The following is a 144,179-nucleotide window of genomic DNA, read 5'->3' as shown; positions in this document are numbered from 1 at the left end:
TTAAATTACCGTCTTCAGGTACTGCGCATTACAAATCACTTCCCCAGAAAGGATGTCTTTGCTAAGTAAATCCATATCCTTTATTCTATATTCCAACACCTAATTCTTTGCCTTCATAATGCTTTTCTCAATTACATATTTATTAATTCTCAACTGTTTTACTACCTTTTTTTTAATTCTAAAACTTCAAGTATAAATGCAAACCCTTCCACTTGACACTAAAAAATAAGCCCCTACCATGTGGCAGGTATTAAATAATTAACTGTAGAATAAAATATGGAATTAATAGGTAATTTGGATGAAAATAAAGGTAAATGTTTCCAACAGGTCACAGGGGAAGGCAGCTGAGTAAAATTACTGTGTAATTTCCAAATATTATGTAATAGTTATTAACTATTTCTCCTTGACTCCAGTCTTTCACACCTTATTACAATTATAAATACTTTCTTCTATAATATTTTACACATGGAAAAAAAACTGCACATCTAAACTAGCTGAGGCAAAAACATAAACGGAAAAAGTTGAAACCATCTCCAAATGCCTGTTTCCTTAAAATCATACATGTCTTATTACTACAGTCACAACCATCGTTGGTTTTCTATTTCAATCAAGGTAAACATATGTATTTATTTACCTTCCTGGTTGTTTTTCTATCTCAATCAAGGTAATCATATGTATTTACATATCTTCCTCAGTAGAGTTTTATTATTCACCCATCCTACAGATGCTCCATTTGTTTTATTTGGTCAATGTCTTTCTCAAATTCTCCCTTGTACTCCCTTACAAGAGGCCTGGTGGTGCAGCAGTTAACAAAAGTCGGCAGTTCAAATCCACCAACTGCTCCTTGGAAACCCCATGGGGCAGTTCTACTCTGTCCTTTAGGGTCGCTATGAGTCAGAATCAACTTAAAGCCAACCATTCTTGAGCTTCTCAGGAATGCATCTCAGTGATTTTTCATGAATTCTGTTAATATTAAGCAAATAAATCCAGAAATGTTGGAAGTAAATAGAGTAAATAACATGGGGAAAGGCCCTGAGAAACATAATGCCTTGGATTCTGCAACAAAGGATATTTGGGATGTAGGCTGCGTTGGCAATCCAGATTGTGGTGCAGCCTGAGGAAAATCTAATGTGCTAAATGGGTCAAACATGGGTTGAAGAAAAGTAGAATTCTTCTGTGAATAAGTATGGTATGTTTAACAAGTGAAATAATACAAATAATACTCTTTGAACCAATGCAATAAATGAGAAATAAGTAGCAATATCGGAAAACCAAAACACTTTCTATTTGTAAATAAAAAGCTCTTACTAAACGACTACCATTAGCCCAATGAGAAAATACAAATAGAAATTGCAGAATTTCTTGAAAACAAGGATACTGAAAATACTACGTATCAGAATCTACGACCTTCAACTGTAGTGTTCAGAGGCAACAAACAGGCTAAAACACTCATATTAAGTGAATAATGAAAGAATTACAATTAATGAATTAAGCATTCTACTAAAAAATTAAGAAAAGAACAACAAAGTAAACCGAAGGCAGAAAAGAGCAAATAAAATCAGAGTAAAACTGAAATAAAACTGCAATTAACACATACAAATCAGTGGCCTACCTAGTCAAGGAAAAAAAGATATGGAAAAAAATCCAAACATATGACTGGAGGAAAAACTAAACAATAAAGAAACAGAGAATATTTAAAAAAAAAAAAACAAAATCATACAACTATGCCAATAAATTAGTATATAAAATGGCTAAATTACTGGAAAATAAAGTTTATCAAAACTGATCCCATCTAGATTTACTAACTTGCTTCTAACAAACAGAGTATGGAAAGAGAAAAATAGTAACTTTACAGCAGAGGAAACTGACAGACACCACCTCAAGCAAGTTTTCAAGGTTAACATCCCCAGTGATAAAATGTTGACATCATGTACCCCTGATATGAGAATGGCACTTCCATGGTATTCTTCCCCAAAATCCATAACTTCAATCTAAACACGAGAAAACAAACACTCTACAAAATACCTTACCTCTTCAAAACTATTAAGGTCATAAACGACAAGGAAGAACTGAGAAACTGTCACATATAATAGTCCCTCCTTACCCGGGGGGATGGGGGGGATATGTTCCAGTGGATGCCTGAAACGCAGATAGTACCAAATCCTATATAGACTATGTTTTTTCCTATGCATACATACCTACGATAAAGTTTAATTTATAAATCAGGCATAGTAAGAGATGAGCAACAATAACTAATAATAAAATGGAACAATTATAACAATATACTGTAATAAAAACTATGTGAACATCATCTCTCTCTTTCTCAAAGTATGTTATTGTACTGTACTCACCCTTCTTCTTGTGACACGAGATGATACAATGCCTACGTGAAGAGATGAAGTGAGGTGAATGATGCAGGCATTGTGATGTAGCCTTAGGCTACTACTGACCTTCTGACATCAAGTCAGAAGGAGGATCATCTGCTTCGGGTGATTCTGGATCATCGAGCCATGATGATGTTGATGGCTGGGGATCCTTGATAGTTGAAGGTTTTTTTGCTGGAATCTTTTGGAAGAACACTGTAATCGGAAGTTGTTGTCTCTTTATTTTTAACTCATCAAAGTGTTGCTGCAGAGGTTGTAATCCTTCAGTGATCATACGGGTGACTTTAATGCTGCGTTCTATCCAAGGATCATATTCCATAATTTTGTCCTTTAATGTTTGTGCAATTTCAAACACTTCGGCAAATTTCAGTAATGTCCACATTGCTGGTTCTGCTTCACTTTCTTCATCTTCCTCTTCCTTGGTAGACAACTCAACAAGTTCTTCTAATTCCTCATTTGTTAACACTTCTTGATGGCCTTCAGTATGTTCTTCCACTTCATCAAGCACGTCAGCAAATCCTTCTCCACCAACTTGTTTGGCTGCGGGAATGATTTTCCTAACTTCTCCATCGATCCAAGGAAAGCCTTTAAAATCATTCACGACTTCACTCCATAAGTTCTTCCAGCAGGCCTTTACAATTTCCGGTTTTAATTCATCCATTGCAGCTTTAATGAAAGTTATAGCATCAGCAATAGTGAATGATTTCCAGCACTGCATTATGTCCAGATTAGGGTCTGCATCAACTGCTGACTGAATGTGATCAAATACCAGGCGAGTGTATGTGTCCTTGACAAACTGAATGATGCCCTGGTCAAGGGGCTGAAGCAATGAGGTTGTATTTGGAGGTAAAAATACAACCTCGATGTTTTCACTTTCATAGCAAACAGATTCAGGATGGCCTGGTGCATTGTCTATTATTAATAGGACTTTAAATTCCAACCCTTCCTCTCCCAAGTATTTTTTCACTTCTGGGATGAAGCATTGGTGGAACCATTCCATAAACGAGATGGCTGTCACCCATGCTTTCTGATTATGTTGCCAGAACACAGGCAGATAATTTTTATTTTTGTTTTTGAGAGCACGTGGGTTCTTTGCTCTGTACACTATGCCTGGCTTTATCATATGCCCTGCAGCATTGCCACATAGTACCAGAGTTAATCTGTCCTTCCATGTTTTATGCCCTGGTGCCTCCTTTGCACTTTTGTGAATGTAGGTGCTATTGGGCATCTTCTTCCATAAGAGCCCTGTTTCATCACAGTTAAAGACTTGCTTTGGATGGTACCCTTTCTCCTTAATCAACTTTTTCAACTCTGCCAGAAACGTGGTAGCAGTTTCTTCATCAGCAGACGCAGCCTCTCCAGTAATTTTTATATTTTTCAGTCCAAACCTATTCCTGAATCTGTGTAACCATCCCTTACTTGCAGTAAATGGCTTAGTATCACTTGTTTCATGGGATCCCTTGCTGAAGTCTTCATATAGGCTCAGTGCTTTCTGGCGCAACATGTTGCCATCAGTCGGAACACATTTTCTGTTCATGTCTTCCAACCACAAACTTAATGCCTTTTCCATCTTAATTAAGCACTTATCACGCACTGTGGCCGTAATTTTTGCAGTTTGAGGTGCAACAGCAAAACTAGCACGAATTTCATTTTCCTTCTTCACAATTTCACGAATAGAAGATTCGTTCTTACCATAGATTTTAGCAACCTCAGCATACGATTTTTTTTCTTTCCTTATTAAATCGAGAACTTTCACTTTTTCACTTAAAGGAAGCACTTTACGGCTTCTCTTTGGTATATCCGAATTGCCAGCATCACTACTCTTGTGCTTTGGGACCATTATTAAGTAAAATAAAGGTTACTTGAACACAAGCACTGTGATATGAGAGTCAATATGATAACTGAGATGGCTACTAAGTGACTAATGGGCAGGTAGCGTATACAGCATAGATAATGTGATTCAAGTCCCAGGTGGGACAGAGCGGGATGGCATGACATTTCATCATGCTATTCAGAACGGGCACAATTTAAAACTAAGGAACTGTTTATTTCTGGAACTTTCCATTTAATATTTTTGCTCTGCAGCTGACTGCAAGTAACTGAAACCATGGAAAGTGAAACTGCAGGTAAGGGGGGACTACTGTACTGGAGGAAACCAAGGATACATGATGACTAAATGCAATGTGGTGCACTGGACTGGATCCTGGAATAGAAAAAAGACATTAGGGGAAAAATTGGTGAAATCCGAATAAAGTCTATAGGTCATAGTGTTGCACCAATGTTAATATGTTAGTTTTGATAAATGTCCCATTGTTATTTATGTAAGATGTTATCATTAGGGAAACGGTATACTGGTCCTCTTTGTACTATATTTGTAACTCCTCTATAAATATAAAATGATTTAAAAATAAAAAGAAAAAACAACAAAAGACTCCAGAAAAGACAAAGTCTAAACAGACCAAGTTCTATAGAACAGATAGCAGAAAAAATTTTATATAATAATTATTCCCACAAAAATACAGTCATCATTAGCTGCCCTGTTGGCTGGGTTCTGATCTCTCTATACTATTTCCCACTAATGTAAACCAAGAAGGCTTGAAGAAACAGCTAATTCCTAGTCCACGGCAGGGAAGATATAAGGTGAATCTAGGACCTCTTGTATTCAAAGAGATTTCAAAGAAAAATAGAGCCAATAACTTCTGCTTGTACCATTGAAATATTAAGAGAAACCAGATTTACCCATGTACCTTAAATAACTAGAAAACCAGACAAATATATAAAACAACAGCTTTCCAACATCAAACAACAGGGAGCGCGGAACGGTGATCCCCTGAAAGGGGGAAAACAAAGTGAGTCTTAAAAGTGCCACAGCTGACTGCCTGAAGAGTGTTTCTAGAGCAAAACACAGGAAGGGTGACTTAAAACAGAACCTAGCAGTGTCTCTGACTTTAGGAGACTGGAGTACACAGTTCAGGGAAGGCAAAGCACACAGAATTTGCAAGACAAAGTGGCAGAGAGAGGAGCCGCACAGAGAGAGAAAGCTTTAGAGATCTGTACAGGGATCCCCTGGAGACTTTGCCCAAGTACGGATCTTCACATATGTGTAAGGAAACTAATGAGGCCGTGGAAAGCACCACCACAAAGAAGTAGGCAGCACAATATCCCCTAACGCAGCTAGTAGAGTCTCTGGAAAAGTACTGCATCAGTAGTGGGGCCAAATTTTGTTGTTGTTGTTAGTTGCTGTTGAGACGATTCTGACTCATGGCGAACCCACGTGTCAGAGTAGAACTGTGTTCCATAGGGTTTTCAAGGCTGTGACCTTCTGAAGCATATCACCAGGCCTGTCTTCCAGAGCACCTCTAGGTGGGTTCAAACCATCAACCTTCTGTCTAGTAGTTGAGCACTTAAGCATTTGTGCTACCTAAGGATCCTAGATTAAAAGCTGTTCTGGAATTACTCTGACAAAGCTTAATATCAAACCTTGACAGGATCAAATGAATTCCAAAGTATCTAACTGTATCCCAGAACAAAGGCCCCAATGAAAAAGAATATAAAATATTCAGCTTCCCAAAACAGCAAAGTTCACAATGTTTAGCATCCAATTAAAAATTACAGGCATGCAAAAAGGCAGGGAAATATGACCCATTACTATGAGAAAAATCAATCAAAAGAAACAGAAGAAGGCATGATACAGATAATACAATTCATAGACCAGGGTGTTAAAAGAGCTATTATAAATATACTCCATATGTTCAATAAGAAAGAATTATTTTTCTACTCATCTCTTACTTGACTGTAGTTTGTTCTGTTTTAGACTCTTCTACATACAAAAAGCTTCACAGGAAAAATATTCCCCAAATTCTTGCATGTTCAAACTGTTGTACTTATGCTTTAATGAGATTCCATCTAGACCTGAATCTTCCAATTTGTGGGATTTCTGTTTATTACTGATTCGGTTTCAATACTACCTGGGAGACTTTTCAAGTTTCTATTTTTTTCTTGAGTTGAGATTTTTGTAGACTAAAATTTTCTAATAATTTATTTCCTCTGCTTTTCCAAGTTTTTTTGCATAATGTTTTAAAACTATCATCACATTTTCAAATCTTGATGGTTTATAACAAGGTCTTCTTTTTGTTTTATTTAGGTTTCTGGTGCCTTCTTTTTTTTTCTTGATTCGTCTTGAAAAACTTGTATCAATTTTATTCTTTTTTTGATATAACCAATTTGGAGCTGCATGTGTTTATTTCATTAATTTGTTTTTTCTTCTACTGTTTTCTTTCTTCCACTTTCTTTAAGTCTATCATGTTCTTCTTTTCCTAACTTAACAACTGGATGATCATCTTATTAATTTTCAGCCTTTCTTCTGGAAATAAAAGATCCATCAGGGGAAGGAAGCTTGAAATCAGAATAGATAAGCAATAACAAACATAAAGGAGTGGTGAATTGGCCCCAAATTTCTACAGCCACTGTTTCCCTGGAAGAACGCGTTGATTCTGAGTACAACTAAAAGCAAAGGCACAGTGATAAACAAGAGGTAGCTTAGTATTACCAGACTGAAAACTATCACTGACCCAATTTAAACCCTAAATGTATTATAGTGATAAGCTTCCCATTCTATAAGACTAAGAGAGGAAACCAAATACCTCTGGTAAGAAATACTGCTAACTGGAACCTCTTCAGTTCTTTTGTATATTGTACCCAGACACAATCACAATTACTAGTAATTTAAAGAAGCATTACCAGATGACAAATAACAAGAGAAAAAAAAAAAAGATACAGACCCACAGGTGTTCCAAAAAAAATGAAGATAGTATACAAGAATTATAAAATAACTATGATTAAAATGTTAAAGAAAACAGAAAAGGAGAAAGAAAGTAAATAAAATAATGAAGTTCACCAGATAACTGGAATTAAAAAAAAAGAATTTGAATTTCCAGAACTGAAAAGTCAATATCTGATATGAAAAAGCCAATGAATGCCTTTAAAAGCAGACTGGACAGCATAAATGAGATGGAATACAGGCCAATAGAAAATACTCAAAACTCAAGCACTGAGAAAAAAGTAGAGGGTAAAAGAAGTTAAACATACAAGAGATCTATAAGATATGCTCAAAAGATCTAACACAGATAATTGGAGTCACAGAAGAGAGGAGGGAATGAATTTCATTTCTGGGTAAAATCTATTAGGTCACTGCAAGCTAACAATCCCACTGCTATAACTAGGAAAATAGTATTTAAAAAAGATAATGGTCTTGACCCATTCTACCACTATAAAAATTTCAGAGACTCCTGTAGTAAAGAGAAAACCAGGACTCAAAGTGTACCTCTTCTGCATGTAGGAGGACCAGAAATCAAAATAAGGTATTTACAGACATTCTGAACATACACATAAAATCTGTTTTCTTTGACAATGTTTATGCAAAAAAGGCCCCAGGATTTAAACCTTTAGTCATTTAGAAAATGAAGCAATTATAGGAAGGAGCAAGGGGAGGTAGGAAGGTAACTGAAGGCAAGAGGAGATTCAGGTGCTGAATGGAGGCCTCAATTCCATCTAACAAACCTCAAACCAGTCCTTTGAGAACATGGAGCAATAATTTAGCTGGTATAAAATACACAGTGGAGAAAGCTGATATCCCAGATAGCAGATTCTACATCACTTGAGGCAGATATTCTTACCCAGTGAGATAAAGTTAGTATAATTCTCCAACATCACATCTCTGTACAAATTTCTCTGATCTGAGTTTAGGCATTCCCACTCCTCCTGAGAGAAGTCTATGGCAACATCACTGAAAGTCAATGGCATCTGAAATGACAAACCCATATATTAATTTGTACAAGTAAAGAAAGCTGTTTCAATATGAAATATTGAATTGCAGTAAGGGAAAATAAAAAACAAGCACGCTGACATTATAAGACAGTGACATACTAAACCAAAGCCAAACCTGTTGCCATTAAGTTGACTCCGACTCATAGTGACCCTAAAGGACAGAGGAGAACTGCCCCACAGGGTTTCCAAGGCTGTAAATCTTTACGGAAGCAGACTGCCACATCTCTCTCCCATGGAGCTGCTGGCGGATTCAAACCGCCGACCTTTTGGTTAGCAGCTGAGCACTTTCACCAATGCATCACCAGAACTCCTGTGACATGATTACAGTAAATAAATTAATATTTGTGAAGTAGAGTGCCTACTTAATCTTGAAGAATCCCATTGGACCACATAAATTTTCCTTAGCAATGTGGGAAAACTTAAATATCCAAATGCACAAAAAGAAAGTAATCAGAATTCCTCAATTAAATGAAGTAATACAACCACATAATCTTCTACATCCCTAAATCACAGACTTAATAAATGCAAGTTTTTACATCTTCTGTTGTCTTCAAGGTGTAAGTAAAAAGAATTGATAAATTTCTTTTTTCCAAATGTATGATAAAATCTTCCAGCCATGACAGAGTAACAAGGATTAGATTTACTTTCCCGCATGAAATAAGCAAAAACCTGGACAAGATATATGAAACAATGTTTTTCAAGACAGAACAATGGGCAAAAAAACAAAGAACTGTTATCCCTGAGAGATAAGTAACAAATGTGGTCAGCCCTACAATTGTCCTAGTCTACTGCCAGAAAAGAGTTTCAAAGCTATGGTGCAGGGAGAGGGAACCCAGGCAAAGCCCAGAGGAATCTCTGAATTGAGGAGAAGTTTGGAGTTTGGGTAGACCAAGGCCAATATAAGAAAAGAGGAAAACACACAGAGAGAGGACTCTGGATATTCCCAAGAATGCCCCACTAAAAGTGCAGAATATTGACCACACACAAGTAAGGGAACAACCTGAGGTTAGGGAAAGAGTGATCTGAAATGATTAGAGGGAAGAGTAGCTGACATTCTTGCAGGGATAGGAATACTGCCTATTCTGACCACTCTAAGGAAATAATCTTATCTTAGTCATGCAGAACAAATGTTTCCGGACTATATGATGCTCTGGTCTTGCTGAACAAATATTAAAAGCAAGCTATAAATGATCAAATTATTCTTCGGTCACTTAATTACATCCCAAAACAAAGCTCAAGAATATTTACAGGCATACAAAATATCCAGCAACCAACAGAAAAATTCAAAATGTCTTCCATCCAATAAAAAATTATCAAGCATGAAAAGAAACCAGAAAATATGCCCCATAATGAGGAGAAAAAACAATCAAAACTCACCCAGAACTGACAGATGTCAGAATTAGCAGACAAAAACACTAAACAGTTATAACTGTATGCCATATGTTCAAAAAGCAAGGGGAAAGACTGAAAGTGTTAGGTAGAAATACAAAAAATATAAAAAGACACAAGATGATAGCCATAATTTCTGAGATAAAAAGTACACTGGGATGAGTTTAAGGGGGGATTACAGATTACAGAAGAAAGCACTCATATTTAAAAGACACATTAATAGGTATTAAGGATACTGAAACACAGAGAAAGGACTTCGAAAAATTGACAAGAATATTATTTATCTGTGAGAAAACTTCAAGCAACCCACTATAAATGCAACTGAAATTCCTGAAGGGGGAGAAAAATATTTGAGGAAATAATGGTCAAAAATTGTGCAAATTTGATAAAAACTATAAGCCCAGAGAGTCAAAAAGTTCAATGAACCCAAACCACAAAAAACATGAAGAAGCTATACCAACTCACATCACAATTAAATTGCTCAACACCAGTGATAAAAAGAAAATCTGAAAAGCACCCTGAGAAAAAAGACACATTATGTATAGAGGAACAAAGGGAGAAAAATAGCAACCTAGAATTCTATACCCAGAAAAACTATCCTTCAAAAAACCAAATGATACAAAACCAAAAACTAAAAAGATCATGGAAGAAAAAATAGGGTCAACACTAGAGGCCCTAATATATGGCATAAACAACATATAAACCATAACTAACAATACACAAACACTAGAAGATAAGCTAGATGTAAATGAGATACCCTAAAAATTAAAGACTTATGCTCATCAAAAGACTTCATCAAAAAAAGTAAGAGAACCTACAGACCAGGAAAAATTTTTTGGCTATGACATATCTGACAAAGGTCTTATCTCTAAAATCTATAGGAAAATTCAACACCTCTACAATAAAAAGACATGTAATCCAATTAAAAATGTGAAAAGGATATAAACAGACACTTCACCAAAGAAGACATTCAGGTGGCTAACAGACACATGAGGAAATGCTCATGATCACTACCCATGTGAGAAATGCAAATTGAAACTATAATGAGATACCATCTTACCCCAACATAACTGGCACAAATCAAAAATAATAGAAAATAACAAATGCTGGAGAGGTCGCAAAGAGATTGAAACTCTTACGCACCACTGGTGGGAATGCAAAATGGTATAACCATTTTGCAAAACAATACGGTGCCTCCTTAAAAAGCTAGAAATAGAAATACCATAGGGTCCCCCATACATATGTGTGGGGTAAAGGACCTAGTTTTATCCTAAGTGAAGGTGGCCTTTGTCCTTGGCTCCCTTAGAGTAACTGGGGTGCCTGGTCTGAGGCTTCCTGACCACACCTGTGGATTTGTTCTAGCAAATGGGTGCTGGCCAGACCAGAAAACACTCATCTGGGAGGCCAATATTAGGAGGCTATTTGCCTATCATGCAGGACTGGCCAATAAAAGCCCAGAACACTCAGGCTCAGAGAGCTTCCTGGTCAGCAAAGGTAGGGTGATGTAACTTCTCTGAGACATGGCAGCTTCCCAGACCTTGCCTGTGCTTCTTGTCCTTATGGGGATCATGACTTATATCCTTAATCGGCCCAACAACACTGGGTTACTGGGACTATAATAAAACTGGTAGTCATAAGTATAACATCCTCTGTGAGTTCTGTGAGTCATTCCAGTAAATTAAGGAACCAAGGACAGTGTCCTCTTAATTTGTAAGGTCTGATCTAGCCCAGGTGGCTAGGAACAGAAAGACAGTGTCCTGTGGATAGCTGGTGTCAGAATGATGAAGAAGTAGGAAAGTGAGTACCATAGTCATCTAGTGCTGCTGTAACAGAGATACCACAAGTGGGCGGCTTTAACAAACAAATTTATTTTCTCACAGTTTAAAAGGCTGGAAGTCCAAATTCAGGGTGCCGGCTCTATAGGAAGGCTTTCTCTCTCTCTCTGTTGGCTTTGTGGGGAAGGTCCTTGTCTCTTTTCAGCTTATTTCTTGGTTCTTCGGAGATCTCAAAAAATCTATCTCCCCCTCTCTCTGCTTTTTTACTGCTTGCTTAATCCACTCTTTTGTATCTCAAAACAGACTGACTTAAAACACACCCTACACTAATACTGCCTCATTAACATAACAAAGAAAACCATATTACATATGGCATTATAACCACAGGCATAGTAGGATTTACAACACATACTTTTGGGGGGCATAATTCAATCCATAACAGTGGGGATATGACTGATCTCCGCCTGCTGGCAACTGGCTTTACGCTGATTCTTGTCCATGAAGCTACTGTCATGTCAAAATTTATTAAACTATATATTTTAAATATGTGCAGTTTATTGTGGGTTAATTATATCTCAATAAAGGTACCTTAAAAAGACAAAATTTATACACTTAATTATTAGTCAATTAAATCTCAAAAACACTGAAAAAAAATCACCATGTTTGAAAATACAATTTGTATAAAATTAAGTAATTTAATCAAGATGCAAATTCATGATATGTCATATTATGTCATAAGCATTTTCCCTTATTCTGACAAGTTAATGTTTTTATTTAGTCAGTCTAGATATAAATTTGTTCCTTCTTAAAATACTGTTAATATTAATATATAATGTATTTTTTATATGATATGTAATACACAATATCATCAAGGTAGAAGAAACACTGGTGGCATAGTGATTAAGAGCTACAGCTGCTAAGCAAAAGGTCGGCAGTTTGAATCTACCCAGTGCTCCTTGGAAACCGTATGGGGCAGTTCTACTCTGTCCTATACAGTCGCTATGAGTCTAATCAACTCGATGGTGATGTTTGTTTTTTTTTTTCATCAAGGTAGTTAGGTTAGACAAAAATTTTAACCTCTTCCCTATAGCTCAGTCTCATCCATGACATGTAGCTCTAGATGATCTTCTTTTCCACAATCACTTACTAAACTCTTGGTCCACGGTGGCTCAGGGGCAAAATTTTTGCCTGCCATGCAGGAGATCTGGGTTCGATTCCCAGCCAATGCACTTCATGGGACACCACCACTCATCTGTTGGTGGAGGCTTGTGTGTTGCTGTGAGGCTGAACAGGTTTCAGTGGAGCTTCAAGGCTAAGACAGGCCAGGAAGAAAAGTACGGCAACCTACTTCCAAAAATTAGCCAACAAAACCTTAGAGATCACAACGGTCTGACCCCATTGTGCGTGGGTTACCATGAGTCGGAGGTCAACCTGACAGCAGCTCAAAAACATCTAACAACATCAACAATGTAGGATTACAGGGGCAGTGATGCCTCAGTGTAGAATTCTCTTCCATGTAGGAGATCCAGGTTTGATGCCCAGCACCTCCTGCACAGCCACCACCTAACTGTCAGCAGACGCTTGCACACTATGGATGGACTAGGGAGAAAAGCCTGGTGATCTACTTCAAAAAATCAGTCAGTGAAAACCCTATGGATCACAATAGTCTGATCCACAACCGATCAGGGGGATGGTGCAGGACCAGGCATTTCATTCCTCTGTGTGCGGTGTTACCATGAGTCGGGGGCTTATTTACCAGCAGCCAACAACAATGTAGGATAATCAGAACAACAGTGATTCACTCAAGACCAGGAAAACCTTCTCAACTACAAAATGGACCTCGGTCCCTTATTCATTTCTCAGTGATTCCTTAGCCAGATCCTTGATCTCTCTCCAGGCAGGCACTGATTCCATCTCTCCCCAAACGTAAAAGTTTTTCAAACCAGGAGATCTCATCTCACGCTGAGACTAACACCATTCATAATCAAATCTCACCTTATCTACCTGGAAAACGTAGGTTTATGGAGAAAGTTTCCCCTCCTGTGCTCAAATCGGGGCGTTATTTCTCTATTACAAAATCATGAACCTGGCAAGGGAAGCTCAAATATTTCCTTCAAGGTACTTCACTCTGTTACTGCTCCAGTGCTGCACTGAGACTGAGCACAATGAAGACGAATGAGTTAACTTGATGAATAAGTAAAAATCAGTTTGAGAAAACTGATGGACAAATGAGGACAGCATCCTTCAGTGTAATGGGTGGAACTGTAAAGTAGGTTCAGGGATATGGCTTTCTTCAGTAGATTTCAGAATAAACCATTTAAGCATTACATGAACTAAAAATCATAGTATTTCAGGAAAAAGAGAGACCTCAACTTACCTGTGCCATGGTTTTAGAGCTGCTAGTCCTCCTCAGGATTCCTCTACTACAAAAAAAGAGTTCAGAGAAGTCAGAGGTGGGGAAGAAAAAGAAGACTTAAGACACGGTGTACTTCTGAACTCCAAATAATTTAAGTTTAAACATAACCTTTTTTTTTTTTCCCTTCTCTATTCCTGTTTCCCACTACTCCTAAATACCCCTCACCCCCAAACACAAAAACACGTGAGGGGATGTGAGACATCCAAACAAATCCAAGCCCTTCTCTACACCTAGGGAAACAAGCTGCACAAGGATGGGTATAGAGTGGAGGCACTCCTGCACTGAAGCCAGATCAAAGCATCCCACTCTGACCCATTTCTTCTTCAGATGATGCTGAGACTGGGTTTGTTAAGTCATACCCTGAGTAGATCTTCCTTCCTCCAGGCCTACCTTCCAGGGTTCAGATCAATTGAAAAAACTCGTTGCCGTCAAGCCGATTCCAACTCATAGTGACCCTACAAGACAGAGCAGAACTGCCCCACTGGGTTTCCAAGAAGCAGTTGGTGGATTCAAACTGCCGACCTTTTGGTTAGCAATTGAGCTCTGAACCACTGTGCCACCAGGGCTCCTATGTGGAGAACAAGCTACATGACATAAACTGTAACAACCTTCATGGCCTGGAGATGGGCCTGAACTCCGCCAGATAAAAGGCAGAGAACAGGAAAGACAAACTCGGCAACCACTGCAAAACTGCCCTCCCATGTGACGGCTTTCCTCCCAGCCAGAACTCCCATTATCCTCTGGGCTAACCAATCTGGATTTCCCTAGCGAGATTCACTATGCTTTCTGGCATGAAGTCATTGTCTCTCCTCCCTACCCTGTACCCAGTGTGTGCTCACTGAAGTCATACATCAACAAATAGGTTTTTGCAATCTTCTCGGTGATGGGTGCTCAATTCATCAAATGGGGGAAATAAAAGCTCAGAGAATTAAAGGCATTTTCCCATATTCACAAGTAGTAAGTGGATGTGATATGTTCTGAATCCACATTTCTATCATTATAAATCCAGTTGTTTCTTTTTTTTAACTATTGCCTCTGAAACCCAGGTTATCCTGTTACCTTGTATGAAACCTGAGCATAGGTAATTAACTAAAAGGTTAGTTAATCACCCATCAAAAGATATATAACTTTACTAAAGAGATGTTTGTAAGCAATAAGGTACTACCATTTTATAGGTAGTCAGTCAATTGCCAGGTTTAAAAGGTTCATGATGTACCACAGGTTAGTAAGGTTTAAAAAAAAAAGTATTCTCATGGTTTCCTGTGGATTTGTGAAAACCTAGAATAACTGAGATATGTAAGTAGAATTCTGTGTAAGCAGAATTTAATTATGAAATGCCATGTCTGAGACTCCATCCAAAGGAAATAATTATAAACCATGTCCAAAGATGTAGAAAGGAATGTGACTGACACTGGTTATAATGAAAAGGGAAAAATAAAAAAAAGCTGGAGGGAACCTAAAGGTACTGTGGTAACATGAGTTGCCTTGGTTCTTTGGAAAAATAGCTTGAAGATTTTTTCCCTAAGCCCTGAGGAATTACCTTTCTCCCATTTTCTACCCCAGTAGGTTTGTTACTTTTGTCAAGTTTGACTGACATTTTCTGGGTAAGCTATAAACAATTTGATGGTTTGATACTTTTTGACTGGCCCTGTGCTGCAGCCCACCCTGTGATTAGTCTATTTTACAAACTGTGCAGGGATTGGTCAATAGACTATGCAAATGAAGTGACTATTTTCCACTGACGAGATTGGTCAGTTTGTGGCCCTGCTGGGAGGGCCATCCCTTGTAAGCAACAAGGAAATTGCTTATAATATGCAGCCAACCCCACAGAATTTTCAGAAAGAAGAAAGCAGAAAGGAGAAAAGAAACAAGAAGACAGAAAAGAAGCAGAGAGAGAGGAGGCAAGGACCCTCCTAAAAGAGCTGTACCACAGGTCAAGGGCTGTAATACTGAAGACAGCGAGAGGTCTGGAAGGGGCCCTGCGGCAGAGTCAGTGATGACGGCAGAAACCTGCTGCTAGGAATGCAGCTAAGAGAGCTGAACAAAGCTGGCTATGATGTGGGTCATTTAGCAGTAGAGAGGCCAACCACGGGGAGGCGGAAGGCTGAGAGGCCTGCACGGCCAAGAAGAGGCCTGTCCTGAGAGGGCTAAGAAGAGCCTGCACTTGAAGAGGAATGGCGCTGCATTCATCATCAAAAAGAACATTTCAAGACCTATCCTGAAGTACAATGCTGTCAGTGATAGGATAATATCCAGATGCCTACAAGGAAGACCAGTTAATACGAGTATTATTCAAATTTACTCACCAACCACTAAGGCCAAAGATGAAGAAATTGAAGATTTTTACCAACTTCTGCAGTCTGAAATTGCTGAAACATGCAATCAGGATGCACTGATAATTACTGGTGATTGGAATGCAAAAGTTGGAAACCAAGAAGGATTGGTAGTTGGAAAATATGGCCTTGGAAATAGAAACGATGCCAGAGATTGCATGACAGAATTTTGCAACTTACAAAAAAAGATCAGACTTACTGGCCTGACAGAAAATGGAGAAACCCTGAGAGTATGAGCCCTGGACACCCTTTTAACACAGTACTGAAGTCACTCCTGAGGTTCACCCTTCAGCCAAAGATTAGAAGAGACCATAAGACAAAACAAGACTAAATGGATACACCAATCCAGGGGGAAGGACTAGAAGGCAGGTGGGGACAGGAAAGCTGGTAATGGGGAACCCAAGGTCAAGAAGGGGAGAGTGGTGACATGTCGTGGGGTTGGCAACGAATGTCACAAAACAATGTGTATTAATTGTTTAATGAGAAATTAATTTACTCTGTAAACCTTTAGGACAATTAAAACAAACAAACATAAATAGCTAACAGTAGGCAACCTGTTAAATAAATTATAGAGAGAAGTGCTCCAGTGTGCTGGAAGGGGGATCCCTCTACATGGTCCCACAATTCAAAGACACATCACTATGATGCAAGGCATTTCAGGGGACAGAAAGGAAATGTTCTCATGTCTTTAACAATGAAGTGCATTTTATGAATAAAGAGGGCACACAAACTCACCTGGACTTTTAACTTTTAGATGGGTAACAAGTCTTTCCTCTCAGGATACTTTTTTTTTTAGAGACTGGCAGCACTAGGAAAAGAGAAGGGAATCATAAGACATCAGGATTTTTTTAGACAGCAGAGTGAGAAAACACCCTCCATGGCCACACTTGCTCAGTCATCACACAAAACCAGATGGAAATAGGAAGGAGAGTGGAACAAGTGAAACAGTGTTGACCTTTGTAGTATGGGAGAGAGAGGGGCCAGGGTCACTGATGTCTACAGTGGAATCTGTCTCTAATTCATCGCAGCTTCCTGGGACCAGAGCTCTGGAAAAGCTGTGGTTATGAAACATGTAGATGCCCCCTGGCCCCCGGCTCCCAGCTTCCAAAGGGAACCTACCCGAAGGTAATCCTACTCCTGAGGCCTCCTCATCATGTCTTCTCAGAAGCCTGCCTTGGAGCTGCATCCAACTTCAAAAATCTCATGCCAAGATCAAGCCTGCGTCTTCTGGCTCAGATCCTACATTCTAGGGTTCAGAATATGACTTTCCTCTTGGGGATTTATAATCAGCAGCAGACCTCAAAGGGCTGTGAGGGAAGGAAAAAAAAAAACAACAAATTCCGACTCATAGTGGCCCTAAAGGACAGAGGAGAACTGCTCCACAGGGTTTCTAAGAAATGGCTGGTGGATTCCAACTGCGGACCTTTGGGTTAGCAGCCGAACGCTGAACCACTGTACAACCAGGGCTACAGTTTGCACATCAGAGTTTTATATAAATGGCATCAGTATACTATGTACTGTTTTATTTGTCTGGCTTTTTTTCACTCAGCATAACTATTTTGAGATTCAAGACAACTGCATTTTGGTTAGCAGCCAAATGCTTGTTGAATAGGAAAATTAATAACAGACTTCCTACTTGGATTTTAGAGTTTTCTCATCTAGGAAACCAAATATTAACCATAAAAAAACCTAACCCAAACTGCAAAAGCCCGCCAGAAACTGTTCTATAGCAATGTAAATTTGTCTTATCCTATTAGAAAAGCACAGTTGTCAAACCATTACCTCCTGATTTAAATCTCAAAAAGCCTCATGGCTGCAGGTGGATGGAGGGCCAAGTTATCAGCAGCCTGGCCAGAAGTAAACTGGTAACAGTTCATCTCAGCGAACGGGAAAAAATCCATTGCCATCGAGTGGATTCCGACTTCTAATGACCCTGTAAGACAGAGTAGAACTGCCCCATAGGGTTTCCAAGAAGCAGCTGGTGGATTCAAACTGACCAACTTTTAGTTAGCAGCCTTATGTCTTAACCACTGTGCCACCAGGACTCCTAGCAAAAAGGAAAGCCAGGGTTCAATCAATCACGTTAATTAGCCAGTGGTTGATTTTGTATAATTCCCCGCCCGCCCCCCGCCGCCCCCCGCCTCGTCTTCTCTTTATAAGCCCCATTGTTCCCAGTCATGTGCTTTTTCTGGAATCAAAATGGCCTCCCTATAATGCATATGGTGCCCAGGCGGCACAGTGGTTAGGAGTTTAGGCTGCTAACCAAAAGTTGGGCAGTCGCAATCCACCAGCCGCTTTGTGGAAATCCTATGGGTCGGTTCTATTTTGTCCTACAAGATCACTATGAGTCAGAATCCACTGGACTGCAACGGGTATTTTGTAATGCATACAGGAGTCCTGGTGGTGCTGTGGTTAAGGGCTTGGCTGCTAACCGAAAGGTTGGCAGTTTAAACCCATTAGCTGCTCCCTGGGAGAAAGATGTGGCAGTCGGCTTCCCTAAAGATTTCGGCCTTGGAAACCCGTTGGGGCAGTTCGATACTCTGTCCTATAGGGTCGCTATGAGTCGGAATCCACTCCAAGGCAATGGGTTTGGCATTTTAATAATGCATATAGAATAACTGCTCTGAATAAACCTCATGCTCAAATTCCAGTGAGTTTTGTGTGTTTTCAACACACTCCACACAACCAAACATCCTCTCTACCCTAAGCCACACGCCTCCGCCCAATCCTCCCTCCCCCAGCCAATTAGGCAAAATCACGCTCCAGTCACTGACGCACAAACGCACACACCGTCATGGAGACACATCCTGACACACCGACACACAGACCAACACACACGCGCACACACTAACCGCCTCTCACAGCCACACAAACACTTCGGTGTCACACGCCCGGTCCGAGTCCCGGGCTTACTCACCTCCAGCGCCTCCCTCACTCTCACCCCTGACGTCGGTTCCCGCCCAGCTCCAGTGAGGGACTGTGGAAGCCTCCACTCATTTTTCTCTTTGGCAGCGACCTACTTACCAGACAGGCTCCACGGTCTCTCCAAAGGAAGGGAACCCACAAGTCGAAGGTGATTCGAGCCCGGTGGCTTCTGGGAAATGTAGTCCATCCGGAATATTCGTGGCCTCTGGGAGCCCCCTATTCAGATCGCTGGGGTCACTGACGCCCCGCCCTTCACGGAGACGCCCTGGGACACTTCAAAGAGCTGTAGCTTTCCTTCGGGGTGCGCAGGCGGTACAGGAACGGAGTTGGATGGCGGGACCTTTCGGTTAGGAAAATCTCTGGTTGTCCTGGAGCATTGGTGGCACAGAGGTTAAGAGCTATGAGTGCTAACCAAAAGGTCAGAAGTTCAAATCTACCAGCCGTCCTTTGGAAACCCTGTGGAGCAGTTCTGCCGTGTCCTATAGGATCACTAGGAGTCAGAATCAACTCGAAGGCAACGGGCATGGGTTGCTACTCGAAGGTGCCAGTTGGGATTGGAACCCGGGATGGAAAAGGTAGAGCACGGCCTTGCCTCAAACCTTGATACAGCAGGAGGACTTGGCAGGTTCCCGAGGACGGAGAATTTTGACCCCGCCTCCACGTAGTACAGCGCCTGTTGTAGCACTAGGAGCAGTGCAAGTTATAAGTATACCTTTGTTTTAAAGAAAAAGTGCCAGAGTGTTGTGTATATGTGTTTGTGTTTTCATTCTCTGTGGCCTTGGACCCGTGTGTGTGTGTGTGTGCGTGCGCGCGCAAGCGCCTGCATAACCATGTATGGGATTGTGTTTCTGCTTGTGGTTTCTGAGTGTGTTGCTTTGTACGTGAAGTGGTTTGTGTCTCAGATTTTGAGATTGTGTAAAGCTCGTTAAACCTTCTGCCCAAAAGAGAGTCTGGGTGGTGCGAGCCATTTGCATGGGCTGCTAATGTAGAGGTTGCTGTTTCAAACCCACCCAGTGGCTCCTGGGAAGAAAGATCAGGCTAATCGCTTCCATAAAGATTATAGCCAAGAAGCCCCTCTGGAGCAGTTCTACTCATCACCTGTGATCACCATGAGTCAACATCCACTTGACAGCAAACAACAGTAACTTTCCATTCACTCAATTAAAACTCCCAGAATGGGGCTGACTTAGCCATTTGGCAGACTCTTTGGGAAGAATCAGAAAAAGTTTGAGTGCTTTAGTGACTGTGTGTGAAATTATGTATTATGTATGATGTTTTTTTTTTTTTATGATGCAGTTTTTGAAGCCTATGAGTTTGTGTCTTTGTGTATAAGATTGTATGTTTTTGATTGTAACTGAGTTGATTTTTTTGGACTATGACTTAAAATTTATGTGATGTTTTGGAAGGTATGCTTTCTTATGTGTGCGTTCATGGAGAATGCAAACAGGAGTCACTTGTGCGAAGGAAATTGTTGAGTGAGAAACTGTGTATGACTCTGTGAACTAGGTATGTGTGATTTTGATTACTTGAATATGGAACATTGTGTGCCCGTGACATGACTCTACAATTGTGAGTGACCATAAGCCTTATTCTTCTCAACAATGAAATAAAGATAGGAAAGTTGTACCTTCTTCGAACAATAATTTTACTTCCTGATTTGGGTAAAAAAGGGTATGCTATGTATCTGTCAAGTCCTTTTGATATTTTCATTCAGATGGATTTATCTTTCAAGGAAAATAATGCTTTTTTAACGCAAAGCAATACAGCTTTTCAAGTAAGAAAGACGATTCAGAGTGACATGCTCGATAAGGAAAAGGTGACAGCTTTTGTAACCGTCTTAGATTTGGAGAGGTAGGTGTCATGGATTGAGTTCTGTCTGCCAAAAAAAATGTGTGTATCGGTTTGGCTGGGCCATGATTCCGGTATTATGTGATTTTCCTATATGTTGTAAACCCTGTGATGTTAGTGAGGGAGGATATACAGCAGTTGTGTTAGTGAGGCAGGATTCAACCTACAAGATTGGATTGTGTTTTGAGGCAATCTCTTGAGATATAAAAGAAAGAAGCAAACAGAGAGACGGGGGACTTCATACCACCAAGAGAGCAATGCTGGGAGCGGAGCGTGTCCTTTGGACCCAGGGCCCCTGAGTAGAGAAGCTTCTAGTCTGGGGGAAGACTGATGAGAAGATCGATAGAGAGAGAAGGCCTCCCTGGAGCTGACACCCTGAATTTGGACTTTTAGCCTACTTTACTGTGAAGAAATAAATTTGTCTTTGTTAAAGCCATCCACTTGTGGTATTTCTGTTATAGCAGCACTAGATGACTAAGGCAGAAGGCTTCCATTCTCCTATGCTGTGAAGGAAATCCTGGCTAAATAAGTAATTTATACTTGGAGAGGTAGTTTGGCTTAGAAGAGACAACCCAGGATTAAGGAATTGAAGTCTCCGCTGAAACTACCCTCGGACCCTCGCAGGCCGCCAAGCCACGGCTTCTAAACGTGGTTTGACCTGACCATGCTGTGGCCCTAACCGCAGTTTGAATTTGTTGTCAGAATCCCTGCATGCACGAACCAAGATTTTGGAGCATGTGCGGGACCTGAAGAGCTGTGTCCTCAATATGTTCTTGGACCTGAACATCACGACATGATTCAACATCTGGACCTACAAATGTGGACATGGGAGGTCTAAGGGCAGAGAGTTCTGGGCACCAAACCCAACCCCCAGACGCCGTTGGAAATAAAAAGCTCCCAAACCCCCTCAGACAGCGAGCACGTGGTCTTTGAGCTGCTAAGCCCCATGTTGTTCCTTGTTTGCACAAACCATAAATTTCCACTTCCTATTTGCCTTGCAATTGGTGGTGTGGCATCCATCTTATTTCGATTGGCTAATAAGCCAGGACAAGAACCCTCGTCTGGTTACAGAATCACATAATCTATGTCCAGCATTGTTAATTCCATTTTCTAAAGAGAAAACCTTGGCTTGGAGAAGGCAAGGAGCATGTTTAAGACTATTCAATTTGCCTATCAGAACACCTTGCTACATTTCAAACTATACATAATTAATGCCTTCTGCCATGTATATACCAATGAAATGCAAAATGAGAGTTCCATTTCCTAGGTAAGGCCTGATCACTTTGCTAAAATCTGGCAACCTTGAACTTCTAAATCCTCTTTTGGCTTTCTTCTGATAGAACCTCTCACCATTCTGGAAAAATAGACAGCAGGGACTGAGATGGATGAATGGGGTGTTAGGGAGGGAGATGGAAATTCTTTTTGCTTCACAGTACCAGGAAGAACCTCAAATATACCTAATAAGGAATAATTTTTTGAATTATGATTTTTCCTTCTCTAAAACATTCTCATTAGTGGCACTGCAAGGGGCTGTTGCAGAGCCAGTAATCCTCAAAATTCCATGTCTGTCATCTAATCTAACAGCACTGTTTTCAGTAATAACGCTGGATATACTATTCATGGTCTGAGGTCAAAACTTATGTTGAGGGATATATTCTTAATTTATGAAATTACAAAGTCTCTGTAATACCGTTTTGAGACTGCAGACATCCAGAGAATGGCAGCTCTGGGGTAGTGTTATAGATTGAATTGTGTCTCCCCAAAATGTGTAGAATCCTATTCCTTATACCTGTGGATGTAATCCTGTCAGGAAATAGGTTTTCTGTTAGGTTAACAAGGCTGTATCAGTAGTGTGTGTCGTAATCACTTGTGAGTTATAAGAAGAGAAAATTAGACACAGAAGGACAAATAGAGGAAAGATAGATGCCACGTGAAGATCACCAAGGAACTGAGCAATGCGAGAGCTACAGAATCTGAGACAAGGATCTTCCCACACAGTTGACATCAGGAGAGCCTTCCCCTATAGCTGGTGCCCTGAATTCAGAATTGTAGACTCCTTAACTGTGAGAAAATAAGCTCCTGTTTTTTAAAGCCACCCACTTGTGGTATTGTGTTACAGCAGCACTAAGAAACTAAGACATATACTAATTAAAAGACATAGACTGTCAGACCTGATTTAAAAACCAAGATCCAGCTATATGTTGTTGTGATGGTGAATTTTATGTGGATTCTCAGTGGTTTGGCCAGATACTGTGTGGTTGCTGTGCCTTAATGTAATGTAATCTAATCACTTTCCATGATGGTATCTGATGTGATCAACCAATCCATTGAAAGGGGTTTCTTTGGGGGTGTGGTCTGCCTCCAGAATATAAATAAGTATTCTGGCAGAGTTTGCTCTCTCTGTCTCCCTTTAGACTCTGTACTCTTCTTGTTGCCTGACCTATGGATCTTGGGGCATAAGCTTACAGAAGTCTCCGGCCTCCTACCTGACCTACAAATCTTGAGAAGTAAACCTGCAGAAGTCTCTGCCCTGCTGCCTGACCTACGGATTTTGGATGTGCCTTAATAATGTGAATGGATCTAAGCTTTTAGGGCCTTCATTTACTGACATGGCACAACTCAAAATGAGAAGAAACAGCTGCAAACATCTATTAACAGTCGGGATGTGAGATGTACAAGGTATGAATCCAAGAAAATTGGAAGTCTTTGAAAATGAAAGAAATCAAAAACATCAGTATCTTTGACATAGTGAGCTGAAATGCACTGGTATTGGCCATTTGGAATCAATCCTATAGTATAAAAAAAAAAAATAGTATACTATGCTGAAAATGAAAAGTTGAAGAATGGCATTGCGTTCATCATCAAAAAGAACTTTGTTGTTGTAAGGTGCCCTCGAGTCGGTTCTGACTCATACGGACCCTAGGTACAAGGAACAAAACACTGCCCAGCGCTGCACCATCCTCACGGTCATTGTTACGCTTGAGCCTATCGTTGCAGCTGTCTGAGTCAATCCATCGCGTTGAGGGTCTTCCTTTTTTCCACTGACCCTCTGCTTTGCCAAGCATAATATCCTTCTCCAGGGATTGATCCCTCCTGATAACATGTCTAAAGTATGTGACAGAAAGTTTTGCCTTCCTTGTTCCTAAGGGGCATTCTGGCTGTACTTCTTCCAAAACAGACTTGTTCCGTCTTTTGGCAGTCCATTTTTTTTTTTTTTTTTTAGTATATTCAGTATTCTTCACCAACACCATAATTCAAAGGTGTTATTTCTTCTTCAGTCTTCCTTATTCATTGTCCAGCTTTCACATAGCAGATGAAGCAATTGGAAACACCATGGGTTGGGTCAGGCACACCTTAGTCTTCAAGGTAACACTTTGCTTTTTAACACTTCGAAGAGGTCTTTTGGAGCAGATTTGTCCAATGCAACACGTCCTTTGATTTCTTGACTGCTGCTTCCATGGGTATTGAAGTGGATCCAAGTAAAATGAAATCCTTAACAACTTCAATCTTTTCTCCATTTATCATGATGTTGCTCATTGGTCCAGTTGTGAGGATTTTTGTTTTCTTTACGTTGAGGTGTAATCCATACTGACGGCTGTGGTCTTTGATCTTCATTAATAAGTGCTCCAAGTCTTCTTCACTTTCAGCAAGCAGGGTTCTATCATCTGCATATCGCAGGTTGTTAACGAGTCTTCCTCCAGTCCTGATGCCCCATTCTTCTTCATGTAATCCAGCTTTTCAGATTATTTCCTCAGCATACAGATTGATTAAGTATGGCAAAAGGATACAATCCTGAAACACACCTTTCCTGACTTTAAACAACGCAGTGTTCCCTTCTTCTGTTTGAACGACGGCCTCTTGGTCTATGTACAGGTTCCTCATGAGCACAATTAAAGGTTCTGGAATTCCCGTTCTTTGCAATGTTGTCCATAGTTTGTTAGGATCCACACAGTTGAACTTTGCATAGTCAATAAAACACAGGTAAGCATCTTTCTGATATTCTCTGCTTTCGGCCATGATCCAGCTGACATCAACAGTGATATCCCTGGTTCCACATCCTCTTCTGAATCTGGCTTGAATTTCTGGTAGCTCCCTGTTGATGTACTGCTGCAGTAGCTTTTGAATGATCTGCAAAATTTTACTTGTATTTGATATTAATGATATTGTGTGATGATTTCCACATTTGATTGGATCACCTTTCTTTGGAATAGGCATAAACATGAATCTCCTCCTTTTGGCTGGCCAGGTAGCTGTCTTCTGAATTTCTTGGCATAGACGACTGACCACTTCAAGTGCTGCATCTGTTTCTTGAAACATCTCATTTGGTATTTCATCAATTCCTGCAACCTTGTTTTTCACTAATCCCTTCAGTGCAGCTTGGACTTTTTCCTTCAATATCACTGGCTCCTCATCATATGCTACCTCCTGAAATGGCTGAACGTCAACCAATTCTTTTTAGTATAGTGACTCTGTGTACTCCTTCCATCATTTTTTTATTTTTCCTGCATTGTTTAATATTTTCCCAGTAGAATCCTTCAATATTGCAACTCAAGGCTTGAGTTTTTCTTCGGTCCTTTCAGCTTGAGAAATGCCAAGTGTGTTCTTCTCTTTTGGTTTTCTAACTCCAAGTCTTTGCCCATACCGTGATACTTTACTTTGTCCTCCCAAGCTGCCCTTTGAAATCTTCTGTTCAGCTCTTTTACTTCTTCGATTTGCTTTAGTTACTTGATGTTCAAGAGCAAGTTTCAGAGTCTCTTCTGACATCCATTTTGGTCTTTTCTATCTTTCGTGTCTTCTTAATGACCTCTTGCTTCATGTAGGATGTCCTTGATGTCATTCCACAACTCTCCTGGTCTTCGGTCATTAGCGTTCAACATGTCAAATTTGTTCTTGAAATGGTCTCTGAATTCTTGTGGGATATACTCAAGGTCATACTTTGGCTCTCATGTACTTGTTCTAACCATCCTCAACTTGAATTTGAACTTGCATATGAGCAATTGATGGTCTGTTCCACAGTTGGCTCCTGGCCTTGTTCTGAGAGATGATATTGAACTTTTACATCATCTGTCTCTATATGTGCACTCAATTTGATTCCTTTGTATTCCATCCAGCAAGGTCCATGTGTATAGTCGCTGTTTATGTTTTTGAAAAAGGTATTTGCAAGGAAGAAGTCATTGGTCTTGCAAAGTTCTACCATGAGATCTCTGGTATCATTTCTATCACCAAGGCCTTATTTTCCAACTACCGATCCTTTGTTTCTGACTTTCACATTTCAATCTGCCTTGCATCTTCATTACACGTTTGGTCAATTTCAGGCTGCAGAAGTTGGTAAAATCTTAAATTTCTTCATTTTTGGCATTAGTGGTCGGTGTAAGTTTGAATAATAGTCTTATTAACTGGTCTCCCTTGTAGGTATATGGATATCATCCAAACACTGACAGGGTTGTACTTCAGGATAAATCTTGAAATGTTCTTTTTGACAATGAATGCAACCCCATTCCTCTTCAAGTTGTCCTGGTAGACCATATGATTGTCTGATTCAAAATAGCCAATACCAGTCCATGTCAGCTTACTAATGCCTATGGCATTGATCTTTATGCATTCTATTTCATTTTTCATGACTTCCAATTTTCCTAGAGTCATATATCATACATTCCGTGTTCTGATTATTAATTGATGTTTGCAGCTGTTTCTTCTCCTTTTGACTTATGCCACATCAGCAAATGAGGTCCTGAGCTTTACTTCATCCATGTCATTAAGGTCAGCTCTTCTTTGAGGAGGCAGCTCTTCCCCAGTTGTATTTTGAGTGCCATCCAACCTGAGGGGCTCATCTTCAGGCACTATATCAGGCAATGTTCTGCTGCTATTCATAAGGTTTTCACTAGCCAATTTTCTTCAGAAGTAGACTGCCAGGTCCTTTTTCCAACTCTGTCTTAGTCTGGAAACTCTGCTGAAACCTGTCCACCAAGGGTGACCCTGCTGGTATTTGAAATACAGATGGCATGTCTTCCAGTATCACAGCAACAAGCCAGCCCCCACACTATGATAAACTGACAGATGTGTAGTGCATTAAATGATGCAGGAAGCATCAAAAGAAGATGGAATGAATACAGAGTCACAGTACCAAAAAGAATTGGTTGACATTCAACCCTTTTAGGAGGTAGCATAGAACCAAATGTACTGAAAGACGTCCAAACTGCACTGAAAGCATTGGTGAAAAACAAGGCTTCAGGAATTGATGGAGTACCAATGGAGATGTTTCAACAAAGGAATTCAACATTGGAAGTGCTCACTCATCTATGCTAAAAAACAGCTACCTGGCCAACCACCTGAAAGAGGCCCATATTTGTACCCATTCCATAGAAAAAAGATCCAACGGAATGCAGAAATTATCAAACAATGTCATTAATATCACACACAAATAAAATTTTGCTGAAGATCATTCAAAAGTAGTAAAACAGTACTACAGGAAACTGCCAGAAATTCAAGCCAAATTCAAAAAACAATGCAGAACAACGGATATCAGTGTTGATGTCAGAAGGATCCTGGCTGAACACAGAGAATGCCAGAAAGATGTTTACCTGTGTTTTACTGACTATGCAAAGGCATTCGACTGCGTGGATCGTAAGAAATTATGGAAAACATTGCAAAGAATGGGAATCCCAGAACATTTAATTGTGCTCAAGAGAAACCTGTACTTAGACCAAGAGGCAGTCATTCAAACAGAACAAGGGAATACTGTATGGTTTAAAGTCAGGTAATTTATGCATCAAGGTTGTTTCCTTTCACTGCACTTGTTCAATCTGTATGCTGAGCAACTTGACGTTCAAGAGCAAGTTTCAGAGTCTCTTCTGACATTCATTTAGGTCTTTTCTTTCTCTCTTGTCTTTTTTATGACTTCTTGCTTTCTTCATGTATGATGTCCTTGATGTCATTCCACAGCTCATCTGATCTTTGGTCATTAGTGTTCAACACGTCAAATCTATTTCTGAGATACTCTCTAAATTCAGGTCGGATATAGTCAAGGCCCTATTTTGGCTCTCATGGACTTGTTCTAATTTTCTTTGGTTTCAACTTGAACTTGTACATGATTAATTGATGATCTGATCTACAGTCAGACCCTGGCCTAGTTGAAGTAAAAGAGCTGAACGGAAGATTTCAAAGGGCAGCTCAAGAAGGCAAAGTAAAGTATTATGATGACGTGTTCAAAGACCTGGAGATAGAAAACCAAAAGGGGAGAACATGCTCAGCATTTCTCAAGGTAGAAGAACTGAAGAAACAATTCAAGCCTTGAGTTGCAATACTGAAAGCTTCTATGGGGAAAAAAATTAATCGACACACGAAGCATCAAAAGATGATAGGAGGAATACGCAGAGTCACTATACCAAAAAGAATTGTTGGATGGTCAACCATTTCAGGAGGTAATATTTGATCAGGAACCGATGGTACTGAAGGAAGAAGTCCAAGCTACGCTGAAGGCATTGGTGAAAAACAAAGCTTCAGGTAAAGTGTGCATGAGGGTTGTATCCTTTCACCATACTTATTCGATACGTATGCTGAGCAAATAATCTGAGAAGCTGGACTATATGAAGACCAATGGGGCGTCAGGATCAGAGGAAGATTCATTAACAACCTGCGATACGCAGATGACAGAACCTTACTTGCTGAAAGTGAAAAGGACTTGAATCACTTACTGAAGAAGTTCAAAGACCACAGCCTTCTGTATGGATTACACCTCAACATAAAGAAAACAAAAATTCTCACAACTGGACCAGTAAGCAACATCATGATAAACGGAGAAAAGACAAAGGTTATCAAGGTTTCATTTTACTTGGCTCCACAATCAACACCCACAGAAGCAGCAGTCATCAATCAAAAGATGCATTGCATTGGGCAAATCTGCTGCAGGTGACCTCTTTAAAGTGTTAAAAAGCTAAAATGTCACCTCGAAGTCTAAGGTGTGTCAGACCCAAGCCATGGTGTTTTCAATCACATCATATGCATGTGAAAGCTAAATGATGAATAAGGAGGACCGAAGAAGAATTGATACCTTTGAGTTGTGTTCGCGAGGAATATTGAATATACCATGGACTGCCAAAAGAACGAAGAAATCTGTCTTGGAAAAAGTACAACCAGAATACTCCTTAGAAGCAAGGATGTGGAGACTACATCTCTCGTACTTTGGACATGTTATCAGAAGGGCCAATACCTGGAGAAGGCCACCATGCTTGGTAAAGTAGAGGGTCAGTGAAAAAGAAGACCTTTAATGAGATGAATTGATACAGTGGCTATAACAATGGGCTCAAGCGTAAGAAGGATTGTGAGAATGGCGCAGGGCCGAGCAGTATTTCGATAAGGTCGCTATGAATCGGAATCAAATCGACAGCACCTAACAAGAAGTTTGGTCTGTGTGATTCCTTGTAGTGTCATTAATTTTTTTCCCCAACTCTTATTACTTTTTTTTTTTTTATGGTAAATAGAAGTTAGATTTCAAGCCTAGATTAGATTCAGGTTCATTTTTTGACAAGAATATTACACAGGAGTATTGTAAATATTTGAACATTGTCCAGCTGATGCCATGTCAAATCCTAGATGAGTATCCTATCTACACAGAATAACAAATAGAAATAACAGTAAATATGTTCTTTGTTTTTATAAAGTCTATAGCTTAAAACATAACCATTTTAAGGTGTCAGCTCACATGACCCCCAATTTAACACATATCTCCCTGTGTTGAAACAAGTTCCTTTATTTGGCCTTTTGCCTTGGTTCTTTGGAAAAATAGCTTGAGAAATTTCCCCTCTATACATCAGGAGTTACCTTTGCCTATTTTTCCAGCCCAGAGACTTTGTAACTTTTGTCTGGGTTGGTTGACATTTCCTGCATAAATTGTAAACAACTTGATTTGATAGTTTTTATCTCATACTGGGCAGCAGCCTGACTGCAGTTGGTATGCACCCTGCAGGGAATGGTCAATAGATAGAGGGAGTTGTAGCTCAGCCATAAGTACTGTGCAAATGAAGTGTCTGGGGCCTACCAACATGGGATTGGTCAGTTTGTGCTCTGGTAGGAGTGCCATGTCTTGAAACAGATAAGGACTTTGTGGTGACAGGTCCATATGAGGCCCAGCTATAGAGCTGTCAGTGACAGACGCCAAGAGAAGTCTCTTCTGAGGGGACTGAGAGGAGCCTGTCCTCAGGGGGCCAAGAAGAGGCCTACTCAGCCGAGAGGATCTGAAAGAGCTGTCCTGCACTGAAGAAGTGAGACTTTGCCTACATGCTTCCTGATCTAGATCCTGAGTTGTAGCCTGTTGATCCTGATCCCAAGTTGTACCCTGTTCCTTAATAAACCACTTAATTGTAAGTATGGTCTGTGAATGCTCTGTGGCCATTGCAATGGATTATGAAATCCAGAAGAAAAGTAGAGACAGCTCTGGGAGGAACAGTTGGTGTCAGAATTGGTGAAAAGTTTGGAGAGTGAAGGAGTATCTGACCTCCACCTCATAGGGATCAGCCTTGGACTGATCTTGATTCTCATTATCCCGCCTGAAGTTAGACAGGCTCTATTGCTACTGTGGAGTCCTGGTGGCACAGTGGTTAAAGCTCTCAGCTCCTAACTGAAAGATCAGCAGTTCGAACCCACCAGCTGCTCCACAGGAGAAAGATGTGGCAGTCTGCTTCGGTAAAGATTCATAGCCTTGGACACCCTGTGGGACAGTTCTACTCTGTCCTATAGAGTCACTATGAGTCAGAATTGACTCAATGGCAGTGCATTTGGTTTTGGTATTACTGTTGCTTCTACTATGGCCATTTTACACCCCCTTTCCCAAAAAACAAAAGCAGGTCAAAAAGGCTGCAACTAAAGAGTAAGAGTCAAAGGGGAAGTAGTTGTCCTCAAAGGACTGAGGATGGTGCAGGACCAGGCAATGTTTCACTCCGTTGTGCATAGGGTCGCTACGAGTCAGAACCGACTCAACAGCACCTAACAACAACAGCAACAATGCTGAGCAAATAATCTGAGAAGATGGACTATATGAAGACTAGGGCATCAAGATTGGAGGAAGACTCATTAAAGACCTTTGATATGCAATAACAGAACCTTGCTTACTGAAAGTGAAGAGGACTTGAAGCACTTACTGATGAAGATCAAAGACCACAGCCTTCAGTTTGGATTACACCTCAATGTAAAACAATAATCCTCCCAGGTATACCAATAGGCAAAATCATGATAAAGAGAGAAAAGATTGAAATTGTCAAGGATTTCATTTTACTTGGATCCACAATCAACACCCACGGAAGCAGCAGTCGGGAAATCAGACAGTGCATTGCATTGGCCATATCTGCTGCAAGAGATTTCTTTAAAGCATTAAAAAGCAAAGATTTCACTTTAAGGACTAAGGTGCACCTGACCCAAGCCATGGTGTTTTCAGTCGCCTCATATGCATGTGAAAGCTGGATAGTGAATAACACTGAAGAATTGATGCCTTTGAACTATGTTCTTGGTGAAGAATATTGAATATACCATGGACAATCAGAAGAACAAACAAATCTGTCATGGAATAAGTACAGCCAGAATGCTCCTTAGAAGCAAGGAACGGCGAAACTTGGTCTCACATACTTTGGACATGTTATCAGGAGGGACTAGTCTTTGGAGAAAGACACATGGTTGGTAAAATAGAGAGTTAGTGAAAAAGAGCAAGACCCTCAACGAGATGGATGGACACAGTGGCTGCAAACAAGTAATGATTGTGAGGATGGCGCAGGACTGGGCAGTATTTTGTTCTCTTGTACATTGAGGGTTGGTATAATTTGGAATAAACTCGATGGCACCTAAGAACAATGTCAATGGATGAGGTTTCCAATTTCTCCAGATTATTGCCAACCTTTGTTTTCTGTTAATAGCCATTCTAATGGTTGTGAATTCATACCTCGTTATGGTCTTTATTTGTATTTCCCTAAAGGCTAATGACGTTGAGCCACTTTTCATGTGGTTATTGGCTACTCGTATTCGTTAGTGAATGTCTGTTCCTGTCCTTTGCCCATTTTTTGATTGAGTGGTTTGTCTTTTTTTGAGAAATCCTTTATATGTGCCGTATATTAAACCATTATCAGAGATACAATTATCAATCAGATCCCTTTTAAGATCTCTATTTTTAATACATACATCATACGTTGTTATAATTATTTTCATTTCCTTTTCAAACTTCAGCGTCAGTGATGTGCAAAAGGGGAAAGGTGAGAAAAAAAAAAGCCAGAATTTTGTATGCCTCGATAACTGATTCAGACTCTACTGGCTAATTCTTAAAGGAAAATTGCGGATTGGCGGGAAAGCCCTACAGAGAATTCTGGGACGTGTAGTCCAGATGCGCCCTGTGGTTGGGGGCACTTCCACTCCGGAAAAGTGCACCCGTTTTATTCGCTCCGCTAAGAAAATAGGAAAATGTAATCCAGAGATCTGCGTGTTTGGAGGCATTTCCTCTACCCGAAGGCGAGAATAGGGAACCTGTTCTACTCAGGGATTCTGGGAAATTTTATACAGGTTGCTGGTTAAGAGCTAGGGCTGCTAACCGAAACGTCTGCAGTTCCATTCTACCAGGCGCTCCTTGGAAACCGTAAGGGGCAGTCGTACTCTGTCCTATAGGTTCCCTATGAGTCGGAATGTGCTCCATGGTAACGGGTTTGTTTGGTTTGGTTTGGCAGGTATTGGAGCCGACATGTCCGCCCCAAGGGCCGGGGCAGTGGCGCGCGTTGCTCTTAGGGATTCTGGGAAATGTAGTCCAGGAGCTCCGAGTAGTCGGAGGCCCTTTCGCTCCAGGTTAGGTTCCCGGCCTTGGTGCCTTTCTTAGAGGTGAGTGAGCCCCTGAACCCCGTTATCCTTTTAAACTTTTATGGCCCAGTTGAAAGATTAGCGGAACCGACCCGTGTTCACTGGGACGGGAGCGGCAGTCAGCGGCGGAGGGTTGGGTTAAGGGCTAGGGACGGCGGCTTGCGTTCCCCACGGTGGAGCGTGTTGGCTCTTGGGACAGTTTGCACGTCCCCGGGTTGTGCAGGGTTTGGGGTCCCCTGGGCTCTCGGCTGCCCGGCCTGCCTCCCCGTCCCCACTGCCAGTGTTTCATACGCTCTGCTACTTCTTAGTGGCATAATGTTGGGTAACAGCTTAATCTCTCTGTGTCGCAGTGTTTTCTTCTGTAAAAAGGGATATTAGGAGTACTTACCTAATACGTTTTTATTTGAGAAGTAATGAGATAATTACAAGTAAAACTTTTAGAACAGTGCTGGCGTGTGACAAAGCGTTGATTTCTGATATTGTTATTGTTATGTGCCGGTGGAATGGGCTCCGCCTCAGCGACCCTACTCGACAGACCGGAACTGCCTCACGGGATTTTCTAGGCTGGAATCTTTAGGGGAGCGGATCGCCAGATGTCCCCCTCCCCTTCCCGGGGGGAGCTGTTGGTGGGTTTCAACCGCCGACCTTTCGGTTAGTAGCCAAGCATTTAATCATTTCGGCACTAGGGCTTCTTTGCTAGTATTAACTCTAATATAATATCCAGAAAATATCCCGTTCTCTGGAAGCCCCGCCAAGTCCCACTGGTTTTTCACTCTGATCCCTGCAGCAAAGGGGACATTTCCTGGACTACTTGTAATCTGTTTTTTAAGGATTGCATCGCCTCCAGGTGGGGTAACCTCTGTGTTTTTTCCCAGACACAGACGCAGGGACCCAGTCTCCTTTCATTCCTCTATCCAGATTTCTCAGAGGGCTGTTCAGAGCAGGAGGGAATGAACCCAGGGCTCCTGGCAAGAGAGGCTCACGGTTACAGATTAGCATCCTCTTCCTTTTTTCTGTTCTGAGTGGGAAAAGTTACTTCACTCATTAGAAAACGTTTCTGTTACAGAAGTGTTCAGATATTGTTGAATAGGTAGAAGACTATGTGAGATATGTACTGGGCATGAGTAGTAGTGATGATAGTTAACCAGTTGTGCGCTAAGTATCATTCTAAGGGCTTTATAAAAATTAATATATTGAACCTTAAAGGCCCAATGAGGTGAGTACTATTTTTACCCCTATTTACAGATGAGGAAATGGAGACAGAGCTTAAGGTCATACTGTTATTAACAGCAGTGGAATTTGAGCCTGAAGCTTGTGTTTCTTAAATCTTTGGATATCCTTGGGCCTATAGTCTAGTATACCAAAATTGGAATTAAGAAGCAAAATAGAAAAACAATCTATGTAATATTCAACCCCAGGAAACTGGCTGCAGAGGAGTCATTTGGGGTCCAGCTGGGGAAGTAAGTTGTATTTTGAAAGCAAGGTTAGTGAGTTGGGTTTTTCTATAAAATTTTAAAAACATTTTCATCTAATTTTATTTCAAACAATACTTAATAGTTCATATTCTGATATAGAAGATATATATGCTTATTTCAGAGAATTCAGAAAATACAGAAATAAAGAAAAGCATTAAGAATTACCCGTAATACTAAGGGCCACATAAACCAGAGACTATATCAGCCTGAGACCAGAAAAAGATGGTGCCCAGCTACCACCGTTCACTGCCCTGACAGGGAACACGACAGAGAATCCCTGATGGAGCAGGAGAAAATTGGGATTCAGACCTCAGATTCTCATAAAAGGACCAGACTTAATGGCCTGAGTGAGACTAGAGGGACCCTGGAGGTCATGGTCCCCAGATCCTCTGTTAGCCCAAAACTGGAACCATTCCCAAAGCCAACTCTTCAGACGGGGATTGGACTGGGCTATTGGACAGAAAATGATACTGGTGAGAAGTGTGCTTCTTAGCTCAAGTAGACACATGAAACTGTGTGGGCAGCTCATGCCTGGAGGCGAGATGAGAAGGTAGAGGGGGACAGAAGCTGGTTGAATGAACATGGGACATACAGGGTGAAGAGAAGGAGTGTGCTGTGTCATTAGGGGGAGAGCAGCTAGGGTCACATAACAACGTGTGTATAAGTTTTTATATGAGAAACTGACTTGAATTGTAAATTTTCAGTTAAAGCGCAATAAAAAAAATTACCCATAATACTAGGATAAAGATAATTATTTTATGCAACTGGAACAATGAGCAACATCATGATAAATGGAGAAAAGATTGAAGTTGTCAAGGATTTCATTTTATTTGGATCCACAATCAACAGCCATGGAAGCAGCAGTCAAGAAATCAAAAGATGCATTGCATTGGGTGAATCTGCTGCAAAGGACCTCTTCAAAGAGTTGAAGAGCAAAGATGTCACCTTGAAGACTAAGGTGCGCCTAACCCAAGCCATGGTATTTTTAATCACATCATATGCATGTGAAAGCTGGACGATGAATAAGGAAGACTGAAGAAGAATTGACGCCTTTGAATTGTGGTGTTGGCGAAGAATATTAAATATACCATGGACTGCCAAAAGAACGAACAAATCTGCTTAGAAGAAGTACAGCCGGAATGCTTCTTAGAGACAAGGATGGCGAGACTGTGTCTTACATACTTTGGACATGTTGTCAGGAGGGATCAGTCCCTGGAGGAGGACATCATCCTTGGCAGAGTACAGGGTCAGTGGAAAAGAGGAAGACCCTCAACAATGTGGATTGACACAGTGGCTGCAGCAATGAGCTCAAGCATAACAATGATTGTAAGGAAGCCTCAGGACCAGGCAGTGTTTCGTTCTGTTGTGCGTAGGGTCACTATGAGTCGGAACCGATTCGACGGCACCTAACAAGAACAACAACAAATTTCTGATTAGCAGGTATATATTTATTTATTTGTGTTTTATAAAATTGTTATCACACTATTCAAAGTGAGTTTTATCCCCTTAACTCTTTTTTTTTTTTTTTAATAATATTTTCTTGTGTTTTTGGTGAAAGTTTACACAGCAAATTAAGTTCCTATTTGACAATTTCTTAAAAATGGTTCAGTGACATTAGTTACATTTCACAGTGTGTCAACATTCTCTTTAATTGTGTCCTGGTTGTTCCATTTCCCCTTGACTCTTTACTATGGAAATTTCCAGACATACGCAAATGTAGACAGTATAATATGATAAACCCCTATGTAATATTTAAAAAACAAAACAAATCAAAAAACCCACCCAGCTTAAATCCTGGCTAGACTTGTTGCTTCCCTTATCCCCACACACGTTTTTTTTCTCTTAAGCATTTTAAAGCAAACCCAGACATTGGGTCAGTAGGACTTAACACTGATTATCATAAATTATTTATGTATAGAGGCCAAGGGAGGGAAGAGGCCAACAGCAGCTCTATGGTTTTCACTTTTGGCAAGTAGGAGAATAGTGGCTATGTGAGAAAGGTAGAAAAAGTTGCAGCTTGGGAAGGAATATGAAGGATTTTCTTTGATCCCCTAGAGTTGTGCTTGCCACTGGCCTATAGCTCTTAATCTCTTCTCTCTCTCCCTTTAGGTTGCAGGTACCTCTGTTTCATGGACCTAGTCACATTCTTCTCAGAGGGCCCAGAACAAAGTTGGCAGAGAGGAGTTAGTCAATGAGTAAGTGTGGTTCACGTAGCTGTCCAGCAGGCAGCTAGGAACCAGGCGTTACAGCTTGGAATTAGAGAACAAAATAGAAATTTGCAGATCTACAGGGCTCGAACACTGCCTTCCTACCAGTATTCTTCTGCCTCTTGTTTGTCCTCATGGGTAACATTCATTCTCTTGCCATTTTTCAGTGATTCTGCTGCTTTGGGGCTAATATAGTTCAGTCGTGCTCCAGGGCTCAGCTGAAGCCACGTTTATGTAGGAACCCCTCTACTTCTGTGTAGACTGAGGGGCCCATTCCTTGAGCTTCCAGAGGACCCTATGGACTACTCTACTCTGACACCTAGGAGTGTTTTCCAAATCACTAGACTGTGAGCAGTTTGAAACTGGGGAGTTGTATCCCTTTGTAGTAGAGTTTTTGTTGAATTAATAAACTCATTTATTAATGAATTAATAAATAAGCTTGTCCAGTGTAAATTATGCAGGCAATGAAATAAATAGTGGTTCTCAATACTTTGGTGGACACATTCTGTGGATTCTGTAACAGGGATCCATGTAGGCACTGACTTTCAAGAGCAGAAGATTGTATAATTAAAAATACTCCGAGTGAGCTTCTTGGCTCAAGTAGACACATGAGACTATGTGGGCAGCTCCTGTCTGTAGGGGAGATGAGAAGGCAGAGGGACACAGGAGCTAGCTAAATGGACACGGGGAATACAGGGTGGAGAGAAGTGTGCTCTCTCATTGGGGAGAGCAACTAGGAGGACATTGCAAGGTATATAAATTTTTGTATGAGAGACTGACTTGATTTGTAAACTTTCACAGAAAGCACAATAAAAAAATAAAAAATACCCTGAGGCTCTGCCTTATGAATTGTCCGTGGGTAGCCCTATTGTGAATTCTTTCCCTCCCAAAAATGGCCTTGATCTTGCACAAGGACAGCAAATATTGTGGGAAACCTTGAGAAAAAAAAAAAAAATTGGGAACTAAAACCTCTACTTTCCAGCTCCTCCCAACTAGGATCAGCCTCAGAATTTTACAACTGAAAGAGACTGGACAAACAAGTGCAGTCTTTCTATGCTCCTTTGTCTGTCTGTCTAAAGTTGGGTTCATTCATTCTTTGATTGCTGAGCAATTACTATGTTACAGTTACTGCGCTGTTAGGTGCTTGGGGTATAAAGCTGAAAAAGCGTTAATCACCTGGCAGGCAAAACAGATGGTTAGTTTACTCATTACCCTCTTTCCGCTGGAGGTGATGGAAAGTTTCCCAGAAGCAACATGTGAAGAGTGCTTCTAAGAGCAAGTGGAAGTCCTCCAGAAGAAGCAAGGACAAAAGATTCCTCTAGACAGCGGGAATGGCCTGAGCAAAGGCATGAGAGGGCTTGACAAGCTCTGGACACTCAGGCCTAGAAAAGGGACCCTTCTGGATGCTGCCATCAGAAACAAGCAGGGCACCTAGAGCCCTACCAGGTCCAATGCTCTTTTCACTCAGTATCCTGAACAGTCAGATCTTTCTGCCACACAAATATATTTGCTGGGCAAATACAAATCCAGAACAAAGTGAATTACAAATTGTGAAGGGGTATTTCTCCTAAGATTGGAAAGTTTTACCCTGCACTTTTCCATAATAGAGTTATTTTATATGAAGTAGAAGGGCTGACTGATAATACCAGTTGCTGGAAGCCCATGTGTGTCAGAATAGAACTGTGCAACATAGGGTTTCCGAGGCGCCTCTGGGTGGACTCGAACCTTTAACCTTTCAGTTAGGACCTGGGCACATTAACTATTTGCACCACCCAGGGACTTTAATTAATTTTATTTTTTTTAGTGACTTATATTAAATGTTCAAGATGCTAGACACTGTTCCAGATGTGAGGATCCCCCCAACTTTCATCTGCTCATTTTTGTCTTTAGAAGCAACAAAGAGACAAGATTTGGAATGCTGGAACTGGCATGGGAGCTGGATTCAGGTCCTTCCCCTGCCTCTTGACCTCACTAAGCCTTAGCTTCCTCATCTATTAAATGGGAACAACAGTCATCATCATTTGATGAAGATCATCATTTATTGAGAACTCTCTAGGTACCATACCAAAGGTGTTATGTAAATTAGCTCATGTATTTCCCACAATAATGCTCTGACTCACATTCAGTGACTATCTCCTTTTTTTGGAGCTGAGGATAGCACAGAAGCTTAGGTGATTGAACCAAGGTCACATAACTAGTATAACCCATTGAAAAACCTGTTGCTGTGGAGTTGGTTCTGACTCATAGTGACCACACAGGGCAGAGTAGAAGTGCCCCATAGGATTTCCAAGGAGCAGCTGGTGGATTTGAACCACTGACTTTTTGGTTAATAGCTGAGCTCTTTATGCCACCAGGGTTCTGACTTGACTTGTACAACAGTAGCTTCTTAGCAGGGATGTGTGTGGTACTTTAATGAAACAATGCATATCAAGTGCTTTGCAAGGTCTCTAACACTAAGTAGTGCCTTACCAGTTGCCATCAAGTACCAACTCATGGCATCCCCATGTGTTTCAGAGTAGAACTGTGCTCTATAGGGTTTTTAAGACTGATATTTCAGAAGTAGATTGCCAACCCTTTCTCTTAAGACACCTCTGGGTAGACTCAAACCACCTGTCTTTTGGTTAGTAGCCAAGTGCTGGTTAACATTTGTGCTACCCAGGGACTCCTACCTAGTACCTACTTAATGTTAAACCCTACAATTGTTTTTGTTACTTTGATTGCTATAGCTTGTTCAATTAAATCAGATATTGATTATTGTGTTAGTCATCTAGTGCTGCTATAACAGAAATAGCATATGTGGATGGCTTTAACAAAGAGAAGTTTATTCACAGTCCAGTAGGCTAGAAGTCCGAATTCAGGGCATTGGCTCCAGGCATGGCTTTCTCTCTCTGTCATTTCCAGAGGAAGGCCCTTGTCATCTGTCTTCCTTGGTCTGGGAGCATCTCAGCGCAGGAACCTCAGGTCCAAAGGACGTGCTGTGCTCCCACATTGCTTTCTTGGTGGTATGAGGTCTCCATGTCTCTGCATGTTTCTCTCTATTATATCGCAAAAGAGATTGGCTTAAGACACAAATCTTATAGACCTCATCAATATAACTGCTGCTAATCCATCTCATTACATCATAGTGATAGGATTTACAACATATTGGAAAATCTCATAAAACGGTAGACGATCACACAATACTGAGAATCATGACCCAGCTAAGTTGACAGATATTTTGGGGGGACACAATTGAATCCATGACAATTATCAAATTTATAGTTAAATAATCTTGCAGAGTCACAGGCTTTTATTAATTTTCTTTATCTCTGTGATAAGAGCCTTTAAGACCCTACTGTTAACAATGGACCCCTGGTGGTGTCGTGGTTAAGGTGCTTGACTGGTAACCAAAAGGTTGTCAGTTCGAAACCACCAGCAGCTCTGCAGGAGAACGATGTGGCAGTCTGCTTCCATAGAAATTTACAGCCTTGGAAACCCTGTGGGGTCACTCTGAGTTGGAATTGACTCAACGGTAGTGGGTATTTTTTTGGTTAAACAAAGTAACAAGGTTTTATATATTTAAAAAAATGGCCTTATATGTAATCTTAAATACTGCAAAAGCATCAAATTAAGGCTGACAATCCAGAGAGAATGACAGATATTTCAGAGTTTAAAGGTGATTTTCATGTGACAGAGCCATACCTCTAAAGTCTCCATAGATAGAAAACATTTATGAGGAGTTTTATGTTACTGAATATTACCTGCTTTTCTGCAGCTACTAAGAAATAAGGTAGCCTGAAAGTGTTCTTTGTGCTCTCTGCCTATTTACTTACAAATCCGTACAACAATCCTATGAGATGTCACCTTGAGGAGTAAGGTGCACCTGACACAAGCCATGGTATTTTCAATCACCTCATATACATGCGAAAACTGGACAATGAATAAGGAAGATTGAAGATGAATTGATGCCTTTGAATAATGGTATTGGTGAAGAATATTGAATATACCGTGGACTGCCAGAGGAATGAAGAAATCTGTCTTGGAAGAAGTATAGCCGGAGTCCTTCTTAGAAGCAAGAGTGGCAAGACTTCATCTTGTGTACTTCGGACATGTTATCAGGTGGGACCAGTCCCTGGAGAAGGACATCATGCTTGGTAAAATAGAGGGTCAGTGAAAAAGAGGAAGGCCTTCGACAAAGTGGATTGACACAGTGGCTGCAACAATGGGCTCGAACTTAGGCAGGACCAGGCAGTGTTTTGTTCTGTGGTACTTGGGGTCACTATGAATCAGAACCAACTTGATGGCACCTGACAGCAATGAAATAGGCATTGTTAATTTCCCCATTTCACAGATGAAAGAATTAAGGCACAGAGATATTAATAATTTGTCCAAGATTTTGCAGCTGATTAGTAGTAGCACTAGGATATGAACCCAGGTATTTTAGCCCCAGAAACTACGCTCTTTACCTGGGTATTTTACTTTCCATTCCCACTCTCCCTAGAATCAGAATCATGCTCTGAGAGCTACAAGGAGAATGTGTAATAGGGCCATGGTATGTGGTTGGGCAGGTTGTTCACTGCACAGGGACTCTCAACAGGAAGGGGTAAGTGGAATCTGCAATCCACCTCATGCCTGCTCATCAAGCCAACTGCTGGTGCAGCCACACAGAGGAAGGGGCACCTTTGCTATTTCACGTAAAGCAGCCATATGGGTTAGTGACATCCTCCATCAGATTCTCATGGCTTTTTCTCCTTTCCTAGTTCTGCATTCCCAAGGTGCTACCCTTCCCCAGAAGCAGGAGGAAAAAATGACCAAGTTCAAGGTGAGTTGGGCTTGCCTTTCTAGGTTTTAAGTTGTCATCTCATTTCTCAAATATTAGATACATCTTGTGTCTCTTTCTTGGTAAGGGTTAAGGAGAGCAATAGACATTTGAGGACATGTTGTGTGTTAGATGCTTGCTTGCTGTTTTCTATGTTAGTGCAGTTTAATTTTTTCTTGTCTCACTTTGTCATCTGTTATAATTTCATAAACAAGAGTAGAAAAATCAGTATCAATGAAACATTGCCCACTTGATTGCTACTCTCGTTACAAGTCAGTGGCTTTCATCTTCCCATAGTCTTTTTCACACATGCAATCATAACTGTATAGTTGTAATAATCGTATAGATAAAATTCTCAAAAGTGCTCTTTCACCTTGATATTACTGTATAGACTCTGCATTTGTTTTCCCCCAGTTCTGAGATTTATTAGCTGTATGATTGTAGGCAAATTATTTATTTGTTTTTAAATTGTGGTGAATATATACACACCAAAACATAACCCCATCTCGTTTCTACATGTACAATTTAGTGACCTTGATTATATACTTCCAGTTGTGCAACCATTCACGCTGTCCTATTTCAGATCATTCTACCGCCATTAACATTACATTTTAATTATAAATAAACAAACAGAATTGTAAAGTTTCAGAAAACTCCTTAAGTTCACACAGGAAACCAAACCAACTGATTGGAAAAGATTTCTAGGATTTTTACTTGTATAAAAAGAGAAAAAGAATTCTCTAGTCAGGGAACTTAGTTAGCCCTTTGGGTGCCTAGCGTGTCCTGGTGGGTGGAAAATCCACTGGTAATTCTGCCCCTACCTGGTTCCCTCTTCAGTTACTCCTTCTCTGTGATCACTATTGCAGGTTAGGGCACCCGAATGTTTGGGGCTCTAGGGATAAACACAGTTGTTTTTTTTCAAATATATTTATTGTGCTTTAGGTGAAAGTTTACAAAGCCTTACAAATCAAGCCATACACACCCCTCTGTGCACTCCCGGCACTCTCCCCTTAATGAGACAGCACATTCTTCCTCTCCACCCTGTATTCCATGTGTCCATTCAACCATTTCTTGTCTCCCTCTTCCTTCTCATCTCGCCACCAGGCAGGAGATGCCCGCATAGTCTCATGTGTCTACTTGAGCCATGAAGTTCATTCCTCACCAGCATCATTGTCTGTCTTATAGTCCAGGCCAATCCCTGTCTGTAGAGTTGGTTTCGGGAATGGTTCCAATCTTGGGCTATCAAAGGGTCCGGGGACCATGACCGTCAGTGTCCCTCCGGTCTCAGTCAGAGCATTAAGCCTGGTCTTTTTACAGGAATATAAGATCTGCATCCCACTGTTCTTCTGCTCCATCAGGGATTCTCTGTTGTGTTCCCTGTCAGGGCAGTCATCGGTGGTAGACGGGCACCATCTAGTTCTTCTGGTCTCAGGCTGATGGAGTCTCTGATTTATGTGGCCCTTTCTGTCTCTTGGGCTCATAATTACCTTGTGTCTTTGGTGTTCTTCGTTCTCCTTTGCTCCAGGTGGGTTGAGACCATTTTATGCATCTTAGATGGCCGCTTGCTAGCGTTTAAGACCCCCGACGCCTCTCACCAAAGTGGAATGCAGACCGTTTTCTTAATACATTTTGCTATGCCAACTGACCTAGATGTCACCTGAAACCATGGTCCTCAGACCCCTGTCCCTGCTATTCTGGTCTTTGAAGCTTTTGGTTGTATTGAGGAAATTTCTTTGCTTTTGGTTTACTCCAGTTGTACTGACTATCCCTGTGTTATGTCTTGCCCTTCCCTTCACCTAAAAAAATTTTTGTCTACTATCTAGTTAGTGAATATCCCTCTCCCTCCCTCCTCACTCTCGTAACCATCAAAGAATATTTTCTTCTGTCTGATAAACATAGTTTTTATATGAAAATTTAAAACAACACTGTCTACCAATGACTCTCAACTGTGGGTGATACCGTACTCCCCTGCTCCCCCAGAACACTTAGCAATGTGAGGGAATATTTAGCAATATTTGGAGACATTTTTGGTTGTCATAACTTAGGAGTGCTATGGGCACTTAGTGGGTAGAAGCCAGGGATGCTGCTAAATGTCCTACCATGCAAGGACAGCTTCCCACAGCAAAGAATTAAATATAATAAAAGAATTATCTAGCCCCAAATGTCAATAGTGCTGAGGTTGAGAAACCCTGCTGTACATAAAGCTATACAAGAAAAACAGTAAAATGTGGGTGAAAATATTTTCCTTAATAGAAATCTTTCAGATTCATAAGATAAAATGCCAATTGCAAGAAAGGAAAAATAAAGAAGGCCAGTAAATATATGAAAGTATGATGATCTTATTAATTACCTAATAAATACAAGTAAGTAAGACAATTTTTTTTTTTTTTAATGATCAGATTACCTAGGATTTTAAAATATTAGTTATAGTCAGTGTTGTCTATGCTGTGGAGAACTGGGATACTTACAGCCCCATGGGAGGAAGATACAACGGGGAAAACTGAGAAGAAGCTCTGTCTTAATAAATCATAATTTTGACGTTGCATATTCTTTGACAGTGCAATTTTCACTTCTTGGAATTTGTTCTAAGACAGTAATTAGACAAGTGGGCTAATGTCTATGTAAAAAATATGTTCTTTTCAGCATTTATTAGGGAAAAAAATCTAAAACGTAATGTGCATTATTTGGAACATTTGACTATGTTGTAGTAAAGTTGGTTTGGGTCTCTCAGAATCTGGACCCACTTTCTGCACATCCCTTCCACATTTCTCAGTGCTTCCCTTCTTCCCGTGGACCTTTGTTGTAAGATCCAGGTATGCTTGGTATTGCAGGATGCAGTGACTTTTAAGGATGTGGCTGTGGTCTTCACCGAGGAGGAGCTGGGGCTGCTGGACTCCGCCCAGAGGAAGCTCTACCAGGATGTGATGCTGGAGAACTTCAGGAACCTGGTGTCTGTGGGTGAGGACAGGCGCCCTCTAACCGAACATCAGCCTCCTACAGTGTCTGTAGGCCCTCGAATGTTCAAGGATTTGGAGCTTTTGAAAGCATGTGAGACACAGAGATGGTATTTTTCTAGTCCTTTTTCCCTGGCTATTGTTAGCTGCCATCAGATCAGCTTCCAACTCATGGCAACCCCACGCACGATGGAACGAAACACTGCATGGTCCTGCGCCAGCCCGGTGATCAGTTACAGATCAGACCATTGTAATCCGTAGCATTTTCATTGGCTGATTTTCAGAAGTACATCACCAGGCCTTTCTTCCTAGTCTGTCTTAGTCTGGAAGCTCCAATGAAACCTGTTCAGCATCATAGCAATAAGCAAGCCCCCACTGACAGACGGGTGGTGGTGGCTATATATGAGGTGCATTGGCAGGAACTGAACCCAGGTCTCCTGCATGGTTGGTGAGAATTCCACTGAACCACCAGTGTCTCGTTTCTGCCCCTACTGAAGGTTATGTTTTGTAAATGAACTGTAAATGGACAGCAAGGCTGCCATACTTTATTTGTCTTCTCACATTGTAGTCGGCCTCAATAGGTTATAAAACACTTTTTGTGAATTGTCCCAGCATTTTTTAATGAAATGAAAAAGGATAGAAAATATCAGTGCTCTTGGCAACAACTGCACAGTATAGCAAAAACTGTGACTTATTGTGAAGAATAGCTTGAGGGAGAGCGGAAAGGGTGTAATGAAAATAAATACTTTTTTCAGTCATTTATACATTTGTCTATATACCCTGGGTCTTTGCATAAAATGTACTTTCTCCAATGGGTCATGATTAAAAGTTTGGGAAACACTAATTTTGGTGTCCTGGAGGTGATGCAGCGGGAATCACAATTGTTAGTAATTTTTGCCTCCAATATATTGATTTTAAACATTTGTCCTTGCCTTTTCACAGGGAATCAATCCTTCACGCCAAATATAATACCTCAGTTAGAGAGAGAAGAAAAGCTTTGGATGATAACACCAGCAACTCAGAGAGATAGCTCTTCAGGTGAGAGCCACACAACTGTGAAGCTGTCCTGCTTCTCAGCACCTCCACTGTTGTGGCACTGGTCTCAGCCTACACGTAGGCCATGGTTTACTGGAGCCCTCATACTGCTCTTATCCTTCTGCCTTGCTCTTTTACGATCGATTCTCCACTCAGAGTGATTCTTTTGAAGTCTTAGATTGTGTCATTCCTCTGCTCAAAACTTCCAATAGCTTCTTATCTGACTCAGAGTAAAATCCTTGTTACAGGTAGTCCCCAGCTTACAACAGGGTTCGGTTCTGATGTCTCCATTGTAAGTCAGTTCGACCTAAGTCAAATAACTCATTTTTTTTTTTTTTTTGGTTTTCATTATTATTGCTGTAGCATGCCTATACAGCAGTGTTTTGAGCAGTAAGTCATAACATTGAACACCTGTGAGTGAACATCTCCAATGGGTCATGATACTTAGATACTTCCTTTGTGTCTAGGCACTACTCACCACTTACCATATTAATGTGTATTTTTGTTTACTTGTTTATCTCACTACATTCCCACTGAAATGTAATCTCAGGAGAGAAGAAATTCTGTCTTATTTATTGCTATATCTTCAGTGTATAGAACAGACCTGGCAGAGAACATGCAGTAAATATTTGTTGAATGAATGAGTAAATGGGCTAATGGTTTTCCATTAGCTATGGAGATATCTAAAGGGTGGTAAACAAAAATGTGTGATAAAGGTATAGTCCAGACTTTTTTTTTCCCCCAATGAATGTCTTTATGGAAGCAGACTGCTATATCTTTCTCCCACGGAGCAGCTAGTGGGTTCAAACCGTCGACCTTACAATTAACAGCTGAGCACTTAACCAGTGTGCCACCAGGATTCGTTCAGTTTATTAGGAGCTTTTGGATATCTGTAGATATATTTCCATTAGCCCATATCTCATAAAAGCTTTAGCTTTGCAGTTATAACAAAATGGAATATCATTTCCCCTTGTAGCCTTCCTGCAGCCTTCAGTAGTGAAACATATTACTTGGGGAAGAGCTACATTTTAGAATGAAGATTTTAATCGCCACTTTTTAGGCAGATCCCTTATAAAAGAAAATACCTACACTTTACATCAGGAAAGAAAAATTCTCAGATAATAACTAGCTTTCAAGTTAGTCCTTTCCTTCAAAGATTTTTCTAATGGCATCCATCCACCTATTCCAAAGAGTTACATAAAAGAATGTTGCCTATCTTTTTAGCCAACTCTATTTAAAAATACAGTACATATGGCCATGCCTTTACTTTCTGTCCCCCACGCATCTGTCAGTCGTACTGTGGGGGCTTGTGTGTTGCTGCAGTGCTGGAAGCTGTGCCATCAGTATCCAAATCAGAGTCACCCATGGCAGACAGGTTTCAGCCGAGCTTCCAGACTAAGACAGACTAGGAAGAAGGACCCAGCAGTCTACTTCTGAAAAGCATTAGCCAGTGAAAACCTTATGAATAGCAGCAGAACATTGTCTGATATAGTGCTGGAAGATGAGCCCCCCAGGTTGGAAGGCACTCAAAATACGACTGAGGAAGAGCTGCCTGCTCAAAGTAGAGTTGACCTTAATGACATGGATGGAGTAAAGCTTCTGGGATCTTCATTTGCTGATGTGGCATGACTCAAAATGAGAAGAAACAGCTGCAAACATCCATTAATATATCGTAATCTGGAATATAACTAGGAAAATTGGAAATTGTCAAAAATGAAACAATGCATAAAGGTCGATATCCTAGGCATTAGTGAGCTGAAATGGACTGGTTTTGGCCATTTTGAATCAGACAATCATACGGTCTACTATGCCGGAAGTGAGAACTTGAAAAGGAATGGTGTTGCATTCATCATCAAAAAGAACATTTCAAGATCTATCCAGGAGTACAATGCTGTCAGTGATAGGATAATATCCAGATGTCTACAAGGAAGACCAGTTAATACAACTATTAATCAAATTTATGTGCTAACCACTAAGGTCAAAGATGAAGAAATTGAAGATTTTTACTAACTTCTGCTGTCTGAAGTTGATCGAACATGTGATCAGGATGCATTGATAATTACTGGTGATTGGAATGCGAAACTTGGAAATGAAGAATCAATAGTTGGAAAATATGGTCTTGGTAAGAGAAATGATGCTGGAGATCACATGATTGAATTTTGCAGGACCAACAACTTCTTCATTGCAAATACGTTTTTTCACCAACATAAATGTCAGCTATACACATGGACCTCACCAGGTGAAATACACAGGAATCAAATCAACTACATCTGTGGACAGAGATGATGGAAAAGCTCAATATCATCAGTCAGAACAAGGCCAGGGGCCAACTGTGGATCAGACCATCAATTACTCATATGCAAGTTCAAGTTGAAACTGAAGAAAATTAGAACAAGTCCACAAGAGCCAAAATAAAACCTTGAGTATATCGCACTTGGATTTAGAGACCATCTCAAGAATAGATTTGATGCATTGAACACTAATGACCGAAGACCAGATTAGTTGTGGACTGACATCAAGGACTACATGAAGAAAGCAAAAGGTCATTAAAAAGACAGGAGAGAAACAAAAGACCTAAGTGGATGTCAGAAGAGACACTGAAACTTGGTTTTGAACTTTGGGTAGCTAAAGCAGAAGGAAAAAATGATGAAGTAAAAGAGCTGAACAGAAGATTTCAAAGGGTGGCTTAGGAAGACGAAGTATTATAATGACATGTACAGAGACCTGGAGATAGAAAGTCAAAAGGGAAGAACGTGCTTCGCATTTCTCAAGATGAGAGAACTGAAGAAAAAATTCAGTCCTCAAGTTGCAGTACTGAAGGAGTCTACACTATCCAGGAGGCATCAAACGAAGATGGAAGGAATACACAGAGTCACTATACCAAAAAGAAATGGTCGACATTCAACCATTTCAAGAGATAACATAGGAACAGGAACCAGCGGTACCGAAGGAAGAAGTCCAAGCTGCACTGAAGGCATTGGTGAAAAAGAAGGCTCCGGGAATTGACGGAATACCAATTGAGATGTTTCAACAAATGGATGCAGCACTAGAAGTGCTCATTCTTCTTTGCCAAGAAATTTGAAAGACAGCTACCTGGCCAACCAATTGGAACAGATTCATATTTATGCCTATTCCCAAGAAAGGTGATCCAACCAAATGTGGAAATTATAGAACAATATCATTAATATCACATGCAAGCAAAATTCTGCTGAAGATCATTCAAAAGTGGCTGCAGCAGTATATCGACAGGGAACTGTCAGAAATTCAGGCCAGATTCAGAAGAGGACCTGGAACCAGGGATATCATTACTGATGTCAGATGGATCCTGGCTGAAAGCAGAGAATACCAGAAAGATGTTTACCTGTGTTTTATTGACTATGTTAAGGCATTTGACTGTGTAGATCATAAATCATGAATAACATTGGGAAGAATGGGAATTTCAGAATACTCAATTGTGCTCATGAGGAACCTATACATAGATTAAGAGGTAGTTGTTCGGACAGAACAAGGGGATACTGCATGTTTTAAAGTCAGGAAAGGTGTGCATCAGCTTGTATCCTTTCACCATACCTATTCAATCTGTATGCTGAGCAAATTCCAAGGCGCGGGACTATATGAAGAAGAACGGGGCATCAGGATTGCAGGAAGACTCATTAGCAACCTGTGATATGCAGATGGCACAACCTTGCTTGCTGAAAGTGAAGAGGACTTGAAGCGCTTACTGATGAAGATCAATAACCACAGCCTTCAGTATGGATTACACATAAAACAAAAATCCTCACCGCTGGACTAAAAAGCAACATCGTGATAAATGGAGAAAAGATTGAGGTTGTTAAGGATTTCACTTTTCTTGAATCCACAGTCAACACCCATGGAAACAGCATTCAAGAAATCAAAAGACGCGTTGCATTGGGCAAATTGGGTGCAAGTGATCTCTTTAAAGTATTGAAAAGCAAAGATGTCACCTTCAGGACTAAGGTTCGCCTGACCCAAGCCATGGTGTTTTCAATTGCCTCAGATGCATGCGAAAGCTGGACAATGAGTAAGGAAGACCGAAGAAGGATTGACGCCTTGAATTGTGGTATTGGCAAAGAATACTGAATATACCATGGACTGCCAAAAGAACAAACAAATATCTTGAAAGAAATACAACCAGAATGTTCCTTGGAAGCAAGGATGGCAAGACTGCATCTCCCATACTTTGGACATGTTGTCAGGAGGGACCAGTCCCTGAAGAAGGACATCATGCTTGGTAAAGTAGAGGGTCAGCAAAAAAGAGGAAGACCCTCAACAAGATGGATTGACACAGTGGGTGCAGCAGTGGGCTCAAGCATAGCAACACTTGTGAGGATGGTGCAGGACCGGGCAGTGTTTCGTTCTGGTGTGCATAGGGTTACTATGAGTTGGAACTGACTCGAAGGCACTTAACAACAATTTATTTTGTATAAAATTCACTATTAAACAATCATACGTAAAAGCAGATTGATTCTAGACATGCAGTCTGGGTGGAATCATAAAATTACCCACCCCAAATTGGCACATCCTCAGGAAGACCAAAAAAACCAAACACAGACTCACACATTTAAAAGTGGTAACTTGTAAAAATATAAACTATGAACTACGTAAGCAAGAACTTAAGAGGAACACAATTATCTATCATTTTCTCTAAGTTTCCATCATTACAATGTAATTTTACATTTCAGTAATTTAAATTTCTTGATTAAGGAATTGATATGTTCTTTAGCTATTTAGGCCATTGGCTTTCAAACTTTTTTGAGTATGGGTCACAGTAAGAAATACATTTTATACCATAAACAACATAAAGATTCATGTTTGTGTGTGTCTGTATATGTTATATATGTGTGTGTATAAAACTAAAAGGCATTTTATGTAATTTATATACAGGTGAGAGATACCTTTACTGTTTCTAAAGCAAGTTAATACTTTTTTCTATTCTGTTAATGCTTCTCAAAAGCTAATAGGTTTATTTCATTTTCACTAATGAGTTCCAGTGTTCAGTTTGAAAAACAGTAGTGTGGCCCACATAGGACAATTTATCTGAAAAATAAACTCATTGCTGTTGAGTCAATTCCAACTCATAGCGACCCTATAGGACAGTATAGAACTGCCTCATGGGGTTTCCAAGCCTCCAGTCTTTACAGAAGCAGATGGTCACATCTTTCTCCTACGGAGCGACTGATGAGTTCAAACCGTAGACCTTTGGGTTGGCAACTGAGCACTTAACCATTGTGCCACCAGGGCTCCTTACAATTTATCTACATCCATCAATTTTACACAGTCTGCTTTTAGAGTCAGTATCATTCTCATGGCTCTAAATACTGACTCCTACTTGAAAGAGGAAAAATTTTAAACACATCAGGATAGAGTACACAAATTTCAGAAGCAACCAATCCATAGGCCCCATGGCCACTTGTAGGTTTTTGGTTTTTCCAGCAGTGATTCTTGCCAGCTAGAACTTTCTCATCAGTGACATCCACTCAGATTAGCCCTGCATCTGGTGAAGCCTTTCAACTTCCCAACAAAAGTGCTGTTTCCAGTGAGTTGCCTGTTGTGGATAACTTACTTGAAAGAACTCTTTTACTTTTGTGACTTGGCTCAGACTCTCACCAAGAAGTTGATTTAATTTCCTAACCCCCCAAAAAACTAACCCACTGCCATCAAGTCAATTCCAACTTGTATCAACCCTATAGGACAGAGTAGACCTTCCCCGTAGGGTTTCCAAGGAGCAGCTGGTGGATTCAAACTGCCAACCTTTTGGTTAGCAGCCGAGCTCTCAACCACTGCTCTAGCAGGGCTGGCGTAAAACAACAGAAATTTGTTTTCCCACAGTTCTGGAGACTGGAAGTCTGAAAGCAAGTGTTTGCAAGGTTGGTTCCTTCTGGAAGGCTCTGAGAGAGAGTCTGTTCCAAGCCTCTCTCATAGCATCTGGTGTTTCCTGCAATCCTTGGATTCCTTGGCTTGTAGATGCATCACTCCAATCTCTGCCTCCATCGTCACTGTGTGTGTCTCTGTCTCTGAGTCTCTTCTCCTCTTCTTATAAAGACACCAGTCATATTGGGTTAGGGCCCACCCTACTCCATATGACCTTGTATTAACTAATTATATCTACGAAGATGCTGTTTCCAAATAAGGTCACATTCACAGATACTGGAGGTTAGGACTTGTGTAGTAGTAGTGCTTGAAGTCCTCTAACTTCAGGATGAGGGAAGGGAATCCCCAACAGCCCAAGGCTGATTCCCGTGAGATGGAAGTCATAATTACCCCCATTCTCCAATCAATTTTTATCTCTTTTATCAATTCTGACACAGTTGTCCTCCCCACGGCACTCTCTACTTCTCTGCTGTGTTTGAAAACTCATTGTAGTTGCCACACACAACTCATAGACCATACTTATGGTTAAGTGGTTTATTAAGGAAGTAAGAGGGCACAACTCGGAATCAGGATCAGGAAGTATGTAGGCAAACTCTGGAAGGCTTCCTGAAGTATAGATTGCATCCCTTCCTTCTTCAGTGCAAGACAGCTCTCTCAGCTCCTCTCATCCGTGCAAGCAAATAAGCCCTTCTCTCTGCCATGCACGCCCTTCTCAGCTGTGTAGGCCTCCTCTCAGCCCCCTCAGGACAGGCCTCTTGGCCCTGAACACCCCCTCTCAGCCATGCAGGCCTCCCTGCCGCTGGCCTCTTCACTGCCAACTGACCCAGCTCCTAGCCAGTGTAGCCGCTTTGTTTAGCTCTCTTAGCTGTATTCCTAGCAACAGGTTTCTGCTGTCACCACTGACTCTATAGCAGGGATCCTTCTGGGCTTGTCACCACCACTCTGCTTCAGGGTCTCTTTTGGACCTCTCACTATCTTCAGCGTTACAGCCCTTGACCTGTGTAACACACCTTTTAGGAGATTCCTTGCTTCCTTTCTCTGCTTCTTCTCTCTTCTTGCCTCTCTTGCCTTTTCTTCTTTGTGATTTCTTCTTTCCGAAACCTCTGTGGGGTTGGCTGCATATATAAGCAATCTCCTTGTCAACTTCAAGGCATGGGCCTCCCAGCAGGGCCACAAACTGACCAATCCCGGTGGATCATAGTCAGTTCATTTGCATAGTTACAGAGATTTCGATCACTGCAGAGCAATGTATGTTATTACTGTAAACCCCTTTCCCCAGTTGTCTTTATGGAGGACATTTCCCAGCAGGAGGTGAAGGGATCACTCTCTGCTTATACTTTGAAGTTTGGACACTTAGGTAATAAGGTACTCTCTCCCATACATGCCAGTCATTCCAACCAGTCTAGTGCCTCAAATTTCCTAAATACTGAAGTAAATTCCCAGTAAAATAATCCAGGGCAGAGGTTGTCAACACTGTCTGGGGACGTCTTCTGATGATCAGTCTGTAAGGATTTTACTAGACTTTAGGAGCAGGGCCAGTGTGTTCCAGTGTATAATCAATGGGCAGAATTATGTGGAAACTATTTTGCAGACACCTGCCATAGCAAAGGAAAAGGAGGCTTTTAGGTGCAATTTCTTCTTTATAAAAATTTCTTAGGCAGTATTTTTCTTGCCCTGCAGCCACCATATTTCTAACTTGCAGCTCACTTATGAAATGTTGTATGATTCTAAATGGGTCTCGTTATTGCTTAGTGAATGGGAGCCAAGTGGACCTCCTGTTGGTTTCTCGAGGCAGGTAAATCAGATAACGTGATACATGATGATAAAGAAAAACTGAACCTTTTCTTGGTTCAGTAAAGCCATAGGCTGTTTAAAATCTTGAAATCTCTGAACAGAGCATTCACCTGCCACATGTTCGAATTCTTTTTATCCTTTTAGGAGCCAAGAATCTAAATGAGATGGAGACTCTTCAAGAAGTAGAGTTAAGGTACCTGTCACATGAAGAGCTTTTCTGCTCGCAAATCTGGCAACAAGTTATACGGGAGTTAACCCGGGGTCAAGATTCCATGGTAAACATTCAAGGAACTATTTCTCAGTTGCAAAAACAAAGTGATGCACCCTATAAGGATGAGTGTGGTAAAGGCTTTCGTTGGAGTTCACATCTTCAATTTCATCAGAGTATCCACCTTGGAGAAAAACTCTTGGTAGGGGAGGAATGTGGAAAAGGTTTCATTTGGAACTCTCATCTTCAGCGTAACCAGAGGGTCCATGCAGAAGAGAAGCCATATAAATGTGAAAAATGTGATGATACCTTCCGTCGGTTCTCAAGTCTTCAAGCCCACCAGAGAATCCACAGTAGAGAGAAATCATATAAACATGATGTGTTGCATAAGGGCTTCAATCACAGGTCATATCTTCACCGTCAGCGAGTCCACACTAGAGAGAATCCAGACAAATACGAAGAGTGTGGGAGGAACATTGGGAAAAGCTCATACTATCAAGCTCATCAGATAGCCCACAGAGGAGAGAAACCCTATAAATGTGAGGAGTGTGGGGCAGGCTTCAGTCAGAGTTCATATCTTCGAGGCCATAAGAGAGTCCACACTACAAAGAAACCTTATAAATGTGATGAGTGTGGCAAGGGCTTCAGTTGGCGTTCACGACTACAGGCTCACCAACGAATCCACACTGGAGAAAAACCATACAAATGTGATGCATGTGGTAAGGGCTTTAGTTATAGTTCACACCTTAACATTCATTGTAGAATCCACACAGGAGAGAAACCATATAAATGTGAGGAGTGTGGGAAGGGCTTCAGCGTGGGTTCACACCTTCAAGCCCATCAGATAAGCCACACTGGAGAGAAACCATATAAATGTGAGGAGTGTGGGAAGGGCTTCTGTCGGGCCTCAAATCTTCTGGACCATCAGAGAGGTCATACTGGAGAGAAACCGTATCAATGTGATGCATGTGGTAAGGGCTTTAGTCGTAGCTCAGATTTTAACATTCATTTTAGAGTCCATACAGGAGAAAAACCCTATAAATGTGAGGAGTGTGGTAAGGGCTTTAGCCAAGCCTCAAATCTGCTGGCCCATCAAAGAGGCCACACTGGAGAAAAACCATACAAATGTGGTACATGTGGCAAAGGCTTCAGTCGTAGTTCAGATCTTAACGTTCATTGTAGAATACACACAGGAGAAAAACCCTATAAATGTGAGAAGTGTGGTAAGGCCTTCAGTCAGTTCTCAAGTCTTCAAGTCCATCAGAGAGTCCACACTGGAGAGAAACCATATCAATGTGCAGAATGTGGGAAGGGTTTCAGTGTAGGTTCACAGCTTCAAGCCCATCAGAGATGCCACACTGGAGAGAAACCATATCAATGTGAGGAGTGTGGGAAGGGCTTCTGTCGGGCCTCAAATTTTCTGGCTCATCGTGGAGTCCACACTGGAGAGAAGCCATACCGATGTGATGTGTGTGGTAAGCGCTTCAGACAGAGATCATACCTTCAAGCCCATCAGAGGGTCCACACTGGAGAGAAGCCATACAAATGTGAGGAGTGTGGGAAAGTCTTCAGTTGGAGTTCATACCTTCAAGCCCATCAGAGAGTCCATACTGGAGAAAAACCATACAAATGTGAGGAGTGCGGGAAGGGCTTCAGTTGGAGTTCAAGTCTTATAATTCACCAGCGAGTCCATGCTGATGATGAGGGTGATAAGGGTTTTTCTTCATCAGAGAATTCATACAGGAAAGAAACTCAATAAAATTATGTGTTTTAATACCTCAAATGTGTGCTGATATATCCCACTTTCCAGACCTCAACATGTTACAATGATCAGGAGACCACACAACAGAGAAGCCTTGTGAGAATGGAAATATACTTTGTTTAGACCTTGATATTAGTAGATACTACACAGAAGAGAGGTCTTACATGAAGAATGAATCTGATCTGGAGTTAACTAAAAGTACAAAGATGGAAATGCCAAAATCTGTCTCAATGGAATATAAGCTCAAAGAGATAGGAACTTTGTTAACAGCCAAATCTACTCTGCCTTTTCAGTGCCTAACACATTCACTGTAAGTTTTCAGCAATTGTTAGAGTAAAAAGGAGAACAATTATATTTGAAATTTTTATTCATTTCTTCTCTAAAAATGTATATAAAAGTGTTCTCAATAGAGGAATTCTGCAAGGCTTGGAGAACATTTAAGTTAGACAACGTAGACTCATTTTTCCAAACCTACAGGTCCCGTGAGCTAGTGTGTATCAAACTGAAGGTTGCAACACATTAGTGGGTCCAGAAATCAATCAATTAGGTTGTGGTCAGCATTTTTGTACACTAACGGTACTTCAAACCAAACTCATTGCCGTTGAGTCGATTCTGACTCATAGTGACCCTATAGAACAGAGTAGAACTGCCCCTACAGTTTCCAAGGAGCGCCTGGTGGATTCACACTGCCAGCCTTTTGGTTAGCAGCCATAGCTCTTAACCACTATACCTCCAGAGTTCCAATGATACTTTAAAGAGGTATAATTTGCACACAGTAGCATGCAGAAGTCTGAAGTTTACACCTTCATGCATTTTGAGAAATATATACAATTGTGTAACCATCACCGAGCTCAATATATAAAATATTTTTATTATACCAGAAAGTTTCTTTGTGTCTATTTCTAGTTAATCCCAATGCCAGTGGGAACGGGTATTATGATTTCTATAGCCATAGATTAGTTAGGCCTGTTTATGGGTTCAATATGCTTTTGTATTTGGATTCTTTTGATAAAATATATATGATCATCTCAATACATAGAGCACATTTGATAAAATTCAACATCCATTCTTGATAAAAATTTCTCAATGAAATGAAAGGCATTAATGAAAATCCTATAAGCTAACATTTTTTTTTATTAAGGAATAATTTATATACAGTGAAATTGACTCTTTTTGATGTTTCGTTCTGAGTTTTGGCAGATGCTTACTGTCATGTAATAACTACCACATCAAGCATACATAACAGTTCCAGCATTCTCTCTCTACCTCGTAAGTACCCTTGTATTGTCAACACATCTTTCCATCACCAGTCTTTGGCAACCAATGACCCATTTTCTGTCTGTATTGTTTGCCTTTTCCAGAATGCTATATAAATGGAATCATACAGTATGTAGCCTTTTGAGTGTGGCTTCTTTCACTTGTTTTAATGCTTCTGAGAATCACCTATCTTGTATGTAGTAGTTGTTCTTTTTATTACTGAGTATTATCCTATTATATGTATGTAGCATGGTTTGTGTATTCGTTTACCACTTTAAGGCCATTTGGGTGGTTTCTAGTTTTTGGTGATTGTGAGGAAATCAGTTATAAATACTCACATACAGGTTTATGTCTGAACATAAGTTTTGTTTTGAGTAAATACTTAGGAATGGGATTGCTGGGTTGTATGGTAAGAGTATTTTAACTTTATGAAAAACTGACATTTTTCTAAAGTTACTACTGTACCATTTTGCATTCCCATTAATATATGAGGTGTTCCAGTTGTGCCTTATCTTCACCAGCAACTTGATACATCAGGGTTTTGTTTTGTTTTCCTTTTACCATTTCTAATAGGTTTATAGTGGTATTTCAATTTGGTTTTAATTGGCACTTCCCTTATGGCTATGTTGAGAAATAATAAATGCAAGGAGACCAGGGGATTCCCCAGAACAGAGTTGGTTCTATGTTGGGTGGCCACATACACACCATATGTAGGATATAAGTAGCACATGCAGGTCCATGTTTTGTCTTGTATCCTTTTGCCTCCAGGAGTTATCAAGTAATTTCATACTGGGAAGGCTGTGAACTGACTGAATGCCCCAAACAAATGTAGAGGGCAGTATGGGTAAAAGAAAGCCCGAGGAAAAGTTTGGCATTGAAAACTGGAGTGGTAGAATTTCAGACTCAGACAGTGAGCTAAATGAGGCACCATACGCTAAGTAAAGCCTGAACACTCCACAGTGACACATTTGGGCCCCTGGTGTGTAGGCCTTGGCTTGCTAGGGTGCCGGTATATTATGATGGGAATCACAGGCATTTTCTTTCTAGATCCTGTAGAGGTTCACAATTCAGTATAGCCATAATGGGATGAAGCCTAAACTGGCATCCTATTAAGAAAGTTAGGGCTGGGAACTTATTTAAGATCTTCTTTTCCTTGTTAGAAGATCCATACATTTGCATGTATGGGACCAGGTGCTAAGACTTCTGTTGCCTCCAAAGAGGAACCTGAAGTTAGCTAACCTTTAAAACCATTATCTTGGGGAAGAAGAGCAGGCTTTGGGAGAGAGCTTCCTTATATAGGATAGACTGGGGCTCAAGGATCCTCACTTTTTAGTGGGTCCAATTCTATTATCTGCCCTAGACGGATGCCAGTCTAGCACAGATTGTGCCAGAATTGAAAAGGGATAGTGAATTGGGGAGGTATCATTAAGTGGGAAAGGGAGCTCTAGGTATTGTAGGAAGACTAGAAAGGGAAGGAGGGAGCCCCGTTTACATTTTGGCAGGGTGCCTTAGGACATAAATGTTGAGAGTTCAATGTAACTAAGTCAGTGAGCAAAAGAGCCATTTGTGAAACCATTGTCCATTTTGTAATTTTAAGAGGGCTTCTTTCAGTAGGCCATTATTTCTATTAGGCTTGCTATCTTTGGATGATAGGACAACTGGAAATTCCAAAGTTTAGGCACAGTAGAGCTTGTGCCTAAACTGAATGAGCAGTAATGTGTGGACATGAATCAAAGTCAATGATATCTGGGGGCCCAAAAGGAACTAACCAAGTTTTGGTGAGTTCAGTAATGGTGATATCAGCAGTAGCATGCTGGGAATGGTAACCCAAGGGTAGACCCTCAATCATTGTGAGGGCAAAGCCATTTGTGTCAGCAGATTGGGGCAGCGGCCAAACAAAATCAGTTTGACAGAGAAGTTTTTACCCTTTGTAATAGATGCTCATTGGCCAGGATGCTTATGGTGGGACAGGATGCAAAGGTCACAGTGGGAGAGTAGAACTTGAATTAGGTCCAGTGGCTTGGAGATGCTATGAATTTCAGCCCAAAGTTTAAGGGCTTGACTCCATGATGTGGGTAATACTTGAGTTTATTTGAGAAATGTGACCAAGTTGGCAGTTACACCATTAAAATGAGCCTCCTCTATGGGGGGTTTTGTATGAGCTGAAATATGGGTGAGTTTAATTGTGATATGTAAAGTCTGAGAGGAAATATATTCACCTATGTGATAGACCCCATAGGAATGATCCTGATTGGGAAATATATTTTGAGCTCACTGACTGAAGCAAACAGCCCAGGAGTCTGTAAAAATATTAAAAATGGGACATGCCTTTGTTAAAGATGACCTCTAGTGCCAAAATGATGGCAGTCAGATCTGTGAGTTGGGCCCACCCTTGTGTCCCTCCTTTATCAGTGATGTCCTTGCTATAAAATGGAAAGTGGCAGCACTCCAGTAGGCTCCATCATCTGTGTTGATGGTGCTGTTGTCTGTGAAATAAATGGACTCCCTTTTCACTGGACTCAGTTTATCCCAAATGGCCAGTGGGACTGGGAGAGTGGTGATCTCTCATAAATTCAAGAACTTGGGAAGAGGACAGAGGGTGGAGTAAGCCACATTCTCCTGTAGTGTTGATATGTCCAAGGGCCAAAGTTGAGCTGTATTCTGTAGGCACCATTTCCATTTAATAGGGAGAATTCCATGTCTGTGCCAAATCTATGGGATGTCACCTCCATGACCTAAGGTATAATGGGCAGTTGAGCCCAAAGGGTCATAGGCTTAGGGCCCATTATAGTATCTTTCTCAAGTAGGGCCTAACAGGCCACTGAGAGTTATCTTTTTATGAGGAGTATATATCTCAGCTTCTGAGAGTAGTCATTTGCACCAGAAACCTGTAGAAAATTATCAGCTGTGTTTGTGATCCAGATACTCTAAGAGGCATTAAGAATTAGTGGCTAGGTGTTCCACAGTAAAGGAATCACTGGGTGGAACAAATGACATTGCATGTCAGATAGCTTTTTGGGTGGTCTCAAAGGCCTGTTGTTGAGGTAGCCTTCATTCGAATTGAAATGATTTTTTAGTGACCGCATAAATAGGTTGAAAAAATTTTAGGTGGGCAATTGTTGCCACCAGAAGCCAAATCAACCAAGTAGGTGTTGGTCTTATTTGACAGAGGTGAGAATAAAGACAATCAACACTTATTACTTGACTGGATCTGGTATAGAGTGGGTTTCTGTGGACAAAATTATGCCTCTAAATTTTTTTTAGGGCCCTGGACCTTTTCAGGCATAATGGCTTAGCCACGGGCAATCAAAGTCTGGAATACATTTTGAATGTCTTGTATAATGGCTTCATGCATTTCTCCCCTTAGAACATACTATCAGTACAATGTCATTGCTGAGTACCCAGGGACATCAAACCATTGAAAGTCCTGGCTGCATAAATTTCAAGCAGTGATGAACTATTCAGATACCCGTAGGTAATCTAGTGAATGTATATTGGAATCCCTCAAAGGTAAAGCGCAAATTGTATCTGTGATGCTGGAGAAGTGGGGACAGGATAAAACATATCACCTAGATTAATAATTGTTAAGAACTTTCCTCTGGCCAGTTGGATGGACTCAATAATTTAAATATTTTGTATAGAGGCCTTAATTGGTACGACCACATTGAGATTGTGGTAGTCAGCCATAAGGGGTCATTCATTTTTATCATGCTTAAAGATGGGCCAGACAGGGCTATTGAAGGGGGAGATTGTGGGAATGAGGACTCCTTCTGCAACCAAATCTTGAATAAAACCAGAACCAGATCAGGTGCCATGGAGTCAGCTCTGACTTATGATGACCCCATGTGTTCCAGAGTAGAACTCTTCTTTATAGGGTTTTCAGTGACCCTAACCTTTTAGAAGCAAGTCACCTAGGTACCTCTGGGTGTGTTTGAACCACCAACCTTCTGTTAGTCTAGACCCAGAGATTCCTAAATCATTAATAATAGATCTTAATTCCTTAAGACTTTGTGTATGTGTGTGTAGTAAATATATATAAATAAATATATATATATATATAGGTGACATATACTTGCCATTTCAACAATCTTCACATGCACATTTTAATGACATTATGTTCCTCATGATGTTCAACTGTCACCCTTATCCATTTTCAAATTTTGCCATCATCTTTAACAGAAGCTCAGTGTCCCGTAACCCTTGAGTCCTACTTTTCTCCTCCCTTCTACCTGCCCTTGGTAATCGCTAATTAACTCTGGTCTCTATATACTTTCCTATTCTGGATATTTCATATAAGTGGGATCATACAATATTTTCCCTTTTGCGACTGACTTATTTCACTCTGCATAATGTTTTCAAGGTTCATCCATGTTGTAGCATGTATCAGGACTTCGTTTCTCTTAATGGCTGAGTAATACTTCATTATATGTATCAAATTTTTGAATGGGGTCCTGATAGAAAGCATTGTTTGGCAGGGAGGGAACCTTATTTTGGTTATTGTAACAATATGTCTTAGTGGGGCCACTTTGGTTTGTATTTGGTACCTGATGGCATCTGTGACAGATTAATTTGTTGCTATTAGTTCTAATCCATCTAGGGCCTCCTGTATAGTAATGACCTGGCATATTAAAGGCAATAATGAAGCTTAATAATTGAGAGGAACTCCTTGTATATTCTCTTTTCCTTTTAATGTCCATGGGGGCTGTAGTGATGTTACCGCTTTCATTTCTGATATTGCCGATTTTGTGTCTTTTTCCCTTTTTTTTTTTTTTTGGTCATTAGGACTAAAAATTTATCAATATTATTTATTTTAGCCTTATCTCTAGTGTATTCTTCCTCGACTTGCCTTTTTACTTTGCTCTTCTAGTTTCTTGAGGTAAAAGTTTAGATTATTAATTTGAGACATTTTCTAATTATGAGCATTTAATTGTATACATTTCTCTCTAAACACTGCTTTAGCTGCATGACACAAATTTTGGTATATCATGCTTTAATTTTCATCCAATTCAAAGTATTTTCTAATTTTCCTTGTGACTTCCTCTTTGAACCCATGGGTTTTTTAGAATCGTGTGGCTGTTTTGTTTGTTTGGCATATATTTGGGGATTTTCTAGATACCTCTTTGTTACTGATTTGTAGTCTAACTGCATTGTGGTCAGAGCACATATTTTGTATGCTTTCGGTTCTTTTCAATTTGTTAAAGTGTGATTTGTGGCCTAGAATATGTCAGTTTTCATGAATGTTCCATGTGCACTTGTAAAGAGTGTGTATTGTACTGTTGGGTAGTGTAGTCTAAAAATGTCAATTAGATCAATTAGGTCAAGTTGGTGGATAATGTTGTTCAGGGCTTCTGTATCTTTACTGTTTTTTACTTGTTCTGCCCACTGGTGAGAGAAGAGTATTGAAACTGGCAGATATAAATTGTGGATTTGTGTATTTTCATTTCTGTCAGTTTTTGCTGTATGTATTTTGAAGCTCTGTTGTTAGGTCTATAAATATATAAGATTGTTAAGATTCTTGATAATTTTTTTATCTTTATTATTATGTAATGTTTCTGATAATATTTCTCTTTTTGAAGTCTATTTTGTCTTAGATTGATATTAATATTTATATAGCAAATCCTGCTTTATTATGATTAGTGTTTGCATGGCATATCATTTCCTATCCTTTTACTTTTCACTTATTGTAGTCTTTATATTTAAACGGGATTTCTTTGGACAGCCAATAGTTTGCTCTTGTTTTTTCATCCAATCTAACAATGTCTTTTAATCAGTATATTTTAAGCATTTACATTTAATGTAATTATTGGTATGTTTAGATTTAGTTCTCCCATTTTATTATTAATTTTCTGTTTGTTTCTTTTGTTCCTTTGTTTCTCTTTCCTCGGAAACCCTGGTGGCATAGTGGTTAAGTGCTACGGCTGCTAACCAAGAGGTCAGCAGTTTGAATCCGCCATGCGCTCCTTGGAAACTCTATTGGGCAGTTCTACTGTGTCCTATAGCATTGCGATGAATCAGAATCGACTCGATGGCAGTTGGTTTGGTTTTTATTTGCCTTTTTACTATAATGATAGTCCCTGACATATGAAGGGGTTCCCTTCTGACAACTTTGTCGTAAATTGGTTCTGATTTAAGTCGAATAAAAAAACAAAAGACCGTTGCCATCAAGTCAATTCTGACTCAAAGCTCTTTGTTTTTTTCAGTTTTCATAGCCAGCTATATGGTAATGTTTCGAAGAGTAAATCACACCATTGAATGAACATGTGAGAATGATAACATCAGCAAATTACTGCTGCGACATTCGTATGTACTACAAATTACTAACGATAAGATGTACAAAAAAAAAAGAGATGGTTGTAAGTGGTTCATTGCAACTCCAATGCATTGTAAGTTGGGAACTACCTGTATATATTACTCTTTTGGCAGTTGCTCTAGGAATTAGTAGTTGCCTAGCCTCTCACAATCTATTTAGAATTACTATCATATTTTACTGGGTATCATATCACTTTAAGTAAAATATTTAACAAAAATAGTTGCCATGAAGTCAGTAACAACCATGGCGACCCCATATTATTTCTGAGCAGACCTGTATTCCACAGGGCTTTCAGTGGCAGATTTTTTGGAATTAGATCACCAGCCTTTTTTCCAAGGTACCTCTGGGTGAACTCGAACTTCCAGCTTTTCATTTAGCAACCAAGCACATGAACCATTTGCACCACCCAGGGATTCCAAGTAAAATACAGAAACCCTGAAACCATTTAAGTCCTTTTACCCTCTTTCCACTGACCTTTAATTGGTAGTTGTTATAAGTATTACATCTACAGCTTTTGAAAACACCATCAGATTAGTTCTTGCTTTAACCTGGCATGCAGATTGTAGAGAAATTAAGAGGGAAAAAATAATTTTATTATATTTACCCATATATCATGTATATCGCTATTTGTTCCTAAAAATCCAAGTTTCCTTCTGGTATCATTTCCCCTCAGTCTGAAAAAATTATTTTAGCATTTCCTTTAGAACAGGTACACTGTAATGATTTCTTTTCGTTTTTCTTCATTTTATTTCACCTTCACACTTGAAGAACGTTTTCACTGGATTTATAATTAAGGCCTGACTGTTTATCTCCTTCAGCACTTTAAAGATGTTATTCCATTTTCTTCTGACCACCACAGCTTCTGAGGAGAAATTGGTGGTCTTCTGAATTCTTTCCACACTGTATTTAGTGTGTTGTTTTTCTCTAGCTGTTTTCAAGATTTTTTACCTTTGGTCTTCATCAATTTGCTTATCATATGCCTAGGCATAGTTGTCTTTAGGTTTATCCTGTTTGTGGTACGCTGAGCTTCTAGAATCTAGAAATTTGGCTTGTTTCAGCCATTATTTCTTCAAATATTTTTCCTGCCCCATGTAGGAAGATAATTCAGTAGGTAAAGATAACCACTTATAATCTGTTACTAAAATCATACCCGTAATTCAAGAATTTTTCATTTTAACAAAGAGAAAAGAAAATTCTAGTTTTGCATCTATACTGCATCTATTTTGATATTAAGACTCATTTAAAAACTGTAAAAATAAACCTATCAAAACTTAGCCAGCTTTGAACAACAAATAAAATTCCTTTTCCACAAACTTACAACCTTCCATATCCATTCAAGTTTTGTTCAGCATGTTACTTTTTCATCCTAGAATAACCAGTTATTTTACAGAAGAAGAAAATCACTCTTTTTTCCTTAACAAAACACACCCTTCATACCTTGCATTTTTAATCTAGCCTAAGTCCAAGATTTAAAAAAAAATCTTTTGTCAACTATGCAAAGGCATCTGACTGTGTGGATGGTAACAAATTATGGATAACATTGTGAAGAGTGGGAATTTCAGAACCCTTAACTGTGCTCATGAGGAACCTTTACTTAGATCAAGAGGCAGTTGTTTGGACAGAAAAAAGGGATACTGAGTGGTTTAAAGTTAGGGTTGTATCCTTTCACCATACCTATTCGATCTGTATGCTGAGCAAATAATCTGAGAAGCTGGACTATATGAAGAAGAACGGGGGATCAGGATTGGACGAAGACTCATTAACAACCTGCATTATGCAAATGACACAACCTTGCTTGCTGAAAGTGAAGAGGACTTGAAGCACTTACCAGTAAAGATCAAAGACCACAGCCTTCAGCACGGATTACGCCTCAACATAAAACAAAAATCCTCACAACTGGACCAGTAAACCACATCATGATAAACGGAGAAAAGATTGAAGTTGTCAAAGATTTTATTGTAGTTGGATCCACAATCAACAGCCACGGAAGCTGCAGTCAAGAAATCAAAAGATGAGTTACATTGGGCAAATCTGCTGCAAAGGACCTCTTTAAAGTGCTGAAAAACAAAGATGCCACCTTGAAGACTAAGGTGCACCTGACCCAGGCCATGATATTTTCAGTTGCATCATATGCATGTGAAAGCTGGGCAATGAATAAGGAAGACGGAAGAGAACTGACCATTTTAAATTGTGGTGCTGGCAAAGAATATTGAATATACCATGGACTGCCAAAAGAATGAACAACACAATACAGGAGAGGTCAGGACAACTGGACTAAACCAAAAGCAAAGAAGTTTCCTGAGTAAACGGAATGCTTCGAAGGCCAGCGTAGCAGGCCAGGGGTTTGGGGACCATAGTTTCAGGGGACATCTAAGTCAACTGGCATAATAAAATCTATTAAGAAAACATTCTGCATCCCACTTTGGAGAGTGGTGTCTGGTGTCTTAAAGGCTAGCAAGTGGCCATCTAAGATGCATCAACTGGTCTCAACCCACCTGGAGCAACAGAGAATGAAGAACACCAAAGACACAAGGTAATTATGAGCCCAAAAGATAGAAAGGGCCACATAAACCAGAGACTACATTAGCCTGAGACCAGAAGAACTAGATGGTGCCCAGCTATAACCGAGGACTGCCCTGACAGGGAACACAACAGAGAATCCCTGAGGGAGCAGGAGAGCAGTGGGACACAGACCCCAAAATCTCATAAAAAGACCAGACTTAATGGTCTGACTGAGACTAGAAGGACCCCAGTGGTCATGGTCCCCAGACCTTCTGTTGCCCAAGACAAGAAACATTTCCAAAGCCAACTCTTCAGACAGGGATTGAACTGGACTATGGGATAGTACATGATACTGGTGAAGAGTGAGCTTCTTGGATCAAGTGGACGCATAAGAATTTGTGGGCATCTCCTGCTTGGAGGGGAGAGGAGAGGGCAGAGGGGGTCAGAAGCTGGCTGAATGGACACAAAAAGAGAGAGTGGAGGGAATAAGCGTCGTGTCTCATTAGGGGGAGAGCAACCAGGAGAATATAGCAAGGTGTATATAAATTTTTGTATGAGAAACTGACTTGATTTGTAAACTTCACTTAAAGCACAATAAAAATTAAAAAAAAAAAAAAAGAATGAACAAATCTGCCTTGGAAGAAGTACAACCAGAATGCTCCTTAGAAGCAAGGACGGAGAGGCTGCATTTTACATACTTTGGACATGTTGTCAGGAGGGATCAGTCCCTGGAGAAGAAAAAGTACAGGGTCAGCGGAAACGAGATGGACTGACACAGTGGTTGCAACAATGGGCTCAGGCATAACAATGATTGTAAGGATGGTGCAGGACCGGGCAGTGTTTCGTTCTGTGGCACATAGGGTCACTATGAGTAGGAACTGACTCAACAGCACCTAACAACCTAACAACAAGAAGTCCCAGATTTTAAATTACCAAAAAGATCTTCGAAACTGCATTCAGCTGGCTTAGTATAGACCATAATTACTGTTGAAATAAAGCTTGTCAAAATAATGACTCAATTTGGTTAAACCCAAATTTATATTTTTTATAATCCTAATATGCATGTGAAAGCTGGACAGTGAATAAAGAAGACTAAAGAAGAATTTATGGATTTGAGTAATTGTGTTGGCCAAGAATACTGAATGGACTGCTAAAAGAACGAACAGATCTGTCTTGGAAGGACAGGCAGAATGCTCCTTAGAAGCAAGGACGGTGAGACTTTGTCTCATGTACTTCAGACATGTTATCGGGAGGGACCAGCCCCTGGAGAAAGATACCATGCTTGGTAAAGTAGAGGGTCAGCAAAAATAGGAACACCCTCAATGAAAGGGATTGACATAGTGGCTGCAACAATGGGCTCAAGCGTAACAATGATTGTGAGGATTGCTCAGGACTGGGCAGTGTTTTGTTCTGTTGTGCAAGGGGTAGCTATAAGTCAGAACTGACTTGATGGCACCTAACAACAACAACAGAAGGGAAATTCTAAGGTAGTAAAAGGAGTAAGGTGATGGGAAGTGAGGGTGATGAGCTAATTTGGGAAAATTACAAGTTTTCCAAAGAAGCCACTTAAGTTCCAAATTGCCCTTTGTGAAATTTTGCCATTTTTTAATATAATGGACAAAAGGAGTGCCATCATGGCAGAGCATGTAATCAGTAAGGGAAGAAGAGGAAGGAAAATCAGAAGACTGAAAATTCCTCATAGTGAAGGGATGTGCCATAATAGAACAAAGAAACCGAACAAAATCGCAATAAACAGGGAAACCAAATAAGAGCTGAACAAATAAGGTTAAATGAGATTTCAACAAATAAGGGAGTTAAATGAGGTCTTAGCAAATAAAAAACCCATTGCTGTCGAATCTGACTCATAGTGACCCTATAAGACAGAATAGAAGTGCCATAGGTTTTCCAAGGCTGTAATCTTTATGGAAGCAGACTGCCACCTTCTCCGGCAGAGCAGCTGGTGGGTTTAAAACAACCGATCTTTCAGTTATTAGCTGAATGCTTAACTGCTCCTTTCTCAACAAATAGGGGAGTTAAATGAGATCTCAGCAAATAGGGGAAACAAATGAGATTTCAACAAACAGGGAAACCAGCAGACAGAGGCCTCACTAAAGGGACAGGAATTTCCTACTTGAGAGTTAGGGAAGTAGGTCCCCTAGTCGCAAAGAGCCAAAAAAAACACTTGCTTCACCAGAGCACTCGACCAGAAAGTGGGACAGTAATTCCCCACCTGAAGAGCAAAGAAGCCTTCCAAGAAAGGTTCTCAGAGAGAGAGAGAGTCAGACAGAGTCGAGGAGTGTGAATTCCCACACGAAGAGCCAAGAAACCTCAGGAAGGTCCTTACCTGAACAGAGAGAGAGTCAGAGAAAGTCCTGCTCAAACAGAAAACAACTGGGAAGAGCCCCATTTAATAGAGTAGCCGTGTGGGAGGGAGGATGGAACCTGATGAGTTTCTTTTATTTTTTAAAAAACAACCACATCAAAAACAACTGAGATCGCATTACCCAAAAAGGGGTACTCTAAATACCAAATAATTAAAGTCAAGTCCTTACCATTGCTTCAAAAAACTGAAGTCTGGAGCACTGGATCAGGAGTCATACTCACCAGTGGATCCTGGAGTGAAGACAGTGACTTCGGAGGTGCACACCTGGGTCCTGGGTGAGAGTTTTGGAGGTCCAATAATGAATCCGATCCTATCTGAGTAATGACACCAGAACTATCAAAGAAAAAAAATTGTACCAATGTCAAAACAGGTAGGGATGACTTTTATTCAAAAGGAAGTTGTAAGTAATGGGGAAAGGAGAGTAAGGGAAGAGAAGAAATACAGCCTAAGGGGAGGTGGGGGAGAAAGACCGGAGACATTCTCAATCTCTTGATTCAGGTGAGAACTATGCAGGTATTTGTCCTTGAAATAATTAGTCCAACTAGTCTGCTGCTTACCACTTCCAGAGGAGGAAGCAGGATCTCCCCGTTTCCGCCTTTGCTCCCTCTTGGTCCATTTTCCCTTCAGTGGAATGAATAGTCTGTTAAAAATATAAGTGGATTACATCACTCCTTTGCGTACAAGCATCAATCAGCTTTCCATTTCTCTTAAGAAAGCCAAAGTTCTCAGTTTATTTAAAGGCCATACATAAATCTAGCCACCCCCCTATCTCTTTAATCTCTGTGTATTTTCTCCTTGTTTCCGCTCCCATAGTGGACTGCTTCCTGCTCCTCAGACATGCCAAGCACGGGTTTGCGTCATCTCTGACTTGCCCACCTGTTTGGAATACGTTTACCCCAAATATCCCTACTAGCCCCCTCCCTTCATTCAGGTCCCTTCAGAGATGTCATCTAATCAGAACATCCTTGACCATCTTCTCTTCACTCTAACTACTTTCTCCTGCCTCATTTTGTGATAAGCTTGCATCCCCCACCCCATGCATTAATATGTTTACTGCTGTTAACTTCTTTGTCACCTGTCCCTTCCTGTTAGAATGTACCCCCAGGAAGGTAGAGACTTTTGTCTGTTTTATTGTTTTATCCCCAGAGCCTGTTGTTAGGTGCCGTCAAATCGATTCTGACTCATAGCAACCCTATGTACAACAGGATGAAACACTGACCCCTGTGCCTACAACAGTTCTAATATACAGTAGATAATCAAATGTCAGATGGACCTTGGCTGAAAGCAGAGAATACCAGAAAGATGTTTACCTCTGTAATATTGACTAGGCAAAAGCACTCGACTGTGTAGATCATAACAAAGTATGGATAACATTGTGAAGAATGGGAATTCCAGAACACTTAACTGCGCTCCTGAGGAACCTTTACTTGGACCAAGAGGCAGTAGTTCAAACAGAACAAGGAGATACTGTGTGGTTTAAAGTCAGAAAAGGTGTGTGTGTGTCAGGGTTGTATCCTTTCACCATACTTATTCAATCTGTATGGTGAGCAAATCATCTGAGAAGCTGGACTATATGAAGAACATGACATCAGGATTGGAGGAAGAATCATTAACAACCTGCATTATGCAAATGACACAACCTTGCTTGCTGAAAGTGAAGAGGACTTGAAGTACTTACTGATGTAGATCAAAGACCGCAGCCTTCAGTATGGATTACACCTCAACAAAAAGAAAAGAAGAATCTTCACAACTGGACCAATAAACATCATCATGATAAAAGGAGAAAAAATTAAGGTTGTCAAGGATTTCATTTTACTTGGATCTACAATCAACACCCATTGAAGCAGCAGTCAAGAAATCAAAAGACGGATTACATTTGACAGATCTGCTGCAACAAAACCTCTTTAAAGTGTTGAAAAGCAAGTATGCCACCTGGAGGAGTAAGGTGAGCCTGACCAAAGCCTTGGTATTTTCAATCGCATCATATGCATGCAAAGCTCGACAATGAATAAGGAAGACCGGAAAAGAACTGATGCCTTTTAATTGTGCTGTTGGTGAGGAATATTGAACATACTATGGACTGCCAAAAGCAAAAACAAATCTGTCCTGGAAGAAGTACAACCAGAATGCTCTTAGAAGCAAGGATGGTGAGAGTACGTCTCACATACTTTGGATATGTTATCAGGAGGGATCAGTCCCTGGAGAAGGACATCATACTTGGTAGAGTGTCAGTGAAAAAGAAGACCCTCGAAGAGATGGAATGACACGGAGGCTGCAACAGTGGGCTCAAGCATAAAAGCAATTGTGAGGATGGTGCAGGACCAGGCAGTGTTACGTTCTGTTATACATAGTGTCCCTAAGAGTAGGAATTGACTTGATGGTATCTAACAACGATAACAACACCAGGGTTCACGATGTATTTTTTAAATTGTTTTCTTATCTCTGCCTTCCTGGCAGAGTTAGGTTTCTTTCAGAGTTACTAACAGTTATAGCAACTATAAAAATTGCCGCCTGTTTTTTTGTTCTCCTCCAAGTAGAGTGCTCCTCATAAGACTAAAGTGTTGGAGTGTTGACTTCTCAATTCCAAAAGGAGACAGGACCTTTAATCTAGGCTCTACTCAGTCATTCAATCCTTAGCCCTGTATCTAGTTTGCATGGCCTTATATTTCGTTCATGGTTATTGTGGATGTGAATTCCTTACTCATTTTCGCCTCTGAGGGTTTCTCTTTGTTTTGAAAATAGCTATATGTTAACATTTCTAATATGTAATGTTTTATTCAGAAGTTCTAAGTGTTTGAAGTAGGAGGAACTGTACTATTTGAAATTCCATTAAAAAAATTGGTGCTCCAACAAATTGATGCTCCAGTCTCTGCTATTTATGCTACACTCCTCTTCCTGTGGTCTTCTAAAATGATTATTTTAAAACTTTTTGTCCTTCTTTGCCATATAAAACACTTAAATATAACATTTCTAAATACAAATATTTACATACTCTGATTTTCTATCCTAACCATGCTTGAACCTAGTAGAAGCTTTTTATAAAAAATCATAGTTTTGTCTAATTTTGAAAATTCCTGAGACTTCCACATTGTTCAAGGCCCAGAGATCTACTTAAAAATTTTTTTTTAAAAAAATTATTAAAAACCCTGAGGAGGACAGTTCTACTCTGTCCTCAGGGGTCACCATGAGTTGGAATAGACTCCACAGCAGCTGTTTTTTTTGACTGCCCCTAAATACGTCATTGTTGTTGTTGTTAGGTGCTATCAAGTCAGTTTGGATTCATAGTGACCCTATGTACAACAGAACAAAATATTGCCTGGTCCTGTGCCATCCTCACAATCATTGTTATGTTCGAGCCCATTGTTCCAGCCATTGTGTCAATCCATCTCATTGAGGGTCTTCCTCTTTTTTGTTACCCGCTACCAAGCATGATGTCCTTCTCCAGGAAGTGGTCCCTCATGATAACATGTCCAACATGTCCAAGGTACATGAGATGAAGTCTTGCCATCCTTGATTCTAAGGAACACTCTGGCTGTACTTCTTCCAAGACATATTTGTTCTTCTGGCAGTCCGTGGTATATTATTGTTCACCAACACCATAGTTCAAAACATCAATTCTTACGTCTTCCTTATTAATTGTCCAGCATTCCTATGCATATGAGCTGATTGAAAATACCATGGCTTAGTTCAAGTGCACCCTAGTCCTCAAAGTGACACCTTTGCTTTTTAACACTTTAACAAGGTCTTTTGCAGCAGATTTGCCAATGCAATACATTGATTTCTCGACTGCAGCTTCCATGGGTGTTGATTGTGGATCCAAGTAAAATGAAATCCTTGACAACTTCAATCTTTTCTCCGTTTATCGTCATGTTGCTTATTGGTCCAGTTGTGAGGATTTTTGTTTGCTTTACGTTGAGGTGTAATCCATACTGAAGACTGTGGTCTTTGATCTTCATCAGTAAGCGCTTCAAGTCCTTTTCAGCAAGCAACGTTATGTCATCTGCGTATTGCAGATTGTTAATGAGTCTTCCTCCAATCCTGATGCCCCGTGTTCTTCATGTAGTCCACCTTCTTGGATTATCTGCTCAGCACGCAGTTTGAATAAGTACAGTGAAAGACTACAACTGTGTTGCACATGTTTTCTCATTTTAAACCATGCAGTATCCCCTTGTTTTGTTCAAACAACTGCATCTTGGTCTATGTACAGGTTCTGCATGAGCACAATTAAGTGTTCTGGAATTCCCATTATTCTCATTGTGATCCATAATTTCTTATGATCCGCACAGTTGAATGCCTTTGCTTAGTCAATAAGATACAATTAAACATCTTTCTGATATTCTCTGCTTTCAGCCAAGATCCATCTGGAATCAGCAATGATACCCTTCGTTCCACATCTTCTGAATCCAGCTAGTTCGATGTACTGTTGCAACCATTTTTTAATTTTTTTCAGCATAATTTTACCTGCATGTTGTTGCTAGTAATTAAATCCTTGAAGACTATCTCCTGTTCCAAGCACACTCCTGTCACAATTGGAACCATTTAGGCTTCAGAAGGTCGTTTGTATGGAATGTTTTTCGCTGGAGGATCAAGGAATGGTAATGCAGTGTAGTAATCCACACTACCATCTACGAGGGCTGTAGTGCAGACTGTCTTCCTCTTTGGCATAGGACCTGAGCTGGGTTAAATGGGAGCACTTCCGCCCAGTTGGGCGTGGCTTGCGAATTCTGGGAAGTGTGGTCCCGGAGTTACGTTTTGTCGCAAGCACTTCCGCCCAAGGAGAGTGAAACGCCACGTTTTTCCTCCTTTGACATTCTGGGAAGTGTAGTCCAGTAACTCAGTTGCGTCTCAGGAGCTTCCCCTGGGGTCTTATGGGAAGTGTGGTCCAAGAGCTCCCTGGACATTCACTCCGGGAGGCGAGGTTGCCGCCATCTTTTCCTTGGTAGTGGCGAGTCAGTTCCGCTTCTGGCGACCCTTCTTAACTTCCTGACGTACGCTTAGGACTCGCGACAACTCGGCAGAGAGCTTCAGAGAACAGACGCGCGGCGGAGAGCAGAGGTTAGTGTTCCCATAGGTGGATACGCTTCGCCTGCGGAGCGGCTTGCGCGGCTCTGGGGTCAGGCCGACCCGGGACGGGCTTCTCAGGTGTGAGGGTCTCCTGGGTTCCCTGCTGACTCAGCTGCCTCCTCCTATTTCCACTTCTTCGCGATATATAGCATTGTGCGAGTTACTTAATGTTTCTTCTGTCAAATGGACATGATAGTTGTATCTTTCTAATAGAGTGGTTTTGAGGATTAAACTAGACAGTACAAATACAAGGCTTAAAAGAGTTACTTGCAGGTGATGATGAGTGGTTGACTTGTTCAACCCATTGCCGTGAGTCGATTCTGAATACAGCGACCCTAAAGGACATAGTGGAAACCCGGGTGGCGTAGTGGTTAGGTGCCACGGCTGCTAACCAAGAGGTCAGCTGTTCGAGTCCGCCAGGCGCTCCTTGGAAACTCTATGGGGCAGTTCTGCTCTGTTCTATAGGGTCGCTATGAGTCGGAATCGACTCGACAGCAGTGCGTTTGGTTTTGGTTTTTATAGGACATAGTACAACTGCCCCATAGGGTTTCCAGGGCTGTAATCCTTAGGGAAGCTGACTGCCACATCTTTCTCCCGCGGAGCTCTTGGCGCCTACCGTGACTGGCGGTGGGTTCGAACCGCCGACCTTTCGCTTAGCAGCCGAGCGCTTCAACCCCTGTGCCACAATAGTGTTTAATTTCCCAAGAAACGCTCAATTCCCTGAAAGCTATGAACCCGGCATGCGGTCAGAGCTCCCGTTGTAGTGCCGCTAGCCCTTTTCTCTGATCCCTGCAGAAAGCTGAATTGTCCCAGACCCCTTCTGAGGGCTTCCAGCTGGCCCGCTCGGATATCATTGTGGTTTATCTGGAAGGGCCACTTAATCGTGGTGTTTTCACAACCTTTTCCTTTTCCAGCTCTGACTCTTCAAAAAGAGCTGGACAGAGGAGAAGGGTGCGACTCCTTGGATGCTTGGCAGAAGGGCCCCACACGAGTAGGATTTAGCATTGTTATTACAGAACCATAATCATTGTGAGAAATTCAGAAAATGCAGAAATATATAGAGGGAAAAAACTTAATTTCTCATGATTCCAGGGTGTGGGATAACAACTGTTGAGCTTTTAGCGCATTTCTGTAAGGCAGTTCTTTATGTATATTTGTATATGATTTGCAAACGTTTTACAAAATTGTTACAATACCATCCATAATGTTTCTTCTCCCTGTCCTTTTTAACTCTGGAAATTTCCAGACACCACCCAAAAAGAATAGACTAATGAACTTCCAAATAATATCATCACTATTGTTGTTACTACTAGGACTATTGATCTTTTTTTAACTTTTTATTTTTCTATCATTTAAATCTTACAGAAAAGATGCAAAATTATTGTAAGGAACTCTCATATACTTCTTAGCCAGGTTCACCACGTGCTTATGATTCTCCTCAGCCATATACCACCAGGAACACACTGGGAGGTGGAGGAGGCGTGATGCTGCGGGGGTCACGGTTAAGAAGCAATTAGGAAGAGCATGTTATAGTGTTTTGGCTCGAGTTAGCTGAGTTGTGGAGAGTTTTAGGCAGTGAGGTTTTGTTTTGGAATGGGTGCTGTCAGGAAGCAGGGGCAGCTCAAAGCCTGCATGTCATAATAATTTTTGACCAAGAAGTGGGAAAAAATGAAGTGAGACTGGTGTTGTAGGTAAAGAAGCAGTAGTCATCAAGTTAGCCTGGGCAGGGATTGTTTGGTTATTTTTATGATAGCAGAGAACCTTTGTCTTTGTGTTTAGACAAGATTATTGTTGTTGGAGTCCAGTTAACTCCAACTTACGGCATGCTTATGTGTAACAGGACAAAACATTGCCTGGTCCAGTGTTTGACAGTGTTCTCTTGTGATCCATAAGGTTTTCATTGGCTGATTTTTGGAAGTAGATATCTAGGCCTTTCTTCCCAATCTGTATTAGTCTGGATACTTTTCTGAAACCTGTCTACTATGGGTGACTCTGCCAGTACTTGAAATGCCAGTGGCACAACTTCCAGCGTTACCACAACATGTAAGCCACCACAGTACAATAGACTGACAAATGGGTGGTGCCTTGATTATGACATAATTATGGAGTGCTCTTTTTCTTTTTTAATCTTGTCCCACCACTGTCACTGAGTGGTGGATCAGGTTCTTATTTATGATGAGTTGAAAACACCAGTGCCTAACTGTTGCTAGCTATAAAGTTTCAGAGCCGTTTTTTCCCGTTTACAGTTTTGTCATATCTATATCTTTTTTTTTTGGTCTCCCTGAACCATTCGAGATTAAGTGACAGACATGGTACCTCTTTGCCTTTAAATTTTTAAGGATATCTTTTCTAAAAACGAGAACATTCTTTTATGTAATCATTATATAATAAATAAAAATCAGGAAATTGATTATACTGATAATATACTGGTATCTTTTTAATCTATAGTCCGTAGTGAGAAACTTTTAATTCTCCATAAATCCAGATTTCTGGGGTGCATGGAGATGGGATGACCCACCATATCATTTGTCTTTAGGTATCCTTTTAAACATTGAGCCTTGAAGAAACTGGTTTCATAAAGTCACCTTTAAATCAAACATTAGCCTAGTAAACAGCTTAGTGGAGACCATTTTGCCTTAGGTATTGGGCTCTTTTGGAAAATTATTTATGCACAGACGTTTTCGAGAAATAGAAATTTCAGGGACTGACTAGAAGCTGTGTTTTAGGGTAAATTATTGTTATATAAACACTATTCTCTCCCTTCCTTGTTTCCATGGCAATGCCGATAAGATATGAGAATTTTGGAAGCTCTTCTCATCTGCTGAACATTTTTGACTCTAGTCGAAATGTTACTTCAATTTGTAAATCTGGCTTAATCTGATTTTTATTTTAATGATATCTAAATTTGTTCTCTTGTCCCAATAAAGACCTTTATAACTATTTTTCCCTAAGTTCAGGATCTGTAAGCTAGTGGCATCAGAAGTCCTCTAACTTCAGGATGGGGAATGAGAAGGACCATCAGCCCAGAGTAGATTTCCATAAAGCGGAGGTCAGACATACCTCCTTTCCAACCTTTTTTTTTTTTTTTAAACCAGTTCTTACATCAACTAACCCCCCGGCACTCTCTACTCTGCTGGGTTTGATAATTTGTTGCAATGGCCACCCAGAATTTACAGACCATACTCACAGCTATGGGGTTTATTAGGGAAGTAACAAGTTACAATTCAGGATCAGGATCAACTTGGAAGTAAAAGGAAAATTTAGGAGAGAGGATATAGTTCGTCAATCAGGACAGCTTCCAACCAGGACAGCTCTCAGCCTTCTCTGAGCAGTGCCCTCAGGCAGGTCTCACTTTGGCCTCACTTCTCAGCCTGGCCTCTGCCGTGGAGCCCTGCTGAAGCCTGGCTTCTGCCCCACTCAGGCAAGTGCTACAGCTCTACTGGCTGCATTGTTAAGTGCCCTTTCTTTGTCTTATTATTATTATTTAATAATTTAATTTTTTGTTGAAAATTGCAAAACAAAACATATACCAATTCAACAGTTCTTGCATGTACAATTCAGTGACATTGATTATATTCTTCCTTCAAGTTGTACAACCATTCTCACCCTCCTTTTCCTAATTATTTCTCCCCCACTAACATAAACTCACCGTCCCCTAAGTTTCCTATCTAACCTTTCAAGTTACTGTTTTCAACTCCATCTCATATACGTAGGTCTTTAAAAGAGCACAATCCTTAAGGCAGATATTCTTCACTAATTAAACTATTGTTTGGGAAACTCTGGTGGCATGGTGGTTAAGTGCAACGGCAGCTAACCAAAAGGTTGGCGGTTTGAATCTGCCAGTTTTCCTTGGAAGCCCCATGGGACAGTTCTACTCTGTCCTATAGGGTCACTATGAATCAGAATTGACTCAACAGCAGCAGATTTGGTTTGGTTTGGTTAAAGAAGACTTCAGGGGATATTTTTGATTTAAAGTTATGTCAGGGCAATAGTTTTGGGGATTCATCCAGCCTCAGTAGCTCCAGAATGTCTGGATTCCATGAACATTTGAAATTCTGTTGTGCACTTTCCCCCTTTTGATTAGGATCCTTCTATAGAATCTTAGATCAAAATACTCAGTAATGTTAGCCAGGCAACTATCCAGTTCTTTTGGTGTCTTGTTTGTTCTTGATATACTTAAAGAATATAGGCAGCTGGCTTTGGAGAACGGTCTTCATTTGGGATTTATCTGATGTTTTTCATGTTTCAGATTATGCATTATTGGCAGGGATACCACAGAAGTGGTGACATGTCCTTTTCAGTGCAACATATCTGGAGGCCAGTGATGTGGGTTTGTCCCGTTATTGGTGATCTCAACCGCGTTAACTTAGCTAAGGTGATGTCTGTTAGATTTCCTCAGTGGGAATTACTAGTTTTTCTTTTGTAATTAGTAAAGTTTCTTATGGAGAGATACTTTAGATTATGTAGATACTCTGTTCTTCATCAAACTTTCATCACTAGTTGAAGGTGATGATTTTCTACCTCTGTCTTTCTTCCACATTAATTAGTGGGCATGCTGCTGTAAAAATGAGCTTTGCTTCTCCCCCTTTAGTTGTTCATCCATTCAGGTACAAACTTTATGTAGGTATGGACTGAGAATCCAGTCTGTGAATTTAAATAAGATGAAGATTGTAAAACAGTTGTTTGACTATTAGTTGAGGTGTATTTTGCAGATCATAAAATTCACACATCTCAGGTTTACAATTCAGTGATTTTTAGTAACTTTACAAGTAATGCAGCCACCGCCATAAATCAGTGTTAGAATATTTTCACCCCCCCAAAGACTCCTCATGCCCATTTACAGTTAAGCCTTGTTCCCACCCCCGCCTCCAGGCAACCACTAACCTACTTTATGTTTGTAGATTTGCGTATTCTGGACATTTCATATAAACAGAATCATACAGTATACAGTCTTTTGTGACTAGCTTCTTTCACTTAGCCTAGCGTTTTCAGACCCTTTCATTGCTGAGTAATGTCCCATTGTGTGGCTCGGCCACACTTTGCCTGTCCTCTCACTAGCAGGTGGACCTTCAGCTTGTTTCCAGTTTGGGGATGTGATAAATAAAGCCTCCATGAGCATTCATGTGCACGTCTTAGTATGGACGTGTGTTTCCATTCCTCCTGACAAGATAAGCGTGGAATTGCTGGGTCTAATGGTAGTGTTATGTTTAACTTTTAGAAAAGATGCCAAAGTGTTTTTCAAAAACTAATTTTTTTTCCTCCAGAATCTTGTGTTTCTTAATAGAAACTAAAAACTAATGTTCTTCTCTGTGCATTTGGGTAAAGAGGGTTTGCTAAGGCTCTTTCTGCTTAAAAAAGAAAATTCGCTCATTTTTTATACCTGTTATAAAATGGTTGCGATAATTTAAATGCTATTCTTATGGCAACAAATCTTTACAGAAGACAATGAAAGAAAGGTAACAGATATCTCAGAGCTTACAAGTGACTTTCACATGACAGAGCAGTCACGTCAGAAGTCAGGTACCTTACAACATGCTTTTGGTAGAAATCACATGGACAAAGACAGTGTCATTCTACAGAATACCATCTGCATTTCTCTAGGTATGAAGAAATAAGAAATCCTGACAGTGTTGAAAGACCTTTCTACCTCAGAGCAATTCCATCAGTTAAAAAAGAAAACCAAACCCCAAACCAGTTGCCATCAAGTCAGTTCTGTCTCATGGAGACCCTGTGTTTGTCTGAGTAGATCTGTGTTCCATGGGGTTTTCATTAGCTGATTTTTTAGAAGTAGGTCACCAGGCCTTTACTCCCAGGCATCTCTAGGTGACTCAAATGTCCATCCTTTCTGTTAGCAGCTGAGCATGGTAACCATTTGCATGTACCATCAGGGATCCCTTGGAACCATAGTGAATGTTTACACCTAGTTTACTGGGAAAGTAGGAGCCCCAACTCTCATTCTCCCAGTTTAGCAGATGGCAGAATTGAGGCAAAGAGATGTTATTAATTGGCCCAAGATAAAACAGCTAGCACGAAGCCATGCCAAAATTGAACTCAGACATTGGTGTCAGAGCTGACTCTTACCCCATCTATTATGTTGTCTCAATTTTCATCCTACCAGGATCAGAATTGTTACCTTCAGAGCCACAAGGCAACACTAGTGATGGGGCCACTGTGCGGTTGGGCAGGTTGTTGACGTAACTACTTACTCCTAACAGGGGTAAAGGGTTATTCAGTCTCCATGTCATGCTCTGCACCTATCCTGAGTAAGGGGCTACTTGGCTAATTTACCATAAATACCCATGTAGGAGAGAAACATCCCTGGCCATCTTTTTTATGTCTTCCTTCTCCTTTCCCAGTTGTACCTTCCCAGGACTGTACATATCTCAGGGCTCTGTACATCACCAGAAGTAGAAAGAGAAAATGAGCACATCCAAGGTGAGTAGGGTTTGCCTCCCTCTCTCTGTTAAAATACCATCTCACTATTCAGATTGGACCCATGTTTTTCTCTTTCTTGGACGCACTCAGGGAGGCATTTGAGGACCTGTTGTGTGCCAAGTGCCTGCTTTGTACCTTCTTAGTTTATTTTGGAGGTCACCAAGTAAGAATATACGGACATTTCTCCATTGTTGTGTTACTGGGGAGGCTGAGGAAAATCAGTATATGGCACTGGCAGGATACAAGGAGAATGGGTGGGGAATCTACAAGCTGACCCAAGTCTCTCAAGATCCAAAACAGCTTCCCACCCACCTTCTCAGTGCTTCCCCTTTCCCAGTGGATTTTAGTTATAAGACTGAGGTTGCACGTGTTTGGTATTGTAGGAAGCAGTGACATTCAAGGATGTGGCTGTGGTCTTCTCTGAGGAGGAGCTGGGGCTGCTGGACTCTGCTCAGAGGATGCTGTATCGAGATGTGATGGTGGAGAACTTCATGAACCTGGTCTCCATGGGTGAGGACAGGCCCTCCCTGATATTGCATGTCAACCCTTTGGGGTGTCTTTGTGTCTTTTGGTATTCAGGGCTTTGGGGCTCTTGACATGGTTCCAAGTTTGGGAATCTACTTTCCTACTCCCTGGGGAACACAGAATGTTTCTGTGTTTTGTAAAAGAAGTATAGATGCACAGTGTACTGCTATACCTTGACCATTTTTGAAATTCCACTCCTGACCCATAACTGAGTTATAAAACCAGTTTCTTGAATCCTACCAGCAATTTTTAATGCAATAGGGTAGAAAATCTCAGAGCTTGTTAGAAAATTTGGAGCACATTGCAGCACAAACTGTGGTCAATTGCATGAGTGGAGTGACAGCCAGTGGGGGAAGATTTAACGGAAGTAGACATTGGTTAAGGAACCCTGGTGGTGCAGTGGTTAAAGCTCTTGGCTGCTAACTGAAAGATCAGTGTTTTGAACCCACCAGCTGTTCCACAGGGGAAAGATGTGGCAGTCTGCTTCCATAAAGATTTATAGCTTTGGAAACCCTATGGGGCAGTTCTGCTCTGTCCTATAGGGTCGCTATGAGTTGGAATCGACTTGATGGCAGTCATTTGGTTTTTTTTTTTTGGTTTTAGACATTGGCTAGGAGTCCTGGTGGTGCAAAGGGCTAATGACACTTGACACTTGGCTCCTAACAGAAAGATTGGAAGTTCAAGTCCACCCAGAGGAGCCTCAGAAGAAAGGCAAGGCTAGCTTCTTCTAAAAAAAAAAACAAAGCCATTGAAAACCCTATGGAGCACAGTTCTACTCTGATATGTGGGGTCACCGTAAGTCAGGGTCAATTCAACAGCAACTGGTTTTTAGACATTGGTTAAGAGTAGGTTATTCAACCTTTTCTTTTTTTAGGAATACATATTTGTATATGTGTATCAGACTTGAAATAAACGGTATTTCATCAAATGGGTCATGATAAAAACATGTTTAAAAAACACTGCTTTTGATTACTTGATGACTATGTAGTAAAAAAAAAAATGTAGTAGGAGCCCAGATTTCCACTAAATTGTACCTGTACCGTGTTCATTTTAAACACGTGACTTTACACGTTCACAGGGATTCAGCCCTTCAAACACAATATATTCTACTTGGCAAGGGAAAAAAGTCTTTGGATAACGAAGCCAAGAACCCAAAGAGGAGGGAATTCAGGTAAGACCCAAGCCAACTGGGAATCCTTGTAGATGTTTTTCCATTTGTTTATTCTCTGCCTCCCCTGTTGCTGTTGCCCTGGTCCAAAGGACCACACTACTTTCCTGTTATTGCAGCAGCCTTGTACTGGTTGCCGTGCTTCTGCCCTCCCCCTCCAGCAGTCTGTTCTCTACAGACCAGCCACAGTGATCCCTGGGATACGTAAGTCAGGTTACGTCTTTCCTCTACTCAAAACCCTTCACAGCTTCTTATGTTTCTTAAAGTTAAAGCCTCTTAAAGTGATTTATGGAATCCTATGTGCTCTGGTCTTTGGCCCTCACTGCCTCACTGAAGACATCTCCTATCTTTTCTTTCTTGCTCAGTCTTTTGTAGGCTCATTGTCTTTCCTGCTCTTTCTCAGATGTCCCAAGGATACCGTACTAGTTTTCTATTGCTGCCATAACAAATAACCACAAATTTCATGTCTTTAAGCGACATAAATGTATTATCTCTCAGTTCCGTAGGTCAGAATTCTGTCATATCTCACTGGGCCAAAACCCAGGTGTCAGCAGGGTCGTTCTAGGGGAGGAACTGTTTGCTTGGATTTCCAGTTTCTAGAAGCTGCCCACATTCCTTGGCTCTTAGCCCTTCTCCCGCATCTTCAAAGTCAGCAACGTTGCACCTCTGACCCTTCTTCCCTAGCCACCTTGCCTCTTTTTTGCCTCCCTCTTCCACTTTTAAGGACTCAATGACATTGATCCCTCCTGTATAATCCAGAATAATCTTCCTATCTTAAGGCCAGCTGTTTTGCAAACCTAACTTCCCTTTGTCATGTTGGATGACATGATCGTATGTTCTGAGGGTTAAGACATGCCCATCTTCGGGGAACCATTATTCTCCTACCGCAGATGTTTGCCACGGAGTCCTTTATGTGCTGTTCTCTCTGCCTGTGATACTTCCACCTCCTGGCCCTTCCCTTACCTCACTGAGGCCTCTGCTCAGTTTTAATATGATGAAAGAAGCCTTGTCTGTCCATCCTATTTAAAATACCATCCTTTTTTTACTCTTCTTGCCTTGTTTTTTTTTCCGCATATATTTTTATTTATTTGCTTTTCACCTATCTCACCCCACTGCAATGTAATCTCCAGGATGAGGATGTTTTTCTGTTTATTGCTGCTTCCTCAGGGTCTAGAGTTGTCCTGGTGCATGTCGGGTTTCTGTACATATTTGTTGAATGAATGAATGAGTGAATACATAGGGAACCTTGCCGCCTGCCTGGGTCACGGAGGTGATAGGTGATGCACCAATCAGAGTGAAGGAAGAATGTTGCAGAACATTCTGGGTCGTCTGGTGCACGCATTGCCAGGTTCTGATTTCTTAGGTGCCCTTGGGGTGAATGCATGTTTGGTGTGTGCACTTGACTTACATCCAAGGGAAACTTCGGATGTAAGTCAAGTGCACACACCAAACTGCGGTTTAAGCATTGCGGTTGTTACCAAACTGAATATCATGCTTTCCTTGTGGCTTTCCTTGAGTCTTCAGTAGAAGAGCATATTAATTTCTGGGGAGAAACCCCATTTTTTAGTAATCTTTTTTTTAAATAACGATACTTATGTCTATTTTTTTTTTTTTTTTTTAATATACTTATGTCTACTTCTTAGGCAGTGCCCTGACACTGGTTTTAAAAAAGTCTCTTTCCTGGAGTCTCAGAGAATAACCAAGCAAGCTTCCTTTCCTTTGAAAGATTTGACAGCTGTGGCCCAGTCGCTCCCCCAAAGTCCACATCACTGGTTTCCCCCAGGTTTCCCCTTCCCTGTGCTGGAAGGGGCGGAGTTAAGATGAGAGTAATGTGAGTCACACAGCTGTGTGTTGCTAAATGTTGGTATTTCTGGTCATCTCAGGTTCAAAAATATCACATATATGTCTGTGCCTTGATTTTCTACAAGTTACCCATTGAGCAAATGCTAGCAAATATAGATTTCACATAATTTTCCTTTCATTTTTATGAAGACCTGGTATTTTATTTTCAACCAGTGAACATTAAAACCTAGAAAGAGTCAGGAAACTGCCCACACAATATTGATGCATCCTCAAACAGACTCCTGCTGCCGCTCCCAAAACTATTTTAAGGTGACAGTTTATTAAATACATAATATATCATAAGCTACAGGCCCTGCCACGTGGTAAACATTTACCTAAAAAAAACGCTATTAATGTTTTTACAAATCTCTACCATTGGAACGTGTCTTTCCATTTGAACAGTTTGTTTAATTAAGGACCTGGTTATTTCCTGAACCAAACTTTTCAACCTTTCTGTGAAAGAAAGAAACCTTTCTCCATCATAACCAGTGGAAACGTTCCTTGTCTGTGTAGATTAATGTGGATAATATTATAAGACATCTTATGTAATGACACCTTCCCTGCTTGTGATGATGCTCTGATAGTTTCTATTGTGACTCTTTTGTCTGTTTACTGTAGGTTATTAAATATATTTCACAGCTCACTAACGAGATACACTCTTCAATTTCAAAGACGGTTGTAAAATGCCAGTGTATCTGCCTCCAAAGGTTTTCACCCTCCTTCTGAAGACATAGTTCAGAGCCTCAAAAGGAACCAGTGCGTAGCCTGCATGCTTTCTTTTCACGCCCTGGGATTTTTTTTTTTTTTTTTTCTTTTTCACCACTTGTGATTCTTACCACCTTTAATTTTCTTATCAGGAACACAAACTTATAGGCCCTGTCTCTCGTGTAACCTTTCAACTTCCCAAGAAAACTGGTGTCCAGTCTTTCCTATTTCATGTAACTGATGTGGAAAAATTCTTCTGACTTGGCTTAAACACTCACAAAAAAGGCAAACTGGAATTTGTTGATTTATTTAATATGATGTTTTCCTTTTCCCAGGCTCAGTCTCTTTTGTAAAAGATTAACTTCCACTTTTTTTTTTCCCCCTGGAGCTCTGAATTACTGTCAGGATTCAGAATAGTGTGTGTTATCACTTCACCTTTCTTTCCATTTGGCCTCATGGAGGAAACTTCCCAGAAGGAGCTAAAGGCCTACTCTCTCATTATGCGCTGTGTTTTAATCAGTCTGTGATAAAGTATTTTGTCCGAAGCCTGCAAGTCTTTCCAACCATTCCAGCTTGGCATTGGAGCAATTTTCTAATAAAATAACCACCACACAGAGTTCTGTAGAGCTCTTCACCAATTATCTGCTAAAAGACAATAAGAGGCAACTATTAATTGACTGTTGCTGCAGGGCGGGAAGTGGATTTCTTCTCTTTCAAAATTTTCTCTGAGGTAATTTTTAACCTTTATTTAAGAAATTTACTGAAGACTTTAAACATATATTGGAGCCCTGGTGGCGCAGTGGTTAAGAGCTTGGCTGCTAACCAAAAGGACGGCAGTTCAAATTTACCAGTTGCTCCTTGGAAGCCCCATGGGGCAGTTCTACTCAGTCCTATAGGGTTGCCATGAGTCAGAATTGACTTGAGGGCAACGAGTTTGGTTTTTGTTTTTTACACAATGTAGTTGCTTGTATAAATTTAGAAACTGGAATACCAATAAGTGTAAATAGTTTAGAAAAGATGTTTCTAACTTAAATTATTTTACAGGGCATCAAGAGTTTGCAAAAGTTAACTAAACTTATTGTCTGCATAAAAAAAAAAGTACGAGTAGGTACACATGTTTGCAGAATCTCCAGGAATACTTTGAACATGTATGTATTTGTTTCCTAGGGCTACTGTGACAAAATATGAGAACAGAAATTTATCGTTTCAAAGTCCTTGGAGGCTAGAAGTCCAAATCAACATGTGGGCTGGGCTATGTTCCCTTCAAAAGTCTCTGAGGAAGATTCTTTCTTGTCTCTCCCAGCTTCTTGTAGACCCAGGTGTTGCTTGACTTGAGGCTTCAGCCTCACAAGGCTGTCTTTCCTCTTTGTCTCTTCTCTTCTTTTGTAGGATACCATCAGATTGGATTAGGATTGTCCCTACTTCATGACCTCATGTTATCTTATAATACTTTCAGAGACTCTGTTTTCAAAACAGGACATGTTCACCAACACTAACTGAAAAAGGAGTGTATGGTCACCTATGTATGTATATAGGCATATATATATGTACGAGTAGGTACAAAAACCAAAAGAAAAACAAACCTGTTGCCATCTAGTCAGGTAGGTACAGGTGTGTACATATGTGTGCACAGAAAGAAGCATCTATATGTACGTGTATGTACAGACGTGTGTGTGCACCCATATATATTCATAGAGGACACAGTTACCACCGGTACTTCTCAGACAAATCCAAACACCTTGTGAGGTTGGTTTTCTGGGTTTGAAGGCTTAGGACCTTAGTCTCATAGGACAAATCTATCCGTTGATATAGTTCACAAAGTTCATGTTCTGCACCCCAGCAAGGTGAGTAGTGTCTGGGGTCTTAAAAGCTTGCAAGCAGCCATGTTAAGAAACAATTATTGGTCTCTACTCATCAGGAGCAAAAGAGAAGTCTCAGGGAAGAAACTAGTCTACAGGGCCTTGAAGATGGACCCCTGATAGAATGGGATAAAAATGTGGAACAGAACTCAGATTCTTAAAAAGTCCAGGCATACTGGACAGGTCGACTAGAGGCTATCGCCCTGAGATACTCTTTAAACCTTGAACTGAAAATACCCCTCTGATCACCTTTTCCTGAAATAACAGATTGTCGCACAAAATAAAGGATATTACCCATAAGTATGGGACTTCATTAAAAAACCATCTATATGAGACCAAAAGGTCAACAATTACTCCAAAGCAAAGATGAGAAGACAAGGGGTGCAGGGAAACTAAAGCACTGGAAATGAAATAACCGGAATGCAATTAAAGAGCATGTTGTAAAAAATGTAACTAATGTCACTGAACAATTTGTGTAGAAATCGTGAAATGGGAACCTAATGTGCTGTCTAAACATTCACCAAAAACACAATAAAATATTTAAAGAAAAAAATAAAAGGGCATGTTCACAGGTGCCAGGGATTAGGATCTTAAACACTTCTAGGTGTTTTATGTTACAGTATATGACATAAACTCAAATATAAAAAATATTATGTTATTTCCTTAAAGTTCTCATTCATTCATATTTTATTGACATACTTTTTCTCATTCATTAAACTTTGTTTTAATGGGTCTCAAAATTCTATGGCAGATTTTTTGGCCAAGTTCTTTCCATTTAAAAAGTACTGATGTTAAAATCTAGTAGCTTAAAACTGCCACATAAAAAAAGAAACAAATGATCCACAAAACATTCCTTCTGAAGGTTTTACGATGTATTGTTATCATTAACGGTTCCTTTGCAATTAAACCTTATGAGTGGCCGATTGAGACAAACACTTCTGAAACCGTTCTTCCATCACTGATTGAGACTGGGGTGACAGGCATCTTCATAATTTACAGTTACATAATTCACTATCCAAGATTTTATACTGACTTTATAATTCAATAAAAATAGCAACAGGTTAGCAACTTGTATATTATTGTCAGTTTTTTGTTTTTTAATCAAGTCTTTGATTTCTGATTTGTACCTCCCATAAGAAACTTGGTGTGGTATAATGGTTTTCGTTAATGCTTAGTGGATAGGAGCCTACTGGACCACCTCTTGGCTTCTGAAGACTTTTATACCAGAGAACATGATAAACCACCCAGTTGCCATTGAATAGAGTGTGACTCATGGTGACCCCATGTGTATCAGTGTCGAACTGTGCACCGTAGGGTTTTCAGTGGCCAATTTTTCAGAAGTAGATTGCCAGCCTGTTCTTCTGAGGACTCTCTTGGTGGACTTCAACTTCCAAACTTTTGGCTAACAGCCAAGTGTATTAACTGCTCCAGAGGACATGATACACCATAGAAAAGATAATCAGAATCACCTCTAGTTTCATTAAAGTCTCATGCTCTGTCTTAAGTGTGAAATACTGAAACCTGACTGAACAAAGCTTTTAGTTGCCCATATCTCTGAATTATCTTGTCTTTACAGGAAGCAAGATCCAAAGTGGGGTGGAGACTACTCCAGAAACACAACCGCATAAGGAACTTGCCTGTTGGCAAATCTGGCAACAAATTGCAAGTGTATTAACCAGATACGAAGACTCCATGATAAATAGTTCTCAGTTCCACAAACAGGGTGATTCGCCCTGCCAGGCTGAGGCAGAACCATCTATTACTAACACAGGAGAGACATTTTATCGGTGTAATGAGTGTATGGAAACCTTCAGTGATGTCTCCGGCTTTGATCTTCATCAACAATCACACTCAGCAGAGAAGTCTCATACATGTAGTGAGTGTGGAAAAAGCTTCCGTTATAGCTCAGTTCTTCGTATTCATCAGAGAGTTCACATGAAAAAGAAACTCTGTAAGTGTGTTGACTGTGGTAAGGAGTTTAGTCAGAGCTCACATCTGCAAACTCATCAGAAAGTCCACACTGTAGAGAAATTACCCAAATGCAAAGAATGTGGGAAAGGCTTCAGTCACAGATCAACACTTAGTGTTCACTGCAAAGCCCATACACAAGAGAAACCTTGTAATGTCGAGGAGTGTCAGAGGGGCTTTATTTGTGCGTCATATCCTCGGGAACGTCAGAAAATCAACACTGGGAAGAAACGTTTCAAATGTGATGCTTGTGGTGAGAACTTCCGTCGTAGATCAGCACTTAATACTCATTATTTGCTTCACCCAGGAGAGAAACCGTACAAATGTGAGGAGTGTGGGAAGGGCTTTAATCAGGCCTCCCATCTTCTGATCCATCGGAGAGGCCACAGTGGAGAAAAACCATTCAAGTGTGAAGAGTGTGGGAAGCGCTTTGTTCAGAAGTCACACCTTCGATCCCATCAGGGAATCCACGCAAGAGAGAAACCATACAAATGTGAGGAGTGTGGAAAGAGCTTTATGACAAAATACTATTATGAATTTCATCTGGTAGCCCACACTGGAGACAAACCCTATAAATGTGAAGTGTGTGGGAAAGGCTTCAGTCGTAGAGGAGATCATAAAATTCATTGTAGAATCCACATAGGAGAGAAACCCTATAATTGTGAGGAATGTGGCAGGGCCTTCATTCGTGCTTCACGTTTTCGGGAACATCAGAGAATCCACACTGGGGAAAAACCATTCAAATGTGATGCATGTGGTAAGAACTTCCATTTTAGATCATCATTTATTAATCATTACAGAATGCACACAGGAGAGCAACCATACAAATGTGAGCACTGTGGGAAGGGTTTCAGTTTTCGCTCAAAACTTTACATCCATAAGAGGGTCCATACAGGAGAGAAACCCTATAATTGTGAGAAATGTGGGAAGGGCTTCACTCAAGCTTCATATCTTCTGACCCATCAGAAAGTCCACACTGGAGAAAAGCCATTCAAATGTAAATAGCATGGGAAAGGATTTGGTCAGAATTCATGGTGGAGCTTTGGTCTTCACAGTCACTAGAAGGTCCACACAGGAGAGAAACTGTACAGATGTGTGTGCTGAAGTCTTCCATCAGTCTTCAGAACTTCAGTGTCATCAGAAAATTTTTACAGGAGAGAAACCTTACAAATGTAAGACATGTAGTAAGCACTTTAGGTTGAGTTCAGATCTTGTAAGACATCAAAGAATCCATGGTGATGATAAGTTTTATAAAAGTAATGAGAGTGATGAACTTAAGAGAATCTTCAGATTAAAAAAGTTCTATAAAATAATTTATAAAAAATCATGTGCAGCCTGAATTCTTGTGTTCATTGGGTCTTGTAGAAGGTAAAACATTTGTTTCGATAGAGTCAGTGTTTCTGCCATAGCTCAACAGATCCTGGTGGTCGAGAGGCCACACAGCAGAAAACCTTTGTAAGTGGTGCAGTGGAGGCTTCTCTCAGAACCTTGACAGTTTCCAGATATCACTCAGGAGCTAGGACCTAGAAAGAGTTTGATCATGTCTTAACAAAAGTATAATGATGGACATGTCAAAATCAGCGTCCACTATGATGTAAGCTCCACGAGGGCAAGGATTTGTTGATTTCTGGTGAATCTACACAACCTTACCATTGAATAACACTTCATAAGTGTGCTCAGTACTTTGTTGTTGTTGTTAGCTGCCTTTGAGTTGGCCCTGACTCAGCATCCTTGTATACAGTGCATCAGACAATGTTTCCTTGTGATCTATAGCATCTTTGTTGACTGATTTTCAGAAGTAGGTTACCATCTCTTTCTTCCTAGTCTGTCTTAGACTAGAAGCTCCTCTGAAACCTGTTTGATATCAAAGCAACCCACAAGACATCACTGATGGCTGGTGGCTGCACATGAGGTATACTGGCCAGAAATCGAACCCAGGTCTTCGGCATGGAAAGTGAGAATTGTACCACTGAACCACTGATACGTCACACTTGCTTGTTAAGTGTAACAAAAGGGGAAAATGTACAATATTTGAGAATTGTATCCAGAAGAGTACACTTGTAAAATAAAATCTTAATTAATGGAAACAAACAGTTGAGATGCAGAAAACTATTCAGTACTGCAATCCACAATATTAATTTGGTATCAACATATTGATATATTTGCAATTGGCTCTTGTTATTCCTCCATCCTCTCCTGTTCTCAAATTATTGTTTGGGCCTCTAGGTTGTATACAGTATAAATTCAACTTCTGTACTCCAGAGAGTACAGATAATTTTTGTTAACCTTGGAATAACCAAACCAGAAAACCAAACCTATTGCCATCCAGTGGATTTCAACTCATAGTGATTCTATAGGACAGAATAGAACTGCCCCCTAGGGTTTCCAAGGAGCAGTTGGTGGATTCGAACTGCTGACCTTTTGGTTAGCAGCCAAGCTCTTAATGCCTGCACCACCAGGGCTCCTTGCGATAACAGAACATTGCTTCTTACACAATTGAATGTGTTTTCAACAAGAAGTGGTTTGCTGTAATACTTTCAACTAGGTGCCAATGACAAAACTTTTCTCTATGGATTAATCGTTGGTTCTGATTCTCTGCATTTCCATCCATGCATTGATATGATTGCCTTCTAATTAGTATAGCATTCCTTTTATCAAAAATCAGGTATGGGTCATTCTAAATTTCAAGGACGGTAATTTTGTCAAGTTCCCTCTCCCATATTCTACACTCATGATAAAAATACCTAAATAAATATGAAACATTGGAATTTGGTTTCATCAAATGAATTCATTTTTGAGACTAACATTTATACTTTATTGGTGGCAATAAAAACATGGCTTTTGGAAAGGAGAAAATGTCAGAATGTGTATCTTTGACCTGGAAATCATGGGATAGGATATTAAGAGATTGGAACATAGAAGAAATGGGTACCACATTAATGATGGTATTCAGTTTTTTAAAGTGGATATAAAAAATGTCATAATCGGAAGTTTTTTCAGTTTTGATATATTTTCTAGTAATATGAAGTTACTAAAATAATGGAACAGACATGTAATATAACAGAAGAAGGACAATATGGGCTTTAGGAAATCATAGATTGTAGCCATTATAGTATCAAATTTTTGTGTATGTGTTCATGTTTGTGTACACAAACGATGTGTAAGGGATTACTGATAGTGATTTTTTCACAGTGTTTAAGGGATTGCTGATACTTAGGGATTTTTTCTGGCAAGGAGCATTTTGTGGGATTTTTCCATTTTATAATTACTATAAAGTGTATGTTTTAATTTTGCAGTGAACATCAATTTTAGCAAAGCTCTGGAAAGTAGTATGGCAGTTCGTGGTGGTTAATGTTATATGTCAGCTTAATTAGGTTATGATTCTCAGTGGTTCTTCAAACATTGGACTGACTGCCCTTCCATAAGTAATGTAACCACCTCAATGATGTCTTCTGATGTGATCAGCCAGCCAATGAGTTGTAAGGGGAGTTTCCTCTGGGGTGTGGCCTGTATCCAATATATACACGCTTTCTGGCAAAGCTTGCTGGTGCTTACTCTTGATGCTGCATCTGACTGATCATCATCTGACCTCTGGTTCTTGGGATGTGAGCCAGCAGCCGTTGCCTAACCTGCAGATTTTGGGATTCACCAGCTCTCACAGCCCCATGAGCCAACACCCTACCGTCTGACCTGATTTAGGGTTCCTCAGCCCCTGCAACCATGTGAGTTAGGGAACCTTCCAGCTTAATGCCTGAACCATGGATTTGGAACTTGCCAGCCTCCACAACAGCATGAGCCATTTCCTAGAGATAAATCTCTCTTCCCTTCTGCCACCCCATATATACACATCACTAGTTTTTCTTCTCTAGAGAACTCAGCTTAAGATATGGTTCCTCAAAAAGTTAATCATAGAATTACCATATAACCAGTCATTTCATTCCTATCCTAGCGATACAACCCCAAGAACTAAAAACATGAATCTTGCACACAAATGTCCATAGCAGCACTATTCACAATAGACAAAATATAGAAAGAACCCAAATGTTCTGATGAATGAATAAACAAAATATGGTATATAGCTCCTACTTCCTTATCGACTATGTCATTATCTGGCATTTTGCATTGACAACTGTAGTAAAAAATCTAGTATCCAAATATTTTGAGCTTTAACGATGTATGTCTGGCAGTAACAGTAACGAACGCCAGGGTGCAAGGTAAGAGTAATGCTGGATTTGATGGTTAAGTTTATGTGTTAACTCGGCAGGGTCATGATTGTCAGTGGTTTGGCAGTTATGTAATGAAGTAGTCATCCTCCATTTTGTGATGCTCCATTTTTGCATAACATCCTGGTCTTTGGAACCTAACCATGTCGATAAGTGAGAAGAGCATGTATACGTACAATCTAATATTCAGCCATAAAGAGAACTGAAGTACTGATGCATACTACAACATGGATGAACCTTGAAAACATTATGGTAAGTTAAAGAAGCCAGAAACAAAAGGTCATTATGTGATTCCAGTTATATGCAATATCCAGAATAGATAAATCCATAGCATATTGGTGGTTGCCAGGGGTAGCGTTGTTGTTGTTAGGTGCCATTGAGTCAATTCCAACTCACAGCAACCCTATGAACAACAGAATGAAACACTTCCCAGTCATGTGCCATCCTCACAATTGTTACCATGCTTGAGCCAATTGTAGCCACTGTGTCAATCCGTCTTGTTGAGGGTCTTTCTCTTTTTCGATGACCTTCCACTTTACCAAGCATGATGTCCTTTTCCAGGGACTGGTCCCCTCTGACAACATGTCCAAAGTATATGAGACTCGGTCTTGCCATCCTTGCATCCAAGGAGTACTCTGGTTGCACTTCCTCCAAAACAGATTTGTTCGAGGCAGAACCAAGATGGCGGAATAGACAGACGCTTCTGGCGAGGCCTCTTTAGCACAAAGACCCGAAAAAACAAGTGAAACAAGTATATTTGTGACAAGCTTCCGGAGCCCTGAGCATCAAAGGTAAGCTTAGAAAACAAATGGGGGGCAGGGGGAGGAAGAGACGTTTCAGGAGCGAAGTTACCAGACCCGACTCACAGGGAGCCCTTGGGCACCATTCCCAGAGTAGCGGCAGTGGGCTGGTACTAGTGTTCCGCTGCAGTTTCCTCAGGGAGAAGCAGCCAGCCACACAGCCTACTTACACCTCCAGAACCAGAGAAGAACGGCACTCTCTGCAAAAGCTAAGTACTTGCATATATTTTACCGCACCCCACCCTCACCCCAAGCTGGCTTTAGTGGCTGAATCCCCTGGGCCTGAGATAGGCACTGTTGAGCATCTAGAGCCATCCTCCCGGCCTTGGAGGAGGAAAAAATTTGCAATTGGGGGAAAAGATAATTTGCCAGCTCCACTAACGGGGAGCTCAGAACAGAAGTGGCTCTTGTCCAGGCATAAATGGCCCGTGGACTTTGAGCACCTTTCTCTTCTGCATGGACCTGTGTGAGCCTATCAGGAGAATATGCCCTTGTTGGCAGACTCCAACCATTTCGGCTGTGCAGTGGACAGGTGGGTGTTTGATGTTTGACATTGTTTTGCCTATTAAACAGGGTCCTCACCTACCTACATCAGGGGCCTACGGACTGGTAGCTCCACTCAGGTCACCCAGCTACCTGTGACAGGGGTCCAAGGATAACTGGTACCTCCCAGTCCTTACAACCAAAAACATTGGGGGCCCATGGTCCATCTGCAGAACCCACCCACCTGCATGCTCTAGGGAACAGGGATGCAATTTCTTCAGGGACACCTGGGGGTCGGTTCTCACCCCCCTGCCTTGTTCAGAGTGTGACCCCCTGCTGCAATCAGATACCGGTACATACACCAATCACCCCTGCCCCTCCAAGACTGTAGGACAGAGCCTGTACCATACGCTTGATGATCAGCTACCTGGAAACCTGAGCTGAATCCATACAAGAAAAGTTAATGGACTCCTAGACTGATACACCTGATAACAGCTCTAGCCATCTGGGGACAGGACGTCAGAGCTCCAAAGGTGAAAATAATCAAGCTAGCTCACTCAAGCAACCCATTTGGGCATATCAGAACAAAACAAAGCAAGAAGCTATGACACAGTAAGCAAGCATGAACTAATACAATAACTTATAGATGGCTTGGAGACAACAATCGATATCAAGTTGCATAAAGAAACAGACCATGATCACCTCAACAAGCTCTCAAAACAGAATCCAGGGATCTTCTAGATGAAAGTGCATTCCTGGAATTACCAGATGCAGAATACGAAAGATTAATATACAGAACCCTTCAAGATATCAGGAAGGAAATGAGGCAATGCACAGAACAAGCCAAGGAACATGCAGATAAAGCAATTGAAGAAATTAGAAAGATTATTCAGGAACATAATGAAAAGTTTAATAAGCTGGAAAGATCCATAGACAGCAATCAGAAATTCAGAAGATTAACAATAAAATTATAGAAGTAGACAACAGAAAGTCAGAGGAGCAGAATTAAGCAAGTAGAAGCCAGAATTTCTGAACTTGAAGATAAATCACTTGGCACTAATATATTTGAAGAAAAATCAGATAAAAGAATTTTTAAAAAATGAAGAAACCTTAAGAATTATGTGGGACTCTATCAAGAGAAATAACCTACATGTGATTGGAGTACCAGAACAGGGAGGGATAACAGAAAATACAGAGAGAATTGTTGAAGATTTGTTGGCAGAAAACTTCCCTCATATTGTGAAAGATGAGAAGATAGCTATCCAAGATGCTCATCCAACTCCACGTAAGGTAGATATTAAAAGAAAGTCACCAGGACATATAATCAAACTTGCCAAAACCAAAGTTAAAGAGAGAATTTTAAGAGCAGCGAGGGATAAACGAAAAGTCACCTACAAAGGAGAGCCAATAAAAGTAAGCTCGGACTACTTAGCAGAAACCATGCAGGCAAGAAGGCAATGGGATGACTTATTTAAAAAATTGAAGGGAAAAAATTGCCAGCGAAGAATCATATATCCACCAAAACTGTCTCTTAAATATGAAGGTGAAATTTAGGACATTTCCAGATAAACAGAAGTTTAGGGAATTTGTAAAAACCAAACCAAAACTACAAGAAATACTAAAAGGAGTTCTTTGGTTAGAAAATCAATAATATGAGGTATCGACCCAAGAAGAGAACACTGGGCAGAGCAATCAGAAGTCAACCCAGACAGGGAAATAAAAAAAAAAGCAAGATCAAAACATTTGTTCGTTCTTTTGGCAGTCCATGGTATATTCAATATTCTTCACCAACACCACAATTCGAAGGCGTCAATTCTTCTTCGGTCTTCCTTATTCATTGTCCAGCTTTCACATGCATATGAGTCAATTGAAAACACCACGGCTTGGGTCAGGCGCATCTTAGTCCTCAAGGTGACATCTTTGCTTTTCAACACTCCGAAGAGGTCATTTGAAGCAGATTTGCCCAATGCAATGCATCTTTTGGTTTCCTGACTGCTGCTTCTGTGGGTGTTGATTGTGGATCCAAGTAAAATGAAATCCTTGCCAACCTTAGTTGTTTCTCCATTTGTCAGGATGTTGTTTATTGTTCCAGTTGTGGGAGGATTTTTGTTTTCTCTATGTTGAGGTGTATACCTATTCAATCTGTATGCTGAGCAGATAATGTGAGAAGCTGGACTATATGAATAAGAACGTGGCATCAGGATTGGAGGAAGATTCATTAACAACCTGTGTTATGCAGATGACACAACCTTGCTTGCTGAAAGTGAAAGGGACTTGAAACACTTACTGATGAAGATCAAAGACCACAGCTCTCAGTATGGATTACACCAGGGTTAGCCAGGAGGAGGAAATAGGATGTGACTGCTTAGTGACCATGGAGTTTTCTGTTGGGGTGAAGAAAATATTTTGGAATTTAAGTGGTGGTAGTTTCACAACACTGTGAATGTACTAAATGCTGCTGAATTGTATATTTCAAAGCAGTTAATTTTTTGGTAAACATAACATTTGCTATGTCAACATTTTTTACCTTGTAGAATTTAGTGACATTACCTACATCGATCATGTTCTGCATCCATCACCACTCTCCATTTCCAAATTTTTCCATGACGCTTAACAGAAGCTTGATGTCCCCTAAGCAATGAATCCCTCTTTCCTGCCTTCTTATAACCACTAATACACTTTGGTCTCTATACACTTGGCAATTCCAGATATTTCATGTAAGTGGATCATACAATATTTGTCTTTTTGTGAATCACTTACTTCACTCAGCATGTTTTCAAGGCTTATCCATGTTATAGCGTGTCTCGGGACTTCACTTCTCTTTGTGGCTGAGTAATATTCTATAGCATGTACATACCACACTGTGTTTATCCATTCATCAGACGATGGACATTTAGGTTGTTTCCACCTTTTGGCTATTATGAATAGTGCTGCAATAAGCAGTGGTATACAAGTATCTATTTGCATTTCTATCAAAGCAGATTATTTTAGGTTATTTAAATTTCACCTTGCTGGGAGGGTGGGCTGCCTTTACAATTCCCATCCAGGCTGCCTAAACCGAGACCTTGGGCTCAGAGCATTCTCTGAAAGGCAGGCTGGGAATTGGCTTTCTCTCTCTCAGTCCCCTCTGCTTGTCAGAGAAAGCCTCCTCCCTGTTCTGAACCCACAGTAACTGTATGACTATGTAAATTTTACTAAATCAATGATGTAATCTTAAAGCTAGTGGGGGAAGAAATGTTCTCTCTGGTCATGCACCCATGGTGACAGTACTGCCATGCTGTTTGAATTTAAACAAAGCTTGACAATAGGATGGTCAGGCCAGGTGCAACTAAAAAACAGTCCCCTTCCTCTTACTGTCCCTGTTCCCATGAACTCTAAGCTATAGAACTCCTAGACCCCTTTAGCTCGAGGTCTTTTGCCTGCCACAAAATCTTGGAGCCTTACAGGTGCAGAAGAGATTTCCTGTGTCAACATCCTGGGACAGGGGCCTGAGGGAGACCAACCCCACAAGGAATCTTAACCCTTTCATTTGCATCCTAACTGCTATGTAAGTAAATGAAAGCTTTTGATCTCATCACTGGGGAATGTCAATTAATTACTGAGAGCTACAGCCCTCTATAAGCCCATTTTTTTTCACCTTGGCTCATCCCACAACTTAAATAAAAATTTCTTTAATAAAAAAGACTAAATTTTTTCTTGCCTGACAACCCCCCACCAAAAAAAGGTATAAAATACAAATTATTTGCAAATTTCTTAACAGATAAAAGGTTAACATCACTAATACACAGTATAAAGAAAACTTAGAAATTGAAGGGGGAAAGACTAAACCTCAATAGAAAAGCAAGCAAGACAGTTGAAGAGACAATTCAAAAAAATTATAATAATGGCTCTTGAAAATATGAAAAAATGTTCCATTTGACTCATAAGAGAAATGCAAATTAAAACTACATAAAGGTACCTTTTGTCTTAGTCATCTAATGCTTCTATAACAGAAATACCACAAGTGGATAGCTTTAACAAACAAATTTATTCTCTCACAGTTTAGGAGGCTTGAAGTCCAAATTCAGGGTGCCAGCTTCAGGGGAAGGCTTTCTGTCGCTATCAGCTCTGGGGGAAAGTCCTTTTCATCAATCTTCCCCTGGTTTAGGAGCTTCTAAGGCGTAGGGACTCTGGGTCCAAAAGATGCGCTATTCTCTTGGCTCTTGTTCATTGGTGGTGTGAGGTCCCTGAGTCTCTCTGCTCGCTTCTCTCTTTTATATCTCAAAAGAGAGTGCAACCTAATCTTGTAGATTGAGTCCTGTCTTATTAACATAACTGCCTCTAATCCTGTCTCATTCACCGTATAGAGGTAGAATGTACAACACATAAGAAAATCACATCAGATGACTAAATGGTGGACAATCACACAATACTGAGAATCATGGCCTAGCCAAGTTGACACACATTTTTGGAGGGCACAATTCAGTCCATGATACCATTTTGTACCATTACACTGACAAATAAATAAAAGCACCTGGTTACCATCAAGGAGTAGTATTTTAGGTAAATTTTTCTTATTTTGCTTGATAGTATTTTTCATTCGTTTCAACTGACATTTTAGATTCTAATTACAAATACAATATAGAAATTTAAGCCAAAAAATATAAAGAAAACTGTTAAGACTAAAACATGGTCCCTCACCTACCCAGTCCTAAGTGTTCTTACATTACCTCATAGTCTTCATAGTCTTCCCGAGTTAAGAATGACCCCAAAATGAGGGTCTTCCGCAGTTATGTTTGCTTGGAGATGTTGGATAAACTATTAATTTCCCTGAAATTTGGTATTTTCACCTCCAAAGTGGGGACAGTGATATCATGAAAGGTTTAAATGAGAAAAGATGGATTTTCTATGAGGCCACTCTTTCCCCTTTGGCCTTCCGAAATGGTGGTGGTTTTTCCTGGCATACTAGTGGTTCCACAGGGTCCAGAGTAGGGGTTTGGTATCCTCCTTGCTCTTCAATATCCTTCCAAAACTATTCCACCTCGCCCATTTTTTTAACTGCCTGTTTTGACCTTAAAACACCACATTATACTAGCCATTATTCATTTAGCCAGCTACACCCTCTAAAACGGTAATTCCTGGTTAATTCCATGAAGATTGTATCTCTTGGTTCAATGTTTCTTTTCCAACAATGTTCCCGACATAGTTGGAGGCATTTAGAGTTCAAGAAGGGAAGTCTATGGAGTGTTTTCCGTTGGAGGATTTAGGAAAAGGGAAGGAACATTCTCAGTGTAGTAGTCTTCATTACTGCCTAGGCAGTAGGTACTTTGAAGGTTATTATCCTTGGGCATTATGGGAAGTGTAGTCTAACAGCTGGGTTTAAATGGGAAGCATTTCAACCCCAGAAGGGTGAGACTTTGAACGGCGTTCCCCTCCGGCATACTGGGAAGTGTAGTCCAGCAATTCTGTGGAGTCTGGGACTTCCAACTGGTGGCGCAGCGGTTAAGTGCTCGGTTACAGACTGTTAATCAAGGTTGGCAGTTTGAACCCGTCAGCTGGTCTGCGGGAGAAAGATGTGGCAGTCAACTGCCGAAAATATCAGAGCATTGGAAATCCTATGGTGCAGTTCTATTCTATCCTATAGGGTAGCTTTGAATCAGATTCAACTTGACCGCAATGGGTTTGGTTTGGGTTTTGAGAACCAGTTCTGTGGAATTCTGGGAAGTGTAGTCCAGCTGCGCTGTGCAGTCTCGGGCACTTCCGCTCAGGCAGGTAGTTCTGGGGGATTCTGGGAAGCGTGGTCCAGGAGCTCTGGAGTCGTAGGCACTTCCGCTTCAAGAGTGTGATGTTCCTTTCGTCTTTATCCCGTTACGGTGATAATTCAGTCTCGCGTTTCGCGACCTTCCAAACGTCGTGGACCTTTGCTTGGGGTCAGCGAGGACTCAGATATCAATTTAGGGGAAAAAGAATCGCAGCGCAAGCGGATGTTGGAAAGGTGAGGACGACGGTTGCGTTCTCCTTGCAGAAGGTCTTCAGTTTGGGGCATTTGGCGCGTCCGCGGTTTGGGGACCAGCTAGGGTGGTGCTTCGTTTGGTTTAAGGGTCTCTCAGTATCTCTGGTCCCGGAAGCCGCCTCCCTCCACCTTCCACACGCGGTTCACTTATTTTTGATATGGCATTGGGCGAGGTGCTTCTCTCTGCCTCTGGTTGCTCTTCTGTAACGTAATGTAATGTGATGATTTTGAGAATTGAAGGAGTAGTATAAGTAAGTAGACCTTGGTGCAAACGGTTAATCGAAAGCTCGGAGGTTTGAGTCCATTCAGGGTACTTTGGCTACTGGGCTGAGGGCTAGGGACCATGGTCTTGGGACATCTAGCTCAATTGGCATAACATGGTCTATAAGGAAAATGTTCTAAATCCAACTGTGGTGAGTAGCGTCTGGGGTCTTAAAAGTTTGCGAGCGGCCATCTAAGACACATCTACTGGTTCATCTTGGCTGGAGCAAAGGAGATTGAAGGAAGCCAAAGACCAAAGGAAAAGATTAGTCTAAGGACTAATGGCTTACAGCTACTATAACCTCCACCAGACTGAACCCAGAACAACTAGATGGTGCCCGACTGCTCTAGTAGGGATCACAAGAGAGGATCCCAGACAAAGCTGGAGGCAAATGTAGAAGAAAATTGAAAATCACACACACACACACACAGACCAGGCTTGCTGGTCTGACAAAGACTGGAGGAACCTGGAGAGTATGGCCCCTGGGCCCCCCTTTAACTCAATACTGAAGCAACTCCTGAGGTTCACACTTCAACCAAAGATTAGGTCTGTAGGGGCAACAATAATCCATGCGAGGAACGTGCTTCGTAGTTCGATCGTGTATACAAGATGAATGGGCATACCAGCCCAAAAGCAAATACTAGAAGGCAGGAAGGGACAGGAAAACTGGATGAATGGAAATGGGGAACCCGCGCTGGAGAAAGGGAGAGTGTTGACACATTGTGAAGTTAGCAAGCAATGTCACAAGACAGTTTGTGTATTAACTGTTTAATGAGAATCTAATTTGCTCTGTAAACTTTCACCTAAAGCACAATTTTCAAAAAAAAAGATGTAAGAAAGGCCTCGATAGCTAATTCTGAAAAATCAATCATTGAAAATTCCCTGAATACAGTTCTACCCTGACACACGTGAGTGACTCAGCATGAATTGGTGATGGTGATTGTGATAGCTAAAGTGAATGTATTTCCATGGACTTGATTCCAGTTCATGGCTTCCCCATGTGTTACAGAGTACAACTGTAACCATAGGGTTTTCTTGGCTGTAATCTTTATAGAAGCACGTTACCAGGCCTTTCTTCCACAGCACCGCTGGTGGGTTTGAAACACCAACCTTTGGGTTAGTAGCCAAATGTCAACCACTTGCACCAACCAGAGACCTTGGTATTATAAGAAAAAGTCTTAAAACAGTGGTAAATCCCCTTGTTACTGCTAGTTAGCTTTTCAAGAAGCGCTCCATTTCCTGAAAGCTGTGAACCTCGGAGATGGAGTTGGAATTTCTACTGCAGTGGCCCTGGCCCTTCTCTCTGATCCCTACAGGAAACCAGATTTTCATGGATCCCTTCTGACCTTTTTAGGAAGATGTGCGTTGCTTCCAGCTGGAACGGGATGAGAAGAATTAACTTATTGGGGACAGTGACACAACCACTGTAATTCACAGCCTCCTTTCCTTCCCCAGCCCCAACTTTTCAAAAAGGAACACACCAAGGTAGAGGCCCTGAGTCTGGCTACTGGCAGCAGAGCCTCACGTGGCTAGGACTTGGCATTCTTCTTCTACAAAGATTTTCACCTAAATTGTAGAGTCTGTGTGACATGTACCATGGCATGGGTAGTGAAATAATTACGCTTTAATCACTAAGTTCCGTTCTAAAGGTTTTATCCAAATTAATACATTTATGCCACACTGGCTCTGTGAAGTGGTACTACTTTTTTTTCCTCTCTGTTTTAAAGATGAGGAGATTGAGCCATGAGGAATATAAGTTATTTACACTTAATCACTCAACTAGTAGGAAGAGGAGCTGGGGTTGGAACCTAAGCAGTCTGAGTCCAGAGCCTGCGTTCATAAATTCTGTGGTATATTCTCCTTGAGCCACAGGGAACTGTCTGGAATCAGGTTGATTTGAGGAACTTTAAAAAGGAGGAGTAACAGACTTGAATATTTCTATGTTTTTTTTTTAAACATTCTAAGCTATGTCATTTGATTACAAGTAATATTTCATATTTTTGTATTGTCCACGACATTGTGGAGAAATCAGAAAATACAGAAATAAACAGAAAGAAAAAGTTTTTCATGACACATAACTCCAAGATGTAGAGGTAGCAACTGTAAAGCTTGAGATGAATTTCTGGGTAGTGGTTCTTGGTGTATGTTTGTATATTTATAAATGTTGAACAAAATTGATACACTTTTCACGTTTTTTCTCTTTATCTTTTTTAATTGTGGAAATTTCCAAACACCTCCAAGAAAGAATATTATTGTTAAGGCAACAATCTGTCAGTGGAGACAGCCAAGCCAATAGAACAGATTTTCAGAGGTCACTTGTGACCTTCCCTCAACAGACAGATCACATCAGAAGTCCACTTATCTTACCATGTTCCTTTGGTAGAGATGACGTTTATGAGAACACTTGCATACTGCAGGATAGCATGTGCTTTTCCACAGCTGCAAAGAATTGAGATCCTTGACCACTCGTTTTCTAAGACCTTTCCACCTTGCAACAGTATCATAAGTGGAGACTCTTTAATTTCCTGTTTTACAGATGACAGAATTGAGGCAAAAAGATGATATTAATTTGTCCAAGAGACACAGCTTGTGAGGCACCATGTCAGGATTTGAACCCATATATATATTGGCCCCAGAACAGACTTTTATTCAGTATATTATAGAGTATCAATTTCTTTTGACCAGAATCAGAATTGGTGTCTTGGGAGCCACAAGGCAACACTGGTGATGGAACCAATGTGTGTAGCTGTGCAGAGTGTTCACTGAACCATGCTGAAAGGGCTCAGGGGCGTCTGGTGCCCATGTCATGCTGTGAATATCAAGCCATGTGCAGTTGCAGCCATCTGACAAAGGGGCCACTTGGCTCATTCACAGTACGTGTACATGTAGGTGAGTGACATCTTGGGTCACCTTTTATGTCTTTCTTCTTCCCAGTTCTACTTTCCCAGGACTCTGTGTATCTCGGGACTTTGTACACCACTATAAGCAGGAAGAAAAAAATGAGCATGTTCAAGGTGAGTAGGGCACGCCTTACGTAATTATGTAATATTTTTTTATGATTACATCATATTCCTGCTGATGTACCTTTTTATTTTTAACCACTTCTCACTCATAGGCATTTAGACGGCTTAATAGTTTTATTATTTTAAGGTATACTGCAGTGACAGTTTTCCTATATAAAACCTTTTACCGCAAAAAGTGATTCTGAAAATCTGCCAGTTTTTTGTCCTCAGTGTACTAGGAGCTCACTATTGAAAAGGTACATTTGACATGTGGTACATTGGCTGTTTGGTAGATAGAATATTCGGTAGATAGAATATTCAAATACGGCACAGTGCATCAGGGCCTAGATGGTGCTTCACACCAATATCATGGGATGTTATCACATAAGAGCTGGATCGAGCATCCCTGTGCCTGAGTCTCACTCTTGGTGTTTTATTTACTAATCTCCTTCTTTCCTTGATGTTCCTTCGTTGGTTTTCTCAATGTAATACATAACCTTAGTTTAAAAACGTCCTAGCATAGTACTAGATTTGCCAGGCACTTGTGTTCTGTCACTGCATTTACTCCTCAGGGCAGCTCATGAGGAGGTGCTTCATCTCTTCTTCATTTTAAACATGTGAAATATGAGAAACCTGCTCAGGGTGCCACAGGAAACCAAGGGTCAGGAGCGGTTGGCATTTTGTTCAAGTAAAAGAGGGAGTCAAGAGGAAAGAGAAAGGGTTCTCCATTAGGGACTTGTGCCGTATAGTGTGGGTGCCTAAGATGGCTGTGATTTTAAAAATGGAAAATAATAGAAGTTAGGGAGGATGTGGAGGGATTGGAACCCTCCTCCATTGCTGCTGGGATTGTAAAATGGTACAGCAGTTGTGAAAACTATTTGGCAGTTCCTCAAAAAGTTAACTATAGACTTATCATATGACTCAGCAATTCCAGTCCTAGGTATAGACTGAAAAGAATTGAAAGCAGGAATAAAAACGTACTTGAACACCATGTTCATTGCAGCACTATTCATAATAGCCAAAAGATAGAAACAGCCTGAGTGTCCATCAACAAATTAATAAACAAAATGTGGAACGTCCATACAAGAGAGTATTACTCAACTATAAAGGGAAATGAAGTCCTGATACATGCTACAGCATGGGTGAAACTTGAAAACTTTATGCTGAGTAAAGTAAATGAATTACAAAAGGACAAATATCGTATGATCCCATTTAAATGAAATACCTAGAATAGGCAAGTGTGTAGAGACCAAAGTTTATTAGTGATTATGAGGAACAGGCAGGCGGAGGCGGGGAAGGAGGACTCATTGCTCAGGAGACACTGAGCGTCTGTTAAGGGTAATGGAAAACTTAGGAAATGGATAATGGTAATGGTTGAACAACATGATGAATGTAACATCACCAAATTGTACATGTAAAAAATGTTAAAATGGCAAATATTTTATTATATACGTATGTCTTAGTTATCTAGTGCTGCCATAACACAAATACCACAAATGGATGGTTTTAACAAAGAGATTTATTTTCTCACAGTCTAGTAGGTTACAAGTCCAAATTCAGAGCGTCGGCTCCAGGGAAAGTCTTCCTCTCCCTGTTGGCCTTCTCATCAGTGTTTCCCCGGACGAGGAGCTTCTTCACGCAGGGCCCCCGGGTCTAAAGGGCGTGCTCTGCTCCTCGTGCTTCTTTCTTGGTGGTATGAGGTCCCCATCTCTCTGCTTGCTTCCCTTTCCTTTTATTTCTTGAGAGATAAAAGGTGGTGCAGGCCCCACCCCAGGGAAACTCCTTTACCTTGGATCAGGGAGGTGATCTGAGGGAGGGTGGTATTACAGTCCCACACTAATCCTCTTAACATAAAATTACAGTCACAAAATGGAGGACAACCACACAATACCGGGAATCATGACCTAACCAAGTTGATACACACATTTTGGGGGGGATATAATTCAATCCATGACAATGTATTTACTATGTACAAACACAAAAAAGACTGGGTCTCATTTCAGACATCTGTTGCAAGCTCATAGGTCTCCGGGCCATCTGTACTTTGGACCAGCTGGCTACAAATTTGGCAATACTCACTACCCTCTTAGGATTGGTAATTCTCTGGAACATTTCACAGAACTCAAGAAAGATTATTACTTATAATAATAATTCTATTATAGCAAAGAGTGTAAATCATAACCAGCCAAAGGAAGAGATGCATAAGGCGAGGCTTGGTAGGGTCCCAAAGATAAAGCTTTCATTGTCTTCAAGGAATCATCACTCTACTGGCACATTGTTGTATAACAGTATGCAGAATATTGTCAAGCCAACCAGGGAAATTCAGCTAAGTTTAGTGTCCAGAATTTTTAATAGGATTTCATTGCATAGGCATGATTGATTGAATCAAGGGCAGCCCCCCTCCCATCCTGGAAGTTGGGGTGATACCATGTGACTTAAAGCCCCAAATCTCTTGTCACATGGTTGGCGTTTCTGGCTGTACCAAGATGTGGCCATTCCCCATCCTGAGATGAAACAATCGGGTGTGGGCCCAGGAGTCCACGATGAATAACACAGACACTTCAATCATTGGAAAATTCCAAGGGTTATAGGCTACATTAGGAACCAGGGACAAAGCCAAGCAGATTCTTTGTTACACATCTGAAATAATATGTAGCCGTGAAATGGAATGAAATACTTAACAATAATGAAAATAATAAATAGAACTAATGTTTCTTATGGAGCCCTGGTGGCACAGTAGTTAAGAGCTATGGCTGCTAACCAAAAGTTCAGCAGTTTGAATCCACTAGCCGCACCTTGGAAACTCTGTGGGACAGTTCTACTCTGTCCTGTGGGTTAGCTCTGAGTTGGAATGAACTCGACGGCAACAGGTTTGGTTTTTGGTTTTGAATATTTGTTCACGGAGTCCCTGGACGGCCCAAGTGATCGAACATTCAAGTACTAGCTGAAGTTTAGTGGTTTGAAGCCACCAGAGGCACCTCAAAAGACAGGCCTGGCAGTCTGCTTCTGAAAGGTCACAGCCTTGTAAAGCTTGTAGAGCAGTTCTACTCTGCACACATGGAGTCGCCCTGAGTCAGAATTGACTTGATGGAAACTAACAACATTAAACAACATTTGTGAAGTACTTCGTCTTAATTACTTAGCCACACACCGTTCCAAGTGCTATGTATATTGCCTTGTTTACTCCGTGAACCTGAACCCATGGACGTCAAGTAGATTTTGACTCATAGCAACCCTATTGGACAGAGTAGAACTGCCCCATAGGGTTCCCAAAGCTGTAAATCTTTATGGAAACAGACTGCCACATCTTTCTCCTGCTGTTCCCTGAAAGACCCCTTTAACTTAAGGCCATCATACATACAGGAGACAAGGTGTGTAGAAGAACTTGTGCCATGGCTAGTAAGGGACACTTGGGATGTGTGCTTAGGCATATTGGCTCCAATGCAGTACACTCAATGCTGCAATCAATAGGTGTGGTGTGTGACTTGAGTGTACAGAAGACAAACTGCATACCCGTTCAAGGAACCAAACCAAACCCCTTACCATTGAGTTGATTCTGACTCATCGTGGCCTGGGTTACAGAGTAGAATTGCTCCATAGGATTTTCTTTCATCTGTGTTTTTTTTTTTTTTTTTTTTGCCGTTTTTCTTATTGTGGTAAATACATAGGTAACGGAACATTTGCCGTTTCTACAGTCTTCACGTGGACAGTTCAGCGACGTTAACTGTGCTCATCGTGTTGTTCAGCCACCACCATTAACCGTTCCTGAAGTTTTTCATCGCCCTTACCAGAATCTCATGCACCCTAAGCATAGCTCATTTAGTTGTGAGGGAAGGAAACTCTGTATAGTTTTTTCACAGTCAAATAATGTGTTTTAAACAATTAAGACACCATATAGTGGTGAAAATTGAAAAACTCTCTAAGTTACTTAGTTGTAGGGAGACACAGTACAGTGTTTTCTCAGGCAAATAATGTGTTTCAACACACTAAAAGAAAAAAACACCAAACCCAGTGCCGTCGAGTCAATTCTGACTCATAGCGAGCCTATAGGACAGAGTAGAGCTGCCCCATAGAGTTTCCAAGGAGCGCCTGGCAGATTCGAACTGCCTACCCTTTGGTTAGCAACCGTAGCACTTAATCGCTATACCATGAGGGTTTCCTTCAACACTATCTACTGCTAAAACCTTAGAAACTATGTTTAAATTACCTAATTGTGAGTGAGACTTCAGAGTTTTCTCAATCAAATGAAGTGTTTAGTCAAATAAAGGGTTATCATTAAGTTGATTATAACTCACGGAACTCCATGTGCTACAGAATACAGCTGAGCTCTGTAGGGTTTTCTTGGCTGTATGTAATCTTTATGGAATTAGATCTCAAGGCCTTTCTTCAATGGTACCACTGGGTGGGTTCGAACTACCAGCTGCTAGGTTAGTAGTTGAGCGCAAACCATTTGCGCCACCCGAGGACCTCCTCCCACCTCCCAATTCCTCCCAACCTTGTCAGTGCTGCCCCATTTCAAATGGGCAGTAGTTCTAAGACTGGGTATACTGGTGCTTGATGTTGCAGGAAGCAGTGGCTTTTAAGGACGTGGCTGTGGTCTTCACTGAGGAGGAGCTGGGGCTGCTGAACTCTGCCCAGAGGACACTGTACCAAGATGTGATGGTCGAGAACTTCTGGAACCTGGTCTCTGTGGGTGAGGACAGCCTCCCTCTGGAGTGTCTTTATCTCTTCAGGTGTTCAAGGTTTGGGGCTCTTGAAATGGTCACAGGGCTTAAGAACCTGACAATTTTTAGTGGAATAGGGTAGAAAACATCAGCCTTCATTAGGAAGGAAGGAGCACGTTGCAGCACAAACTCTGGCCGATCGCATGAATGGTGTGAGAGCCAGTGGGGGGAGATTTAAGGAAAATAGACATTTGTTAAAAGTAGGTCAGCCTGTGTTTTAATAACACATTTTTATGCGTATGTGTCTGGATCTTGAAATAAATGGTACTTTCTCAAGAGGGTCATATTAGAAAAAATGTTTGAAAATCACTGTGTTTGATGACTTGATGACCCAAATATTTAGTAAATTGTACCTTTAATGTGTTCATTTAAAATATGTGACTTTGCATGTTCACAGGGCATCAACTCTTCAAATAGGAAATATTCTACTTAGACGGGGAAAAAACGTTAAGGTTGCTGAAGTCGGCAACCCAAAGAAGGGGGAATTCAGGTCAGAATCAGCAAGGGGACGTCATTATAGATGTTGGTCCATCGTTTTTACTTCTTGCCGCTGCAGTTGCCACTGCTTTGGTCCAAATTGCCAGGCCTCTTGCCTGCATTATTGTGACAGCTTTTGTGTTGGTTGCTTTGCTTCCACCCTTGCCCTCCTGCAGTCCATTCTGCACCTAGTAGCCAAAGTGATGCTTTGGAAATGTACGTCAGATGGTCGTTTCTCTGCTTAAAATCCTTTATGAAGTCTTATTTTTTTGTTAAACTGAAAACCTCTTAAAATGGCTCATAGAGTCCTTCGTAGTCTGGTCTTCAGCCCCCTATTGCCTCTTGGGGTACCTGTCCTGTCTTTCCCTCTTGCTCAGTGTGTTCCTGCCACGTTGTCCTCCTTGCTTTTTCTCAAATAGTCAAGGATGCTGTATTAGTCTCCCATTGCTGCCATAAAACATGACCACACACCTAGAGGCTTGAGATAACATCAATGGATAGTCTTACAGTTCTGTAGATCAGAACTCTGATGTGGGCCTCACTGGGCTGAAATCTAGGAGTCAGCAGGGCTGCATTCCTGTCTGGAGACTAGAGGACCATTCATTTTCTGGCCTGTTCTAGCTTCTCTTGTTGTCAGGTGCTGTCCAGTCGGCACTGACTCACAGCGACCCTATGTACCACAGAATAAAACACTGCCTAGTCCTGTACCATCCTCAGAATTGCTGCTATGCTTGAGCCTGTTGTTTTAGCAACTTTGTCAGTCCATCTCATTGAGGGTCTTCCTCTTTTCCACTGACCCCCTACTTTACCAAACATGATGTCTGTCTCCAGGGACTGGTCCTTCGTGATAACATGTCCAAGGTATGTGAAACTCAGTCTTACCATCCTTGTTTCTAAGAAGCATTCTGGTTGTACTTCTTCTGAGACAGATTTGTTTGTTCTTTTAGCAGTCCATGGTGTATTCAATATTTTTCACCAACACCACAATTCAAAGGCATCAGTTCTTCCTTTGTCTTCCTTATTCATCATCCAGATTTTGCATGCATGTGAGGCGATTGAAAACACCATGGCTTGGGCCAGGCACACCTCAGTCTTCAAGGTGACATCTTTGCATTCCAACACTTTAGAGAGGTCTTTTGCAGCCGATTTGCCCAGTACGATGTGTCTTGATTTCCTGACTCCTGGGTGTTGATTGTGGATCCAAGTAAAATGAAATCCTTGACAACCTCACTCTTTTCCCTGTTTATCATGATGTTGCTTATTGGTCCAGTTGTGTGGATTTTTGTTGTCTTTATGTTGTGGTGTAATCCATCCTGAAGGCTGTGGTCTTTGATATTCATTAGTAAGTGCTTCAAGTCCTCTTCACTTTTTTTTTTTTAATTGTGCTTTAAGTGAAAGTTTACAAATCAAGTCAGTCTGCCATATAAAAATTTATATACACCTTGCTATATACTCCTAGTTGCTCTCCCCCTAATAAGACAGCACACTCCTTCTCTCCGTCCTGTATTCCTGTATCCATTCAGCCAGCTTCTGTCCCCCTCTGTCTTCCCATCTCCCCTCCAGACAGGAACTGCCCACATTGTCTCATGAATCTACTTGAGCCAAGCAGCTCACTCCTCACCATTACCATTTTCTAATCCCTGTCTGAAGAGTTGGCTTTGGGAATGGTTACAGTCTTGGACTAACAGAAGGTCTGGGGACCATGACCTTCGGGGTCCTTCTAGTCTGAGTCACACCATTAAATCTGGTCTTTTTACGAGAGTTTGAGGTCTGCAGCCCACTGCTCTCCTGCTCCATCAGGGATTCTCTGTTGTGTTCCCTGTCAGGGCAGTCTTTGGTTATAGCTGGGCACCATCTAGTTCTTCTGGTCTCAGGCTGATGTAGTCTCTGGTTTATGTGGCCCTTTTTGTCTGTTGGGCTCATAATTGCCTTGTGTTTTTGGTGTTCTTCATTCTCCTTTGATCTAGGTGGGTTGAGACTAATCGATGCATTTTAGATGACTGCTTGCCAGCATTTAAGAGCCCGGATGCTACCCATCAAAGTGGGATGCAGAATGTTTTCTTAATAAATTTTATTATGCCAGTTGGCCTAGATGTCCCTGAAACCATGGTCCCCAGACCCTTGCCCCTGCTACTCTGGTCTTTGAAGCATTTGGCTTATTCAGGAAACTTCTTTGCTTTTGGTTTAGTCCATTTGTGCTGACCTCTCCTGTATTGTGCATTGTCTTTCCCTTCACCTAAAATAGTTCTTATCCACTATCTAATTAGTGAATACCCCTTTCCCTCCCTCCCTCCCCACCCTCGTAATCATCAAAGAATATTTTCTGTGTTTAAACTATTTCTTGAGTTTTTATAATAGTGACCTCCTACAATATTTGTCCTTTTGCAACTGACTAATTTCACTCAGCACAATGCCTTCCATATTCCTCCATGTTATGAAATGTTTCACGGATTCATCATCGTTCTTTATTGATGTGTAGTATTCCATTGTGTGAACACACCGTAACTTATTATCCTTCATCCGTTGATGGGCACCTTGGTTGCTTCCATCTTTGCTATGAACAGTGCTGCAATGAACATAAGTCCTCTTCACTTTCAGCAAGCAGAGTTGTGTCATCTGCATAACACAGGTTGTTATGAGTCTTCCTCCAATCCTGATGCCACGTTTTTCTTCATATAGTCCAGCTTCTAAGATTATGTGCTCTCCATACAGATTGAACAGGTATGGTGAAAGGATAGAACCCTGATGCACATCTTTCCTGACTTTAAACCATGAAATGTCCCCTTGTTCTGTTTTGAATGACTGCCTCTTGATCTATATACAGGTTCCTCATGAGCACAAGTAAGTGTTCTGGAATTCCCACTCTTCACAGTGTTATCCATAATTTGTTGTTATCTACGCAGTCGAATGCCTTTGCATAGTCAATAAAATACAGGTAAACATCTTTCCGATATTCTCTGCTTTCAGCCAGGATTCATCTGGTATCAGCTATGATATCCATGGTCCTACGTCCTCTTCTGAATCCGGCTTGAGTTTCTGGCAGTTGCCTATTAATGTATTGCTGAAATCACTTTTGAATGATCTTTAGCAAAATTTTTGTTGCGTGTGATATTAATGTTATTGTTCGATAATTTCCACGTTCTGTTGGATCACCTTTCTTGGGCATAGGCATAAATATGGATTTCTTCCAGTCAGTTGGCCAGGTGGCTGTCTTTCAAATTTCTTGGCATAGATGAGTGAGCGTTTCCAGTGCTGCATCCGTTTGTTGAAACATCTCAATTGGTATTCTGTCAATTCCTGGAGGCTTGTTTTTCAGGAATGCCTTCAGTGCAGATTGGACTCTTCCTTCGGTACCATCGGTTTCTGATCACATGCTGTGTCCTGAAATGGTTAAACATTGATCAATTCTTTTTGGTTCAGTGACTCTCTGTATTTCCTTCCATATTCTTTTGATGCTTCCTGTGTCATTTACGATTTTCCCTGTAGAATCCTTCAATATTGCAACTTGAGGCTTAAGTACTTTCTTCAGTTCTTTCAGCTTGAGAAATGCCAGGTGTGTTCTTCCCTTTTGGTTTTCTACCTCCGGGTCATTATAATACTTTGTCTTCTTGAGCCACCCTTTGAAATCATCTGTTCAACTCTTTAGCTTCATTATTTCTTCCTTTTGCTTTAGCTAGTTGACACTCAAGAGCAAATTTCAGAGTCTCTTCTGACATCCATTTTGTTTTTTTTCTTTCTTTCCTGTCTTTTTAATGACCTTTTGCTTTCTTCATGTATGATGTCCTTGATGTCATTCTATAACTCATCTGGTCTTCAGTCATTAGTGTTCAATGTGGCAAATCTATTCTTGAGATGATCTCTAAATTCAGGTGGGATATACTCAAGGTCATATTTTGGCTCTCGAGGACTTGCTCTGATTTTCTTCAGTTTCAGCTTTAACTTGCATGTGAACAATTGATGGTCTGTTCCACAGTCGGCCCCTGGCCTTGTTCTGACTGATGATATTGAGCTTTTTCATTCTCTCTTTCCACTGATGTAGTCAGTCTGATTCCTGTGTATTCCATCTGGCAAAGTCCATGCGTATAGTCACCATTTATGTTGGTGAAAAATGGTTTTCCCAATGAAGTCGTTGGTCTAGCAAAATTCTATCATGTGATCTCTTGTATTATTTCTATTCCTAAGGCCATATTTTCCTACTACTGATCTTTCTTCTTTTTTTCCAACTTTCACATTCCAATCATCAGTAATTATCAATGTTTCCTGATTTCATGTTTGGTCAGTTTCATACTATATAACTTGGTAAAAAATCTTCTATTTCTTCATCTTTGGCCTTAGTGGTTGGTGCATGAGTTTGAACAGTAGTTGTAGTAACTGGTCTTCCTTGTAGGCGTATGGATATTATCCTATCACTGACAGCATTGTACTTCAGGATAGATCTTGAAATGTTCTTTTGATGAAGACTACAATGTCATTCCTCTTCAAGTTGTCATCCCCAGCATAGTAGACCATATGATTGTCTGATTCAAAGTGGCCAATATGAGCCCATTTCAGCTCACTAATGCCTAGGATATTGATCTCTATGCATTCCATTTCATTTTTGATGATTTCTAATTTTCCTAGATTCATAGGGTCGCTATGAGTCAGAATCGACTCGACGGCAGTGGGTTTAGTTTGGTTTTTTGGTCACACTTCGTACGTTCCAGGTTCTAATTATTAGTGGATGTTTGCAGCTGTTTCTTGTCATTTTGAGTCATGCCACATCAGCAAATGAAGGTCCCAAAAGCTTGACTCCATCCACATCATTAAAGTCAACTGTATTTTGAGGAGGCAGCTCTTCCCCAGTCGTCTTTTTGAGTGCCTTCCAATCTGAGGGGCTCATTTTCTGGCACTGTACCAGACACTGTTCACTGCTGTGCATAAGGTTTTCACTAGCTAATTCTTTTCAGAAGTAGATGGCCAGGTCCTTCTTCCTAGTCTGTCTTAGTCTGGAAGCTCAGCTGAAACCTGTCTGCCATGGTTGACCCTGCTAGTATTTTAATACCAGTGGCATAGCTTCCAGCATCACAGCAACATGCAAGCCCCCACAGTATGACAAACTGACAGATGCATGGCATCTAAAGGCTGCCAGAGTCCTTGGCTTGTGGTCCCCTTCTTCCATGTTCAAAGTCAGCAGCGTTGCCTCACTCTGACCGTTCTTCTGTGGTCGTATTTCACTCTGACTCTCCTGTCTTGCTCTTCCACTTTTAAGAACCGTTTTGAATACATTAAACCACCAGACTTTGTAGGATGATCTTTGTATTTTAAGTCCACTGATTAACAGCTTTAATTCCATCTGCCATGTTAATTTCCTTATGCTATGTGACCTAACATACTGTCAGTTTTGAGAATTAGGATTTGGAAATCTTTGTGGGACCATTATTTTGCCTACTAGATGCCTCTGTCTCACACCCATTGACTTGCTCTCACTCTGCCTGGAGTACTCTTTCACCTGAAATCTTTCTGACCCGATTCCTTACTTTATTCAGGTCTCTGCTCTGTTTTAATATCATAAGAGAGTCCTTCTCTGACCTGTCTATTTAAAATACCATCTGCTCTTTGCTGTCCTTGCCCTGCCTTATTTTCTGTCACCTATTGTTTTGCCAGGCGCTCCTTGGAAACTCTATGGGGCAGTTCTACTCTGTCCTATAGGGTTGCTATGAGTCGGAATCGACTCGACGGCACTGGGTTTGGTTCGTTTTTGGATTGTTGTTTACTTGTTCATTGCCTATATTTCCCCACTGGAATGTTATCTCCAGGGGTGGAGGAATTTTGTCTGTTTTGTTCATTGCTGTTTCCTTGGAGCCTAGAATTGTCTTCATACGTGGCAGATGTTTATATATATTTGTTGACTTAAGCCAGAAAACCAAATCCGTTGCCCTTGAGTCGATTCCGACTCACAGGGACCCTAAAGAACAGAGTAGAACTGTCCGATAGGGTTTCCAGGGAGCAGTTGGTGGATTCAAACTGCTGAACTTTTGTTAGCAGTCATAGCTCTTAACCACTACGCCACCAGGGTTTCCTTGTTGACTTAAGGAATGAGTTAATGCTGTCTCACTGAGTCATGGAGATAGCTAACAGTAATAGTTGTTGCACAATCCCAAATAATGAAGCACATTGCACACTATTTGTTGTCTTCTGGTAAACACCTAACCAAGTTCTACTTTCTTAGGTACCTTTGTGGTGAGTGTGTGTATGCATGCACTTGACCCACATCCTAGGGAAGTTTTAAACATTGTGTTTGTGACCATGCTGAGTAACGTGCTTTCCCGGAGAAAAGAAGAGAATATTCATTTATAAGAAGAGAGACTTTTTTGTGTAAGAATTCTGATGTCTACTTTTGAGACAGGCCCCTCAGAAAAGGCAAAGGAGAAAATCTCTTTCCTAACGTGCCAGACAATAACTAGGCAAGCTTCTTTCTCTTGAAAGATTGGACAGTTAGAGTCCCTTCAGTTCTTCCAAAGTCCACATCCACGTCACTGCCCCAGGTTTCCCCTTCCCTGTGCTAGACAGGGAACATTTAGGATGAGACTAAGATGAATCACACAGCTGAGTGTTGCCTATGCTACTGGTCATCTGTGGTTCAAAAATATAGCGTACATTTTTTTTTTCCTACAAAATTAGCCATTAAGTGCTAAAGAGCATAGATTTTTTGTAATTTTCCTTTTATAATGGCCTGGTGTTTCACTTTGAACTGTTGGGATGTTAAAATCTGGAAAGAATCATGAGACTGCCCATTTAAAATTGACACTTCCTCAACCAGACTCCTGCTCCCCCTCCAAAAATTACTATTGTAAAGTGACAGTTTATTAAATATAACAATAAACTACAAGCTCTCCCAAGAGACAGACACTTAACCTATTGTTTTTCCAAGTTTCCGCCATTGGAACTTACCATTCTATTTGAACCATTTGTTTAATTATCGCCATGGTAACTTCCTCAACCAAACTTTTCCAGCTGTTTTGCACATGAGCCATAGAAAGAAATGTGTCTCATTGTAACCAGGGGAGGCATTGCATTTCTACATAGATTTTACAAGGCATTTCACGTTAGGACATCTTTTCTGCTTGGGTTGGTGCTCTGATAGTTTCTGCTCTGTTTAATTTTCTAACTGTGTATCACAGGCTATTAAATGTGTCTCTTAGATCAAAATGAGCTACAGTCTTCAATTTGAAAAACGGTTGTGAAAGGCTGATTTATGTATGTCCTAAGTTTTTCCACATACTGTTTTCAAAATGACAGCCCAAAGCCTTAGGAGTCAGTGTGCATAGGCCCTCGTGCTTTGTTTTCACCCTACGTGATTTTTAAACCTTTGACTTTCTCATCAGCCTCATCACTGTGGTGAACCCTGTATTTGGGACACCCTTTCAACTTCTCTTCATAACTGCAATTTCCTGCCCTTTTCGTACTTTAGATCTCTTACTTGGAAGAGCTCTTTTGCTTCTATGACTTGACTTAGACCTTCACATAAAAGTGAAACTGGGATGCATTTATTCATTCACCATGTATTTACTGAGTGCCCACCATGTGCCAGGCACTGTTCTGGGCAGTGGTTATAAAGGAAGTAGTAGTATAAATGCTTGTCCTTATTGATCCTGCCTCGTGGTGGGAAAGACGTGCGATAAACTACCAATGGCTTACGGTATGTCAGATGGTAATGAGTGTTGTGTAGAACGTAAACAGGATCAAGAGGATGGATCACCAGAGATGAAGTTACAAGGACCATTTTTTATTTTACATTGACCTCTTTGATGGACTGGCATTTGAGTAGGGACCTAAAAGTGAGGAGCTATCTATGCGGCTATCTGAGAATAGTCCCAGGCAGATCCTAAGTCTCTTTCTAGGACTGGCTTTCAGAGTTTGCACTGTGCCCTGCTCCTTTCCTTCACCCAAGTTCTGTCTCTTTGTAGAAGATTAACTTTTGCTTTTTCACTTCCCGGAGATCTAAATCACTGCCAGGTTTCAGAATAATGTATGTTACCATTTCAACTTCCTTTCCCCTTTGGCCTAATGGAAGAAACTTCCTGGAAGGAACTAAAGGTCTACCGCTCATAAGCTGTGTTTTCGTCACTATGTGACGGTATTTTATCCCAAATCTTCAAGTAATTTAAACCCCTCTAGGACCTCACATTCCGCTGAACACTGGAGTAGCTGTCTAATAAAATAACCCCAGGCAGAGTTATATAGAGGTTCTTTATCAGATGGCTTCTGAAACAAAAGGCAGCTGTTAATTGACCATTCCTACTGAAAGGGAATCTAATTTCTTTAACATTTCTTCAGAAGTATGTACTTTTTCACTTTTAATTAAGAACTTTACACGGGAAAAAAAAATCTCTAAACATTTCATATATTTACATGTGTTTGTATAAATTTAGAAACTGGAGTATTAATAAGGATAAATGTTTTTGAAAAAATTTCTAGAGTTAAATTATTTTAGAGTTGGTCAGGCTGGTTTTCAGTAGTTTTTAACTAAAGTATTACAATGAAAGCTGTGAAAGCTGTAACTTGATGGGACTGCCTTGGTTTTCCAGGTCTTGTGAGTTTCCGCCTTTGACAGGGTGCAGTCTTACAACTTTTCTATCACTCATTTTGGTGGCAAATATTTGAGTTTTCCTTCTCTGACAGGTTTTTGCATTACACAGTTTCCAGCTTTTGCAGGTTTTACTGTATCTGTATCAACACAGAAAAATTAGATCAGGTATAAATGTTTTACAGAATTTTCAGGAAAACTTTTAATAAGTATATATGTGATGTTTAATTTTAGGCCATGGTTCCCAGTTTTTTGACCAAATGGTGATCTAGTTGCTGTGATGGAGTAGTTACATGTGATCAAAGCAGCTGGCCTTGGGTAGAGCTGATTACCTTCCATATGCAGTGTAATCACTTTCCATAATATAATCTAATATAATGTAATCAGTCAGTTGAAAAGAAAGTTCCCCTCAGGTGTGTTCTGCCTCCAAACTATAAATACATATTTTGGCAGAAGTCTCATAAACACAGGGAAAGAAAGATGCCATGTGTGGATCATCTACAAGCCAAGGAACCAAGGAACTCCTAGGACTACTGACAAGGAAGGAATTGACACAGCTGAGATTCTGATTTGGACTTTTAATGTCCAGAATTATGAGAAAATAAATTTCTATTCTTTTAAGCCACGCACTTGTGGTATTTGTGTTACAGTAGTACTAGTTAACTAACATGATATTATTAGTTTTCTAGAGCTGCCATAACAAAATACCACAAACCAAGTGGCTTACAAGAGTAGAAATTTATTGTCTCACAGTTCTGGAGGCTAGAAACCCAAATCAACATGTTAGGTGGACCATACTCCCTTCGAGGTCTCTACGGGAAGATCCATTCTTGTCTCTTTCAGCTTTTGGCAATCTGAGGCATTCCTTGGCTTGCAGCTGCACTGTCATACGATGTTCTTTTGTGTCTGTCTGTCTCTGTGTCTCTTCTCTTTTATAAAGATATCAGTCCATTGGATTAGGACCCACCTACTCCAGTATGGCTTCTGTTAACTAACAATGTCTTCAAAGACCCTGTTTCTAAACAAGGCCGCTTCACAGGAACAGGGATTCAATCTTCAACATACCTTTTTGGGGGACACATTTCCAATCATGACAAAGTAAATATAAACACAGGTATTTGATATTTACAATATGTTGTTATTGTTGTTAGCTGCCATCAAATTGGGCCCTGATTCATGGTGACCCCATGTACAGTGGGACTGGACCATTGTGATCCATAGGATTTTCATTGGCTGATTTTCAGAAGTAGTTCGCCGGGCCTGTTTTTCTTCATCTTAGTCTAGCTACTCAGCTGAAACTTATTCAGAGTCATAGCAACCCACAAGCCTCCACTGACAGATTAGTGGTGGCTGTACTTCAGGTGCATAGAACCAAATATGAAAAGTATTGATTACATTATTGCTTTTCCTTACAATTCCATATGATGCATATTTTATATATGTTCATAATTTATTAGTTCCATAATTTACTGTCCAAGATTGTACACTAACTTTGTAATTCAATAAAAATAGCAACAAGTTCACACTTTGAATCATTATTTGTTTGTTGTTGTTTTTTAATTCTTTGATTTCTAACCTCTCCATTATGTAGGAGACTTGGTGTTGTCTAACAGGTCTCTTTAATGCTTAGTGGATAGGAGACTAGTGGACCACATTTTTGTTTCTGTAAGCTTGTAAACCAGAGAGCACTATACACAGTGAAAAAATCAAACCGAATCATCCCTTGGTTAGTTAAAATCTCATGCTCTGTCCTAAGTGTGAATGAAATCTTGAAACTTGACTGAACAAAGCTTTCACTTTTCCACATCTCTGAATTCTCTGTCATCATAGGATGCAAGATCGCCCACAGTGAGATGGAGACTTCTATAGAACCACGACCACACGAGGAGTTTTCCTGCTGGCAGATGTGGCAACAAATTGCAGTTGACCTAACCAGACATCAAGACTGCATGATAAATAGTTCTCAGTTCCACAAACAAGGTGATTCCCCTTGCCAGGTTGGGGCAGGACTATCTATTATTCACACAGAAGTGAAACCTTATCAGTGTGGTGAGTGTACAAAAACCTTCAGTGATGTCTCCAGCTTTGATCTTCACCAACAGTCACACTCAGGAGAGAAGTCTCATACCTGTAGCGAGTGTGGAAAAGACTTCCGTTATAGCTCAGTTCTTCATATTCATCAGAGAGTTCACATGGGAGAGAACAGCTTTAAGTATGATGGCTGTGGTAAGACATTCAGTCAGAGCTCACATCTGCAAACTCATCAGAAAGTCCATGCTGTAGAGAAACCACACAAATGTGAGACATGTGGGAAAGGCTTCCGTTCTAGGTTTGCACTTAATTTTCATTGCAAAATTCACACGGGAGAGAAACCTTATAATTGTGAAGAATGTGGAAGAGCTTTCATTCATGCTTCATATCTTCGGGAACATCAGAGAATCCACAATGAGGAGAAACCTTTCAAATGTGATGAATGTGGCGAGAACTTTCGTCGTAGGTCAACACTTAATATCCATTACATGCTCCATACGGGAGAGAAACCATACAAATGTGCAGACTGTGGGAAAGACTTCCGTCAGTCTGCTGGTCTTCGGACCCATCAGAGAATCCATAGTGGAGAAAAACCATTCAAATGTGAAGTGTGTGGGAAAAACTTCAGTAGGAGATCACACCTTCGATCCCATCTGGGAGTCCACACAACAGAGAGACCATACAGATGTGTTTTGTGTGGGAAGAGCTTTATGATGAAATACAATTATAAATTTCATCTGGTAGTCCACACCGGAGATAAACCCTATAAATGTGAGATGTGTGGGAAGTGCTTTAGTCGTAGAGGAGATTATAATATTCATTGTAGAATCCACACAGGAGAGAAACCCTATACTTGTGACCAGTGTGGGAAGGACTTCAGCCGTAGATCAGCACTTAAAGATCACTGCAGAGTGCACACAGGAGAGAAGCCTTATAATTGTGAGGAGTGTGGAAAGTGCTTCATTCGTCGATCAGAGCTTAACGTTCATTGCAAAGTCCACAAGGGAGAGAAACCTTATAACTGTGAGGAATGTGGCAGGGCCTTCATTCAGGCTTCACGTTTCCGGGAGCATCAGAGAATCCACACTGGGGAGAGACCATTCAAATGTGATACATGTGGTAAAAACTTCCATTTAAAATCAACACTTTATAATCATTGCAAAATCCACACAGGAGAGCAGCCATACAAATGTGAGGAGTGTGGGAAGGGCTTCAACTTTCCCTCGAAACTTTATGTCCATAAGAGCATCCATACAGGAGAGAAACCATATAATTGTGCAGAATGTGGGAAGCACTTTAGTCGGGGTTCCTATCTTAGGAAACATCAGAGAGTTCACAGTGGAGAAAAGCCACTCAAATGGGAACAGTGGAAAGAGATTTGGTCAGAATTTGCACCTTCAGTCCCATCAGAGGGTTCACAGTGGAGAAAAGGTGTACAGATGTGAAGAGGGTGGGTAGGACTTCAAGTGGAACTTGAACCTTGATAATCATAAGAAGGTCCACATGGGAGAGGAGCCATATAAGTGTGGGAATATGGTACATAATCATGCCTGAAGTTGCCAACTTTATCAGAGTGTCCATACTTGAGAGAAACTATACAGGTGTGATATGTTTCGTAAAATCTTCCATCATTCTTCTGAATTTCAGAGAATTCACACTGGAGAGAAACGTTACAAATATGAGGCACGTGGTTAGCACTTTTGGATGAGTTCATATCTTCTAAGTCATTGAAGAATACATCCAAAATGAAAGTCATTGCTGTTGAGTTGATTCTGACTCATGTTATGGAGTAGAATTGCTCCGTTGGCTTTTCTTGGCTGTAAGGAGCCCTGGTGGTGCAATGGTTAAGTGCTTGGCTGCTAACCAAAAATTTGGCAGTTCAGACCCACCAGTTCAAACATCAGGAAGTCCACAGTAGAGAAAAGCCATTCAGATATAAAGAGTGGGAAGAGATTTGTTCAGAATTCACACCTTCAATTCCATCAGGATCCATGCTGGAGAAAAGACATACAGATGTGAGCAGTGTGAGGAAAGCTTCAAGTGAAAAAGTAATCTTGAGAAAACATGAGAGGGTCCACAGGGGAAGGAATCATATTAGTGTGGGGAGTGTGGTAAGTACTTCATCAGGCTTCACGTCTCCAACTCTGTCACTGTCCACACTGGAGAAAAACCATACAAATGCAATATGTTTGGTAAAATCTTTCATCGCTCTTGAGAACTTAAGTATCAGAGAATTCACACAGGGGACAAAATATTAAAAATGTGAGTGAGACATGTAGTTAGCACTTCTGGTTGTGGTCAGAGTCATCAAAAAATCCATAGTGGTTAAAAACTTCATAAAAGTGATGAGAGTGGCAAGAATGTATAGACTCCTCAGAGTAAAGAGATAAGATGATGTTCCGTAAAAATTGATGTGTAACCTGAATTCTTGTAATCATCAGCGTTCAGAAGAGGGAAAACATTTGTTAAAGTCATTGTTTAAGCCATAGCTCAACAAATCTCCGTGGTCATGAGACAACACAGTGGAGAGCCCCTTTAAGTGGTGTAGTAAAGGCTTCATTTAGAACCTTGACCATTACCAGATATCACTCAGGAGATAAAATGCCTTAGAATAAGAGTTTGATCATGTCTTTACAAACACAAAGGTATAATTATGAACACATCAAAACCAATATTCAGTAGTATGTAAGCTCCATGAGGGCAAGGCCTTTTCTGCTGAATCTACTCCACCTTAACATTGACTAGCACTTTATAGATGTGCTCAGTGCTTGTTTGTTAAATGAATGAAAAGGAGAGAATGCAATATTTGAAAATTGTATCCAGAAGAAGAAACAGAGAAAGAAAGTTAACTCAGGAACGTGAACACACAAATGCAGAAAACCACAATCCACAATATTATTTTGCTATTAACCTCATCTAATTGGCCCCTCTTCTCTCAGCCTCTGTTACGGAGTTGCGTAATTATTATTTGGGATTGTGTCTAATGTTCTTTCAGTTTTATACAGTAAAAAGTCTACTGTAATCTTGCAGTGAGAGGACACTGCATATTTGAATATTTCTTCAACAGTGTTAATACAGGGCTATACTGTAACAGTTTGAAAATGTAAGAAGTAGGTACTAATGACAAGAGTTTTCTTAATCTGGATTCACCATGGATTTCTGAGTCTCTGCATTTCCATGAAGGCTTTGATAGGATTGGATTCTAATTGCTGTATATTTTTTTTTAATGAAAGCTTTTTACGTATGGTCTATGCTGAAATTGAAAATTTCATCAGATTTATTCACTGTTGGTACGGGACTGACATTTTCATGCTTTCTCTGTTGGTGGTAGTAAAAGCATGGTTTTGTATAGGAGTATACATCAGAATGTGCAATATATAGCTCTGATCTGGGAATCTGTGATCAAAATTTATGATTAAGAGATTAAATCATTGAAAACAAAAGTGCCACATCAGTGATGCCCCTGACTTTTTAAAACGGAAATAAAGTGTTCATTAATAGGAATTTGACTTTTGATATATTCCTGTAATAATATGAAACCATTAAAATGAGGGTATATTGTTGTTAGTTGCTGTCAAGTTGATTCTTACTCTTGGCACTCCCATGTATGCAGAGTAAAACTGCTCTGTAGGTTTTTCAAGGCTGTGACCTTTCAGAAGCAAATCTCAAGGCCTTTTAAGGCATCTCTAGGTGGGTTTGAACCTCCAACCTTTTGATTAGTATTCCAGCACTTACCCATTTGCACCACCCTGGGGCTCCACTGGAAACCCTGGTGGCGTAATGGTTAAGTGCTACAGCTGCTAACCAAAGGGTCGGCAGTTCAAATCTGCCACGTGCTCCTTGGAAACTCTATGGGGCAGTTCTACTCTGTCCTATAGGGTCGCTGTGAGTCAGAATTGACGGCACTGGGTTTGTTTTTTTGGGTTTGGGACTCCATTTAACAGATAAAGGACTAATATTATTAATATATGAAGAAAAATTCAGAATTTGAAGGTGGAAAGAACAAACCTCAATAGAAAAGTGAGCAACAAATTGGAGAGATGGTTGACAAAAACATGTATTAATTGCCCTTGAAATATGAAAAAATGTTGCACTTCACTCAAAATAAATGCAAACTAAAGCTACATTGAGGTACCATTTACTACATTGAGGTACCATTTCTTACCATTCTGTTGGCAAACTTGGCAAAAAGCTACTCTCACACATTGCCAGTGGGAATGCAAACCAATATGGAGGGAAATTTGAGAAGATGCAAAAAAGTACATATGTATATACTATTTGACTCTGCAATTCTAATTTTATGAATTTATCCTTAAGATGTATCTTCAGCAAAGAGAAAAGATAAATTTACAAGGTTGTTTATTGCAGCATTGTTTGTAATGAGAAAATGTTGGAAGTAAATGCCTATAGAGAGAACCACACAGTGGAGTATTATGCAGTTGTAAAAAGAATGTACTTAGATGAAGTGATTTGTAGGATATACTGTTAAGTGAAAAAAGCATGGTAATTTTGTAAAGGAAAATAAAATCTACATATGTCTGAATCTTTTCTGAAGGAAGAACTATGGGAATAATAAACCAGGAAATAGTGAAATTGGTTACGTACAGTGGTTAAGTTAAATGGAGGAAGTGCTGGAGGAGTGAGAAGGGACTGGAAGCATGGAGTGACCCTAATGCTCAGCTCTTGAGCAGGTATAATTGCTTGGAGATGTTGTACAATATGTTAACGTCTGAAACTGTTTTCACCTCCAAATGGGTATAATAATAACCATGAAAAGTTTAAAAGAATTAACATGGCTTTACCATGAGGCCACTGTTGCCGTTTGGCCCTCTCAAATAGTGTTTTTTTTTTTTTTTTGCCAAACGAGTAGTAGTACCACAGGGTCCGGAGTAGGGGTTGGTACCTTCTGTGTTGCTTAATGCCCTTCTGAAGCCTTTCTACCTTGCCACTTCTTTAAACGCCCTGTGTTAGCCTCATACCATCATATTATACTGGCTATTATCTTAATTCAGTTAACTCCTGCCCTCTAAGAAGAGCATTCCCGTTAACTCCTTGGCAGTTTTATCTCCTGGCTCAATATTCCTTTTGCAACAATACTCCTGCCATAGTTAAAGGTATCTATGTCGTGACTATAAAATACTTTTTGCTCGAGGATTCAGGGAAAGGTATGCACGTTCTCAGCGTAGTGAAGCACGTTACCCCCCAGGAGGTCGAGATTTTGGGCTTTGTTCCTTTCGGCATTGTGGGAAGTGTAGTCCAGGAACTCTGTATTAGCAGAAGCATTTCCTCCCCCGAAAGGATGCGGTTACTGACGTTCCTCGCCCTCGGGCATCCTGGGAAGTGTAGTTAGGCAGCTCGGCGGAGTTGGGGCGTTTCCTCTCAGACAAGCAGTTCTGAGGAATTCTGGGAAACGTATTCCAGAAGCTCTGGAGTGGCAGGCGCTTCTGCCCGAGCAGTGAAGTTCCTGCCATCTTCCCTTCATACTGGTGCTTCAGTCTTGGCCTCGCGACTCTTTCGAAGTTCCTGGATCTGCGCTGGGACACGCAACGACCCGGACACAGACTTAAGGGAAAAGAAGTGGTGGCGCAAGCGGAGGTTTGAGAAACCAGGGTGGCGGTTTACGTTCCCTTGGCGTAGCCGCTTGCGTTTCGAGCGGTTCGCGCGGCAAGTGTTGGTAAGGGGTTCGGGTCGTTAGTCCCCTGGTTTGAGGGTCTTCCCGGCTTTCCGCTCCCCGCAGCGGTCTCCATCCAACTTAATCCGCGCTGCCACCACCTCACGGCATAGCGGGCGAGTTATTTAATCTTTTCGTGTCCTCGGTTGCTTTTCTGTAAAAAGAGGATATTACTATTCGTAATAGAATTGTTTCGAGAATTAAAAGAGGTGGTACAAATAGAAGTCTTAGAACAGTTCGTGGCTCATGGTAAGTGGTGGTATCCGTTGTTAGTACTATTTGATTTCCCGAATAGCGCTCAGTTCTCTGAAACCTGTGAAGCCAGAGCTTCAACTACAGTCGCCCTGGCGCTTCTCTGTGATCCCTGCAGGAAGCTGATCTTCAGGAATGATCTGACCCCTTTTTTAGAAAGGATGGGTTGCTTCTAGCTGGTACGGCGTGAGGAGAATTAACTGTGGTTTATCGGGGACAGCGAGGCAACCATTTCACAGAATTCTTTCCTCCCTAGCCCCGATTTCTCAAAAAGGACTGCAGGAGATGGAAAACTGATTCCTTGGCTACTGGCAAAGAGCCTCACGTGAGTAGGACTTGGTGTTCTAGAGATTTTCACATCTGTTAATGGGGAAGGAACAACTCAGAAAAGTAGGGTGAGAATGGTTGCGCAACTGGAAGAACGTAATCATTGTCCCTAAATGGTATATATAGAAAAGGTTGAATTGGTGTGTTTTGCTGTGTATATTCTCAACAACAACAAGATGAATCAAATTTTTAAAAGTTGAAAAAAAGATTTTCACATAAATCGTAGAATGTATGTGACATACACGTCCGCATGGGTAAGGATAAAAATTAAGCTTTAATTGCTAAGTTCGTTCTAATGGTTTTATAAAAATTAATACATTTATGCCACACCGTGGCTATGTGAAGGAGCCTTGGTGACACAGTGATTAAGCGCTCGGCTGCTAACCGAAAGGTCAGAGGTTCGAACTCACCAGCCTCTCTGTCGGAGAAAGATCTGGCAGGCTGCTTCCATAAAGATTTACAACCTTGGATACCCTACAGGGTTGCTTTAAGTCAGAATGAACTCAAAGGCAGTGGGTTTGGTTTTGGGGTTGGTGGCTGTGTGAGGTGGGTATTGCTTTTTTTCCTATTTTAAGGACGAGGAGATAAGAGTTATTTACCCATAGTCACCAAACTAGTAGGAGGAGAGCTGGGATAGGAACCAAGACCTTCTGAGTTCAGAGCCCGAATTCATAATTTCTGTGATATATACCCCACGAGCCACAGAAAACAGGAATGAAGTTAATTGTGGGAATCTTGTGAGTTTTTAAGGAACGTTCTCAAATATTTCATTACAAAAAATATATTCTATTTTTATAGAATTAAATCATTGTGGACAGTTCAGAAAATGCAGAGAAAAAGGTTTTTAATTACAACTCCAGGATGAAAAGATAGCAACTGTAAAGCTTGAAGTACGTTTTTCCGTAGTGGTTCTTTGTGTATTTACATATAAATGGTTCACAAAGGTTGTATCATATTTTCTATAATATTTTTATGCTTATCTTTTTAAATTATGGGTATTTCTAAACACTGCCAAGAAAGGAATAGACTAATGAATGCTATATATTGTCATCATTATCATCCTTATTATTATTATTACTATTTTCTGATTTTTTTTTAAATTATTGTATTTTAGGTGAAAGATTACAGCACAAATTAGTTTCTCATTCAAAAACATATGCAAATTGTTTTGTGACATGGTTGCAATCCCCTCAATGTGTCAGCATTGTCCCCCGTTCCCTTTCCACCTCGGGTTCCCCGTGTCAATTTGTCCAGTTTTCCTGGCCCTTCCTGCTTTATCTTTGCTTTTGGCCAGGTGTTGCTCATTTGGTCTCCTGTACTTGATTGAACTAAGAAGCACTTTCTTCACCTGTGTTACCGTTTGTTTTATAGGCCTGTCAAATCTTTGACTGAAAGGTGGACTTCGGGAGTGGCTTCAGTTCTGAGTTAGCAGGGTATCCAGTGACCATTGTCTGAGGAGTTCCACCAGTCTCTGTCAAGACAGTAAGTCTGGTCTTTTTTTGTGAATTTGTAGTTCGTTCTACATTTTTCTCCTGCTCTGTCCGATACCCTGTATTGCGATCCCTGTCAGAGTGGCCTGTGGTGGTAGCTGGGCACCATTTTGTTTTTCTGGGTTCAGGCTAGTGGAGGCTATGGTTCATGTGGTCCATTAGACCTTTGGAGTGATATTTTCCTTATGTCTTTGGTTTTCATCGTTCTTTGCTCCAGACAGGATGGGGCCAATAGATGTATCTTAGATGGCTACTCACAAGCTTTTAAGACCCCAGACACTACTCAACCAACTAGGATGTAGAACATTTTCTTTATGAACTGTGTTTTGTCATTTAAACTAGATGTACCCTGAGACTGTGTTCCCCAGTCCTCAAAGTGTTTGCATGTGTCTGGAAAGCTTCTATGACTTTGCCTTTGTCAAGTTATACTGACTTCCCCTATATTGTGTTTTGTCTTTCCCATCCTCAAAATTAACACTTGTCTACTGTCTAGTTAGTGGTTTCCCCTCTCCACCTCCCCATAACCATCAAAGATTGTTTATTTTTTTCCTATGTGTAAACCTTTTCTTGAGTTTTTATAATAGTGATCTCATATGATTTTTGTCCTTTTGGGATTGACTTATTTTACTCAACATAATGCCCTTAAGATTCATCTATGTTGTGAAATGTTTCATGGATTCATTACTGTTCTTTATTTTTACGTAGTATTCCGTTGTGTTTATGTACCATAATTTATTTATCCATTTGTCTCTTGATGGGCACTTAGGTTGTTTCCATCTTTTTGCTGTTGTAAATAATGCTGCAGTAAACATGGATGTGCATGTGTCTAATTGTGTGATGGCTCTTATTTCTCTGGGATATATTCCTAGGAGTGGGATTGCTGGATCATATGGTATTTCCATATTGTATTCCATAGTGGTTGTACCATTTGCATTCCCACCAACAGTGCATAAGAGTTCCAGTCTCTCTGCAACCTCTCCAACATTTGTTATTTTCTGTTTTTTTTTTTTTTTGTGCCAGCAATGTTGGGGTGAGATGATATCTGTGGTTTTGACTTGCATTTCTCTAATGGCTAATGATCATGAGCATTTTCTCCTGTGTCTGTTAGCTACCTGAATGTCTTCTTTGATGAAGTATCTGTTCACATCTTTTGTCCATTTTTTAACTGGATTATTTATCTTTTTGTTGTTGGGGTGTTGAAGTAGTTTATAGATTTTAGAGATTAGACCCTTGTAGGATATGTCATAGCCAAAATTTTTTTCCCAGTCTGTAGGTTCCCTTATGACTCTTTTGGTGAAGTCTTTTGATGAGCATAAGTTTTTAATTTTTAGGAGCTCCCAGTCATCTAGTTTATCTTTTGGTGTTTACACATTGTTAGTTATGATTTGTATTGCATTTATGTCTTATATTAGGGCCCCTAGCATTGTCCCTATTTTTTCTTCCATGATCTTTATTGCTTTATATTTAGATCTTTGAACCATTTTGACTTAGTTTTTGTATATGGTATGTGGTGTGGGTCGTGTTGCATTTTTTTATAGTTGGATATCCAGTTTTGCCAGCACCATTTGTTAAAAAGAATATCTTTTCCCCATCTAATGGATTTTGATCCTTTGTCAAAGATCAACTGACCATAGGTGGATGGGTCTACATCTGGGTTCTCAATTCTGTTCCATTGGTCTTTGTGTCTGTTGTTGTAGCAGTACCAGACTGTTTGACTACTGTGGCTGTATAATAGGTTCTGAGATCAGGTAGTGTGAGGCTTCATACTCTTTTCTTTTTCTTCAGTAATGCTTTGCTTGTCCAGGGCCTCATTCCTTTCCATATAAAGTTAGTGATGAATTTTTCCATCTTGCAAGAATGCTGTTGGTATTTGGATTGGGATTACATTATATTTGTAGATTGTTTTGGGTAGATTCAACATTTTCACAATGTGGAGTCTTCCTATCCATGAGCATGGTGTGTTTTTCCATTTATGTAGGTCTCTTGGTTTCTCACAGTAGTGTTTTGTAGTTTTATGGTTAGATTTATTCCTAAGTATTTGGTCTTTTTAGGGGCTATTACAAATGGTATTGTTTTCCTGATTTCCTTTTCGAAGCTCTCTTTGTTGGTGTATAGGAATCCAATTGATTTTTGTATGTTGATCTTGTGTCCTGCTGCTCTGCTGAATCTTTCCTTTAGTTCCAGGAGTTTTCTTATGGAATCTTTGGGGTTCCGTATAGTATCATATCACCTATGAATAGGGGTAGTTTTATTTTTTCCTTTCCCATTTGGATGCCCTTTGTTTCTTTTTCTTCCCTCATTGCTGTAGCTAGGACTTCCAGTGCAGTGTTAAATAGGAGTGGTGATAAAGGGCATCCTTGTCTTGTTCCCTTTCTCAGGGTGAACACTTGCAGCTTCACACTGTTGAGAATGATGTTGGCTGTTGGTTTTGTGTAGATGCCTTTTATTATGTTGAGGAATTTCCCTTCTATTCCTATTTTATCCAGAGATTTTGTCAGGAATGGATGTTGGACTTTATCAGATGCCTTTTCTGCATTGATTGAGATGATCATGTGATTCTTTTTGTTATATTTATGTGGTGGATTATGTTTTGTAACGTTTTGTTTTTATATAATTTCAGACTTACAGAAAAGTTGTGAAAATACTTTTAAAGAATATTCATATATTCTTTACCCAGATTGAGAAGCTGTTTACATTTCACTTCTTTGCTTTGTCATTGACCATTAGCCAAGTATGATCAAAAATATGCCTGAAACCAAAGACAAGTTATTTTAAATGTCTACAGCAAGAAAGCCCACATACCAGGGGAAATCATGGGGTGTCTTGTTAAGAGTCAGTTGGAAGGGATGGGTTATAGGGTTTTAGCATAGCATATTAGATGCTTTCAGATGTTATATTGTGGATTTATCTATTATGTAACAGTAGATAACATACTATTCAGTAATCCACAGTCCGGGTATAAATTTGTTCTCTTCTTCCAATAAAGTCTTTTATAAAAGTGCACCCTCCCATGGAGTTCAGGGTCCAATTTATGCTTTACCTTTAGTAGTTGTCATATTTCTGTAAAACCAAAAACCTGTTGGCCATCGAGTTGATTCCAATTTATAGTGATCCTATAGGACAGAGTAGAACCAGCCCATACAGTTTCGAAGGAGCGCCAGGTGGATTTGAACTGCTGACCTTTTGGTTACTAGTGGTAGCCCTTAACCACTACATCACCAGGGTTTCCCGTGTTTCTGTAGTCACCTATAATCTGGAAAGATCCCTCAGCCTTTCATTTCTTCTTTTGTTTTTGAAGAGTATGGGCAAGGTATTTTAGAGAAAGGCCTTCATATGGGGTTTATCTGAAATTTTTCATGTTTTGATTCAGATTATGCATTATCAGTTATGGATACACAGAATTTATAATGTACCCTTTTCAATGCATCATGTCAGGAGACCAGTGATGCTGGTTTTTCCCAGTATTGGTGATCTTACTTTGTCACTGTACCAAAAAGAATTGGTTGACATTCATTTGTTTCAGGAGGTACCATATGAGCAGGAACCAATGGTACTGAAGGAAGAAGTCCAAGCTGCACCGAAGGCATTAAAGAAAAACAAGGCTCCAGGAATTGACACAATACCAATTAAGATGTTTCAGCAAACAGGTGCAGCACTGGAGGGACTCACTTGTCTATGCCAGGAAATTTGAAAGACAGACCCGGCCAACCAAGCAGGAGGGATCTATATTTATGCCTATTTCCAAGAAGGTGATCTCACTGAATGTGGAAATTATCAAACAATATCATTAATATCACATGCAAGTGAAATTTTGCCTAAGATCATTCAAAAGCGGTTGAAGCAGTATGTCGACAAGAAACTGCTGGAAATTTAACCCAGGTTTAGAAGAGGACACAGAACTAGCTATATCACTGCTGATGTCAGATGGATCCTGGCTGAAAGCAGAGAATAACAGAAAGATGTTTACCTGTGTTTTATTTTCAATGCAAGGGCATTCAATTGTGTGGACCATAACAAATTATGGATAACATTGCCAAGAATGGGAATTCCAGAATATTTAATTGTGCTCATGAGGAACCTGTACATAGATCAACAGGCAGTCCTTCGATCAGAACAAGGGGATACTGTGTAGTTTAAAGTCAGAAAAGGTGAGTTTCAGGCTTGTATCCTTTCACCGTACCTTTTCAATCTGATGCTGAGCAAATAATCCAAGAAGCTGGACTGTATGAAGAAGAACAGGGCATCAGGATTGGAGGAAGGCACGTTAACAACCTGTGTTATGTAGATGACACAACCTTTCTTGCTGAAGATGAAGAGGACTTGAAACACTTACTGATGCAGATCAAAGACCACAGCCTTCAGTATGGACCACACCTCAACATAAAAGAAGAATCCTCACAACGGGATCAATAAGCAACATCATGATAAACGGAGAAAATACTGAAGTTGTTAAGGATTTCATTTTACTTGGATCCACAATCAACAGCCACGGAAGCAGCAGTCAAGCAATCAAAAGACGCATTGCCTTAGGCACATCTGCTGCAAAAGACCTCTTTAAAGTGCCGAAAAGCAAGGATGTCACCTTGAAGACTAAGGTGCACCTGACCCAAGCCAGGGTGTTTTCAGTTGCCCCCTATGCATGTGAAAGCTGGGCGATGAATAAAGAAGACCAAAGAAGAATTGATGCCTTTGAATTGTGGTGTTAGAGAACATTGACTATACCACAGACTTCCAAAAGAACAAACAAATCTGTCTTGAAAGAAATACAACCAGAATGCTCCTTAGAAGCAGGGATGGCGAGACTTTGTCTTACATACTTTGGACACGTTCTCAGGAGGGATCAATCTCTGGAGAAGGACATTTTGCTTGGAAAGATAGAGGATAAACGAAAAAGAGGAAGACGCTCAAGAAGATGGATTGACACAGTGGATGCAACTATGGGCTTAAGCCTAACGACTGTGAAGATGGCACAGGACTGGGCAGTGTTTCATTCTGTTGTACATAGATAGGGTCACTATGAATCAACTGACTCGATGGCATCGAACAGCAACGACAACAACTTTGTTTACTTAGCTAAGTTGATTTCTCCACTGTAGCATTACTGTTAGTGGCCATTCTATAAAGATCAGCCTCTTCTACATTCATTCATTCAAATATAAATTTTATTTCAATATGGACTCAGAATTCACTCTGGTTAATCTTACAGTGATGTAGGTTTTCAAATTATTCTTTTTACCAGCTTCAATGAAATATACATGTTATTAAATCCACTCATTTCAGGTGTACAATTCAATGATTTTTAGTAATTTTCCTAAGTAGTGCAATCATCACCATAAATCAGTTTGGGAACACATTGCTGTCCCCAGTAAGACCACTCATGTACATTTATAGTTAATCCCTATTCTCACTTCAAGGCCCAGGTAACCACTAACTTACTTTCTGTATCTGTTGATTTGCCTATTCTAAGAAATTTCATACAAATAAAATCATATAGTATGTGCTGTTTGTTAACTGGCTGCTTTCATTTAGCATGGCTTCAAGGTCCATCCATGTTGTAGCGTGGATGTATTTTTTCCCTTTGTGTTACAAGACTGTTTTTCCATGCTTTGTCCGTTCAGATGAAAATTTGTTTCCCCTTTGGGGTTTTATGGATAATCCTGCTATGAACATAAATACGCAAGTCTTTGTACAGATAAGTCTTTGTGTGGACGTGTGTTTTCATTTTTCCTAAGTAAATACCTAGGCTTGGAAATGCTAGGTCAAGTGGTAGTTTGATGTTTAACTTTTTGAGAAATTGCTAAACTTTTCTAAAGAGACTTCTTTTTTCAAATTATTTTTTTCCAGAATCTTGTATTGTTTTAATAAAAACTGAAAATGAATGTTTTTCTTTTCTCCACTCATGTTGATCAGTTTTTTTCCTTCATGATTTAATTAGTTTTATCAAACTATACAGAATCTTCATATAAAATGTTCAGGCATACTAGATTTGTCAGGCACTTGCATTACGCTATTTACTTTTATGTTGGTAAAAAGGCCTATTTCGGACCTTTCTGCTTAACACTGGAAATCCACTTGTTTTTACACCTTTCAGAAAATGGTTGTGTATGCCAATTTAAATATTATTATTAAGGCAACAGTTTATTAGGGGAGATAGCCAAGCCGGTTTGAAAGATTTTTCAGAGGTCACATGTGACCTTCACTCAACAGACAAATCACATCAGAAGTCCATGTATCTTATCATGTTCCCTGGGTTGAAATTTCATTTATAAGAACAATTACGTGCCACAGAATATCATGGGCTTTTCTGTAGCTACAAAAATAAAAAGCCCTCAAAGTATTCTAATACTTCCACCTCGCACCAGTGCCAGCAGTAGGGACTCTTACACTTCCTGTTTTTAAGATGACAGAATTGAGACAAAGAGATGTTGTTATTAATTTGTCCAAGATGACACAGCTTGTGTAAAGCCATGCCAGGATTTGAACCCACGTGTATATTGATATCAGAGCTAACTCTTACTAGGTACATTATATTATTTCAATTTTTATTGTGCTAGAATCAGAATTGCTGTCTTGGGAGCTATAAGGCAACACTGGTGAGGGGGCCAGTGTGTGTAGTTGTGCGGAGTGTTCCATGAACTACACTGAAAGGGGTAAAGGGCATCTGGTCTCCATGCCATGATCTATCAAGCTGTGTGCATCTGCAGCCACCCTAACAAACTGACCCCTTGGTAATTCACAGTAAGCATCCATGAAGGTGAATGACATCTCTAGCCACCTTTTTATGTTTTCTTTCTCCTTCCTCAGCTTGGCCTTTCCAGGACTCTGCATATTTCAGGACTCTGAACACCACCAGAAGTAGGAAGAAAAATGAGCACGTTCGTGGTGAGTGGAGCTTACCTTTTCACTCTTAAAATTCTTCTCACTATGCAGGTTGGATACTTGGTTTTCTCATTCTTGTAAAGCCTCAAGGAGAATGATAGACATTTGAGGACATTTTGTGTGCCAAGTGCTTGCTATGTCCGTTTTTGGTTTACTTTGTATTTATTTTTAGTTTTTATCTTTTTTTTTCTTTCGAAACTAAAAGAATGACTAAGAATGAACAATTCTAATTTATTCCTTCCTTGCTCACTAATCTAGCTATTTTTACTTCTAATTACTCTTTTTCATAATATGCTTTTATGTTTCTATTCACGATATACACCTACTTTTAAATTGTCCTTTTTTAATTTGATATAAAACATTTGTTTTTTATAGTTATATCATCTTCCAATTGAAGTGTTGCATCTTTTATTTTTAACAACTTTCAACTCATAAAACTTGATTTGGTTTCTGAATTTTATTGTTTTAAACAACACTTCAGTGATAGTTTTCTTGCATAAAACATTTTTCCCTAGAAATCAGTTCCGAAAAAGTGCCCCTTCTGTAGAGTATACTAGGGGCTCAGTTTTCAAAAGGTTCATTTGACATTTGGTACATTGGCTGTTTGGTAGAATATTCAAATGTGGCACAGTGCAACAGGGCCAATATTGTTGGATGTTACTGCATACGAAGAGCTAGATACTGTTTCTGTGCTGGAGCCATTCTCTGTGTTTTATTTACTGTTTTTTTTTTTTCTTTCATGTATTACTTTTATGAAACCAATTCATAACCTTAGCTTAAAATGTCCCAGGATAATACTAGAAGATTTTCCAAGCATTTACATTCTTTCACTGCATTTACTCCTCACTGAGGAGGTGCTTGGTCTCTTCTTCATTTTAAACATGTAAAATATGAGAAACCTGCTCAGGTTCCCACAGGAAACCAAGGAGGATCAGGAGTGTTAGGCATCCTGTTCAAGTGAAAGAGATGTGAGGAAAGAGACCCACACCTGGTAGTGTGGGTGCCTGGGATGTTGCCCTGAGTGATGTCTCAAAGCTCCAAACCTCTGATCATATGGTTGGTCTTTCTGGCATGACCATCCCCCATTATCAGTCATCATGTTAGCGTAAACTACTAGGTACTGTCCCAGGGGGTCACCAGGAATAATAAAGACACTCTGCCTACCAGGAACCATGGACAAAGGCCAGCCAAATTCTTTAATTCACACCTGGAATATTGTACAGCTAGGAAATAGAATGGAACAGATAACAATAATAATAGGTGAGCTGTATTAAGCACTTACTGTATGCAACGCGCCGTTACAAGTGCCTTGTGTGTATATAGAAGAGAGAGAGGAGGGAGGAGGGTGCTGTCAAATTCCGTTGAAACTAAATTGGTAAACTTTTCTAGGGTAGTTGGCAATATGAGTCAGAAAGGAAAACGTGTCCCAGCATCAGCATGCAACATTTAGAGTTCTAGGGATTTACTTAATAAGTATAAGATAAGGACACCAAGTGAAAATACAAGGGCTTCCATTTATTGCCTCACTTTCAGTGAAGCTAAGGAAAATCAGTATATAGCATTGGCAAGCTAGAAGAAAAGCTGAGGAATCTGCAAAATTGACTCATGTCTCTGAAAATCCCAGTTCTTTCAATCTTGTCAGTGCTGCCTCTTTTCAAGTGGATGATAGAAGTTCTAAGAGAGGGTATACTTGTGCTCGATGTTTTAGAAATTGGTGACATTTAAGGATGTGGCTGTGTTCTTCACTGAGGAAGAGCTGAGGCTGCTGAATTCCTTCCAGAGGAAGCTGTACCGAGATGTGATGGTTGAGAACTTCAGGAACCTGATCTCATTGGGTGAGAACAGCCTCCCTCTAGAGTTTCTTTGTGTCCTTAATAGTACAAGGGTTTGGGGCTCCTGAAATGGTCACCTGAATTTGGGGAACTGACTCTCCTACCAACAATTTTTTATGAAATAAAACGCAGTAGAAATTACCAGAGTGGCTTAATAGGGTCTGGTCTTCAGTCCCTACTTCCTCTTTGAATACACCACCTGTCTTCTTGCTAATTGCCCTCCTTGTTGTTTTTCAGACATGCCAAGGATGTTTTCTCAGTCTCCTTTTGCTTTTATAAAAAAATAACTGCAAATTTGGTGGCTTAAACAACACAGATTGTTTGTCTTACAGTTCTGTAGGTCAGAAGTCCAACATGCATCTCATTTTGCTAAAACCAAGGTGTTGGCCAGTATACGTTCATTTTTGGAGACCCTAGGGGAGAAATCATCCTTGCCATTGCCAGCTTCTAGAGGCTGCCAATCTCCTTGGATTGTCGACCCCATCCTGCTTTTGCAAAGCCCACAACATTGCATCACTTTGACCATTCCTCTGTAGTTACTTTTTTCTCTGACTCCCCTGCCTGGCTTGTCCACTTTTAAGGACGCTTTTGAATACTTTGAGTCCACCAGATAATGAAGGGGAGTCTTCCTATTTTAATGTTAGCTGTTTAGCAATCTTAATTCCATCTGCAACCTTAATTTCCCTTTGCCACATCATCTAACATAGTCTTAGTTCCCCGAATTAGGATTTGGAAATCTTTTGGGGATCATTATTCTTCCTATTAGATGCCTCTGCATCAGGCCCCTTTGCTTGCTCTTCTCTCTGCCTGGAATCCTCTTTCACCTAAAATCTTCCTGGGCCACTTCCTTACTTCATTCAGGTCAGTGCTCAGTTACAATATCGCAAGAGTGGCCTTCTCTGACATTATTTAATATAGTATCCTCTCTGTATTCTGCCTGCCCTAACTTATTTTGTCACATGTATTTTTTGTTCATTTGCTTGTCACCTGTCTCTCTCACTGGAATGGTATCTCCAGGAGTGAAAGAGTTTTGTCTTTTTTATTGTTGTCTCCTCAGGGCCTAGCATTGTCCTAGTACATGGCAGATAACCTGGACATATTCATTGACTTAATAAATAAGGGTAGTGCACAGGGGGACCTTGCTGTTGTCAGAAAGACATACAATAAACAAAAATTACCTAGATAGCATACAGATGGTAATAAATACTGTGTACTATATAAAGAGTAAAACCCAAAGAACCAAACACATTGTCATAGGGTCAGTTCCAGCTCATAGCAACCCTTTAGGACAGCAGAACTGCCCCATAGGGTTTCCATGGAGCCGCTGGTGGATTTGAGCTACCGACCTTTTGGTTAGCAGCCAAGCTCTTAACCACTGTGCCGCCAGGGCTCTAAACAGAGCCCTCCAAGGAGGATGGAGATTGCCAGAGGTGAATTGGCTGTGGGCAGGGTTTATTATTTTTCATTGAACTCACTAATGGAGTGACACTTGAGAAGAGGCCTCAAAGAAGTAAGAAACTATCCATGCAAGTGTCTTATCTGTATAGCGTTCCAGGCAGAACATACTTCCCTTTGCAGGAGTGGCTTTCAGAAAATTGCACTGTGCCCTGTTCCATTCCTTCTCCCAACTCTGTCTTTATTGTCAAAGATTGCTACTGTTCCACATTTTCACCTGGAGATTGAAGATCTCTCAGGTTTCAGAATAGTGTATGTCATCATTTCAACTTTCTTTTCCCATTGTCCTCATGGGGGAATCTTCTCAGCAGGAACTAAAGGAATTCTGTCTACTTACATGCTATGTTTTAGTCAGTAAAGGATAATGCATTTTTCTCCCGAACCTGCAAGTCATTGCAACTATTCCAGAGCCTCTCAGTTCCCTAGAGTAATTTTCCTATAAAATAACCAAAAATAGAATTATACATGAACTGATTAAATGTTTGCTAAACCAAACGAGGCAACTGTTAATTGACTGTTCTTAGAGGGAGAGAAGTAAAATTCTCCTCTGTAAAAATTTCCTTACGAATACTTATTAATATTTAATTGAAAAGTTTAATGAAAAAATAATCTCAAAAGGCTTAGATATCTTTGTATAAATTTAGAAACTTTTGAATACCAGTAAGGATAATAAACATTTTAGAGAATACATTTCCAAACTTTAATTATTTTAGAGGTAGACAACAATTTGTAATAATCATCAACTAATTTATTGTCCGTAAAAACCCAACCCGTTGCCATATCAACACAAAAAAATAAGATTCCGTGTATATATTGTGCACAATTTTTGGGAATACTTGGAATATGGAAACACTTATAACTGTGTGTTAGGATGTATAGCATAAACACAAATATGGTAACTTTTGATTGTATTATATTTTTCCTTGAAGTTCTTGTTGATTCATTTTCATTATCAACGTAATTTTTTTAACTATAATTTATTATTGAAATTCTATATTGGCTTTGAAATTGAATAGAAATAGCAACAGATTAACAGTTTATATCATATTGAAAATTTTTTAAATTAAGTCTTTAATTTCTAAATTATACCTCACGTAGTTGATTTGGTATGGCCTAATGGTTCTTGTTTTGCACTCACCTACTAATCTAAAGTTTAGTGGCTCAAACCACCTAATAGTGCCATGGAAGAAAGGCCTGGTGATCTATCATAAAGATTACACTCAAGAAACCCCTTTGGAGCACTTTGTAACACACAGGGTCACCATGAGTTTAAATGAACTTGAAAGCAATGGGGTTTTTTGTTTTGTTTTTTAATTGGCCTTGTTAATGCTAGTGTTTTAGGGCCCACTGGACTTCCTCTTGCTTTTTGTTGGCATGGGTACCAGAGAACATGATATGTGGTGGAAACGATAAACAAAACCTTCTCTGGATTCATTAAAGCCTCATTCCATGTTCTAAATGTGCAATCTTAGAAAACTCAGAAAAACTTTAACCTATCTGCATCTCTGAATTCCCTGTCCTTCCAGGAGGCAAGATCCCAAAGGAGATGGAGACTGCTTCACAAGCAGGGCAACAGGAGGAGCTTTCCTGCTGGAACATCTGGCAGCAAATTGCAAGTGACTTAACCAGGTATCAAGACTCCATGATAAACAGTTCTCAGTTCCACAGACAGGATGATTCCACCTGCCAGGTTGGGGCAGGACTATCTATTATTCACAAATCACAGAAACCTTATCAGTGTAATAAGTGTACAAAAACCTTCAGTGATGCCTCCAGCTTTGATCTTCATCAGCAAATACACTCAAAAGAGACGTCTCACACATGTTCTCAGTGTGGAAAAAGCTTCCGTTATAGCTCAGGTCTTCGTAATCATCATAGAGTTCACATGGGAGAAAACCGCTATAAGTGTGATGAGTGTGGGAAGGAATTTAGTCAGAATTCACATCTGCAAACTCATCAGAAAATCCACACTGTAGAGAAACCGCACAAATGTGAGGAATGTGGGAAAGGCTTCAGTCGTAAATCAGCACTTACTGTACATTGCAAAGTCCACACAGGAGAGAAACCTTACAATTGTGAAGAATGTGGGAGGGCTTTCATTCATGCTTCGCATCTTCAGGAACATCAAAGAATCCACACTGGGGAGAAACCGTTCAAATGTGATATATGTGGTAAGGATTTCCGTCGTAGATCAGCACTTAATACTCATTGCATGGTCCATACAGGAGAGAAACCGTACAAATGTGAGGAGTGTGGGAAAGGCTTCACTTGTAGCTCAAATCTTTATATTCATCAGAGGGTTCACACTGGAGAGAAACCCTATAAGTGTGAGGAATGTGGCAAGAGCTTCATTCAGCCTTCACAATTTCAAGCCCATCAGAGAATCCACACTGGAGAGAAACCATATATATGTAAGATATGTGGGAAGGGCTTCATTTACAGTTCAAGTTTTCAAGCCCATCAAGGTGTCCACACTGGAGAGAAGCCATACAGATGTGAGGAGTGTGGGAAGAACTTCAGGATGAAAATTCATTATCAAGTTCATTTGGTAGTCCACACAGGAGAAAAACCCTATAAATGTGATGTGTGTGGGAAGGGTTTCCGTCAGCGTTCGTATCTTAAAATCCATCAGAAGGCCCACAGTGTAGAGAAACCTTATAAGTGTGAGGAGTGTGGGCAAGGCTTCAATCAGAGTGCACGCCTTCAAGTTCACCAGCTGATCCATACTGGTGAGAAACCGTACAAATGTGAAGAGTGTGGGAAAGGCTTCAGTCGCAGAGCAGATCTTAGAATTCATTGTAGAATTCACACAGGAGAGAAACCCTATAATTGTGAAGAGTGTGGGAAGGGCTTCAGTCAGGCATCACATCTTCTCACCCATCAGAGGATCCACAGTGGAGAAAAACCATTCAGATGTAAAGAGTGTGGGAAGAACTTCAGTCGGAGTTCACACCTTGAAGCCCATCAAAAAGTACATAATGGAGAAAAGCCATATAAATGTGGAGAGTGTGGGAAGGGCTTCAAGTGGAGCTTGAATCTTGACATGCATCAGAGGGTCCATACAGGAGAGAAACCATATAAGTGTGGGGAGTGTGGTAAGTACTTCAGTCAGGCCTCCAGTCTTCAACTTCATCAGAGTGTCCACACTGGGGAGAAGCCATACAAATGTGATACATGTGATAAAGTCTTCAGTCGATCTTCACAACTTCAGTATCATCAGCGAGTTCACACAGGAGAGAAACCTTACAAATGTCAGATATGTAGTAAGAGCTTCAGTTGGAGATCAAATCTTGTAAGTCATCACAAAATCCATGCTGGTGATAAATTTTCTGAAAGTGATAATGGTAAGAACATCAAAAAAGCCTCACAGGAAAGAAGTTCCACAAAGTGATGTTTTCTAAGAATCTAGTTTGCAACTTGAATTCTTGTAGTCATCATGTCTCAGGAGAGAAAACATGTTTTATTTATGTCTCGTTTCAGCATAGCACAACATACCCAGTGGTCAGCACACTACACAGTGGAGAACCCTTGAAAGTGGTGCAGGAAGGGCTTCAGAACCTTGGTGTTTATCATGTATCACTCAAGAGATAGGCCTTGGAAAGAATAAGAGTTTGATCTGGCCTTTAACAAAAATATAACAATGGGCATGCCAAAATTGATATCGACTGGAATGTAAGCTCCATGATGACAGGAATATTGCCGCAGAATTAGTAACAACCTGAGTGTTGACTGCATTTTATAGGTGTGCTCAATACTTGTTAAATGAATCAAAAAGAGAAAATGTAGAATATTTGAAAATTTTTATCCAGAAGATGAAACCCACAAAAGTGAATTTTCAAAGAACTAAACATTAGTTTAAATGTGGAAATCCACTCAGTACTGTAGTCTCCAATATTAACAGGATATTAACCTATTGCAGTTGACTCCTGTCCTCCCCACAGCCTCTGTTCTCAACTTGGATCTTATTATTTGGGGATCTGTCTACTGTTCTATCAGTTGTAGCAGTACAAATTGCACTGTCTTTTGTGATTTTCCTGACAGTGTAGACTGAAAAAGTTTGTTAACTTTGCTACAGTTCACTGCATATTAAACAGTTGAGTTGGTTTTTGATGTTCTTATGACAAGGGGTTACCATAACACTTTGAAAGTGTCAGGAATAGTCACCATTGACCAAAAAATGTTTTAGTCAACTTTGAATTGATCGTCAATACCTGGTTTTCTGCATTTCAACCCAGGTTTTGATACGGTTGCCTTGTAATTGCTGTAGCATTATTATTTCTTTTTTTACCAAAACTTTTCAGGTAGAGGCTATGCCATATTTGAAAGACGTTAATACTGGCAAGTTCTCAACCACATGTTCTTCCCACAAACTCATAAACACCAAAAAAAAAGAATTTGATAATTGTATCAAATATATTCATTATTGGGACAGAACTGACATTTATACTTTTCTCTATTGGCAGTAATATATGGTGTTTTGCACAGAGTATATTTAAGATGTATAACATGCTTTTCTTTAATTTGAAAGTCATGATTATGATATTAAAATACAAAAAAATGATTAGCACATCAGTGATGTCACTGAAATTTTTCAAACGGAAGTAACAAGTGTTCATTCACAGGAATTTGAGTTTTGATATATTCTTGTAATAGGGTGAAGCCATTAAAATGATGGCATAGACATGTACAGGGTAAGAATATATAGAGTTTTGGAAAATCATGCATTATAGCTTTCATACTATCAAACTCAAATGTGTGTGTGTATGTGCATATACATAAGATAATTTTTAAGGGGGCCCTCTGTGGTTTTCTCTGGCAACAAGCATTTTGTGAGATTTTATTATTTCATAAATTGTTTTAAATTTTCAATGAACATTGATACTACCAAATCACTAAGTCATGTAGAACAGAATTTGAGAAAGTGTTAATATTAATCCTTTATATTTAGGATACATAATATGATTGCGGTATATTATATAGCATCTAAAATAAAAATAAGACCCCAGAAATCACTTTTAAAAAAACAAACGTTCTCTGATTGTTTGAATGCATAGCTAAATTAATCAGTGTGAGCACCTATATGTTTATAGTTAATACCTGTGACACTTCTTTAATCATAAATCCGTAACAGGGAGAGGGCAAATCCTGGAGATAAGAACAAAGTGGGTACATACGTGTTGTGGAAGTAAAAAAAAAAAAAGATTCCCTAAAGAAAAGATGCATTTAGGGAGGCAATATAGCATGACAGTAGTGGACCCTCTCAGACTGTGGAACCAGTAGGGACAAAGCAGTTTTAGGTGCCATTCCATACTCCTTAGACACTACAGTGATGTTTAAAATGTATTTGGTTAAAGGATGTACTCAGTGTCTTGGTTACCTACTGCTGCTGTAACAAATACCACAAGTGAGTATGTCTAAAGGACACATTTATTTTCTCAGTTTTGGAGGCAAAATGTTGAAATTCAGGGTGTGGTTCTAGGAAGAGGTTCTGCCTTGTCTATTGTTCCCAGTTATTCAGTCAAACACAAATCTAGGTGTTACTCTGAAATATTTTATTGATTAGAGTACATAATCAGTTGAGTTTAAATCAAGGAGATTATCCTAGATACTCTGGGTGTACCTGATTCAATCAGTTAAAAGGCATTGAGAGCACAGTTGAGGCTTTTCTGAAGATAGGAGCTCATGTCTGAGAGTCAAGCTGGCCTTCACGATCACTGCTCTGTGTGTTTTGAGTCAGCCCTGACAATCAGGTACGCCAGTTCCTTGCAATAAATCTGAATATATACCTCTTACTGGTTCTCTTTCTCTGCTTGAACACTAACTGATATTTTGGTACCATAAGTAGATTTAGAGGAACAGGATTTTAAGGGTAAGTTTTCTGATTTTTTTTTCCATTTGTACATTTGCCGAATGTATGATAAATTGAGTAATATATCAATGGGTGGAACCAAGAGATTATAGTGTATAAATGCAGTCAATTTTGGTAGATATTTGGAAGTAGTATTTCCAAGTAGTTATACCAATTTAAAATGAATAAAGCTGCCCTTGGAAGCAAGGATGACGAGTCTATGTTTCACATACCTTCGACATGTTATCAGGAGGGATCTGTCCCTGGAGTGGGATATCATGCTTGGTAGAGGGTCAACAAAAAAGAGGAAGACCCCCAACAAGATTGACACAGTGTCTGCAATGATGGGCTCAAGCATAACAATTGTGAGGCTGGAGCAGAACTGGGCAGCGTTTGGCTCTGTTGTACATAGACTCACTGTGAGTCAGAACACACCCCCCAACTCAACGGCACCTAATAACTAACAACATACTAATTTATTTTCCCACCAGTGGTATGCAAGTATTGGTGTCTTTACTTTTTTTTTTTTCAGTTTTTTAAATTTTAGCCTTCTGGTCAGAATGCAGTGTATCGAATACTAATTTGCATTTTTTTTGTACCTAATTGAGTTCAGTATCTTCACTGATTATTGGCTATTTTAACTTCCTCTTTTCTGAAATGTTTACATTGTGCCCATATTTGTGTTGTGTTGCCTGTCTTTTTCTTAATGATTTGAGTATTTATATTCTGCAAATGAATCTTTTGTGTCATACATGTTTTTTAAGTTTCTCACTTTTGCCTTTTCACTCTGTTAAAGGTGCATTTTGATGAACTTAGTTTCTCCGCTTCAGAATACTCCAGTCTTTCATATTGTTTTTTTCACAGTTCATGATTTTCTTGGTTTTCCTTAAGAAGTTTTTCCTATTCCAAGGAAACAAAGTTCTCTTATGCTTCTTTCCTAAAAACATCATTGTTTGACATTTCAAGTTTAAACCTGCAGTATTTCTGGTTTAATATTTTTGTAATTCTGTGAGATAGTGATAGTGAGGTTGTGATTAATATGTTTTTCCCATATGGGTATTCAACTGATCCAGAACAAGATAAGTACCTCTTTCCCCTCTCTACTTCACTGTTTTCACACATCAAATCGAAGTGTCTTTTTAATCTAAACTTTGATCTCTATTCTCTTCCCTTGTCCATCCTTGAGAAAGCACTGCACTATATACTTATGGTAAATGTAAGGCTCCAAGTCTTTCACATTATCCTGGTTCTTCAGCTATTATCTTTTCCATTAACTTTATCTTCTATTATAATTATCTTTTGTAATTTTTATAATCACCATCTCAATATCCAGGAAAAAATATAATGCTGGTATTTTTATTGGGTTTGCATTGATACTATAGATCATCTGAGAAAGTATTCTTTGAAATATTGAATCCTCAAGTCATGAATGGCTCAGTGGTTAAGAGCTCAGGCTGCTAACCAAAAGGTCGGCAGTTCAAATTCATCAGTTACTCCTTGAAAACCTTGTGGGGCAGTTCTCTGTCCTAGGGTCACAATGAGTCTGAAGCGACTTGACAGCAGTGTTTTTTTGTTTTTTTTTTAATTGTGCTTTAGGTAAAAGTTTACAGCTCAAGTTAATTTCTCAGACAAAAATTTGTACACATACTGCTCTGTAACACTAGTGGCAGTCCTGTAATATGACAGCATGCTCCCCCATTCCTGCATCCATTCAATCAGTTCCTATTCCCTTCTGTCTTCTCATCCTGCCTCCAGACAGGAGCAGCCCATTTAGTTTTGTGATCTACTTGAACCAAGAAGCACACTCTTTATGAGTATTATTTTATAGTCCAATCTAAACTTTGTCTGCAGAGTTGGCTTTGGGAATGGTTTTAGTTCTGGTTTAACCGAGTGTCTGGGGGCCATGTCTTCAAGGGTTCCTCTAGTCTCAGTGAGACCATTAAGTCTGGTCTTTTTACATCAATTTGAGTTCTGCATCACACTTTTCTCCTGCTCCTTCAGGGGCTCTGTTGTGTTCCCTGTCAGGGGGCTCACTGAGGTTTTTTGTTTGGTTGGTTGGTTAAGTCATGAATATTACTATTTATTTTTAATAATTTATATGTGGGGAATAATAAATGTCGATCCCCATGTAATCAACTGTTCATAACAAGAGTTCAAAAGACAAATGATTACCAACTAAGGTGGCAGAAGGAAATTGATGGGTCTTGCTTAAAGGGTACAGAGTTTTTTTAAGGGTAATGGGAAAAATTTGGAAACATGAATTTTTCTTAGGAGATGATGAAAATGCAAAAAAAAAAAAAAATGAGTAAAAATTTATAACCTCTTGGATAGTGTATGGAAAGTTGGGGATACTTGTCCTCTCTTGGTAGGTGATTGAAATAGGAAAACTGTTAGGAAGAAAATCTGCCATTATATGATCACAATTTTAAATGTCCTTTTTTTTTTTCCCCCACTTTTTAACTTTCATTTGACATTATTTTAAATAATCAGGAGAGTAAAAGGATTCACATTCCACGCCTGACCCATTTATGTATATTTTATTTAACAAGTAAATACTTGAGATTAACAGGAGCCAAGTTTCTCACTATTGGATAATGGAGCTACTAACATAGAAAGGAGCATGCTAGATTGGGATTGAATGTATTATGAAAGATATGTTGTTGTTTGTTGCTAGGTCTCATCAAGTCGATTCCAACTCATAGTGACTGCATGTATAATGGAATGAAACTCTGCACACTTCTCAGAGTCACTATTTTTTGGAGTGGATACAAATACGGATCTCTTCCAGTCATGTTAACTGGTCTTCCTTGTATATACATGGATATTACCCTATCACTGACAGGATTGTATTTCAGGATAAGAAACCCAAAACCCACTGCTGTAGATTCCAACTCATAGCGACCCTATAGGACAGAGTAGAACTGCCCCATAGAGTTTCCGAGGAGCACCTGGCGGATTCGAACTGCCGACCTTTTGGTTAGCAGCCATAGCACTTAACCA

General features: G+C 40.3%; 4 protein-coding genes across 7 annotated transcripts in view; 3 read left to right on the top strand and 1 right to left on the bottom strand.

Annotated features, from left to right (window-relative positions):
- ZNF404 (zinc finger protein 404) overlaps nt 1–19,162 on the bottom strand; it is a 22,552-nt gene extending 3,390 nt beyond the window's left edge. The window contains exons 1-8 of one of the 4 annotated variants that reach the window (XM_049900103.1): nt 19,041–19,162; nt 17,906–18,056; nt 17,243–17,430; nt 16,859–16,931; nt 13,752–13,797; nt 8,060–8,186; nt 4,550–4,587; nt 1,748–4,212 (exon numbers count right to left, since the gene is read on the bottom strand). In XM_049900103.1, the coding sequence (XP_049756060.1) occupies nt 2,443–4,212; nt 4,550–4,587; nt 8,060–8,186; nt 13,752–13,760 (1,944 nt within the window). In that variant the 5' untranslated portion in view covers nt 13,761–13,797; nt 16,859–16,931; nt 17,243–17,430; nt 17,906–18,056; nt 19,041–19,162 and the 3' untranslated portion in view covers nt 1,748–2,442. Of the gene's footprint in view, nt 1–1,747; nt 4,213–4,549; nt 4,588–8,059; nt 8,187–13,751; nt 13,798–16,858; nt 16,932–17,242; nt 17,431–17,905; nt 18,057–19,040 lie in introns of those variants that run through there. The other 3 variants (XM_049900102.1, XM_049900104.1, XM_049900105.1) reach the window with 3 other exon arrangements.
- A 13,590-nt stretch (nt 19,163–32,752) lies between these two features.
- ZNF45 (zinc finger protein 45) lies at nt 32,753–89,824 on the top strand. Its single transcript, XM_049902435.1, is given in 12 exon segments — nt 32,753–33,373; nt 41,144–41,205; nt 44,034–44,160; nt 45,099–45,194; nt 53,022–54,838; nt 72,298–72,441; nt 73,159–73,314; nt 78,775–78,798; nt 79,182–79,308; nt 80,402–80,494; nt 86,474–87,959; nt 87,961–89,824. Coding segments are annotated over 12 exon segments (4,434 nt in total). The 5' UTR covers nt 32,753–33,315; the 3' UTR covers nt 88,205–89,824.
- Nucleotides 89,825–98,177: 8,353 nt separating this feature from the next.
- Nucleotides 98,178–122,753, top strand: LOC126085099 (zinc finger protein 234-like). Its single transcript, XM_049900107.1, is given in 5 exon segments — nt 98,178–98,345; nt 101,560–101,639; nt 106,194–106,320; nt 117,225–118,791; nt 118,793–122,753. Coding segments are annotated over 4 exon segments (1,896 nt in total). The 5' UTR covers nt 98,178–98,345; nt 101,560–101,624; the 3' UTR covers nt 118,980–122,753.
- A 2,314-nt stretch (nt 122,754–125,067) lies between these two features.
- On the top strand, nt 125,068–141,747 carry LOC126085096 (zinc finger protein 234-like). Its single transcript, XM_049900101.1, has 4 exons — nt 125,068–125,157; nt 131,970–132,047; nt 133,753–133,879; nt 136,858–141,747. Exons 2-4 carry the CDS (start codon nt 132,033–132,035, stop codon nt 138,720–138,722), a joined length of 2,007 nt encoding a protein of 668 aa, XP_049756058.1. The 5' UTR covers nt 125,068–125,157; nt 131,970–132,032; the 3' UTR covers nt 138,723–141,747.
- Nucleotides 141,748–144,179: the final 2,432 nt, after the last annotated feature.

Source organism: Elephas maximus, chromosome 11, assembly GCF_024166365.1.
Source record: "Elephas maximus indicus isolate mEleMax1 chromosome 11, mEleMax1 primary haplotype, whole genome shotgun sequence".
Taxonomy (NCBI): domain Eukaryota; kingdom Metazoa; phylum Chordata; class Mammalia; order Proboscidea; family Elephantidae; genus Elephas; species Elephas maximus.
The sequence above is the reverse complement of the archived record's forward strand: the minus strand, read 5'-3'. Positions and strand labels throughout refer to the sequence as shown.

Coding starts and splice junctions, on each gene's coding strand:
- LOC126085096 (XM_049900101.1), top strand. Junction 133,880..136,857: donor CAGGAACCTGATCTCATTGG/GTGAGAACAGCC, acceptor CTGTCCTTCCAG/GAGGCAAGATCCCAAAGGAG.